Raw genomic sequence first — 144,179 nt, 5'->3', positions numbered from 1 at the left:
ATGGACACGAAGTTCAAAAGCCAGCATATGTGATGGTATGGGGCTGTGTTAGTGCCAATGGCATGGGTAACTTACACATCTGTGAAGGCACCAATAATGCTGAAATGTACATACAGGTTTTGGAGAAACATATGCTGCCATCCAAGCAATGTCTTTTTCATGGACACCCCTGCTTATTTCAGCAAGACAATGCCAAACCACATTCTGCACATGTTACAACAGCGTGGCTTTGTAGTAAAAGAGTGCGGGTCCTAGACTGGCCTGCCTGGAGTCCAGACCTGTTTCCCATTGAAAATGTGTGGTGCATTATGAAGCGTAAAATACAACAACGGAGACCCCGGACTGTTGAACAGCTGAAGCTGTACATCAAGCAAGAATGGGAAAGAATTCTACCTACAAACCTTTAACAATTAGTGTCCTCAGTTCCCAAACGTTTATTGAATGTTGTTAAAAGAAAAGGTGATGTAACACAGTGGTAAACATGTCCCTGTCCCAGCTTTTTTGGAACATGTTGCAACCATAAAATTCTTATGATTATTTGCTAAAAACAACAAAGTTTATCAGTTTGAACATTAAATATTATCAATTAAATATAGGTTGAACATGATTTGTAAATCATTGTATTCTGTTTTTATTTATGTTTAACACAACGTCCCAACTTCATTGGAGTTGGGGTTGTCGATGGAAGCAGAATGTTTAATGACTGGCATGAAAATGACCAGCAAATGGCACATTTTGACTGTGTTGTGACATAGTCTCTCCAGGTCGACTCGGGTCGCCGCCCGGGCCTCCTTCCGGTGGGACGTGCCTGGGACACCTCACCAAGAAGGCGTCCAGGAAGCATCCTAATCAGATGCCCCAGCCACCTCATCTGGTTGGTCTCTATGCAGGGGAACAGCGGTTTGACTTTGTGTCCCTCCGGGATGACCAAGCTTCTCACCCAATCTCTAAGGGAGAGCCCGGACACCCTCCGGAGGAAACTCATTTCAGCTGCTTGTATCCGAAATATTGTTCTTTCGGTCACGACCCACAGCTCGTGACAATAGGTGAGGGTCGGAACGTAGATAGACCGGTAAATGGAGAGCTTTATCTTTCGGCTCAGCTCCGTCTTTACCATGACAGATCGATATAGAGTCCGCATCACTGCAGACGCTGCACTTATCCGCTTGTCGATCTCCGGCTCCATTTTTATCTCACTCATGAACAAGACAAGGATCTCTTCCTCGACCTGGAGAGGACACTCCAACCTTCTCCGACTGAGGACCATGGTCTCAGATTTGGAGGTGCTGATTTTCATCCCAGCCGCTTAACACTTGGCTGCGAACCGCTCCAGTGAAAGCTGAAGATCGCGGCTTGATGCAGCCATCAGAACCACATCATCTGCAAAAAGCAGAGACATAATACTGACGTCGCCCCCCCGCAACGCCGAGAAATTCTGTCCATGAAGGTGATGAACAGAATTGGTGACAAAGCCTTGGCTGAGTCCAATCCTCACTGGAAATGTATTCGACTCACTGTTGGCAATGCAGACCAAACTCTGACACCGGTCATACAGGGATTGATGGTGCACTGCTTCCCCTTCCTGAGATGTTTGATGTTGGACCAGAATTTCCTCAAAGCCGTCCGGAAGTCGTTTTTCATGGCCTCACGAACTCCTCCCATTCCCGGATTTTTGCCTCAGCGACCTACAAAGCTGCGTTCTGCTTCGCCAGCGAGTACCCATGAGCTGCCTGTGGTGTCCCACAGGCCAAAAAGGCCCAACAGGACTCCTTGTTCAGCTTAATGGCATCCCTTATCATTGGTGTCCACCAACGGGTTCGGGGATTGCTGCTACGACAGGCACCAACCACTTTACAGCCACAGTTCCGGTCGGCCGCCTCACCCGAGTGTCCAAGACATGCGGCCAAAAGTCCGATGACATGACAAAGTCGATCATCGAACTGAGGCCTAAGGTGTGCTGGTGCCAAGTGCAAATGTCGACAACCTTATGTCTGAACATGGTGTTCGTTATGGACAGTCCGTGACGAGCACAGAAGTCCAATAACAGAACACTTCTCGGGTTCTGATCAGGGGGCGCCATTCTACCCAATCATGCCCTTCCAGGTCTCACTGTAATTACCTACATTAGCATTGAAGTCCTCCAGCAGAATGGGAGTACTCTCCAGCACCCTCTCCAAGGACAGAAAGGGTGGGTACTCTGGGCTGCTGTTTGGTGCATAGGCACCAACAACATTCAGGACCTGTCCTCCCACGCGCGGGCAGAGGGAGGCTACCCTTTCGTCTACTGGGGTGAGCCCCAACGTACAGGCACCGTACAGTAATAACAATGATTTATGATGGCGACAACAACAAAAGAAAATAATTAACTTTCCATCTTTTGAACAACTTGGAAGTCTACCAGCATCACTGAACTGATTGTGTTCATTTTTTTCTGATTGTGTGTTTGGATGTTCCACTGTATGGGAGGACTTCAATTCAGATTTTACACAGAGTCTTTGAGTGAGGAAGCACACCCAAGTTACATCCCCTACGTTGACGTTCCCTTCTGGAATTTGAGCTGAAGATGTTAAATGTTGCCACTGTGCTATAATTTGTCTGTTATCTCTAAAGTTACGCAAACCTAGCTCATCCTTAGCGCTCACAACACCCACTGGATGCAGGCTGGAGTAAAATGCTCCGTGTGTTATCTCTGGTAATATACTTGGACATTTGGCATTTTCAGTCTTCAATATGATTTTTTTAATATGGGATTACTGCAGTGTGTATAAGCATGGTCACTGTCAAACAGAGACTCTGTCCCACCTGTTTGCAGTCAGATGCCAGCAGGTTGAGGCTGCTGGTGGAGATGGTGAGGCTGATTGTCATGCCAGCAAACTGCAGGTTGCTCTTGCCCAGAATAGACGTGAGGCAGCGTGAGGACGGCTAGGAAGGCAAGAAAGCAGAAACAAACAAACATGGTTTAGAAACTGAAAGCTACTTGTTGGGTCCTGATTACTGCGAAGGGCTACCTGTTTAATACACAATTCTGAATAATATGTTTTCTTAAATTAGCTTTAATTGTGCTATTACTACTTAAATAAATCTATGTGAAGCCTGAACACGTTAATGATTTAACAATAATTACCAATGGTTTCCGTCTATGATTTCTCACAATAATTATCAATGATTTAACAAGGTAGAAGACATAAATATCAACATGCACCACCTTATTTCTATCAATCTCCGCAAGTGTTTACATTTACAAATAATCTCATTCCTAGGGAATCATAATGGCCCATCACTGGTGAGCTATTTATAAAACAGGCCCGCGAGCAATTCCTGTCATCCTTGAGGGCAACCTGGTATCAGCGAGCACCATGTTGATGACCCCTGGTTTAGAGGTAAAGAAAAACAAAAAACAACAACAAAAAAGAAAACAGGACTTTGATAAAAGTCTCAGCATGTAGGCGTAGGAACCTGTGGGCGCATGTGTGCTATTGCTCGTGATTGGGGTGGGGGTGTGAGAGAACAGCTGCAATTGTGAAAGCTATCCTGTCTGCTCCGCAAGGCCAAATGTGGCCCATGAGGAGCAGACTGGGCGATCCACAAAGGCCAGGCCAAGAACATCTCTCACATTCACATTCACTCACACACGCACACACACACACGCACCGAGAACACCAGTACTATTGTGCCAGCCTGTTCCTGAAAAGAATCTTGAGACAGGACTCACATGCCTGGCTAGAATAACCAGAGATTACAATAATTACAGGGACCTTTTAGGTTAGCTAAATCATATAATTATGTCTGCTATGTTCTGCTCCAGGCAAGGCATTCCTTGGTCAAACAGTGCTATGGCACAGTGCCAGTGAATATAGCCAACCACCTGTCTGTTTTCATGCAAGAAAATCTGGTGAGACTGAGTTTTTGATGAGTGGCCGACTGTCGCAACATCACATAGATCATTTTACACTAGAGACTATGTGAATCGCAGGATGCACATGTCATGGAAACAATCAGTCCCAGCCCTGGAGCAATGAGTCTCTGCAACTTATCATCACAGAAGACAGATACAGTAATCCTCCGCTACATAGCGGTTGTTGCTTCACGGGCCCGCTATATCGCAGATTTTTGATTACAGTTGTTATTCTTTTATCGTCAATCTTTTATACTGTTTCTACAATATTTTTGTGATATCCTTTGCTCTTGCTCTCTCTCTCAATATATGTGTTTAGACCTGCCACGATAGAAAAGTTTTTAGAACAAGATATTTTCCCAAAAACCTTCAAGATAAACAATAGTATTGATGTTTTATTTATGCCACTGACATAATGATATTAGAGCATAACAGAGAATTCCACATGTTACAATTTCTGTCCTCGTAATCAAACATATGAGCACAACTTTGTAATGTTCTCTCAATTACTAAATAAAAGTAGGGCATTTCACAAAAAGACATACATAAACACAACACACACACATACAGACATGCAAATGCCAAAGGCATGAAAAAGGTGACAAAAAAAAAACAAAAACAAAAAAAAACATTGTAGGGAGGGTCTGGGGGGATCCCCCGGGCCCCCGCAGAGAATTCTTTTGACTTTAATATAAATTAAGCAATCTGGAAGACTCTGAAGAGTACAATAAGGAAAAATAAATTTTCTTCATTCAGAAAAACATTTATTTACACCGCTCAAGTACATGTTGACGTACAAATTTAAGATTATAATTAAATTAAAAAGACAGGGCCCGGCCTGAGTGACCTGGGAGTCAGCGAATGAGAGAGTAGAGTTCATTGTTGTTGGCTCAGACTGGTGGCTGGTTGTTAACTGGCTCACCATAAGCTAGTCTGTGTGTTAAGTGCCTCTGGGCAAATGTCAGTTGTGTCCATGCTTCTTTTTTCTTCTTCTTCTTCTTCTTCAAAAAAAAAAAAAAGCAATTGAAAGGGCACTGGCGCAAATGCCTATCCTTGACCATCTGTAAATGGATTACAATTTATTCTAACTATGGGTGGGAGGCTATATTAAATCAGCTAACAATGTAAACTTTAACGTAGACGTGCAGTTGTATAAGCCAGTTCTCTTGCAGTAAACACGTTGCACTTTATCTTCTTTTTTTAAGCTCAAAATGATCCCAAACTTTGGACAATGTCTGTCTTGTATGCGCTCTTTCCTCCTGGCTTGCGCTTATTGCTACCAAAATCTGCAGTAACATTTGTGCATGTGGAAAATGATCCCCGCAAAATCCCACCATCGAGCGAACAATCCAGGATATAAAATAAGATTTAAAAATCTGCATTAGGTGAGACCGCAAAAAGTGATCTGTGATATGGCGAGGGATGACTGTCCAGTAAATCTAATTGTGGAGCCTCTTAATGTTGTTTCCCCGAACACCAGAGGTTGCAGTTTTCCATTGCAGTAAATTGGTAGCTGTATATGGCAGAGAGTTCTTTACTACAGTTGGTTTGCGACAATTCAGTTCAGTCCCGTGGTCGAGTTGCCCTAAGGCATTGGCACCACAAGTGTTTGTTTTTTTTACACATTGGCTTTCTTGTAATGTACTAGGGCATCAATGATCGGAAAGGGAAAAAAGTATGCTGATAGACACCACGGAACTAGACTGACCTTATAGTGACATTAGAAAGGGTCTAGCTGTTATATACAACCAATACAATAAAAAGCCAAAGCAATTATAAAAGGCCAATAGGTGACTATATCACTCTGCAAACACCTTCCTGTTTCTTCACCACATTGAGTAGCTTTACTTCTTTCTAGTTAGTTTGTTTTATTGTGCAATCGTTAACTCTGTTTATAATAGTTAAAATGTTACTCAAAACGATGTCCAATCAATCAAGGTGTCACTATGGTGATAGTTTTTAAGTTAAAAGGGTGTGCTGTTTAACTTTATTTTAGTCTCAATTTGGTTTATGACACTTTTTTTCCCCCAAGGGTGACTGGTATTACCTGCAAATACACCGCTATCCGCAGGAGAGTACAATCAACCTAAATCCAAACGCATGTGTGATGTGTCAGTGTGTGACTGAACAGCCAACTAACCACAGAGTGGAAAATAAAGGTAAATCTAACTCTTATCCAGAAAACCCTTTACCACTGCTGCCCACTTAAGCAGTATAAATAAATAATGTCCCATATGGGTGTGTGTACGAAGCCAGTGTGCATGCTGTGTACCTTTCTCCTTCGCTGGGCTCCTTTGGCTCCAGGCACGGCCTCGCACACCACTGATATGGCCTCCCTGAAAGATGTACAACATTCAAGCATGGTGTAGCATGTCATTAGTGCTGACACCTTCCTGGACTCTTGTTGTGTTGTGTGGATCAAATGATAGAACATATTATCACTGGCGGGGTGTGCTCGCCCAGTGCCACAGACACTGCGACGTAAACCAGAAGGAAACCACTGGAATGCCACAACATTCTAATTTAGGGGGGGTCAATGAGGCAGCAGACATGCAGACACAAACCATGCAAATACAAAGTCAGACTAAAGCAGCGAAAAAGGAGAGACAAGCAGGCAAACACAGAAATGTGTCTGGCCACATTTAAACCATATAACCAGACACACGAGGAATGGAGGACTCAAAATAGAAAACAATGTGTGACCTCACCTGGTGACCTGAGTTCTGGTGTTGAAGTCTAGTGCTCGCATGGATTGTAGCACCTCCACACAACCCATGTACTGCACAGGAAGTAGGAAGCAAACACCGTAACATGAGCAACAGATGAAAGAAGCAAACTTTTCCTGTTGTCTTAGCTATTGAAAAGCAAATAAATATACACACACATATATGATCGATTGTTAACAGTTGTGTTGATGTATGGAATTGATTGTAGATTAATCTTTAAGCACTTCTCAACTACTTTGCTGACTAAAGAAGACACTGTGGCATCGACAGGAAGTTGAACCACATCCACAGACCTCTGCTATGGTACAACCCTTTCAACACTGTAGAATTATTCTGCGCAAGGCAAAAAAAAGAAACAAGAGTTTGTACCATTCAGATTGTTCCTTCTCTTTAAAAATATTAGAAAAATAACAATTAATTGTTCATTTTCCACAGTGCGGCACGGTGGTCGACTGGTTAGAGCGTCAGCCTCACAGTTCTGAGGACCCGGGTTCAATCCCCAGCCCCGCCTGTGTGGAGTTTGCATGTTCTCTCCGTGCCTGCGTGGGTTTTCTCCGGGCACTCCGGTTTCCTCCCACATCCCAAAAACATTAATTAATTGGAGACTCTAAATTGCCTGGAGGTGTGACTGTGAGTGTGAATGGTTGTTTGTTTGTATGTGCCCTGCAATTGGCTGGCAACCAGTTCAGGGTGTATGTATGCCCGATGACAGCTGCGATAGGCTCCAGCACGCCCGCGACCCTAGTGAGGAGAAGCGGCTCAGAAAATGGACGGATGGATGGGTTTTCCACAGTTAATGAAGAAAATGCAACCAAATACCCATCCCCATGGTGAAACTCCATGCACTAAACAAACAGATTTAAGAAAAAATATGCCTCAAATTCATTTACTGCTATTATTACAGATCGTTAGCCACTACCTACTTAACAACTGACCACATATTACAATGGCTACTATATTATTTTAATACTTGTATAAGAATTTTTATTCTCTTTTGCAGTCATTCCCAACCATTGTAACAAGGCACATTAAACAATTCCACCTAATTGGTCTAAAAATTATTTACATACTACAAAATATGTATTTTTCCTCACGTATGCCAGTGACGCATTGTGACAGGCAGAACATATAAGCTCTTCCATTAGATGGCAGAAGGTACAATTAACCTGTGCATCGATCTGTTCCCATTCAGCCAACTGATTAATAGCTTTGTGTTGAATTAAACAGAGCCAGATTTCACACTGAGCAAATTTGTGGGTAAACTAAAACGAGATCATAATTATTTCAGTATATATATATATATATATATATATATATATATATATATATATATATATATACAGTATTTTTTGTGACACTTTTGTTTGGTGGTTTTCTATGAGATTTTTCTAATGCAAAATAGAGTATGTGCCTTGGGCAGATTGGAAACATTGCTCTATTGGATTGCAATAGATTATACAGGTGAAGCTAATGGAGTGTGTGGTGAGTAGGTATACAGGAGCAGTCAAACGTTTGGACACACTTATTCATGCTGTTGAATGAGAATGTGTGTCCAAACTTCTCACTGCTTCCATATCACACCATAAGTTGAAAGGTTCTAATCAGTCTGAAGGGGACAGGTGACAATGTCATTCACATACCCGTACAGAGTAGGCGACACCGGTGGTGCTGACCACATTGTCGGAGTGCAGCCACCCACGGGTGGGCTTGTTGACGAAGGATCCATGCCGTGTCCACTCATCTCCTCCGAGTTGAGCACCTTCAACCCGTGCCCTCCTGGACGCCCCTCCCAGCCGGTTCATGTCCTGTAGGGGGGGTCGGGGAGGGGGAGAAGGAGCGGTTAAAGGGGGGAGTGGGTGATGAGGGGGAGGGGAGGAGCTGGAGCTGCTCCTGTCGTCCCCGGGAGACTCCGCAGGTGCCCGAATCTGCAGCGGCCTGCTAGAGGCCTTGAGTCCTGGGAGAAGAGTGGCGGAGACACCAAGGCGCAAGGAGCCCATCCTTGGGAAGAAGGAGCAGAGGGTGGTGGGGCTGTTCTCGGGCAGCCGGGGAGAAGAGGAGGGCAAGATGGGAGTAAGAGAGGAGGAGGACAGGGAGGAAGGTAAACCAGGAGAGGGAGTGAGAGGGGTGGCAGGACTCGAAGGAGGGAAGGATGATTGATTGGAGTTTGTCTCATCAGTGGAGCTGAGCGATTCACTCCGAAAGTGGGTGTACTTCGTTTTAGGGACAAGCTCCATAATGGTTCTGCTGTATCAGTTTTTATGTCCGCACAAGTCCACACAGACTGTAGTGATTTGTATCAAGGTCTCTTTGTTTCAGCATTCAGAGATTCTCTCCTAAGGACGCACAGCCGGTCTCCCTCAGAGTCAGAGCGGCATCCATCTGTCCGGTTGTCAGTCCTCCACTCATTAGCAGGCAGGCCAAAGTGGACTGCTTTAAAAATGGCTTCATCAACATTGAAAGCAGTGTTAAAAATGTCTTTTAGGAAAAGTGTAGCATTCCATATGATGGTGATGTATAGATGTAGATAGTTTCGTTGGAGCGTCTCAGTGCGTGTCATGTTGACATCAAATCAGAGTTCATTGTGTGAGCAGCTCATGAAAAAACAAAAACAAAACAAAAAAATCATCCTGCTCAAGTGAACAGGGTATCATTTAAAACAATGGCTGTGAAGATTTTGTCCCAACTTAATGGCCTTTCAGTCCAGCTGTCAGCAGCACCAAATAAAATCAACACAAGTGATTGTCTCTTAACACCGTTGCATATGTGTGTGTGTGTGTGCGTGGGTGTGTGTGTGTGTGTGTGTGAAATACTGCTCCGAGGAAGGAGTGTGCGTGCGCATGTGTGTGTGTGTGAGACAGCTCCCTTGGCAGCTCTGTCCAGCTTGACACAGGCCCATGAAAACCCTATTAGCAGCCAGCGAGGGGAATCGCAAGGGGGCTGTGCGCACTAACAAGGCGACGACACATACACAACTTCAATTGGTCAATACAACACACACCTGCAACCTCAATCAGCTAAAGGAGAGAAAGAAAGCTTACAAATATATGGCTACTGTCCAACTCCTGGTAGAAGCACCCTTGTTAGTAAAGCCCACGAAAATCTTCTACTCCCTCTCTCTCTTCCTCCAAACGATTTGGTGTCCGCCCTGACTGGCCCTAGCTAACTCCCTCCCCGTGTTGCCTTCCTCCCTCTTCTTCCAGATCACTTCTGGCGCAGCCTCCTTCCTTTTCTCGGCACTCCTGTCTCTCCTTTCCTTCTCTCCTCTGCTCTCCTGGAAGTCCTCTCTCTTTCTCCACACAATGTACTCGGCCAGCCTCTGGCTCTCGAGCGCCTCCGCCCTCTCCCGCGCCACCACTTCCTCTCGCCTCTTCCAGATGATCTCCCCCTCACCTCCTCCCGCGGCTGCTTGCCCGTTCTCCAGGCTGTCCTGTTTTACAGTGCCTCTTGTTTAGAAAGTGTTAACCACAAGGTTCTCTTGCCTCCCTCGCCTAGAAAGAAGGGATGGCTAGAGGCCAGACATGATCACCTACTTAGACATGAGGAAGAGAGAGAAATAAGAAAATAAAAAGTGTTAAGATTGGGCTAGCGTCGGCCCGTTCCTGACTGAAGCCCCCTCCCGCGGCTGCTTAACCGTTCTCCAGGCTGTCCTGTTTTACAGTGCCTCTTGTTTAGAAAGTGTTAACTACGAGCTTTTCTTGCCTCCCCTTGCCTAGAAAGAAGGGATGGCTACAGGCCAGACATGCTCACCTACTTAGACACCAGAAAGAGATACAAATAAGAAAATAAAAAGTGTTAAGATTGGGCAAGCATCGGCCCGTTCCTGACTGAAGTTCCTGATATGGCTAAAACAAGTGAGGCCGTCGTGGTTTGAAATTGGTCACCTCAGAGCACCATTAGAAATGTGTTAAGTATATGACATACACACTGCAGTAGCACGGTGGTGATGTAACTAGAGGATGCAGGTCATTGGCTATTGAAGGCCAGCAGGTTTGTTGTGATAGTAATGAGACCTGATTTGTAATACACAATTCAACTCTCACTCTGCTGAACCCTTCTATACATAGCCACCCTCACCTTAAAGTCAAGCAAGACACCCAGATGATAGTCAGTTCCCTGAGAGAAGAGCAGTAATGTACGCCTTATTCATCTTAAGATAAAGCTTTTCAAGCTGTAGACTACAGTACAAATGAAGTGTACCACCTCATGTTCTGCATACTCCAACCTTAAAGGCAGACAACAGTCTGTTAACATTAACAGTTTCCCGCAAGCCAAAGTTCCACAAAGAAAACAGTCAAACAGGCAACACCTCTGCCTCAGCGTGGCTCAGGCACTAGTTGTAGTCACAATCTCTTGACCTTTGCTCCCTCTAGGGAGATCAGCACACATCTTACTTGGATAACACATACACCTTCAAGGTTTGGCACCAGTATTTATGTGAAGTAAAGACAAAAAAAAACACTTCAAACCACAGCTGAAGTCCCACACACCAGCTTACAGTGGGCACAAAACCACAACCAGTCTAGCACCACAGAGGGGCTTGTCTAGCAAAGTTTGCTAGTCATCCATCTGGTCGTGGATTAGAAGCACCGTGGAGGATTGGCTCACAGTCGACCAGTGTGAGACAGAAGTTGTTAAAGAAGTATGGCTGGAAAAGTTACCCTGCATTTGGGCCATCAAGGGCTAACCATCAAGGGCACACCAAACAGTCTGATGAGCCCCAAATACAAATGGATTGTTCTTAAGAAAAGATTACAAAAGATTCAACTTGTATTCACTTCTTTAAACTAGCACAACCAAACTGTTTAAAGAGTGGTGTTAATCCTTGTGCTGCCCAAAGGATGCTCGAGTGCACACAGGAAACAGGGTAGGTCAGGTGACTTCAAAAGAGATGACTCGCTATACATGTGCAGAAATCCTGAGTCATCTACACATGGAAAGTAGAAGAAACTACCACAAATATAACGATAAGCAATTATTTAACTCGCACAACAGTATCTGGCTATACAGTATTAAATTGCTGAAAGAGAACAGTTGATCCTTGCACAGCCAAAAGGATACTTGAGCATGTACGGGAGACCAGTTAGGTTAGGTGAGGTGACTTCATTGGAGATAACCCTCTCACTATACATGAGGGGAAATCCTTAGTCATCTGCCCGTGGACAGTAGGAGAAACTGCTACAAACATTATAATAATCATTAATTAGCCATGTCAATTAATGATTATTATAATGTTTGTAGTGAATGTGAGTGCGAATGGTTCTTTGTTTAGATGTTCAGGGTGTACCCCGCCTCTCGCCCGAAGATAGCAGGGATAGGCTCTAGCACGCCCACGACCCAAGTGAGGATATGTTAGGAAGGATGGATGGATGGATGGATGGATGGATGGATGGATAGCCGTGTCAAGGCTGGGCAGCCATGCACAGTAAAATGTTCAAGTAGAATTAGTTTGTTAATGTAATTTATCCAACAGTTCCTCCAATCGGCACCTCAGTTTGACTGAGGGTGATTTAGGTTCGCTGCAGTTGATTAAGGTGAGATCAGGACAATGGAAGTGGCGGAGACTCGGCATAGGGTGAACACACGGAATGGGGAGGGGGAGACAGGTGACCTGAAACTACCCTGATTTTCTCAGACTGTGGAGCTCAGCACAGGCAAGGACCGTCTAAAGCGTGAAAACAGGCAGTCTATATTTTGACAGAATCTTCTAAAAACGGTACACAATCACAAATTCAAATAGAATGCATCTTCTCAAATGAATAAATGCAAATACAGAATTGAGAAGCACCATTTTTAAACAAGTAATAAACAAAAACTTTACATGTTACTCCGTGTTTAGCTGCAGACCATTGCCATGGCAACAGAAGATTAAAAGAGATGCCTGTTGAGGACGTTTGCCAAGTCCTAACAACAGCAGAAAAAGTGTTGGCAGACAAAGAGCTTTGTTGAATCACACGACAACAGCTAATCGTAACGTTGAAGACGCCACGTTATTATTTCTTTCACGCAATAAGAGGACCAAAATCCCCCTAAAAGATCAATAGCTCTCAGGAAATGATCAAAGTTGGAGCGGCGTCGTGCCAGCCATCAAAGCCAATCAATGTTGACGTGCCATGTTGGCGGCATGCGACTGGCTCCAACTAGGGCATGTCTGGCATGTAAGAGTAAAACAAACCAACAGCAAACATAGAGAACAATACTGATGCTTAGAAAACTTGCATAAAAACAACCTGAATATTCAAAGTTTAAGATAGCAACATTAGGATACCATAAAGTCAATATAAAAAAGTCCTACTTAGTGAGTGGAATTAGTCCTTTTTTGTACACTTTCTTATTTGGTTTAAAAAAACAAACAGCTGACAAGTCATTTCTCTTAAACTGTGGTCAAATATTCACATGACAGAAGTGTTAGCCGCTTATCTGTCCTCTCCTTCCCTTCCGTCCATCCACTCGCTGAAAAAAACCCTCTGAACCTCTCCTTTGCTCGATTAATTCACAAAGTCACCGTCGGCTGTGCGTCTCCATCTTTCCTCCTGCCCTCCACTGCATTTGAATGTCCTCTCCTCTTCTTCTTCTCTCCCCTCCTTTCCCTCATTCACTCACTCACTTCGGGCAGATGGTGGAATGGCAGCGCTGCCAAGGCGGACAATGGCACTACTTCATTGTGCTCCTCTTCTCCCCCTCCACTTCCACTCTGTCTGTCCTTCCCCTCCCTCCTGTCTGGGTGGGTGACGCTGCCTCCTATTCTCGCCATTACCGTCTCAGCATCAGTCTCTCTCTCTGTAACACACATACAGTACCCCTCCTTTCCTCTCATCCTGTTTCCTCCCCATCCCCCCCACCTCAGTTTAGCCGTGTACATGTGTATGCACAGCAGGATGCTCCCGCTGCACATTAGCGCTCCATGGGGAGATTGAGATGTGGAATAAGTGAGGAAACAAGGGCTGGAGTGGAGGGGTTGACTTTCCAAAGCTCCTCCTTTACTAGTGTTTGGTAACCTGAGAAGCTGAGATTGAAAGAAAACACAGAGAGACAGGATGGAGACAGTTCAACCTCGCCTAAATAAGGTAGCATCACTGTGCGTTAGCGCTATTCTCTCAAGAGTGTAGCAGCAGAGATTGCCATTCAAGCGTGAGAAGGCAGTGTTGCAGAAAGCAGAAGAAGTCACCCAAAGAGATTCACAGGAGTCCTCAAATGACACTACAGGCACTGCAGTGCCACTACACAACCAATGTGGTGTCTGTCAACTGGATATACGAGGTGTCAGAAATGTTGCAGGACTGCTGCCACTAGAGATACATTTTAAACCAGAAGATTAACCAGGATATCTTCAAAGAGATCCTGCGGTGTTTGCTTCGTTCAGTGCCGTTTACTGGTTTCAATCCAATTTCTCTCACAGGATGACTAAAGTACCTACCTACCAGGCAAAGTGACGGTAACCTTCCACCCCCATTGTCAGTGCGAGCAGTCAGTGAGCCCTATGTCTTTTCCCCTTGTTGAAAAAGTAAGGATTTTTTCAGGTACTGCAGCTTGGTAGAGGAAGGATATGCAAAACGCGCTTACGAAGAGTTGCTTCTCGAGGAGTCAATACTTCCAATTCCGACAGCACATTTACGAGACTGCCACCCATCACTCTTCAACAAATTCAAGGTAAAGGTAAAGCTAAACACAAACACAAAAACCTAAACACAACAGTCTGAGACCAGTAACCACTCTTTCTTTCGGGGCCTTACATTTTTGTCAAAACTATAGCAATGATTATTTTTTTGTGTGTCTTGTAATGTTACAACTTTAAATAAAAACAGAATACAATATATATATATATATATATATATATATATATATATATATATATATATATATATATATATTCCGATTTTACAACTTTTGTCTCAGAGTATTTTTCAGTATGGCCCCAAATAGTCATTGTACAAATGACATTTCTGTTAAATATTTTCCAAAGCTTGCGTGCACATGAGCAAGACAGACACAAACAGACAACTCGCCGAGCCAGTCAAAGTACGTGCGCCACTGCTGCTGCAGTTGCCCCACGTGCGGCTTCTCGCCTCCCAGCATGCATTGCTCCCTGGTGGAGCTGCAGAGAGGTCCGCGATGGGAAGCGGCCCATGCACACACAAAGACGCAATGTTAAGCCAGCAAAAGCGCCAACACTGAGTGCGACAGAGTAACAGAGTGAGAGGCAGCCGGAGAGAGACACAGAAAGGCAATAATCCAGTGAGCGTGTTGGAACACGGTCTTTGGAATGGCGGGAAGTAACTGAAAGAAGTGCATGTGTAGGTAGGATGCTTATGTTTCAGCACACCCAACGACTCTCGCCGAGCGTGCCAGAGGTGGGCAGCTGCAGCTCGTCATGAGATCGAACAGTTGTGCAGCGGACTGGATATCATGTGTATTGTCGTCAGTGGATACACTGTACGGTGTTGACTAAATGACCACTTCATCAGAAACACCAACAGTTAGATAAAAAATAAATAACTAAATAAACCTTGACAAAGATAATGCTCTGTTTTGACTGTATCAGAGGTATTATACTTACAATTTTCATACCAATTTCAACAATGTTTCACTTGTTGCTGTGCAATGAGTCCGTATTATCATGATTTAGATTCCCCCCCCCCCCCCCCCCCGAGATTCAAGATTCACCTGCATGTACGATTAAAACTGTTGTTAAACAACCTATGAAAACAACTTTTATAAACACGATGTTTTAAAACGACGGCAGTTTCCTCCTTTCTGTCAATTTTTTTAATATCAAAATGATATTTTCATGTAGTGTACAAGATGTGTCGGAAATGTTCCGGGACTGGTCTCAAGAAAGCTATATTTCAAACCCAAACTCCCCTTCAATATCAGCCAGACGATCAACCAGCATGTCTACAAAGAGAGCCTGCTGCATTTGCTTCATTCAGTGCGCAAGTAGAAGCGAGAGTGCCCTGAGCATACGACGGTCCCTGTCAGAAAATAATGTTGCAGTACTTAACACCCTCCCTACTCACCCAAACTGGCTTTGTGTGATTTTTTTTTTCTCTTTCCCAAGCTCAAGGGGGTCATAAAAGAGATCCGATTTGAACATGTGGACGACATCAAGATGGCCGTGACGACGGAGTTGCGGAGGATCCCAGAGGAATCCTTCCAGGACTTCATGAAGGCATGGCAGAGAAGGCTGGGAAAGTGTATCAGACTCTAAGGGGATTACTTCCCAGGGAAATTTTTTTTAGCTTGTAGACCGGATTTGCAACGCAGTATATCTTTTGTGACACCAGTCCTGGCACTTTTTTGACACGTCATAATTGTATCAGACTGTGTATCAAAATGTATTTTTTATTCTAATAATAAAATATTAATTTGTTGTTTATTAATACAGTATTGTTTGATTTCATTTACAATAAATCAAATAACTAAATATTTATTTAGATACAGTAAATGATTAAAAAACGAAATATAAAATGAATAAACATGACTTTTTTAACCAATAAAATAATAATAATTTAAATTGTATTATTTCTAATTTAATTATATTGGATGGAGCTATTATTGACATTTTAAAATGTTTAATCTATGTGTTAATGTTACTGGTCGGAGGGCAAGATTAAATAACGGAGCGGGCCCTCTGTACTTTAACCACCCCTGAATTAAAATGGTCCCAGTCCTACCAGATGCGTGTCTGTCAATTGAGTTCAGATAAATGATTTCATCATCAATAACTCATCAATGCTGGGAAATTATTCTTTTTACACCAGCACAGTTAACAGGTGTTTAACTACGAGCGTGCTTCTTCTCACGGACAGACGTACCATTGCTTTTATGCAATACTGTAAGCTCTCTATTCACACAAAACTCTCATTAGCAAAAATGTATGAAGCACAAAATTTGCACCAATGTGAGATGATATGTCCAGAAAAAGTTATCAAGATAAATGGCTGAGTTTGATAAAAAGCAATAATGGTTGATCAGAAATTCATCTGGGGGAAAAAATAAATGAATATGGGAATGCCAGCATATAATTTTCGATAGTTGTACCTCAATATCAATGGGATCGCAGAGAAACGGACAAGCCATGTTTGCTTCAGGGGGGAGGAGACTGGTAGAAAGTCAGGATTTAGCATACAAAACCTGTTCGCAAGCAGGTTAGATTCACGGTGCCTGTTACCGTGGTGACCGAGTCTGAATTTATCTTACCCTCTTTGAACAGAAAAATTCAGACTATCCTTCATTTTTCATATAAAATGCTTTCAGGAATACCCTTCTGGTCTATGGACTCTCACAGGACTTTGCGACTAATAACATCCTGTACAGTCATCAATATTGGTTCCATAAGAAATATTCCACTGAGCATGCTTTGCTTTAACTGATAAATTACATCTCATCAGAATTAGAATTTGCCCTTAATGTTTTTCTTGATTCAAGAAAAGCATTTGATATTGTTGACCATAAATATCCAATTTCTAAGCTTAATAGCTATGGAATCTAGGTGGTTACCCTCAAGTGGTTAAACAGTTGTTTGTTTTTCCAAATGGTCTCTCATCCACCAAATCTAGTATTCGTTTTGGTGTGTCAAAGGGCGCAATCTTGGGCCCTTTTTTAACTTACATTAATTATTTAACGAGTCACTGAAAAAACATCTATTCTTAGCATCTTGTCCTGCGTCTTCTCAGTATTTAAATATTTTCCTGTCATGAAATCCCAATTCTGCATTCATGTGTTCTTTCTGTCTAGTTTATTTGCTCATGTTTTTCTACATGTACTTTTTACCCATTGTTTTACATTTGATATGATTGTCTGAAGGGAGTAGAATTTTAATCAAGCCCTCTTGGTTTCATTTCCTCCTTGCACAGTTTTTTAAAAATTGTGCTAAATAAATAAACAAATGAAAAATGTATTCCTTACCATGTAATACAGCAACTTTACTGTATTGTAAAATAATTAGTTTTTCCTGTAAGAGCACCATTTTATTGTCATGAAATGGTTATTTCTTTTCTTGTAAATCGCTAATTTATTGAAGTTCAAATTGTAACTTCTTTTGTCGTAATATTGCTAATTTTTTCCCCTCTTAATGTGGCTTTTTGCACAAAAAAGGTTTTTGATTTGTTTTAAGTAAAATTGCGGTAGAGAGTGAAGATTAGATTAGGCACCCATTCAGCATGAGAGCCCCATCTGCCCGTCTCACGCGCACACTGCAAACATGTGAGTTGGCTATTTTGGGTTTGCCCCCCACCACACTCCCACATCTCTATCTACTTCCATCATTCTCTTCCTGCCTCTCTACTCTTAGTCTCCCTTGCTTCAAGCGCCTCATGCTTCTCTAAACACTGGAAGTCCTGCACCAACACTGTGTCACAAATTTGCCAATTAATCAGCATTTAAAAAACTTGAAAAAGGTTGTGATCATTAAAAATACCAAGTGGGCATCTCACTGACACATCTAAAGATACACTACATCTCAATAGGGAACGTCCTCTATTAGCAAACATTCCACTATCTTATTTCCTCTCTATAACTTCTTAAACAGTTGACTTATACAATAATTCCATTGTGACATGTTGCCAATTTCTTCCAATTTTGCACATCTCTGTTGAGACATTATTACCGTACTCGTTGTAGATTTGTCACTCTGTGTTATTTGCATATATGTTGTTGATAGTGGCCACTTACGTGCTTGAGGACTCTCTGCACCATTTGCACAATTGCCAATGTGTCAGAATTATCGCACTAATGGTGACTTTAAATTGCTTGACAACTTTCCATCATTTTCACAATTGTCATTGTATCAGCATTACCACATTACTGGTACCCTTTCATTGTTCACACTCACACCTATGGGCAATTTAGAGTCTTCAATTAACCTACCATGTATATATTTGGTATGTGTGAGGAAACCTGAGTACTTGGAGAAAACCCACACAGGCACAGGGAGAACATGCAAACTCCACACAGGCGAGCCTGGATTTGAACTCGTGTCCTCGGAACTTTGAGGCAGATGTGCTAACCGGTCGACCACCATGCCGCCCTCATTTAACATTGTCACAACAATTTTAAATGACAACGTATAATAAATTAGGGGTTGGAACGACTTAAGCATGCCACAATAATGGTTAGAGCTTGAAGTCAATTAATCACCAATCACGTTTGGCATTAACAACACTGAGGTCCCACAGAAAGCAACAGGTGAGGAGGGCGGTGAGTCCACACACCAAACTAGCACCGGTGCCTCAAGCGTGTTGAAATATTTTACCAAAAATGAGACCGGTAGCAGGGTCACTTCAAAAATGTGCGTTTATTGTCATATGTAACAAAAGCACAAGTGCTATGCACGCCCATCCTAAAGGCACCTGCTAAGGCTACTAACTGCCAAACAGACTATGTCAGCCATCATTTAGCGAATACACTAAATACACTAAATGCCCTCCTAGCTGTGGTGTCTGCTAATGGTTGGGTCAGACTACACGAGTTTAGCCCCTATATTGCAACAGATTATTTCTATGAATTCTTATTGGTTGTGTTGGACCTCAAAGGCACCACTGTACATCCAATAAAAAAATAATAAAAATGACACACAGGCAGAGACTGAGCGATGCTGCAGGAAACGCATCTGTGGCCCACTGTGTTGTAGTAGTGACGGACAACCACGTGCTCCGACCTTGAAAACAAACTTACACTCTGTCGCCACAATACACCCGAACTGGCAGACAAATGCATGCAGGCACGCACACCAAATTGTATTACATCCTGTTGACGTGTCCTCAAGTGTATGGCAAGTAAGTTGCCGCTGTGTTCGACTGATAGCATCAGACTCGTACTGCCAACTTGCACAGACATGCCAAAAAGGAAGCAAAACCGATCTCAAATGTCACACCGTCCCATCAGTCAGGACCAAACCGTCACTGTTTGATTGATGCCGAATTGGACAGATCCAATTTTAATCAAGTGGATTTTTTGATTGAGCCTGTTTCTGTATTAGAGTGCCTTGAGATTGCAGTCCGTCTGTCTGTCTCTGTTATTTTGACCCAAAACGTCTTGTTTGTCTGACTCTTGACACATCCGAATCTCCCATTTTTTGGATCAGTCCTTACCCTCTCCATTTCATCAATGCCGATAGCTTGACCGTATATAATATCACCTCAGCGAGCGGTGTGGCTGACCCTGATAAGAGTCCCCGGCCCACTGCCTTCAGTAGCCTCAATCATCCCGTGTACCCTTCAGTCTTTTTCGATAATTATCTGTCGTTCACCTCTCTGTGGTGAATTTAGCTGTGTTTTGTCTCCATGGATCAACACAGCGGGAGTGGTGAACCGTAACCACAAGCTTACTGTTGGTTTGCGTACAGATCTCAGTTGACTTGCAGTGATTGGCCTAAAACTGTAATGTTCTACTTATGCTATTTGGAAACATTGCATTTCAGAATAAACATTACAAGTGCCAATGGGGAAGGGCATAATAAGACAATAATTGATCGATTAAAATGTGGTGATTGTGTGGAGCTATAGAATTGTGTTTTAAAGTAATTGAGTCAAAATAGAGTGCACCACTCGGCTGCTTGTTGATTCAGTCTCAGTCGTTTGCTGTCTATTATTCAGTTCCATACAATATTGACATGGAAACAGGAGAACAAGTTATTCTTCCAGCCATCCATTTTCCACAGCGCTTGTCCTAATTAGGTTCACAGGTGAGCCTAATAAGCCTATTCCATTGTCTTCCATCTGTACATCCCGGACTGGTCGCCAGCCAATCGCAGGGTGCATGTAGAATAAACAACCATTAACAGTCACATACACACCTATGGTCAATTTAGGCCACGGTCACAATGCAGAGAAAGGTGCCCAATTTGGATTTTTTGTTAAATCCGATCTTTTTATGTAGTCGTTCACATTACAAAAACAAATGTGACTTCTACTCGGGATGGAATGAGTCCGTGATGTCACACGGATGCACACAAACACGGTGTGTTGACGGAAGTAAATAGAGCGCTGCGCCTAAGTCTCATCATGACACATTTGTGACAACTTCAAGGATTTTGTGCAACCGGAGCCAACATTTTCTTATATTTATCAGTTTTTCATCTTTTAACAACTGACTGGTTTCTGTTCCTCTGTCCGCCGTTGCTTTTGTGGCATGTCTGTTTTGTCAAACATTTGTGACGTTTGTCACCTTTTGATGACGTATACCGTAGGTTGGGTGACCGCGACTTGAGTGTCCATACTGCACTCACATTGGATACATATTCAATTTATATCCACATATGAAAGAGGCCTGGGTCAGATTTGAAAAAAAATTGGAATTGTACTGTTCACATTGACATGAAAAAAAATCAGATACATGTTACATTGGGCAAAAAAAAAATCTAAATTGATTTGCAGTGTGAACATAGCGTTAGAGTCTTCAATTAACTCAAGAAACATGTTGGAATGTGGTAGGAAACGGTCATACCCGGAGAAAACCCATACAAGCATGGGAATAACATACCACATAAACAGGAGGGCCTGAGCCGAGATTTGAACCTAGGATCTTCCAACCGTGAGCCAGACGTGCTAACCACTATCAGTGTCCTTCCCATTTTCCAATCCCATTAAAATATAGATTTTAAAAGAATAAGATCCATCCACATAGCGAATCAAGTAAATTTAGTCAAATATCCATCCTTAGTTCTATCGTCATTGCCAACCTCTGTCAGAGGTGACTGTCTCATTCCTCTGCGCAGGAGCACTTTCAGTAAGTCAGCCTGGTCAGTGAGGAGCGCTGGTGAGTGGAACTCAGTACCTGAGGAGGTTAAACTGCTTACAACATACAAGCCCTTCACAAAAAAACTGAAAATGTGGCTAGTTAACACCTATAGCTGCCAACACTAAAAGACAAGTATGTTATGTTGTTTTTTTGTTATGATCAAAAAAAATGATGGTTTTATTGTCTCTTAATAGTATAGTTTGATTATGTATCCTGTATTATATTGTCTTGTAGATGTATTTGACTGCTTTTTTACATCATGGCCAGGGGACTACAGATGAAAACTAGCCTTCTGGCTAATTCTGGCTTTTTTAACCATGTGTACTTCATGTGTTTTATGAAACTGCATTGTCCCCTTTCAAAAATAAACTGATAAACTGAAACATTTACCAAAACAACTGATGTCACTCATTAGGGCGCAGTCGCAGACCTCCACCAAGGCCTGAACAATAGTCAGAATGGACCCTCAAAGTTAGTCAAATGTTCTACAATTTGGAAACTGACATGATTTTTTTGGGGAAAATATGTCTCAAAATTTCCACAGAAACTGGGAGGTCGAGCATCAGCATATTAGGTTAGCAATGAGATCTTAGTTAAGCAACGATAAAAGGAATAAGGTTTTGCTTTTTCTTTGGCTTTATGTAAAACCTGTCTCAAACAACAGTTCTTAAATGAAAATAAGTTACGTGAAGACTTTGAAGGTGAAGAGCTAGCAGCCGGATAACGAGTTGGTATGCAGTGGATATAAAAAGTCTACACACCCCTGTTCAAATGTTTTTTGTGATATAAAGCACAAAAAAAAGTAAAGAAAAGTATACAGGAAGTCCTCGAGTTACGACGTACTCGACCCATGACGTTTCGACTTTACGACGCCCGTGCCTCGTCCGCCATTTTGTCCCCAGCACCATAGTGTTTCTGCTTAGCTGGTGCATAGTGCTTGCCTGTGTTTGTGCGCCGGGAGTATCTTTGCCTTTTTTGCCCTCCTTTTTTCACACTCTCAGCAGTAATGGTAAGTACAGCATCTTATTTTTTTATTTTAATGTATTTTTGTTTCTTTATACGAAGTGTTAACCTTTCCTGCTACGGTCACCTGACCGTGGTCGGGCGACACAGGGGTTAACTCCCTTCTCTCGTTGCACAGCTGAGCTGGGTGGCGGCAACAATAAAAGCACGAAGCACCGATTTGCTGCTTTAATGGCTTTATTAGCTCCTCTGCACATTTGACTTCAACGGGTCCTCCACTAATCGCTACTCTTCCCCGGTCGCCGTCACTACACTTGCCACTGTACACACTCGCACCTGCGCGCACTCCTTCCTCCTTCGCAGTCCCGCCGGACGACACCTGCGCAGTCCCGTCTCACTCACACATCGACACACACTGAGCTTGCTGTCACAATCACGTGGGACAATACCTGTAACAGAAGTATTTTGACGTAAATTTCGACTTTAACGGTGAAATCCGACTTACGCGGAAATTCGGGTTACGTCGCCAGCGTAGGAACGGAACTCGTTCGTAAATAGAGGATTTCCTGTACTAGAACATCTGAACTTTTAACTTTTGGGTTAATCAGAGGCACTTTAAATGGTGTGTGCTGACTCCCATTTACCATTAGTTTGAATGTGAATGGTTAATTCCAAACACAACCACATCCCCAGTTATAAGAGGGTGTGCACACTTGTGCAACCACATTATCTCAGTTGATAATTTTTACATCCCCTCTTGAAAATATTTTATTTTTGTCTTCAACTGAGTTGTACAGATAAAAGGTTATATTAATGGTGGAAAACATTTTGAAATGATTTATGTCTCATATTTTATAATCACAAAAACCTGGCATTTTAACAAGGGTGTGAAGACTTTTTATATCCACTGTAAGCGTTGTCATTTGTTTGCATTAAAGTAGAGGCTGTCCTAAGTTTGAGACTGGCCCAACGTATGGCTTTTCAAGTTTAGGGAACAGCGTATAATGAGCTTCTTAGCGCAGTGGTGTAGGTATATGTGGTCATGCGGCACAGGAAGGCACGCTTAGTTACCATGGTGTATGAAGAAAAAAAAAAAAAAAAAAACGTCTAGGCAAAAAAATCATAAAGCCAGCATATGAAAAACATTAACTTCATATGAAGGCTTCATATTTATGGCCCTGAAGTTTTTTCCCCCCATACAAATATTTACAATAATCATGACTTCATTACTCTGTTCGTGTCGGGAAATAAAGCTTTTGCGTGTAGAAAATTGGGTTAAATCACTACCGTAGGAACGGAACTCATGGAATGGTATAATGTAACCAACTACGCCATTCTCATTCTTCATTAAAGTAACCAGTGTTTTATTGTTTGAATGTATGAATATTACAGTGGTTGACTTATATTTACATCTGCATGTCCTTTGAGAGAGTTAAGATTGTCTTTATTTCCCAAGGCGGGGTCATTATAAAACTTCCCTGGGGGCAGTGATATAATGCAAATCAATAAAAACAATTGTTCTTCCCTTATAAATGTATGAAAACACCAGGTTCATGCCAACGCCTCCCTGATGGCGTCAATCAAAACAAATCATTATTCTAACTGACAAGCCAGATTTCGACACAGAAGACTGTGGTAAGTGAGTGGTGACTTGTATGTTCCTCTTTTTAAAGCTTGAACTCAAACCAGCGAATGGGACTTTTGATTGTCATTATAAACAAGTCTTCCCATTTGTTTGCATCTTCAACTTCCGGAAATTGCCCTGTGGTAAAAACAAAGTTTGTTAAGTTGAATGTAATCTGTCTGGCAAATCGTCAAAATATGCTTTTATGTTCAATATACACTTGTGCTTATAAGTTTGCATACTCTGACAGAGTTTGTAAGATGTGTTCTTAAAAGACATCATATGATCAGGCAAAACCACTCTTTTGCACTAACGACCTTTTTTTTCACAGGTCATTTGACAGTTGTTTAGCTTTCCCCATCCCTCAGTATCAAGCAAAGTCAGTGCAATCCTGGATGAAATATACAGGGGTGTCTCAAAAGCTTAAAAACTCATTGACTTATATTGATTTATACACAAGAGTAAATTATTTACAATCTTTTGAAGAGGGCCATTTTGGTGATTTCTAAGAATGCATCGATACCACTTTTTTGAAACAGAGTAGGAGTACAAGTGCTGACGTCTGAGTACTCGCCGATACTTGATCCCTGGGTGGGTTTTCTCTGGGTACTCCGGTTTCCTCCCACATACCAAAAACATGCATGGTAGGTTAATTGAAGACTAAATTTTTCAGGTTTTCAATTCATTTATGTGGTGGCTCAGTCAGAACGCACTACATAAAAGGAGTACATACAGTAGATAAGAGATTAAGAAGAACAGAGTCTGGTGGATATAAACAAGTAGGTTGCTGACAGGAAATGGTAAATGTCCCACCGTGTTTTTGTGGGGACATCTTGTGTTAAAAAAGACATAGTAGACGTTTAACGTTCCTGTGTTCTATGTCACGGTCCCCTTCGCCATTCACTCGAGCAAGGAGTGCTTTTACCCGTTTTGCCAAATGCAGAAGTCGGTTGTGCATATACCAGATTGACCTTCTGTGAGTCATTGCTGCCACATTTAAATCATTTAGCCTATAAAGCTGACTGTATGAAGAATGAGTAGGTGAGTAACAACCAGCGACCTGGAAAACAAATCTTTGATGCCCTAAATCCGCAATAAATTAACTGTGATAGAGCGAGGGATTACTGTATTTAAAACACGCAAACGCAACGAAGTTTGCTTGTTAGAGGGCAGCCCGCTATCTTAATTCTAACATGAATGGAAAATGCCATCGATATGCTAACGTTAGCATCGATGGTTACCATTTTATAACCGTTTAAGCAACGGATATTTGAACGCATGTTTTTATTAACTGAAAACTAGAACTTAGAAGAAATAAGTAACCTGTTGAGTAACATGCACAGTAGCGATTTTATGTTTCGACATCGTGTCTCAGAACTTTTTTTTTTTTTTTAAGAGAGAATGCCATCCACTGAACCCCCCCCCCAAAAAAAAAAGAAACGAGTGCGACAGCGCAATAACAAATTGTTGACGAGAGAGGGAAGGTACATTATTTTGGATAGTTTAAGTCTGACCAATGTATGTGCAAAATATGTACAGTAGAACCTCGTTTTAACGGACTAATAGGGGCCGGGGGTCGTCAGTTATGCCGATTGTCCGTTATATTGAAGCACTTTTTTTTGTGGCCATATGCACCCGAATTACTATATTTTGTACTTTTTTTTCATGGCCTAAAACGCCCAGTACAGTACAAAATTATTGTAAATTAATATATACAACCTTGAAAATGTTTGAAACGTTTTAAATTTTATCCAAACCTACCACGCTGCTGTGGTTGATGGTGGAAATGTGGATGGACTCATAGGCCAGTCAAGGCAGGGCGCTTTCATGAGCCATGAGGAATTACTGTGCTTCCTAGTTCCAAATCCGTTGCCATAGACGAACGGCTTGATAAAAAACAAATGTTATTGTACCAAAAATAACATGTTCCAGATGGACTCCAGAGACTTGTGTTTTATATTCCTCTCAAAAATAACACAGCCGCCATACTGCTCTCTCTCTGTGCAGAGCTCTAGATGACAATAGATAGTACTCCTGCCATCATGGATTCAACGTCAATGCATGGCCTGGAAATGTGCCACATTCAACATGGCTATCACATAGGCATGGGCACGTATGTTGGCTTGATCTAGTCATATATCTGTGACCCAGAAATACATATGTCCCAGTCTCTGCCTATATTGTGCTACAGCGCCAGTAAACAGCGGCCAATTCTGGAACTAACAGACTTTGTCAAAGCCTGTTTAAGTGACAACTATTTTTGGACACATGCACTGTCCAGATGGTCCGTTACTTCTGATATCCATTAAATCAGGATCTGGTAAATTGAGGTTCCACTGTATTTGGAAACGTGAATGACAAGAGCCACACGAGTACTTTGTTGGAGAATGTTGCTGCGTTTATTGGCATACACCGCGAGCTTAATACAGCAAGCGAGAGGGACGCTGCCAGAAGCGACCACAGAAAACAAAAGCAAACTCACAATGCATTACACTATGGAGGATTATCATCCTTACAAAGCAATATGACTAATTTATTTTACCATCTCAGCTGCTGATTGTCAAGGCAGCCTCCACGATTGTTCATACAGTACTATGCATTACGGCAACACGCACCAACGCGCTGTGAGGAGGCCACCTTCAAAGTAAAAGCCTCACAAATAATATAGGGACATCAATTGTTTGGATTTAAAATAATTAGACGTAAATGAAATCATCTCTGTTATCACGCAATTAGTCCACTTTGGAAGAAAGTAGACTGTCCCAGAAAAATGCACCCAGGAAGGTTCAATTTGGATCTGAAGTAGCATTTAAAAAAGAATGTTTATTTTAAAATCTGCATATATGACTGCAATTTTCCCTGATTTAAATATATATATATATATATATATATATATATATATATATATATATAATTTATTATTTTTGTTTTTAAATAATCTCTTTGGTATCACAAGACCAGCCCACTAGACCTGGTGGAGACCTGGGGTGATCAAGTGTCCCCTAGAAATGGACAGACGGGTTTTATGACACTTTTAAGCCATATCACCCAACCCTAACATGTTGACACATGGCTATAACAATACTTACGGGCATATATTCTTCATCGTCGATAAAAAATTTTACATTCTTACAGCAACTGACCGAGTAGTAGTACAGTAGAAGAAGGAGTCTATTCTTCTTTGTTTTTCTGCATGACTGGATTATAGAGTATTCCCTCCCAGTGGTGGTGGACACACCAGAAGGCACAGCACACTGAATTGGATACAGCATTAGATCATGATGCACAAGCTGCTTAATGCTTTACATTAGGGCTGCACAATTAATTGAATTTTAATTGTGATGGCGGTTTTGGCTGGCAAGGTTAAACGAACCTGATCTTTGGCATTTTTATGCATTTAAAATGGGGGCACTGCTGCATATGAGTAAGTGCTTTATTTGCAGCAGTGGCCGCAACCCTGTCAGCCAGCCACCAGGGGCGAACGCATGGTTAAGGCTTCATTAAGCTCCAGCACTGTGCTCCGGTGCCAACCTCAAAACAAAAGCCAAAATGGCATTGATGACCAATGCAGTAATATATGAAGCTTTTATTTTGAAGTTGGACCTCAGCACATTGGCGGAGAGGTGGCATGTCACGGTAAGACACTTTTAACAATTGTTGTAGCAGCTGCCTTGACCTCAACTTTACGGCTTGCCTGATCGCAATGGAAAAACCCCGGGAGTAAATAGAGAGGGAAATCACAACTGTTCTTTGCAGTTTGTGACCCTGCACGACTGATCAATGGTCGACTAGAACAACAAAGACGTACCACCCTTGACAATTCACTATATTGATGACGGAGATTTTCAAATGAAAAGTCAGTGCTTACAGCCTAATTTTATCGCCTTCTTTGCATTAACTGTATTTGCTTCCATTAAGTTGCAATTCTTGATTGCACTTTGTAAAAGCCTATTTTTTCAGCCTTTTAGCCTTTGCTAAAGTATATTTTTTTAGGTACATTTATTTTTTTAAGATTTATTTTTAACTGAAAACTGCTATATATTTTTTTGTTAAAAAGTAGTGCAATAAAAATTAGATTTTTCCCAAACATGAGGAATAATCATGATTAATAATTATGATTGCAATATTGATCGATATAATTGTGATTCTTATTTTGGCCATAATCATGCAGCCCTACTTTACATCCTATTTAATTACATAATTACACTGTGCTTTAGTAAAGAACAATACTATAGAGAGCTGTTTTTCTTTTTTAATTAAAAAATACAAAAACACAAAATTAGTTTGGGGCGCTGGAACATATTAATAACATTGTCATTCATTTCAATGGAGGAAGATGATTTGAGATAGGTGTTGAGTTAAGAGCGTGATCACGTAAACTCGTAAGGCACCACTGTATATGTCAGGCTGGTGAGGTGGCATCCGTGTTTGAGTGTCGGTGCATTTTTATGAGTACGAGTACTGTACAGACTACAGTATCGGAACCGATACATCATTTCAGTTATCATGCAGATTTAAAAAGGCCACACACAATTATGTAATAACAAATTTGGCTTCACCTGAACACTATCAGGCCTTATTCTGAAGGGAAAAAATGCCAATGTTTCACATGCCAGGGTATGTAAACTTATCAGCACGACTGTAGAAAAGAAGGTAAATTTAAACAATATGGGAATGAAATGATTCATTTCTGTCTGATAGTTTGTCAATAGAGCCGTGTTTGAAAGAGAACAAAAGCTCGTTTTCAACTGTTATGACTTGCTTCAGTGTCATGAAGGAACGCTGAGGCCACTCAGTTGACTTTGTGATTGTTGTCTAGTCAAGCCTGACTCGTCCAGGGTGACAGGATAAAGGTGGCCGCTAGTGTGGCTTCAGTTTTAAGTTCACGTAAGTGGCAACTGTGTTGACAACTCAAAAGTTCAACATTGAGCTTTCACGGCGACCAGGTAGCCATTACTGGGCTGGCACGGACGGATCGGAACTCTAGTGAGTGGAAATGTACATTACAACAACTGCGGTACATTCCGAGGCCAGAAAGAGTGTAAAAAAAAATAAAAAATAAAGAGAGAGAGAGAAGTGGTCAACTTTTAACTCACCAGTTCTCTTCCTCCTTATGCCTCGTCCTGCCCGCAGAACTTCCACCGCCGGTGCAGCACTCACTCAAGTCTAGTATCATGAAACGGGGCAGGAGATGGAAAGTTGGAACGTCCACCAACTTTTCATTAAGTTCTTAAGTGATTTGTACTTTTTATGTCCTCCTCCTCTTTCTTCTTCTTCTTCTTCTTCTTCTTCTTCTCCCTTTCCTGCCCCCGCCTCCCCTCCTATGACACGCGCACGACTTCCGTGAACAAGAGGCTGACGTCATCCATGCGCGTGCGTGTGCGCGCGCACAGCGTGCACCTGGCCAAACAGACAGGTTGTTGCGTCATCGCAGAAATCCCATCGCGCACTACATTGAGAACATTACTCGAAAATGCAAAGAGTTGCACAATATATGGAAAGTTTGCATTTCCTTAAAGGCCACTGCTTATAGTTATTATTCATCTTAGTAGTGGCACTTTTATCACATTCATTAGCATTGCCACATTCAACTTTTGTACAGAATCACAGCGTCACACAAATCACAACAAAAGCGTGTCCAAACCCTTTGAGATCTATATATTTTACATTAAAATATGCCTTTTACAATTTTTTTTACATTTATTTCATTTTACATTTAATTAATAAAAAGTTAAGCTCATACAGTAAATGACAGTTTATTTAATATATGTTAACAACATTTTTCTTAATATAAATTAATCTATATAACCTTATTTTGAATTTATTCTGGAAATGTTTTTTTTATTATTATTTTAGAAATATTCTTAATATAAAATATATTTACAAAGTGCATATTTTAAATGGTGCAGCGCTCCATTATTTAATCCGGCACAACGAGCAAAATTCCAGCGATATTTGTTGCACTAATTTTGATGGGTTTCCCCTAAAATATGTTGTTAAAACGTATGTATTCATACTTTCTTTTATTTTTATTCATTAAATGATTGCTTAATTGATTTAATGCAAATAATACATTTTGAATATTAAAATAAAATGAATAGATATAATAATTAATATTAAACTAAACAACATACACATATATTTAACACTTTTAATTTGTTAATTATAAGAAAATGTATGCTAAATAATACATGAGAATACAAAATGAGAATGGAATTTTATTTAATAGGCGAGTACAAGTTTGCCCACCCCTGTTTTATGCGTGTCTAAGCAGGATTTTTGTGTATGACAGATGACAGAATGCAGTATACAGTGAGAGAAAAAAGGATCAATGGTTTGAGGGATTAAATTTAAAAAGTAATATATTTCATGAATGCATTGATGATTATATTTAATGACATTTCCACCATAAACAAGCATACAATTTAATTAATATATTTTAATTCTTTTGAAAAAAAATCATTTTATTTTTCACAATTATTAGTTTGTATCACTGTAAATTAAAATACATTAAAATGACCTTTTCTTTATTTTTTTGGAAATGTTTTTAAAATTATTTGTGAATATAATGTGTGTGTATGTTCTTCATAGTGGGCTGTGTAAGACTCACTTTAAGTTCCTGTATGTCTCGTATACCATATTATGGAGTTTTGACAAACATTTCATAGGGCCAAGATATAAAGACATGTTTATATCTAATATTATAACATTTTAGAGACACTTCATTATGATGCTCTGTAGCGAGCATCACTCAAAACCGAGTTGTTTAGTATGCAGCTCGTCTTCTGGATCTCATTTGATTAGTGCTGTAGTACCTAATGCGGTGGCCAGTGAGTGTATGTACTCACTGCCCCACAGTTCTGAGGACTGGGGTTCAACTGTCGGCCCCGCCTCTGGCTCCAGCACGCCCGCGACCCTCGTGAGGATAAGCAGTACAGAAAATGGATGGCTGACCATTGCAGTAGTACTTCGCTTTGAGACATACAATATTGCGCCACCCACAGGCCAGGGAAATATAATGAACAGTTGTGGTTCCAATAGTAAAACGTGTGTTGTAGCTCCTCCGACCAGAGGAGGCGCGCCGAAATTACTTTTAGGTATAATGCTGCATTTACGCAGAAGAAGTCACTTTCAGACACCGGTTTGCCTTGTGAATGGATTTGGTCTAACGACATTTTAATTAGTCAAAAGTGAAATTGTCACTCGGCTTATGTAATGTTTAGAAGTCCTTCTACAGTCCTCACACAAACGGATGACACGACCCTCGTTCTGTTTACTTCCGCATCTTCACGGTAAGACCCGCCTTCATTAATTTGATTGGCTTCTCTACAAAAAAAAATGCAATTTCGTGTTGATGATTGGACGGAAAATATTACGTCATTTGAATGACACGTGACCGCCGCTGTCTGGAGGAGGAACACAGCGGACAACAGTAAGTTTTCTTAGCTTTAGTGAGTGTATTTGGTAAATATGAACACACTTTACAGTGTATTTTTAATCACTCGTGTGAGAATGGAGAGGATAAAGCCTGCTTTGAAGAAAATAGTACGGCGTTTTGGCGGCTAGTGCGCATACTGCTAACTGAGTGCTACGTCTGGGTCATGTAACTAGGAGCAAGGAGACAGATTATACCACGAGAAGGCATCTGGTCCCAATTGAGTTCATGTTCTTCTATAAAGTCATCTGAAAGTGTCAATCAAAATGTTTTGAGTGACACTGTCTTTCATGTAAGAAAAATGGAACTGAAACGGCTCTCCATCATGCAGTGCCCATGTATAATTTAATGTAGAGCGTTGCTAGGGTGATGCATGAATGCATTCCCATCGTACCACTCATTTTGAACGTAATATGTTTTAACTACAGTATTATTCTTCCACTAAAGTACTAAATAGTGTAAAAAATTCCTAATGTAGGAACTCAAGGCGAAGATGTCACAATTTGTCTGCCACAAAATTATTGTAATATTCCCCTCCTGTGTCTCTTCCGAGGTTCTTCCTGGTCGGAGCTGTGAGGAAACACAAGGAGAGCTGAGCTGATACTCCCGATGGATTCATGTTGATGTAAGATTCAAATTCCATGCAGTACATACACTCACTGGCCACCGCATTAGGTACTACAGCACTAATCAAATGAGATCCAGAAGACGAGCTGCATACAAAACAACTCGGTTTTGAGTGATGCTCGCTACAGAGCATCATAATGAAGTGTCTCTAAAATGTTATAATATTAGATATAAACATGTCTTTATATCTTGGCCCTATTTTCGTGTCACAGAAGAGGCCATTGTGAATCATTCTTTTGAAGCTAAATAAGGTTCCATAATACAGTCGGCGGCTGTTCATTTGGTACCTGGCCTTTCAGTGGTGATTTACCCGACATAATCCACCTCTTATTACCACCACTATCATGTTACAATTATAGAAACCATTAATACTATACAAAAACACAATATAACAGCACACAACTGTGCCATTTACATCATCTGTAGCAGTTTGGGGTTGATATTTATGCAATAGCATGACAGAAACATAAAATTAAAAACAATAAAATACATCATAACCCCCAGAGATGCAGATTATAAAACATATGTTTTGCAAGTCTCGTTTTTGGGTGAGGGTTGGACTCCGCCAAGGCTGCCCTTTGTCACCAATTCTGCTCATAACTTTTATGGACAGAATTTCTAGGCGCAGCCGAGGCGTAGAGTGGGTCCGGTTTGGTAGCCTCAGTATTGCATCTCTGCTTTTTGCAGATGATGTGGTTCTGTTGGCTTCATCAAGCCGTGATCTCCAACTCTCACTGGAGCGGTTCGCAGCCGAGTGTGAAGCGGCTGGGATGAGAATCAGCACCTCCAAATCTGAGACAATGGTCCTCAGTCGGAAAAGGCTGGAGTGCCCTCTCCAGGTTGGGGATGAGATCCTGCCCCAAGTGGAAGAGTTCAAATATCTTGGGGTCTTGTTCACGAGTGAGGGAAGAATGGAACGGGAGATCGACAGGCGGATCGGTGCAGCGTCTGCAGTGATGCAGACTTTGTATCGGTCCGTTGTAGTGAAGAAGGAGTTAAGCCCAAAGGCGAAGCTCTTGATTTACCGGTCGATCTATGTTCCTACCCTCACCTATGGTCACGAGCTGTGGGTCAAAAGAACAAGATCCCGGATACAAGGGGCCGAAATGAGTTTCCTCCGCAGGGTGTCTGGGCTCTCCCTGAGAGATAGGGTGAGAAGCTCGGTCATCCGGGAGGAGCTCAGAGTAGAGCCGCTGCTCCTCCGCATTGAGAGGAGCCAGATGAGCTGGCTCAGACATCTGATTAGGATGCCTCCCGGACACCTCCCTGGTGAGGGGTTCCGGGCGCGTGAGGGGTTCCGGAGACCCCGGAGACGACCCAGGACACGCTGGAGATACTATGTTTCTCAGCTGGCCTGGGAACGCCTCAGGATACCCTCTGAAGAGCTGGAGGAAGTGGCTGGGGAGAGGGAAGTCTGTGCTTCCCTGCTGAGGCTGCTGCCCCCGCGACACGACCTCGGATAAGCGGAGGAAAATGGATGGATGGATGGATGGATGTTTTGCTAGTTAAACTTGGTTTTCTCTGACCAACCAATCAGAGGACAGAAAATGCTGACATTATTGTCCCTCGGAGGCGACTTTGAAATCAGATTTTTTTTAAAGAAACAGTACGATTGTTAGTATTGCTGAAGTTACATTGGCCAGCACTACTGATTCAGAAGGCCCTTAGATTGACATGGTAGCACATAGAGGCTGAAATGAAACACAAAAAAATCAAACATCGACATGTACTGGAAGTAGTGCAGCCAAGAGAAACACTACAAAATTCAGAAAATTGGTTGTTGGGAATAAATGAATGCAATTTCATGGAAGAAATTGGGGCTGCACAATTATGGACAAAATAATCACGATTATTTTGATCAATATTGTAATCATGATTATTAATCACGATCATTCCTCATTTTAGGGATAAAGCTTTATTTTTATTGCACTACATTTTAACAAACAATATGTAACAGTTTTCAGTTCAAATCTTTACATAAGAATAAATGATATATAATAATTAAAAAAATAAACATACCCCCCAAAAATTATACTTTAGCAAGGGCTAACTGAATAAATGTGCTATTACAAAGTGCAATCACGAATTGCAATTTAATGGAAGCAAATACAGTAATGCATAGAAGGCAATACCATTAGGCTGCAAGCACCGATTTTTCATTTGAAAATCCCCATTGTCAATATAATGAATTGTCAAGGACAGTACATCTGCGTTGTTCTGCTTTGACCATTGGTCAGTCGTGCACGGTCACAAATGGTAAATGGACTGCACTTATATAGCGCTTTATTTACACCGTCACAGTGCCCAAAGCGCTTTACAAACGCCTCACATTCACCCACTCACACACCCATTCATACGCCAATGGGCGACTGCTGCCATACAAGGTGCTGCAAGGCCCACTGGGAGCAAATTACGGTTCAGTGTCTTGCCCAAGGACACTTAGACATGTGGACAGTCGTCGCCGGGATTCGAATCAGTTACCCTTCGGTCACTGGACGACCTGCTCTACCTACTGAGCCACAGCCGCCAAACTGCAAAGAACTCGAAAGTTGGGAGTTCCCTCTCTATTGACTCCCGGGGGTTTTTCATTGCGGTCAGGCCAGCCGAAAAGATGAAGTCAAGGCAGCCGCTACAGCGATTGTACATAGTGTCTTACCGTGACACGCCACCACTCTCATGTGCTGAGAGGTCCAACTTTAAAATAAAAGCTTTATATATTACTACATTGGACATCAATGCCATTTTTGGCTTTTATTTTGAAGTTGGCACTGCTGCAAATGAAGCCCGTTTCATATGCAGCAGTGCCCACACTTTAAATGTAAAACATCGCAGACGATCAGGCTCATTTAATCGTGGCAGCCAAAATTGCGATCACGATTAAAATGTAATTAATTGTGCATTATTTTGTGTGAACAAATATTAGAGTTTAGGTTGAAAATTTAGATAAGTTCTCCAGGTAATGTTCAGGCCTGCAGAAAAGGCCTTGGTGGTCCACCTCTTTCAAAATATTAGGAACGGGTACCACAATAATATACACAATAGAACTTTTTTAAGGCAGATTTCTTTGGGGGGGGGATACAGCTCTTGTATTAAATTTCATTAAGCAATGCATGTGTACTGGATAAAATGCTTGAAAAATTTATTGGTGTCACTAACATACTCCTGCCTTGTAGCCTGAATTTTTTTAAACTGAGTCGAGCAGAAGTGCGTGTGAGGAGACTGGCTGCTCAGCTGGGTAAACCAGCTATGTCCACTGCCATGGCCAATGGGGAGGCTCCCACCGCGGCCATCCTCATCATCGGGGATGAGATACTCAAGGTGAGGCTGGTTGCTAACACAGCGGAACTGAGGTCGTACTATTTGGAATTTGACAAAAACTTCAACAGTATGTGAAATGTCAGCAAATTGACTAACCTCCATTGACGACCGTAAAGGTCCCCGACCTCAAATTTCAACTTATTATTATTATTTTTTTTTTTCAGTCATCTTTGATGGCCTTTTATCTTGTTTACAATTTAATTTGGGTTGGAAATGCCCTGAAGGTCCTTCTCAAGCTATTCTAGTTCATCTTTTTCACCTGGCAGTTGAGACGGCTGGATCTCTCATTAATATGTGACATGTAAACTTGCTTTGATCTGAATGGATCGCTCATCTTCCCTAATTTAAATATGGAAAACAGCCTTGCTCTGATTGGTCCTTGGAGATATCATGGTGTCTGACTCTAGTGGCTTGCAGCAGCCAAGCGTTTATAATGACCTCCCATTTGGATCATTCAATATGGGGTGTTACAGCTAACGCGGCTAAATATGATGCCGAGCTGGCACAAATTAGCATGCAACAAGCATTCCCCTTAGTACCCGAACAGCGGAAAGTAGCAAGGTTGGGCAATGAGGACGCGCTGTGTTTTAATTTGTTTTTATTTTATTTTTGGCTTTAGCTATAGACCTTAGACTAATGCATGCCTGTTTATCCAGTCAGGTGGTGCTTGTCACGGGTTCTCCTTGCGTCAGGTCCTGTCTTGGACAGGATGTTTCAGCGATAAAGGAATTTCAGACTGACACTGAAAATGCATTTTTGGGCCATTTTCGGCAGGCAAAAATTTTCTGTGACTTTGAAGTTTGTACTGGCCCAAGCGGGCCAGTGTCTATACATAGGTGGTGGCCTGACACAGCGTCACAGTGGCCCCAGGCCACCGTTAATGTCGGACCCTGTACTGTATTTGAATGGTTCGGAGACACTGCGGCTGCACAGCTGCTGGCTCGCTTTCAAACACAGAAATACACTTCCAGCAGTATGTGAAAGCTTTATTTACAAAAGTCATCATCCACCAAATGGGCCCAAACACAGAACAATTCTGGTTTCGAAATGCTCCGGAATTTCTCCCAAAATAAATTGAAACCATTTATATCTTGACTCCTCTGAGGTTGGCAGGTGATGCAAAGTTTAAGCTTTGCACATGATGCAGCTGCATTGTCACTCAGCCATTTTTCCTCAGAGGAGTGTGCGTGTAGCAAGCACGAAGTGGGCAGGTACTTAAATATTAATTGTCAAACCTACGTAACAATAATGGCAATTTCAAACCGTTTTGTAAGCGGTTTGGTGTTCAAAAGCAATTGCATTCAGTCGACAAACCTCATAGATCCCAAATTTAAACCTGGTCACAGATTCATTTTTACCTGTGTTTTATGCATGAAACAGTAGAAAGTTTGGATTCTGATGGAAAGGTACCTTTAAATGATTCATTTTCCTAAAGAAGGACCACCACCGTTCATGATTGCATGTGACACATCAGCATATTGATATGTTGGTTTTATCCTTTGATAATAGGATTAATGTGTGTGTGTGTGTTTTGCTTTTACAACCGTGTTTACTGTTTGTCATTTGTATTATAATTATGGCCTAGAAGTGATTCTCATATAAATATTTACTGTAATTATAATTTACTAATGCGCTAGTGTAGGTTAGTGACAACGGCAAGTTCTGACATAAGTACAAATTTTAGTTTTGTCGTTTACGTTTTACAATGGTCAACTTCTTTTTACACGTGTGTGACAATTAAGAATTTTACAAATGCCATATGTGAAGGGCATCTGAGACAGGAATTATCATCCAGATTTATTGGTTTTACATTTTAGGTTTAACAGTGATTAACTTATTTCTACACATGTATCACATGACTGGACACAGTCGATTTTATGATGCAGCAGTTTGGCGAACTGTTTCTAATATTTCAGTTATCTTATTTAGCTATTTGGAGAGTCAAAATATGATAACATGATACTCTATGGGCAGCATAGAGTCAGCAGTAATAGTGGTTATTACATCTGCCCCACAGTTCTGAGGTTCTGGTTTTGGCTCTGGCCTTCCAGTGTCGAGTTTGCATGTTCTCGCCTTCCTTGCATGGGTTTTCTCTGGGTACTCCGGCTTCCTCCTACATTCCAAAGACATGCAAGTTAGTTCATCAAAGAGTCTACATTGTCCGCAGGTATGAACGTGAGAATATATGTGCCCAATTAGCTGGCGACCAGTTCAGGAAATACCCCCCCACACCCCAAAGTCAGCTGGGATAGGATCCAGCTCACCCATGGCCTTATTGAAAATGGATGATACTCTGTTTGATCAGGATTAATAAAATGTGGCAGCAATGTGTGAATGTGGCAGCTGTGCTTTGATTGTAAATAATTCCTCATTTATTCTTTTACATGACATGATTGTAACATGTGAAAAGTCTTTGATAGTTGTCCAATGTTGTGTCTGCCCCTCAGAATATGTTTGAATTTCATCCAGCAAGACCCTGAATTCATCATTTAAGTCTTTGTATGTGACAGCCACCTTTCATTTTGTGTCTCTCAGGGCCACACTGTGGACACCAACAGCGTCTTTCTTACACGAGCGTTAAGGAAGCTTGGCGTATCAGTGCAGCGTATAACAGTCATTCCAGATGTCCAGGACGTCATTGCCAAAGAAGTGGCCCTCCTTTCTTCACAGCACACTCACCTCATCACCTCAGGGGGCATCGGGCCCACACATGACGACGTCACCTTCGAGAGCGTCGCTATGGCCTTCCAGGAAGAGGTCTATCCCCACCCTGAGCTCTCACGGCTGGTGGAGGAGTTCTTCGGGGTGGTGGACAAAAACAGCCCGGCCATGAAGTTGGCCATGGTGCCCCGGTCAGCCAAACTCAACTTCGGAACAGACTCTCAGACAGGAAAACCTCTCCGCTATCCACTGGTGGGTGAGCGCCGGATGTGTGTTTTTGCATACTTTCCTCTGCTTGCGTAGGTTCACTTTGGGTGCTCTTGTTTGCTCACATAGGGCCTGATTTACTGAAGTTGTGGAAGCTGATCTACTAACAACCTGAACATGCAAAATACTGGGAGTAGATCCATGTTGATTAATTTAGCACATTCAAGGCAATTTATAAAACCTTAGACGAATTGCGGTGCATCTTTAAATACGGTGTCTTAGGCAGATGTAAACTGGCACTGCTGTGTGTAACGATGACTAACGTAATGTTGTGACAAGGAAGAAGTGTAGGCAAAATGAGCGGTGACGGGGAGAACGGACCTTTTTCGCTCGTGTAAACATTTTTGAAATGCCGGGAGCAAATTAAAAATCACCAGAGCTACCTAAAGCGCAAAACCCTCATTTATAGGTCAGTATCTACCACTTTTTCACCTCTTGCCAATTGCGCCGCAATCTTAGTAGATGACGCGCAACACGCTCCTCAACAGTGTGCGCAATCTGTTGCCGTGAACACATATTTAGCACCCGATTTTTGTGATCTTAGTAAATCAGGCCCATAGTCTGTAAACATACAAATGTACTAGGACTGCATGATATTTTGTTAGGGCATCTTCATCGCGATATACGTGTGCACAATACCCACATCACAGCAGACACTGCAATGTTTGTGTTCTGGAATATACAGGGAATCAACTGTAATATTACCTATTTTGGACATGCTAATAGAAAAACTGTATGTGACGCATTTCCTATTTCGCTTTTCAGAATGAAACTACTGTAAACAGTGACGTTGCAGCTGCATGAGTGTTCGAGGTGTGTTCAGGGACACTGCGTAAATGGCAATGAATGTAATTGTAAAAATTGATTACTAGGAAAATTATTTGTATCAGAATGCTTTAGTTAAAACGAATGATCACACTGTGATAATATGGAATGTATTTTGTAAGAGTAGATAAATTATTAAATTATTTTCTTAACATAGTCAGCCAGAGCTGCGAGGAATCCAAAGTTATTAATGTCCTTCCACCATCGTTCCTGTCATACTGTGTTCCATGTTTTTGTTTTGACATTAAGGACAACAGTCCTGTTTTGGTTTTAAGTCCTCCATTTTAAAAAACATTATTCAAGCAACACATTTTTTCCTCATGTTTTTTAGATTGTAAGGTGAAAGCTGCAGCTGGTTACTAGTGTGGACTGAATGGGTGGCAACAATGGGTAAATGAAATGCCAGTATTTTGAGGGTAATAGCTCATCAGCAACATATTGAGAAAAAACAACAACAACTATGAACTAGTTTGTTTTTGGACTGGTGGAATTTTGAATTATGAAATTAACTAGTTCATTTTTGGAACAATGAACTGAACTTTGAACTACTTCGCATAGAAAATGAACTTTCCCAACACTGATCCTGTATTATTTCACATCGCAATAAAACAGTGGGGCAAAAAAGTATGTAGTCAGCCACCTATTGTGCAAGTTCTCACACTCAAAAAGATGAGAGACATCATAGATATATCTTGCCTATGAGAGACAAAATGAGGAAAAAAAATACAGAAAATTACATTGTCTGATTTTTAAGGAATTTATTAGCATCTTATGGTGGAAAATAAGTATTTGGTCAATAGCAAAAGTTCATCTCAATACTTTGTTATATACCCTTTTTTGGCAATGACAGCGGTCAAACGTTTTCTTTAAGTCTTCGCAAGGTTTTCACACACTGTTGCTGGTGTTTTGTCCCATTCCTCCATGCAGATCTCCTCAAGAACAGTGATGTTTTGGGCCTGTCGCTGGGCAACACAGACTCTCAACTCCCTCCAAAGATTTTTGATCTGGAGACTGGCTAGGCCACTCCAGGACATTGAAATGCTTCTTACGAAGCCACTCCTTCATTGCCCGTTGTGTTTGGGATCATTGTCATGCTGAAAGACCCAGCCACGTTCCACCTTCAATTCCCTTGCTGAGGTTTTCACTCAAAATCTCAAGATACATTCCCCCCCATTCACTCTTTGCTTTACACGGATCAGTCATCCTGGTCCCTTTGCAGAAAAACAGCCCCAAACCATGATGTTTCCACCCCCATGCTTCACAGTAGATATGGTGTTCTTTGGATGCAACTCAGCATAATTTCTCCTCCAAACACGACAAGTTGAGTTTTTACCAAAAAGTTCTATTTTGGTTTCATCTGACCATATGACATTCTCCCAATCCGCTTCTGGATCATCCAAATGCTCTCTAGCAAACTTCAGACGGGCCTGGACATGTACTGTTTTAAGCAGGGGGAGACGTTTGGGACTGCAGGATTTTAGTCCTTGGTGGCGTAGTGTGTTACTGATGGTAGCCTTTGTTACTTTGGTGCCAGCTCTCTGCAGGTCATTCACTAGGTCCCCTGTGTGGTTCTGGAATTTTTGCTCACCGTTCTTGTGATCATTCTGACCCCACGGGGTGAGATCTTGCGCCAGATCGAGGGAGATTATCAGTGGTCTTGTATGTCTTCCATTTTCTAATAATTGCTCCCACAGTTGATTTCTTCACACCAAGCTGCTGACCTATTGCAGATTCAGTCTTCCCAGCCTGGTCCAGGTCTCTTTGGTCTTGTACATAGTGGAGTTTGGAATGTGACTGTTTGAGGTTATGGACAGGTGTCTTTTATATTGATAACGAGTTCAAACAGGCGCTATTAATACAGGTAACAAGTGGAGGACAAAGGAGCCTCTTAAAGAAGTTACAGGTCTGTGAGAGCCAGAAATCTTGCTTGTTTGTAGGTGATCAAATACTTATTTTCCACCATAATTTGCTAATAAATTCTTTAAAAATCAGAGAGTGATTTTCTGGAATGTTTTATTTTTGTTCCCCTCATTTTATCTCTCATATGTGAGGTATACCTGTGATGAAAATTACAGGCCTCTCTCATCTTTTTAAGTGGGAGAACTTTCACATTTGGTGGCTGACTAAATACTTTTTTGCTCAACTGTATATCGCAGGTTGAAAAAAAAAAAAAAAAAAAAGCACAATGTCATTTTTTCCCCCAATATCATGCAGCCCTAAAATGTACTATTGCAGACATATGAAGAATACAGGAGATTGTTGTCACATGTAGGACACGGCTAGCACTTTCAGAATTTCTTGCAGCTTCTTTAATGTTGCTGTTCACAGCCTCCCTGACCTGATTTCTTCTGTTTTCAACAATTTCAGAGGGACAAATAGTTCTCTGTAATGTCACAGTGTCATAGTGTGCAATATTTTCTCCACTTGAACAAGGGCTGTCTTCACTGTGTTCTGTGGTATTGGAAATGATTTTGTATCCCTCTATTGACTAATGCTTTTAAAAATGACACGTATGTCACATGTTCATCTGAGGTGGACACTACCGAATACATCAAGCCTTAGAATTCAGTGTTTTTTTCCCGCCTTGATTGGATATCAGGGCTTCCTGACCTGGAGAGCGAGAACTTTGCAAATTACAGTTGGCGACATTACACTTTGTAACATTACTTATAAGTCTCAAATGTTCCCCTTTACAATTGCTACCACAGGCCTCTTAACCATTTCAAGTACCACCAAGGGGGGGAAAAATCAATTATGACTTTGAGTTGTGCATATGCTTGAGGACAGGATATAAAGTTGTGTCTTGGGCAACATTCTATGAATGTGTTACATGAACGAAGTTGGGGTAAGACCTGATCTTCCACAGTGAGAATACAATTATCTTAACGACTGCTTCATATGCTTGTTGACAAGAATTTCAGGCAGATACACTGTAAAACTAACTAATAATTATTTCAGGCTTGTTTTTTACTTCAGCGAACATCACAAGCTGCAAAAATTATTTTTTTCTCCTCAATAATCTTGTGTTTGATGTATATCGACAGTATTGAATCATTGTAGTTGGGTGTTATGCCTTTTTTAAGTACAGCTAAAGCCATTGTTTTGATTTGTCGTTTACAGGTGAGTGTGCGTAATGTGTACATCTTCCCGGGAATACCATCTCTAATGGAGAGGGCCTTCAGTGGCTTGGAACATCTCTTTGCAAGTTCAGGAACCACTTTTCACACTCGTGAGGTTAGAAGAGTGATCATATCTATCTTATATAATAATATTTGTTCTATAAATTCTGATGAACTAAACAAAACTCAATTATTTTTAGGTTTTTGTGGCTGCGGATGAAGCCGAAATTGCCCCCGTGCTCACCAAACTCCACACCTCCTGGGGCCGCAAGGTGGCCCTCGGCTCCTACCCTGATTGGCTGAGCAACTACCACCAAGTCAGGCTGGTCCTGGACTCGGACAGTCAGGAGGAGGTGGACAAAGCTCGGGCGCAGCTGGTCGAGGAGCTGCCTAAGGGAAGCGTGGTACCTTTCGTGAAGGACCCAGTGTCCATCGCCACCGCTGAGGTGTACACGTTAGCCAACACCGGTAAGAGAAACATAGCGGTCCCAAAACTTTTTTGCGCCACAGATCGTCTCAGTAATCAGTAATTAAACTTTATAAAACCAGTTTCTTTTTTTCTTATGTTTGATTATGATTTTAAACAATGTGCTAATTTTGTAAATGTAAAAAAAAAAGTGTTTTGGGGAGGCTGGAATTGATTAATGGCATTTTCAATTATTTCAATAGGGAAAATGTATTTGATATATGAGTAAATTGAATTACAATTTTGGTCACGGAACAAATTAAACTCGCAAGTCAAGGAACAACCATAATTTTGTTTTGGTCGGCGTCATTGCAGAAAATCTCACGTCACAAAGATATAATGTTGGAAATGGGAGCAAGGCATTCAGTGCTTTTTTTCGGAGGGGGCAGTTTTGAAGGCTTCATTGAGTAATTTGCAAGCCTGTTCCCATGTATTCGGCAGAGCAGGGGTGGTGAGACCACTAGCAAGAAAGCCGTATGTTAAGTAAGACTGCTGACATTGTCTCTTAAATGCTGCTTTTTTCCCTTGGGAACTGTAGGGTATTCTTCTTGGGTCTCATCTTTTGACTTTTTTCCTTTCAGAAGAAGCTCTGTCGAGCGGTTTGACATTTGTACAGAGGCACATGCACTTGATTTTCCAAATAAAATATCTTTCATACTCTTACGATCAATAAAATATATCTTGTTCAATCTCTCTGTGCGGTCCAGTACCAAAGGTCGAGAGCCGGCTTGCTCATTAGGCCATATAGGCAAATGTTAAGGGCGCCGTGACCTACAGGAGGTGCTCCAAAACCGGAGGAAATCCATTTTCAATAAAATTATATTAAAAATAGTTATTACGATTAACTCTTAAAATAGAAAAGCTAACGGAGTTAAATGTTAAGCAATGCTCAATTAACATTACTACAAATGAAGTAGTGGTAGTAATGATGCTTATATTATTTTTGGATTTACATCTGTCAATTTTTTTCTGCTTTTAATAGTCAATCTCAACGTCCTATACCCCTTTATAGATCAGTGTTTTGACCCTAGTTGTTTTTTGTGTTACAGGTATAACTGTCAAAAGAATTTCACCGTAATTTCTTGTGTATAATGCACATCCCCCCCCCCCCCAAAAAAAACTTCAAAACTCAATAGTGCGCATTATACATAGGTATGGTAAAAGTTAGAAAATTCCTTCACACTTCAATTTCACAAAGACACTTAATTAGTTTTTCCCCAGTTTTACCTGCATCGACGAACAAGTTGGCAGCTAGTGTACTATGATTTTCTGTCTTCAGCAAGAAAAAAAAGAAAAAGTTATACATTAATACAGTAATAATTTTGTTTGTTTTTACACATCTTGTTAACATTTTAGATCATCTGAGTGAAAATTGGCTTTGGCATTATACTACAAATTTTTGAGGGCACCCTGTACACTGCATTCCAAATTATTAAACAAATGATTTCTTTCTCAGATTTTTGGCCGAAAACATGCCAGGGTGAGAGCTTGTCTGACCTTTTAGTGTCCCACATAAAGGATTAAGAAGCTAACAAAGCAGATGAAAACCCTTGTTAAATTTGAAGGGCGAATAGCAGGAATATTGATTCGTTCTTGAATAATCTCTCACGGTGGGTATCCTTTCCTGCAGGCACACCGATGGGCGAAAAAGTTGCATCTGCGCTGAAAACAGTTGAGGCGGCGCTGGATCAGTATTCCACGGAGCAAGTCTGTGTCGGATTTAACGGCGGCAAGGACTGCACGGCGCTGCTCCATCTCTACTACGCGGCAATGAAGAGGTAAAAAGGAGGGATGAACACTGAACTGCTGTAGACGACAAATGATCTGAGACATAAAATGAAATTAGGATTCCAAAAGGAAAACATGACACTGGAAACATTCGGGGAGATAGTGACTCGGAATCTGTGTCTATTATTGCTGTTATTTATTCTTTATATTTCCCCATCCCTGCTCTCAGGCGCTACCCGGACAGTAAAGACAAGGTGAAAGCTCTTTACATCCGCATTGTCTCTCCATTTTCAGAAATGGAGCGGTTCCTCCAGGATACTATAAAAAGGTGAAGTCATCAATCTACTCTAATGTGCAAACATACAATGCATTCAAACTGAATACAGTGGTGAGGTCGACCAGAATTCATTCTGTGATGCTGCTCTATTCAAAACATTTCCCACTGAGATCAATTATTTTTGGAATCATTTGTTCCAGACTGCAAACCTTTATTACTATGGCCATCATCTCCAAATAGCATGACACTGAAACACACTGGACAAATGTACTTGCCATCCTTTTTTCTTAAAATTAGTCCACTTATTTCACGCTAACTTCTGGTGGAAATCATGCTGGTATTCTTCTCTTACTGCCATCCAAAGTTTGGAGAAATTCTCACAAAAAGCTAAAATGAGGTCTAGTGAGCTGCACTGATGGCTCGCATGGCATGACGTCATGCATTACGAACAAAATCACGTATTTATATATATTTTTACTGAACATTTTCGCTTTAAGGGTAGCATTGTTGCCGAGTGGTTACCATGTCTGCCTCACAATTTAGAGATTCAAGGTTTGAATCTCGGCTCCGGATACTCCGGCTTCCTCCCACATTTCAAAAACATACCTGTTAGATTAATTGGGAGCACTTACCTAAATTGACCATGGATGTGAATGTGAGTGTGAATGGTTGTTAGTCTAAATGTTCCCTGAGAGTAACTAGTGACCAAACAGTCGAGGGCGTACCCCGCCTCTCGCCCAAAGTCAGCTGGGATATGCTCCAGCTTTCCCGTGACCCGAATGAGGACAAGCGTTACCGTCGAGAAACAAACCCGACGCAGCTTTTCCAATCCCCTCTAAAAAGTCTCACTATCTGGCAACGCTCCTCCCTCAGATATGACTTGGATCTGTTCTCGGTGGAGGGCAATATTCGGCAGGCGCTGAACGAGGTGCAGGAGCGGAGGCCCGAACTGAAGGCCGTCCTGATGGGCACCAGGAGGAGCGACCCTTACTCTCACACACTCACCCCCATGTGTCCCACTGACCCCGACTGGCCGCCCTACATGAGAGTCAACCCTTTACTGGTCAGTAACGCACCCGACACAAATACACGTGAATAGCATTTTATTGTTCAATGAAATGCTTGTATCTCCAAATGTTTTATTTTTTTTGTTTGGTTCAGATAAAAACAAATAATGATCAATAATTTTTATGGGCCAATAACAATATAATTGTTTGGTATCATATATATGTATACTCTTCTGTTTTTGGTAATTCAACAAAGTACTGTAATTTTTTCATGTATAATACGCACCAATCTATAATATGTATCCCCAAAGTTGACCTCAAAATTCTGGAAAACCCTTCTACCCATGTACAACGCATTTTTCCAATAGATGATTTTTCTGCTACCCATATGATCAAAACATGAAGTATTACCTGTTTCTTGTTAGTTTTTCGAAGAATTATTCTGAAGTTAAGCACTTTATTTGAACACGTAATACTTTCTTTTTATTTACTTGCTCTTATTTTGAAATTTACAGGCCTACTTTTATTTAGTAAATATGAAAACACACAGTTGTGCTCATATGTTTGATTATCCAGGCATAATTTCTTAGTTGGGTACACTTCTTTAAAGAAAACATGAAGGGCCAGGCGAATGACATTTAATTTTATTTTAATGGGATTCAAATTAAACTGTCAAGCATTTCAGAAAAGCATTATCATTAAACAAAACATAACCATCAAGAAATTAATGATGGTTGTTGTTCAGTCATCAGTCGTATTTATATAAAAAAATAAATAAATTCACAAATTCTGCCAGGGTATGTAAACTTATGAGCACAACTGTATATATACAGTGGGTACGGAAAGTATTCAGACCCCCTTAATTTTTCACTCTTATATTGCAGCCATTTGCTAAAATCATTTAAGTTCATTTTTTCCCCTCATTAATGTACACACAGCACCCCATATTAACAGAAAAAAAAAATAATTGTTGACATTTTTGTAGGTTAATTAAAAAAAAAAGAAAACCTGAAATATCACACAGTCAAAAGTATTCAGACCCTTTGCTCAGTATTCTGTAGAATCACCCTTTGGAGCTAATACAGCCATGAGTCTTTGGGAATGATGCAACAAGTTTTTCACACCTGGATTTGGGGATCCTCTGCAATTCCTCCTTGCAGATCCTCTCCAGTTCTGTCAGGTTAGATGGTGAACGTTGGTGGGCAGCCATTTTCAGGTCTCTCCAGAGATGCTCAATTGGATTTAAGTCAGGGCTCTGGCTGGGCCATTCAAGAACAGTCAATGAGTTGTTCTGAAGCCACTCCTTTGTTATTTTAGCTGTATGCTTTGGGTCATTGTCTTGTTGGAAGGTGAGCCTTCGGCCCAGTCTGAGGTCCTGAGCACTTTGGAAAAAGTTTTCGTCCAGGATATCCCTGTACTTGACTGCATTCATCTTTCCTTCGATTGCAACCAGTCGTCCTGTCCCTGTAGCTGTAAAACACCCCCACAGCATGATGCTGCACCTCCATGCTTCACTGTTGGGACTGTATTGGACAGGTGATGAGCAGTGCCTGGTTTTCTCCACACATACCGCTTAGAATTAAGGCCAACAAGTTTTATCTTGGTCTCATCAGACCAGAGAATCTTATTTCTCACCATCTTGGAGTCCTTCAGGTGTTTTTTAGCAAACTCCATGGAAGCAAACTAGGAAGGATTCTGGTCATCCCAAATGTCTTCCATTTAAGGATTATGGAGGCCACTTTGCTCTTAGGAACCTTAAGTGCAGCAGAAATTTTTTTCTAACCTTGGCCAGATCTGTGCCTTGCCACAGTTCTGTCTCTGAGCTCTTCAGGCAGTTCCTTTGACCTCATGATTCTCATTGCTCTAATCAAGTCCAATCAGTATAATCAAACACAGCTGGACTCCAAGGAAGGTGTAGAACCATCTCAAGGATGATCAGAAGAAATGGACAGCACCCGAGTTAAATATATGAGTGTCACAGCAAAGGGTCTGAATACTTATGGCTGTGATATTTCAGTTTTTCTAAATAAATCTGCAAAAATTTCAACAATTCAGTTTGTCTGGACGGCCAGCTCTAGGAAGGGTTCTGGTCATCCCAAACCTCTCCCATTTCAGGATTATGGAGGCCACTGTGCTCTTAGGAACCTTAAGTGCAGCAGAAATTGTTCGTAACCTTGGCCAGATATGTGCCTTGCCACAATTCTGGCTCTGAGCTCTTCAGGCAGTTCCTTTGACCTCATGATTTTCAATTGCTCTGACATGTGCTGTAAGGTCTTATATAGACAGGTGTGTGGCTTTCCTAATCAAATCCAATCAGTATAATCAAACACATCTTGACTCCAATGAAGGTGTAGAACCATCTCAGGGATGATCAGAAGAAATGGACAGCACCCGACTTAAATATATGAGTGTCACAGCAAAGGGTCTGAATACTTACGGCTGTGATATTTCAGTTTTTCTAAATAAATCTGCAAAAATTTCAACAATTCAGCTTTTTTCTGTCAATATGGGGTGCTGCGTGCACATTAATGAGGAAAAAATGAACTTAAATTATTTAGCAAATGACTGCAATATAACAAAGACTGAAAATTTTAAGGGGGTCTGAATACTTTCCGTACCCACTGTATATGCAATCATACTTACCCGTATCATATTGGAATGAAAGTGGAGACTACACCTTTTTCATAACCTCTAGGTGGTGGTGGCATAATGTAATGAAAGTGTGAAGCTTTTTCATAACCTCTGGATGGCGACATACATTTATAAAATGTGAAAGTCTTTCATTTTCCCCTATACACCGTACTATTGACTTTTTTTTGGGGGGGGGGGGGATTTGCATTATACACGAGAAATTACGGTAAGTAATATGAGTAAGTTAGCAAGTGAATCTTTAAACGTTTTTAGGAGCTGTCTTGCTTTAAGCCAGTGATTGTGAATTGAAAAATCACTATCCATATGATACATTTAAAGAAGTCTGATTTTATATGAAAAGAGCTCCAATGATGAGCAATAAAATGCTATTTGAAATGTATCTTTAAGGACTCAAAGGAAAATTATTTTCCAAGGTTACCAACTGAATAACATTTTCAGTTTTTCTATTTAACTGTTATTTTTTTCTTCTATTTATTAAACAACAGTTTATTTATTTTTAATTGTAGTTATTCCATTAATATGTATATATGTGTGTATTATATACAGCGGCTGAAATAAGTATTTAACACGTCACCATTTTTCTCACTAAATATACTTCTAAAGGTGCTATTGACCCAAAAAATTCACCAAATGTTGGAACAACCCAAGTAATCCATGCATACAAAGAAAGTCGAACAAATAAACTCAGAAATTAAATTCTGTGTAAAAATGTGAAATGACACAGGGAAAAAGTGTTAAACACATAAAGGAAAGGCAAAAAGGCATGGAAAGCCAACACCTAAAATCTATCAATAATTAAACAGCAATCCACGCCCTTGTCAGTGCAAATGAATATCAGCTGGTTCAGTCCTAATTGATGACCTACAAAAAGTTCTCATTGCCAAGGTGTGAGTCATTACACATCTCAGAATCATCTTTATTTTGCCAAGTATAAGTGGCTCAGAAAATGGATGGATGGATGGATGTCCAAAAAACGTACAAGGAATTTGTCTCCGGTACTTGGAGCCGCTCGAGTATGACAACAGACAGTCAATTGACAGAGAACACTTTTGAGACATAAAGATATTGAGAAAAACAGTCACTGAGCAATAAGGGGTTGCTAGTTATCTGGTAATGCCGGTACAATTATTATTATTATTATTTTTTGACAATTGTGTGTGTCCTCTAGCACTTAGAGTAGTTTGAATGACTAATATAGCAATAGTCCGGTGCAATGACCATTGTGCAAAGGGTGGCGATACTTCAGGGAGTGTATGCAGTTTTAAAGTGACTAGTAGCGCAATAATGTGGGACAATGTTGATTGTGCAAATGTTGCAGATACTCCTCAGTCAGTGTGCAAGTGGTGCAGATGCTACTCTGGCATGAGTGGCCAGTATTGGTCAACAACAGATATGCAAATAGTGCAGCGTGGCGAGACTACTACAGTGAGTGCACGAGTAATGTATAATGGGCCCGACAGAAATGTGACAACAAACTCAAGACAAAAAAAATTGCCAGCATGTTGCAATGGAATTGTAGGTTAGCTGTTTAAGAAGTTTATAGCAAGAGGGAAGAAGCTGTTGAAATGTCTGCTAGTTCTAGTTTGCATTGATTGGTAGCGCCTACCAGAGGGAATGAGCTGGAAGAGCTGGTGACCAGGATGTGGAGGGTCCAAGAGGATTTTGCACACTCTTGTCATAACGATGGCATTGGTTACAGAATATATTCTGGTCTGACGAGAGCAAAATTCAACTGTTTGGATGCCATAATGCACACCACGTTTGGAGGAGAAATGGCACTGCAAATCACCCTAAAAACACTATACCAACAGTGAAGTTCTGAGGTGGGAACATGATGGTGTAGGGCTGCTTTTCAGCAAATGGTACTGGTAAACTTCACATTATTGGGAAGGATGAATGGGCAAATGTACCGAGACATTCTTGACAAAAATCTGCTGCCATCTACGAGGATGATGAAAATGAAACTTGGGTGGACATTTCAGCAGGATAATGATAAAAAAACATACTGCCAAGAAAACTCTGCATTGGTATCAAAGAAAAAAAATAAAGCTGCTAGAATGGCCCAGCCAATCACCTGACTTGGATCCAATTGAATATCTATGGAAAGAACTGAAACTCAAGGTCTATAAAAGAACCCCATGGAACCTTCAAGATTTGATGACTGCTTATGTGGTGGAATGGGCCAAAATCACACCAGAGCAATGCATGCGACTAGTTTCTCCATACAGGAGGCGTCTTGAACCTGTCATTGCAAACAAAGACTTTTGTACAAAGTATTAAATAAATACCAACTGGCGTGTTTAATACTTTTCCCTGTGTCATTTCACATTATTACACACAACTTAATTTCTGATCGTATTTGTTCTACTTCCTTTGTATGTATGGATTACTTGGGTTGTGCCCAACGTCTGGTGAAAATTTCAGGTCAATAGCACCTTTGGAGGTAAATATATTTAGTGAGAAAAATGGTGACATGTTAAATACTTATTTCAGCCGATATTTATATATATATATATATATATATATATATATATATATATATATAATGTGTTTTAATTATCTGGGGGGCAAGGGATACCACGCATTAACCTGGATATATTTTATTGTTTATAATGGGTGGGAATCCTTCATTCCTATACCAATTACATTTTGGTGAGAATCCACACAAATTAAAAAAAAATCTTAACCAATTTAAAAGGAAAATCTTAAACATAAAAAACTATTTTCAAAATACTGGATATGTGTGTAAAATATTTGCTCTGTGTATGAAAGATCAGAGGCTGTAATATTAAACCAGGTTTGCTCCTGATGTGAACTAAATCTATTTCTTCTGGCAACTGGTCAACTTTGATGTAATATGTAGGTCTCATGAGAAATTTGTCATGTCATATCAAATGTCCTTTCTTTGGCTGAAATTGGCCCTCCTTTTACAATTAACTGTGTGTTGAATTCGAAAAAAATCTTTGTGAAGGTCTTCTTGAATGATTGATTTCATGGACTGAATGATTCATCAGTTCAGCCCCATTTAATTGTGACTGATTCCAACAAAGGACTGGACTTACCACGACATTTGGTCCTTCCTGAGGACACTATATGTTCCCTACTGCATTCTCTACGATAAAGGGTAAGCGCTCACTCACCCAGTCATTCTGTGTATCCTCTGCCTCCTTTAATTCACATCTTTATGGCGTGATCTTTCTTCACTGCGGCGTAGGTACACGTCACTGGGCAGCATGGACAATACGTGTCGAAATGCGGCTCTGCAGGTGGTCGACAGCAGGGGGGTGAAGCGCTACCAGCCGGCCTACCTGCTGGAGAACGAGGAAGAGGAGCGGAACTCACGCGTCTGATGCTTTCTTACCTGTACATAAACAAGGATGTGTTTTTTTAAACTTCTGTTCAGCAGCTGAAAGAGCTGTAAAAGAAGCGTGTTTGGGTAGTGCAAACGTGTGTGTGTTACTGATCCATTAGCTTTCTGCGCTGCTGAGTAAAGCATCAATCAAGTCATCTTTATCTATGGTCACGTGACTATTTCAAAATACAATTGATTAAGCTTGAGCGTAAATCCATTTGTCTCACTATTCAATCCTAAATGTTGCCAAGAGAGATTGCCGCCAAGACAGTATAACTAGAAATAACAGTTCGCTCACAATACATCACAGCACATCATATATATTCCATGGATGATGTGCAAATTGGCTTTTTAGAGGCTCTGAGCAGTTTCAAGTATGATTAAAAACAGGCAGGTGCTTCCAACCTTAAAAATCACATAATACTAAGTACATTGAACTGAGCTCACGAGCAGGAGAGCTAAGACTTGCTCGTTGTACACAAAAACCCAATTTCTCTCAAATAATTTTGTTCATAAATCTGTTTTAGTGAGCCCTTCTCCTTTGCCAAGATAAGCCATCCACCTCACAAGTGTGGTCAGTCAATATGCTGTTTTGACAGCATGATTGCTACATTTAGAGACTTTTGTGACCCGTCCAAACAATTATTAAATCAAAAAGCGATCAGCAAAAAAATCTTGCAATTTCTCATTCCGTTATTGGAGACTTCCGGAGACACTGTGACTCCATCCAGAGGAGATATTCAACCCTCCATGTCAGGACTGCAAATGACTGGTGCATGTGCGAAGCCACCACTGGCTAATTCAGCTAAACATGGGCGAAAAAACAGTGTGCGTAGCCATTATTATGTAGATTTTCCCCACTGTTACACACAGTGCAGAAAAGCTTGATGCAGGCACATTTGCAGAAACTGGCAGGTGACGGATTTACTCGGTTGTTTAATTTCACTCTTGTTGGGTGGGCAGGCACTTCACTGTTTGTATACGAGCAATTAAAAAGTCAATTTTCATGATGCATCATGAAAACTACAGTACTGGTATTTTAAATTACCACCTTTATAAATCACAAAGACAACACAAAACTGTATAATAAAACATCACTATTCAGCCATCCATTTTCTATTGCCCTTATCCCCATTAGGGTCACGGGTGAACTGGAGCCTATCTCAGCTGACTTTGTGTCAGAGGAAAGTAAACCCTGGATTGCAAATTGCAGGGCACATAGACCAACACCCAAATAAAAACTTAAATGAACCTAACGCGTGTTTTTTGGGATGTGGGAAGAAGTAGGACTACTTGATTGAAAATTTGGTTAATGTTCTAATTTTCTTCAGGTTATATCATTGCAACTCACAAAGGAAAAAACACATTTTCTCACCTCAAGCTGGTTCAGAATTCAACAGCGAGGCTTCTCATTGATTAAGTAGACATCCATCCATTTTCTGAGCCGCTTCTCCTCACTAGGGTCGCGGGTGTGCTGGAGCCTATCCCAGCTTTCATCGGGCAGGAGGCGGGTTACACCCTGAACTGGTTGTCAGCCAATCGCAGGGCACATACAAACAACAACCGTTCGCACTCACATTCACACCGGGCAATTTAGAGTCTTCAATCAACCTACCACGCATGTTTTTGGGATGTGGGAGGAAACCGGAGTGCCCGGAGAAAACCCATGCAGGCACGGGGAGAACATGCAAACTCCACACAGACGGGGCCAGGGATTGAACCCCAGTCCTCAGAACTGTGAGCCAGACGCTCAAACCATCCCAATTTTAGTATCACTTCATTGGCTTCCAGTTTGTTGTGAATTGACTAAGAGTTTTTCTGATTACTTTAAACACTTGTCAGGATCTGGCTCAGAGCTATATAACTGAACATTTAATCCTGTATGAAGTAGCCTCAAATCGGGCCTTCTGGTTGTTCCGATGTGGCTCATTTCTTAAAATTCACTTTTGAAAACAGGCTTTAATGCAATGTCGTATTCTCCCCTGTTTTTATCTTTTTTTTTAAAATAATAATTATTATTATTTCATTTGTATTTTTAAATGTGTTTATCCATTTTTACCATCTTGATCTCATTTGGGTCTGTTGGGTTCTCACATTGCCTGTATGGGTTTCCCACTCAGTTTTATATGGTATAGAGCATGACAATTCTTATTTTGTTTTATGTATGTGCTATAGAAAGTTATTAAAGTATTATTACCCAGAGAAAAGCGCAGGGAGAACCTGCAAACTCTACACGGGAAGCCCTGAGCCGAGTAGAACCCGCGAATCTCAGAACCGTGAAGCCGACTTGCTGCCCTGTTTAGATATAATTTGCGTTTTATTTTTATTTTGTTTACTATTCATTAATTATTGTATTTATTTAAATCGCACACACAGCACATATAAAACATACAGCGACAACTTTTATCAACATTGATCAGGTTTTCTCCTGGCAAGTGACTGTTCACCTGTTGCTAGGCAGAACTCATGTGCTTTCTACCGTAACCATCCAATGACGTATTTTTAAAAAATGGCAGGCCACGCCCACTAGCGTACCAGGAAGGGTGACTCGGAAACGAGGACTGTTTTGGAACTATGAAGACAAGTAAATTTATGCACATTAATTCTGCCATGATGTCGCTGCTCCGAAGCCGATACAGTACACTGTAGAGCACACGTTAGCCCACAGAGTCTCCACCACAGCCACGCGCGCGCGCACGCACGCACATCCACACGCGGAGCTCACTTCCACGTACTTGTAATTCACTTGGCGGCCCTCACGGGCGCGTTGTCCTCACGTTTTCCATTTAGCGCCGCCGATGACAACAAATTGGCTTGCCCCTTTCCAGACATGATTGAATCCACGCGCATCGATCCGCTCGCTGTCGCGTGGCACGCCGGGCTCGATAGCGGCCCCGGGTGAGGGGGCGGATGAGGGCTACCGCGGCCCTTCACACACGGTGGGGGCCGCCACGGTCATTTCCCCGCCTCATTGCTTTATTCATAACAACAGTCATAATCACAACCAATACAATCATCGGAAATTGGACCAACTGTTCAAATTTATGCGTGGCCTCTGCCCTCTGTAATCGTTTGGTTTTAATAATTGTAGTCAGTGTAATAACTTGGTACTTTATTGACAATAACCTTGCCCCCCCCCCCCCCTCACCTCCATTGTGAAAAACAGTCCCGAAACCAAAATATACTTGTACACTTGCATGGCTTGATGAGATGAGATCCAGTACAAGAGTCATACGCCCATGGTGTGAAAAACAGTGTGATGCTGGAGTATGTGAGGCCTGGGATTGCGTGGCGACCAGTTCAGGGTTTAGTGATCCACTTTTATTTCAGCTGGGACAGGCTTCAGCTCACCAACGACCCTAATGAGTATAAGCCGTATATAGAAAATGGGTGGATGGATGAATGTATATATATATTTGTAAGTAATCTTTTTTTTTTTTTAACAATAACGTGTTATATTGTTACTACAATATTATTATATATATCACATTATATATATATATATATATATATATATTACATTACAATAACGTTTTCCAACTGTCATGAAAGCAATTGGAATTGAATTAATAACTTGCATAGAACATTTCCTGTCAGGAAAAGGTCAATTTCGAACTCTGTTTATCATCACACTTTTTTTCCTCCTCGGTACCGTTCTGTCGCGAACAAAACATGAAACACTCACTTATGCAGGGACGTCTGTACTCGTGCTCGTAAAAATGCTCTGATACTACGACACCCGATACCACTTTACCAGCCTGTCATATACAGTGGGTATGGAAAGTATTCTTTTTCATATTGCAGCCATTTGCTAAAATAATTTAAGTTAATTTTTTTTCCACATTAATGTACACACAGCACTCCATATTGACAGAAAAAACAGAAGTGTTGACATTTTTGCAGATTTATTAAAAAAAGAAAAACTGAAATATCACACACCCATAAGTTTCAGACCCTTTGCTCAGTATTTAGTAGAAGCACCCTTTTGAGCGAATACAGCCATGAGTCTTTTTGGGAATGATGCAACAAGTTTTTCACACCTGGATTTGGGGATCCTCTGCCATTCTTCCTTGAAGATCCTCTCCAGTTCTGTCAGGTTGGATGGTGAACGTTGGTGGGCAGCCATTTTCAGGTCTCTCCAGAGATGCTCAATTGGGTTTAAGTCAGGGCTCTGGCTGGGCCATTCAAGAACAGTCACGGAGTTGTTCTGAAGCCAATCCTTTGGTATTTTAGCTGTGTGCTTAGGGTCATTGTCTGGTTGGAAGGTGAGCCTTCGGCCCAGTCTGAGGTTCTGAGCACTCTGGAGAAGGTTTTCGTCCAGGATATCCCTGTACTTGGCCGCATTCATCTTTCCTTCGATTGCAACCAGTTGTCCTGTCACTGCAGTTGAAAAACACACCCACAGCATGATGCTGCCACCACCATGCTTCACTGTTGGGACTGCATTGGACAGGTGATGAGCAGTGCCTGGTTTTCTCCACCCATGCCACTTAGAATTAAGGCCAACAAATTCTATCTTGGTCTCATCAGACCAGAGAATCTTATTTCTCACCATCTTGGAGTCCTTCGGGTGTTTTTAAAAAATTTTTATTAGCAAACTCCATGCGAGCCTTCATGTATCTTGCACTGAGGAGATGCTTCCGTTGGGCCACTCTGCCATAAAGCGTCGAATGGTGGAGGGCTGCAGTGATGGTTGACTTTCTAGAACTTTCTCCCATCTCCATCTCCATCTCTGGAGCTCAGCCACAGGTATGTTTGGGTTCTTCTTTACCTCTCTCACCAAGGCTCTTCTCCCCCGATTGCTCAGTTTGGCCGAACAGCCAGCTCTAAGAAGGGTTCTGGTTGTCCCAAACGTCTTCCATTTAAGGATTATGGAGGCCACTGTGCTCTTAGGAACCTTAAGTGCAGCAGAAATCTTTTGGTAACCTTGGCCAGATCTGTGCCTTGCCACAATTCTGTCTCTGAGCTCTTCAGGCAGTTCCTTTGACCTCATGATTCTCATTTGCTCTGACATGCACTGTGCCCTGTAAGGTCTTACTTAGACAGGTGTGTGGCTTTCCTAATCAAGTCCAATCAGTATAATCAAACACAGCTGGACTCCAATGAAGGTGTAGAACCATCTCAAGGATGATCAGAAGAAATGGACAGCACCCGAGTTAAATATATGAGTGTCACAGAAAAGGGTCTGAATACTTATTGGCTGTGTGATATTTCAGTTTTTCTTTTTTAATAAATCTGCAAAGGTTTCAACAATTATGTTTTTTTTTCTGTCAATATGGGGTGCTGTGTGTACATTAATGAGGAAAAAAATAAATGATTTTAACATCTGAAGTTTGCAGTAAAACTAAGACAAAATAAAGACAATTACATTGTAAACTTAAGCTATGACATAGCTTCGTCTCACAAAGGTCCACTAGCTTAACGCTAACAATAATGCAAAATGCTATAGATGGGCTAATGAATATCATCAACGTCGCAGTATTAACCTTCAAATAATGAATATTCAAACAAGCAACATGTACAGAAAGATGATATAATAATACTCACAGGCAGGTACTGTATTCTTTCGAATCCACAAAAAACAAGACTATTACTGCAGCTTTTTCTGTGATATTCTTCGCATCTTTTCATTAAATCTATGTGTGTTATCTGCATGCCTGCACCACACTGCCCCCTGGAAAAACTGTTATATTTGAGTAAAATTTCATACATGGTCAATAAACGTTTTTTAACAATATTTGATTGATTGTATAAGAAGAGTTATATTTCAGTGAAATTTATTCCATGTTCAATAAAAGTTTGCGTTTTGTGTTTTTGAACAATATTTGATTGTGTGTGTTTAAGAAGTGTTATATTTGAGTGAAACTTATGGAATGTTCCATAAAAGTTTTTGTTTCTCTTCAAATATTGGATTAAAATAAAACACATTTTCATCCAAATTGAAAGACATGATAGCAATATCAAGTAGTGGTACTCTATTGGTGAGTACTCAAATGTACAGTTGAAACCAGATGTCTACATACACTATTGAAAAACACAAACACATTTGCTCAATGCCAGCAATTTCTTTTTTTGTTGCAATTTCTCATTTCTTTCTTCAAAGTCAGACGTTCACACACAGTAAGAGTACTTACTATGCCTGTAAACAAAGTCGACTTGGTTGTCTTTGGTCGTTTACTTTCTTTTTATTGTAATCACAAGTCATTCCTTCCATGTTGTTAACTAAATCAAGAGCATGTTGTTCCTGTCATCTCACCTCCTGGGCTGCTTGGCCTCATTAGTCCCAATGTGTTTCAGCCCCATCAGCCCCGCAATTCCCTTCTCCTTAAAGTCCACATTCTGCTTCTGACTACTGCTTTTTCTTCATCATTCACTGTAATGGAGCCACCAGCTCTACAAATTGTTGTTGTTTTTACTGGACTTGTAAGAATTTCACACATGCTCGTACTTGCGCTCTTTGGTCTATGCAACTGGTGTCAACATACAAATAATGAAGCCACATTTCAAATCGATGCACACTGCAACCTTTCAGATTCTTAGTTAGTCTCATTACTAAAAAAATCCCAATCAACCGATGTACTATTTAGTTATTTAAATACGGTGACATTTCATGACTCAGTAGAATTTAAAACAGCACAGAAAATGTAAAAAAATCATCATACAGTCATTTACTTTGCTGCAGTACTCAAAAGCTGTTTGAAATCAGAGACAGTTATGATTTGAGGGGAATGTGTTTTACACACACACAATACAAGAGTGAATATAAACCAGAGATATGTCTCTGCTCGAGGTGTTAATTTGTGGAATGAGTATGAAAATGAATTGAAAATGTGTGATTCACTTTCTTTGTTTAAAAACATGTTTAAAACTAACGTACTATATATATATATATATATATATATATATATAAATCATGTTTGGTGGTTCTGTGGTGACATCTTGTGTTTAAAGTTCCTACGGGTGCTTTGAAACGGTTCCCTTCCTCATTCTCCCGAATGAGGCTTTGACCTGATTTGCCGAATGGGGAAGTACGGCAGTTTGCGCATGAACCAGATTTTTTTTTTGCTCTGTAGAATGTTTGACATTTTCTTTGTGTTGGGGCCTTGATGGTTGTCTTGACTTGCTGAAGTATGTTTTTTTTTTTTCAGGGGGGCAAAATAAGCTGGAGCTTCACCCTGCGCCTTTACCATTCATTGTTTTTTCCTTTGTTTCTGAACATTTTTATTTTCTATGTGAATTTTTATGTGGGCGGAAGGGTGGACAACTGTTTAGCACGTCTGCCTCAAATTCTGAGGACCTGGGTTCCTCCCACATCCCAAAAACATGGATGGTAGTTTAATTGAAGACTCTAAATTGCCCGTAGGTGTGAATGTTGAGTGCGAATGGTTGTTTGTTTATAAGTGCCCTGCGATTGGCTGGCGACAACCGATGACAGCTGGGATAGGCTCCAGCACGCCCGCGACCCTAGTGAGGAGAAGCGGCTCAGGAAATGGATGGATGGATGAAAGTTCACGGTGTACACCTCTCGCCCGGAGTCAGCTGGGATAGGCTCCAGCACGCCCGTGACTCTCGTGAGGATAAGTGGGCCGGAAGATGAATGAATGAATGTTTATGTGATTGAAATGACTGGTTGAAACTTAATCAGTTCATCTGTCGGTTAAGCCAATCGGTAGTTAAGATATGTGACCTGATTCGATTTGAAACAGTATTGAAAAAGCCAACCGTTTTCCTCTGTCATCATCTCATGACCACACACGTTTGTAACATCACTTCAAGCAGCTATAATCATAAACATTGGTGCAATATTCAGTTTGAAATCCTTTACTGCCAGTCCTGTTGTTAACATGGATATTTGAATTGAATAGTGCATGACAGTGAATGATTAAAGTAGAAGTCTCTAAAGATCTAACTTACTTTTAAGGTGCTATGATAAAATACAATAGACTCTCCATCGATCCAGCTACCAACTGGAAACGAAAATAAAAAAATTTGAGTCCAAACCTAGTTTTTGTATTTTTGTGCATTGCCACCAGCGAAGGGCACTATAGCAACGGCTAATAGGAAAAGTGTGATGATGAGACAAGGACCTGGAAATGGAATTTACTGTGAAATGGGAAAGGGCTTGGCTTCTAGGAGCAATAGATCAATTATATATATTGTACACACACTGGTGTTACTAATATAAATACAGTACACTTATTAATAGGCAAATGGCATTCTTAATTCCAGCTACTGGATGTAACTCACCATGCTGCAAACACTTTCCAGCTCCTCTCCATTTACATGCCTGTCAGGCATCTTAAAAGGGTTAGTCATTTTACTTTATTTAGTTTTATTTTACAGTAGTTATTCATTTGTCGTAACACTTGTATGACAGTTATGAATGTGTAAATGTGACTTGGAGCATTGCCTGTGCAGTTAATAAAGGTTTTATGGTGGTGACTGGCTCAAAACCAGAAACAGACTTTGCATTATTTCCCATGGGGAATCTTTCAATCACGTGGGTAGTTTTTGCCAAATCTTGCTAACAAACAGCAATAAAAAATTTCGCCAGTCCTTGTGCTTGGCTGAGGTAATAACTGACTGTTAGTGAGGTATAACTTGAACAAGATGTGTTACTATTACTGTCATGTAGAACTGCATTGAGAGCTGTTTCCATTCACCCACGCAATCATCTATTTTCTAAGGCGCAACCCAATTGGCGGGAGCCTATCTGAGCTGACTTTGGCTTCTGTCAATCACAGAACTATATAGACAAACAAACACACACATAGACAATTTACAGTCCTCAATGAACCACACATGCATGTTTTTTCGATTGTGGGAGGAAGTACCCGGAGAAAACACCACGTAGGCACGGGGAGCATATCGATGCTGTCGGGTGGAAATTTCCAACCATCAATCCAACCATTTTCTGTACTGATTCTCCTCACTAGGATCGCGGACGTGCTGGAGCCTAGCTACCTTCGGGCGAGAGGCGAGGTACACGCTGAACTGGTCACCAGCCAATCGCAGGGCACATAGAAACAAACAACCATTCGCACTCAAAGCCACACCTACGGACAATTTAGAGTCCTCAATCAATTTCATTCTGTCCAAATATAGTCAATTTCATATTTTTTTTTTTTTTTACAAATCAATACTATTGTCTATCCCTACACAGTTGGTTATCTTCGGCATTATTAACCAATTGAAATTGTTGAAAGTAGCTTAAGAACAGTTTAAGAACAAATCTATGAACTCTTCCGAATGCTTCAACTGTCTGAGAAGTGTTGTGAAACTCAGTCGCTTCCCTTATGCTGCAGGAGCCATGCACCATTATGTCGCCTCAAAATTGAAAGTCTGGATGTATTTTAGACAATCATAAGTGATAATAGTGAAGTTAGCTACATTTGAGTACCGTAAGCTTGTTTTGTTAGTGCAGAAGTGGAGTGCAGAAGGAACTGGTCAGCCACGAAGGTACAGTAAGTGTATGCAGAGCCATATCCGACTATCAGACTGTTTAGTCAGCTGGTTGTTTTTATTAATTACATCCTTCATGGCTCTAAGACATGGGTGTCAAACTCATTTTAGTTCGCGGGCCACATTTACCCCAGTTAGATCTCAAGCGGGCTAGACCACAATATCTGTGTCTTAAAAATCCATAAATAACAGTTCTTCAAAATTTCCCCCATTGTTTTGGTGCAAATAATTACAAGTGCTTTCGTAAAATATTCACATTTATTCATTATTATCTTGTTGCAAATCATATGAGAAGTTTGACATTTTTAACCCAAAATTATTTCAACAGTATTATGAATCAGTGAGCCTGCACCATTTAGTTATGCATCCTTTGTAAATATATCCATAAAAATCTAAGTTGTGGCAGTGCATGGAAAAAAACAAACCGACTTTTGAAGTGAAGCTTTTGAATGAAATTTTGTGATATTCAATGTTTTAAAACATTTCTACAGGAGGTATTTATTTTCACAGAGTGAACATGGCACACAATTTTATATTAGTGTGCTCCTGAAACTTGGCATTGTTTGGCCTTCACAAGTGCATCACTGTCATTTCAGTGTTGTCAGTGCAGCCTCCAATGGACAAAATTAGCAACAAGTTACTTTTATTGAAAAATAGCACTGAATGTGTTCTCCATCCCCACGGGTCGGATCGGACCCCCCGATGGGTCGGTTCTGGCCCGCGGGCCGTATGTTTGACACCTCTGCTTCTAATAAAAGTTTGGGAAGATGATGTAGCCACAGTCAGCTTTTGTGACGTATTAAAGGATTTTTATCTCGTAGGGGTCTCGGTGTGAATGCAGACTTTGATGTGGATGGCTGGCGCCAGTGATGTTTCTTATATTGAATCAATAATTTGGACATGATTTTGGGGGTAGTGTTGTATTACTGTTAGTGCGCAATCGTATATAATAACAATGTAAGGGGTAAAACCAACTTGAACAATGTGGCGTGTATGGTAAGAGGGGGTTTTATTTTTAATTTGCTTTTTAATTTCCTGAAAAGTAGTTATTTTGGGGCGGCACGGTGGACGACTGGTTAGAGCGTCAGCCTCACAGTTCTGAGGACCCGGGTTCAATCCCCGGCCCCGCCTGTGTGGAGTTTGCATGTTCTCCCCGTGCCTGTGTGGGTTTTCTCCGGGCACTCCGGTTTCCTCCCACATCCCAAAAACATGCATTAATTAGAGACTCTCAATTGCCCGTAGGTGTGAATGTGAGTGCGAATGGTTGTTTGTTTGTATGTGCCCTGCGATTGGCTGGCAACCAGTTCAGGGTGTACCCCGCCTCCTGCCCGATGACAGCTGGGATAGGCTCCAGCACGCCCGCGACCCTAGTGAGGAGAAGCGGCTCAGAAAATGGATGGATGGATAGTTATTTTGGAGATGAGGGGATTCCCCCGACAGCTATGATATGCAAACTACACACAGTTGGCCAAGATTCAAACTAAGAACCTCAGAATTGCGAGCTAATCACTCATCCACTGTGCTGTGTTTTTAACAGTCTTCAAAATATAAAAAATACCTCCACAACCATAGCAATAAAAAGATTGAATGAATACATCTGTAGAGGCAGTATTTTAGATCCAGCTCTCTAGCATTGGATGTGTACGTACGTGTCCAGATATGCATGTATATGAACAACTCGTAAATCCTCATATCACTGTTCCCTCCAAATCTCAAAGGGAACACAATGTGAACAAGTGTGTAAGAGGGACTCAGCATGACTCAGCGAGTCTTTGGATCACAATGAAGCAGGTGTGTGTATGTATAAGAATCGGTCTGGAAACGTGGCGAGCTTTGATAATGGAGCCAACTTAGCATATCAGACGCTTAAATATGCTTTTCTCTAAAAAGGATACACATCCCTGATCCAATTGCTGGGCAGCTCCCGCAGTGTAAAACGACACTTGAAGGTGCATGACACAGTGATTCGGAGGACGGGTCCTTGACGAGGGGGATGGGGACCCTTTGAGGCGATGCAAATTGCCAGCCCGGCTACATGTAGAACTAGCAGACCAGAACACGGACAATGGGACGCTCGCAATCAAAGTGTCACTTGCTGCAAGTGCAGGAAAGAAAGGGAAAGCAGGAGGAGAAGGTGGGAGTCAGTGGATGTGTGACTGGTGCAGGTCGAGGCCAAGATGCCCTCTGCTTGTTTGAGCGCACTCATTCAGAAATGGACTTTGTATGGTGTGCTCGTGTTACTGTGAATGCTGCAAACTCAAAACAAAAGAAAGCATAGTCTGTGACTTAAAAAAAAAAAAAAAAAGAGGATCACTTCCGTAAGTTAGTTAGTAAAGCTAACAGATGATTCACCAGAATAAAGTGGGGTGAATACACACTTTACTTCAAATGTATCTATTCAAACGATCAATAAGCACTGAAACGTAATGCGTAGGCCTCCAGCGTATGTCCAGAAGTGCATCGACGTCACGGGAAAACTGTCTATTAGTGTGTGATGTAATCGAGATGACCATCACAGCACACCGCACACATAACGATTTCTCCACCGACAATCTCGAGTCATCTCCCCGACCCTATTTCTGTTGTAATACCAATACTGACCTGTGAGAGGCACTATGTTACATACAAATACAAAAAAGAAGAAGGGGTAGCAGTCGAAGAAGCTAAGCTAGCTTTTAGCTCTTCCATTACTTGCAGTTCTGAATTGATGGTTAGCAAGTTACCACCCACATTTATACAAGTCAAACCAGAAAATGACCACTCATCTATTTTCTTTAACGCTTGTCCTCATTAGGGTCGCGGATGAGCTGTAGCCGATTCCAGCTGAGTTTGGGTGAGAGGCTGGCTGGGCTCAACCTGGAATGGTTAAAAAACTAACCTGCATGTTTTTTGTTTTTTTGCTCAACTCGTGGGAGACTGACTGTAAAAGTGAAAGGAAACACCAAGATATTGATTTGACCTCAGTCATTTTGAGGGGAAAGCCCTTTAAAATGTCAAAATCTTCTGATATTGTCCTCTACAAAAAAAAAAAAAAATAAAAAATCTCAGCCACCCCATCGATTTGTAAAGGCGCATTGAAATATTTAAGATTTTTTTTTATTTTTTTTATCTCTGGTCAAGGAAGAATAAAGCCTAAAACTGTAAATAATTTCAAAATGGCACTGGTAGATCTGATAAGGAAAACAAGAAAAAAAAATGGTTTTACCCTTCACCTCGGCCAGCTTGACTATTTTATGAACATCTTTTGACATTTTTAGGATTTTTACTTGACATGAAAATGTGAAGCAGGTAAAAATTGTGACTTCAGAAGTGACAATGAACACTGATGTATTGACTTGACCAGCCATTTTATTGGCAAATATCCTTTCAACTTTGTGAATGTGAACCATTTTTATTCTGACCCTGAAGAACATTTTTTTTTTTTTTTGAAGTGGTGTGTGTATGTAATAAGAATTTACCTGAGCAAGCTTCTACATATGATCAGATACTGTCTCTGGTGTTATACTTAGTGAAGCAGCATGTGGTTCATTCCCCAAGGTTATTCCTGTTGGCCTTGTTCTCAGATCTAATAGGTTCCTCCTTTCCCCATGCTCCCAAATGTTAAGTTGTGTTTCAGCCTGCACCACAAACAAAGATGAAAAAATATCCCCCTTGGTGGAGGTAATAAATGCCAGTGTGACATCGGGTCATCATCCAGTGACTGTTGCCATGGTAACTGATGCACTGACATGCTCACAAGAGTGTTGTTTCCTGCTTTGTCTCAATGCTCCACACTCCTCAGTGTGACATTGGGGAAGTGGCTGCCTGCTGAGTGAAGACAGCGAGTAGTTGCAGACCTTGTTAGCCACCTGACATACATATTTTGCATTTCTACTCTGTATGGAACAAAATCCATCCATCCATTTGCCGTACCACTTATCATCACAACGGTCGCGGGCGTGCTGGAGCCTATCCCAGCTATCTTCGGACGAGAGGCGGGGTACACCCTGAAATGGTCACCGGCCAATCGCAGGACACATGGAAACAAACAACCATTTGCACTCACATTCACACCTATGGGCAATTTAGAGTCTTCAATCAACCTACCACGCATGTTTTTGGGATGTGGGAGGAAACCCATGCAGGCACGGGGAGAACATGTAAACTCCACACAGGCGGGGCCAGGGATTGAACCCCGGTCCTCAGAACTGTGAGGCAGATGTGCTAACCGGTCGTCCACCGTGCCGCCCTATTGAACACAAATTGTGAAAAAAACAAAACAAGAACCACTGGATCCTGCGCGTTGGATCTTAAGGTGCATACACATGAAATTCACAACTCTGTATTAAATGTAAAATATTACTGTATTAAATGTAAATACTACAAATTGGGGGAATAAAAACTAGTGGATCTCGTGGGTGCTACAGTATTTAGATTATTTATAATGAGGTTCATTGATACAGATTTTGAAATTTTGCAGTTGAATCACTACTCTGTATTAAATATAAAATACAAATTGTGGGAAAATTCTGCTATTATGGTGGGTGATCAAGAATGAGGTGCACCCCAATAATTTTTTTAATGGCACATATTTATTCCTATTTATTAATCTATCAATTGAATCAATAATCTGTATCAAATATAACAATTGGGTCAAAATGTGAAGCTGATTATCTGCTGAGTGGTAAGGTGTACATCGTGAATTACATTTTAAATTTTTTTTATTTCTACACAATTTTGCCAGTGAGTCATAAATTGGTGGAAAAGTTAAAGCTGGTGGGTATCTAGGTGCACATTCTCCCAAAGGTGTAGTGCTAAACAATTTAGCCAGTGAATCAATATTCTGTATTAAATAGAAAATTACAAATTTTGAAAAAAGAAAAGCCTCTTATTTGGTGAGTGCTCTCTAAATAAATTTGTGTGCGGAATGGATTTTTTTAATGGCACCAGTTTATATATGCACATTCATTTTTGCAGTTGAATCAATAGTCTGTTTTCCATATAAAATACTCCTGATCTGCCGGGCTGGCAAAACACTTGCTCTCTGACCCATTTCTTAAAACTGTACCACATAATGTACTTTTAAATGTGACAAACTGAATATTACAGTATATTTTTGCTACATAGTGATAATTTGACACTTTTTCATGTTATAATTATGCGCAAAAAGCAAATTTAAGTGCTTTAAGTCCGAGTGCTACTACTGTTGAGAAGTTGCTCTTTTGGAATTCGAGTGCAGTGAAACAGCTCAGAATAAAAGAAGTTAATCCTGAATTTTGAACACTCTAAAGGCATTTGGATGGTGTCTGTATAGTTGTAAACGCCCACACAGCTTTAGTCTTTTACTCTTGACTGCCTAAAGGGTCACATATTAAGCCTGCATCTCACCATGTGTAGCACTGACACAACGCACGCAATATCTGTTAAGAAATGTCAAGTAGAGGAAAAGTTAGACCACTTACTGTATATCACCATGACTCCTATTAGAAAACCATGAAACGTCAAACACCTGACAACGCAGAGCGACATCGCTGTGTTTGCTTGTCTCACCACATTCTTGAAAGTGGACGTTTATGCAATCTGACAAAAACGAAGCACTAAAACCATAAAATGTTGCAATTAAAACACTCCCCCCAAAGTGATAACATCGTGCAGAAATAACATGAATACAAAGTAAATAAAAAATGAAGTAAAGAGTCAGTATATCTCACCCTCACACTTTGTCAAAGTAAACTGAGGTGCTGGCTATTTTAAATAATAAAACTAGTGATGACAAAAATAGCAGAGAATATGCGGAAATATAAACCTTGGTTGTAGTGCTAATCACATGAAAGCATCCACTGTGCAGAGGAGATATATTAACACAGGCTGGTGGGATAAACGTTTAACAAAAGAGTTGAAATCCTGTTAAAAGATTTCAGAAAGGAGTGTGTAATCCTTTTATTCATAAAAGGTCACGTCCTACGGCACCTTACTTGTGTTCACCTTCCTTCAAACGATGTCAAGTACACGCTGTGCTCATGGCATGCTACACTCCTACCGTCAATTTACATGGCGTACACAAAAAGTGTGCCTTTCTACTTACTAAACCAAACTTTACAATTACAAAAGTTCAATCCAAAGGAAGAAATTGGCTTGATGGCAATGATATTGCAAGTAAAATGTTTTTTTTTCTCTAGTCTCTAGTTGTGATTAACAGCAGCAATGTGAGCTCGAATATCCAACGGAGGCCCAATTAAAAGAGAAGCGAGAGGACCCGCTGTGTGGAAATTTAATGCACTATAATTAGTGAGCAGGCTAGACAAGACTATCTGCAATCAAATGTGAAACTTTGGCACAAACTTCTAAACCACTTTTGGATCGTTTCGTTCATTATGAAGATTTAGATAGAAGGTGGATTTGAGTAGCTAAAGAAAGGTCCCATGTATTTGCCAGTTAATATTTGGGGGGGGGGGGGGGATTCAATGCCAGTTGTCGTGCTCCACAAGTGGGAAACCTCAATGGAATCTTAACAAAACAAAACAAAAAGTAGAGAATGCAATTTCTGAGCTACACAACTTTTATCTTTTAATCAAAACACTCACCAAATAATGGAGAAAGAAGTAAACGTGTTGGAATGCTACCTTATGTGTGATATTTTGAAGACAGTTCTGGAACCTGTACAAATGTGCCTACAATTTGTCTTTCAGTGAAATGTGTATATATATATATATTTACACACACACAGAGTATACATATATATATACATATACCTGTGTATATATATATATATATATATATATATATATATATATGTCTATACACACACACACCTCAGATGTGAATGTGACAAGCCTTAATGTGCCGATTGAGTGAAGTATTTTGATGTTTGAATGGTTTGAACCGATGGAGAACAATGGAAGGAAAAATAAAGAATTGTGCACGGTGTTGGATAATATAACAGAAGTGGGGGAAATAATTAGATGATCCCCTGGTGAATTTGTACAGTGACTCGCAAAAAAATTAACAGTCTTTCACATTTCTGATTTTATTATGGGAAGAGACAAAATATGTCATAAAAACATCCATAAAACACATTATAAAAGTTGCAAAATGTAGAATTTGAATTGAAGAATTGCCAGAATTGTGGCTCCACCAATCTACCCTAAAATAATACTCCTGATCTTTACTGCTATAACGCATACGTGTTCTAGGCATCCACTATTAGTGATTAGTGAATGACATCTGAGTGAGACAGGAGCTGGTTCTTCTGGGAATGAGCGTCTGGGCGTGAGGTGTGGCCTGCAGCAGCTCCTTGTGAGTGTTCTCATTTTGTATTTCTGAAAGCGCATTGGCGAGTGTGGCACTCCTTGCCCACATGCAAGGGCATTATAGTGCCTTAACTCATTCAACCGGACCCTGTCACAGACTTGTGGCCCGGCATTAGTTGCCCCTCCTCCACTATAACAAGAACTTGAGTGCCTTTGTTTGCATCAGCGCAGTTACGATGGCAGGTAGCTAACTAGCTATGCCTAAAAAATACATCTTCCCTTTGGATAGTCCGCTTGCGTGGCCACTTTAGAGCATCTCGTTGTCGGCCAAGAGTGCGCATATGTCACGGTGTGAAGGCAGAAGAATGAGGGGGGTGGAACCCCAACTTGACAGCCAGTGTGTGGACAGGGGCTTCGCACCAGCATGAGAGCCCCTCATAACGGCGTGGAAAAGCCCCACGATAATCCGGTGGGCTATATTCCAGCCGCCAGAGGCTTTGAATGATGTACTTTTGCAGCTGTACATAACATGTAGTTATGTATATGCATAAGATGCTAGATCAGTGGTTCGTAACTTTGTTAGAGTTACCGAATCATTCGTGCATTCACGGAATCCTTTGCAATTGGAAAAACAAAAGATGTTTTTTTCCAAATTCAAAACGGGTATTTTATTTGTGCACAAAATTAACCATGCATAAATTGCACTCAAAATCGGTGTTCAAAGAAAAAACTAAATAATGATTTTCACACAAAAAACAAAAATTTATTGTAACTGAATGTGAATTTTGCCTTTCACCTGGGCAAGTGTCAATCTCATTATTGTAACAACAAGGTCCGTTCCTTTTCTGTGTTTTTACTTCTACCATCCATGGAAAGAATTGTTCACTAAGATACGGTGGAAGCTTGCCCATATTTGAAAGTGGTCAAAGTAGCATGGATGCTTTTCCGTAGATAGGACACGCCTCTTTGAACTGGGTGCCTACGGTGATGCTTAGCTTGTAGGGGCAAATCCATTCACATTAAGTGATGGCATGATAAACCAAAATAACGACACCTGCGCATTGTGTTGCATACAGTTGCTTGCAACGCTGTACAATCATAATTCCATCAGAATATTTTTTGGGCTCTTTGATGTGAACGTTGCCCCCACCAATGTGGCCGACACATCGGTTGCCTTCCACGGCGCGCTGTCATATCTAGTAAGGCTTTTATTCAGGTCTGTGTGTTCCTGTTAGCACCTTGAAATCACTTCGCCAACCCTTCTCCTATTAGGTGACACCACAGCGACCCGTGATCAACTCAAGGCGCAGCACCGTGACAGAAAGCGGCCATCTTGAGCAAAGCTACACGAAGTGCACATACATAAGGAGTGGGTCGATCAAAGGCGGACTGTGTCCTGTTTTTACAGTGGGACGGACGCACGTACGCCGAACCCCTGATCGAACCTGGGTTAACAACCTACGCGAAACGAAGTAGCATCCATTTTTCCAGATTGTAGGAGAGGTATTTGATTAACTGTTGAACCGGGCGTGGCTTCAGTGCATTCAGTGTCTGCGAGCAGCGACACCAGCTTGATTTTTCAAGTTTTCGAATTCTCCTTTTATACACTTGCCGATTATTTTAATCATTCAAATTTGGCAGGGTTGTTAACAACACTATTCTCTGTGGTGTGTCATATTCACATGACAGTTTCTTTTTACAGGGACTTTAAGTCTGACTCGAGTCAAGCCGTGTGATTTGAGTTTCCCCCTCCGATAAATCGTATTAATACTATTATATACTATGTATTAATTGTAGATGTACAAGTGTTGCAGTTATCAGCACTTTTGGACGCACTACTGGTGAAAATGGAAACGGAACAGTGAATGTAGTAGCAGTGTTGTTGTCATCACACTTTTCAAGGCCCCTTGGATTAAATGTGGATAACGTTACACACTTGCCCCCTTTTGTTTCCAATACTCACCCATTACTAATGTCAAGTCAAATAGAAACGTGCTCTCGGACATCAAGGTCAAGAATCCGGAGCGGCTGACGTCGCGGCGGTGACAAACGTGTCATCGCAAGCCATCATCAAGCATGAAATAGCAGCATTAGCCCCGTTAGCCAGGAAATTGCCTCTCTGCCTTTCGCCATATAAATGGAAATGCATTTACAGCTGATTTGGAGGCTCACTTCTACATTTACAACACAACATCTCCCAAGCGGAGTCCCGTGATAAATACAGTGACTTGTTTATTGGCAATAAAGCCGGAGGGTCCATTAATAAAGGGAGTCTATTGGCTAGCCGAGGCTTATCAGACCAGGGCCGGCCTGTGGATAAGAGACTGTTGTGGCTCAATACCTTAGCAGCTTCCCCGCATTACAAGTGCCTTTTGCACTGCAAGGTCACCCCGGGGCCTCAAACAATCGTCATTTCGGGCCTCTTGTACGCCCGACTTAGACGCTACATGTGTAAGATCGGATTAAAGACATTAATTACACGGACATTAACAACATTTATTTTGTCACCACATTTGGCTGAAAGTAGTACAAAAACAGGCTCAAATTGCAGTTGTCTCTTCACAGAAGAAGCTACATTCTTCACTAAAATGTGAATGCTGAGGGAACATGACACACACCCACATACACACACACACAAAAGAAAAAAATAACTAAGCTGTACATGATGACGATGTTCTATATCACAGAAATGATTGAAGCAGAAAAAATATATCAAAATTTACAGTATTTTGAAACACAAACGAGCAAAAAAAATTAAGTGCCAACATTGCTGTTTCATAAAAATGAATTAAAGCCCAAGGCAATCAAATATTCCAAATATTGAAAACAAAAATATACTATACATTTTTTTCCATTTAATTTGGAGAGTTGTATGCACACGATAATTTTTTTCTTTACACTTATTATAATTTAAACAAATGGCACTGGGTGACAAAAAAATGGGTAAAAAAAAAAAATAGAAAATTGAAATAAAACTATAAATCAAAATGATCAAATAATTTGCCTTGCAAAACAACATTGCAGCAGAACACATTTGTACACCAAACCAAGAAAAAAAAAACAAACCCAAAAGAATCTAACAGTTATCTACAATATAAAACACTGATTGTGCGTGAAGAAAGTGTTTTTTCCCCCCTCCCATACTTAAATAACAGAAAACAACGAAGGTAACACGACAACATTAAAACAGGTGCATTTTGGCGGGGCTTATTAACCACCTAAAATGAGTGGAGAGTTTGTGTATAAAAAGAAAAAAAAGCAAGGAAGTTAAAGGAGCATGTGTGCGTATCATCTGCAGTGGTGTGCTTCAGTGGAGCGAGACGAGCCCAGTGTTGTGTTTACCCACAATTCCCTCTGGCGTGCGTTTGTCCTGTGATCCAAGGAGATGCAGTACGGCAGGATGCTCGATCAAACTGAACAAAGCAGCCCAAGGTCCATCTATTATTGTCATTATCAAACATCACCGTTGTAATCCAGTGTGTGGCCAACCCAGTCCAATTCCAGTACAACCAGTTAGATCCCAGTAGGGGGCGCAGCAGCCTTGCCTCATTATTCTCTAATAGCGCCTGTTCTCGAAACAATTTTACTGAACAAATCGATAAAGCTCTAGTAAACAAACACATTTAAGTGTCAAAAATAAAACTGTGGCACTTTGACAAACTGTAAAATAATGTGACTTTGCAGTTAAGCCAATTAAATGTGTAAACGGGTAACTCATTGCTCTGTTACATCTTCTGAATCTTTAATATTCTACGCAAATCCCTGACAGTGTCAATAAAAACTTCTCAGTATTACCTCTGTAAATGGAAATGATCCAATTTCACTTCATTTGCCCCAAAATTGATTTCCGACAATGAACACATTTTTGTTTATCCATCTATGCTAGCCACGTACAGTGACAGCAAGTGTACCGTGTGGTGTGGGAAATTATCCAATTTCACTTAATTGGTCCAAACATTATTTACGGCGATTAACATGCTCGTTCAGCTACAGCGGGGGTCACCAATATGGTCCTTGCGGGCACCAAGCTGCCCCCTGAGGACCACATGGGTAGCCTCGGATCAGTTCTAAGAATATCTGTCAGTCAGTCAATGTTAGAGGCTATTGTGCTATCTGAGGAACGTTGTACAAGTGATCATTTCAAACTGTAAATACTTGCACAGATTTCTAGAAATAAATGTTGCATATTGATATCTGTTTCCTACCTTGTTATAAATGGTTTATAACTATTCAGAAATCATTAACATGATCAGTGTCTTCACACAGATGAATATCATGAATTATTATTATTAATAACAATTAAAGGTAGTTTGAGCAAATGTGTTATTTCAGAAGTGTGTATCAAACTGGGAGGCTTTTGCATTGTTGACCCAAAAAAATAGCTCTCAATTCCAGAAAGGTTGGTGAGCCCTGATCGACAGTATCCATGCCCGTAACATACCGTATAGTAACATGCAGTGCCACAAAAAATATCTAATTTCACTCAACTGCTCTGAAATGTATTCATTGATGACAATTAATGTGTTTTTGTTCATAACGAATATTTTCCTTTGTTTAACCAAGTAAAGCAATTGAGAACAGTTTCTCATTTACAATGGTGACCTGGAGGCAATTTTGGGTTCAGTGTTTTGCTCAAGGACACTTCGACAACGGACAGTCGGAGCTTCGGTCAGTGGATGACCTGCTCTACCAACTAACCACAGACGCCCATCTATCTATGCCAGCGATGTACTGTATAATGGCAGGCAGAACAAATAAATGCTCTGGCACAAGATGATAATTCACCTGCGTATCCACTTCTTGGGACATTTTCGTTCGGTGATGTCAAACGTGTGCCTTGGCTCAATAAAGGTCAGGAAATGAAGTGGCCTGTGAGTGTTTAATATTAGAATGTGATTGGATGAGTGTGATTGGGACGGAGGGGAGGGGGTAAGTCCCTGAGTGTGTGTGTGGTTCACCGGGTTGTTTGTGTGTGCGCAATGACAACCGTCGTCTGCGGTCTCAATGCGTGGACGGCGAGGGTCACCGGCTGTGCTCGAGTGTCCCAATCACACTGGGAACAGGTGGGAGGAGGTCAGGTGGTCAGCAGGACGGCGAGGAGGCTGAGGAGGATGCAGAGGAGCGGAAGTGACGGCGTCCTCGACGGATAACCTCGACTGAGGGGTGAAGTCGCTGAGGGGACGCACAAACGACAGTGTCAGCTCAGTGTTAAAGTGGGGACATGGAGTGTGGGGAACATTTCAAAGGTTTTCTTAAGGGATGCAGTGCATAGAAAAGGCACACGACTTATGAGAGTTTGTGAGGCCAACCATGCATAGTACATTAAATTTGCATATTTATTTTTACAAAGGAGTATTAGTGCCACACGGAAAGGGTGGAAAAATGAAAATTTTGCAAAAAAATTATTTTAGGCCACAATTTAAAGACCAAAGTCTTACTACTAAAACTGTAACGGATCAAGAATATACATGTAATATTACAAGAATGTAAAGTTGCATTTTCGCATCAAAATGTGGTCTTGTTACAAGAAGAAAAAGTTAGAAAATTACGAGAAAAATTAAAACTTGAAAGAAAACAAAGTTGGAACATTAGGAGAAAGAGTATTAGGGCCACACTGTAAGGAAAACAGTGAAAACATTTTTAAAAGACTAAAATTTTATAATTTTCAGAATTTCTGTTAATGTTACAAGAATACACGTGTGTATCACGAGAATAAAAACCTTGGATGTTACTCAAGGGAAATTCAGAATCGGGTTAACCCATTTGAATGTTATGAAAAAAAGGATTTGTTTAAAATATGACAATTATATTTACAGATAATGAATCTTGTAAAATAATGATCATTCTAATATATTCTGATAATTGTATGCATTTTTTCCACAAGTATTCCAACATGTTCTTTTTGTCCCTCATCATGTTTCCAAGTGTGCCTTTTTTTGTCATTAATAATTTCTTTCCATTGAAAACGTTACGACTTAATCGCTCAAGTTTTTTTTTTTTTTTTTTTGGTTGTCATAATCCAATTTTATTCTTTAATGTGTATGCTTCTTCCTCGGTGACTTCACGTTCTAAAATTGTATCTTGTAAGTCATGTCAATGTTTTTTTTCCCCTTTTAATTTTACACTTTTATTCTTGTTTTTTTTCTTTTGCAATACTACAACTAGATCTAAAAAAATATTTTCTTCTATTACAGCTAGTTTCTAAAATGCATGAATTTCTTAATTTCCTGACATAATTTTCCTGTTTTTTTCTGTCATCACTTATTCTTTCATTTTTTTCTTGCAATATGCCTATTTTGTAAAAATATGTATTTTCCCATCCATCCATCCATCCACAAGGATTGTGGGCATGCTGGAGCCTATCCCAGCTAACTCTGGGCGAGAGGCAGGGTACATCCCGAACTGGTCGCCAGCCAATCGCAGGGCACATATAAACAAACAACCATTCGCACTCACTTTCACACCTACGGGCAATTTAGAGTCTCCAATCAACCTACTATGCATGTTTTTGGGATGTGGGAGGAAACCGGAGAGCCCGGTGAACATGCAAACTCCACACAGGTGGGGCCGGATTTGCACCCGGGTCCTCAGAACTGTGAGGCAGATGTGCTAACCAGTCACACACCGTGCCTCCTGTGTATTTTTTTTTAACAATAATTTCACTAAATTCTCATTAATTCATGCATTTTTCTGTTTCTCTCTCTCTCTCTCTCTATTCTCCAAAATGTCAAAATCTTCTTGTAGTCTTTGTAGCAAATGTTTTTCCCCCCTTTAAATATTACACTTTTATTCTTGTAAATATATGCCTTGCTTCTTGTAATTTTACAACTTGATTATTTTTTAAGTTTGTATTTTTTTTTAAATATTATTACTATTTGGTTTTCATTTTCTTATATTATGACTACAAAAATACACTTAAAATGTTAATGTATTCTCTTAAATTTTCATTTTTCTTTTGGCTTTGCAATTCTCCGAGTGCTGAAAACTGGTGAAAAATCTCACCTTGTGTTTGTTTGGAGCCCTTGGAAGCTGTGAGAGTGGAAACGGAGAAGAGAATGAGAAAAACTTTCGAAAGAAGTTGCTGATTCATCATGTTTGCATGCTTAACCCTCTCCCAAAAAATGTAGTGCAGTTGGGAGAGGTAAAAACAGCAAGAGGCAGACAAATGGGCAAAGGGAGACATTTATCTTTTGTTAAATCCTTAAGCCATTCTCAGCAAATTCTCTTAAAGGTTGGGAAGAATGGAGCAAGAAACAACAGGAAAAGGAGAAGTGTTATGGAAATTAGGGAGCGTTACAGTGATGGGGATTATATACAGACAGACAGGATACAGGAAATGAAAAGGGAGGAGAAAAAAACAGGCGAAAATGCAAAATGACAGAGCGAGACCAAGAAGTGGACAGAGCTTGAAAGCGCGAACGAGGGCGGAAGAAAAGAAGTTTAGGAAGGTCAGACAGAGAAAAGGGGACGGAATCTGGGAAGGAGAGCGGCAGGATGGACGACAGAGTCTGGCCGACACTTTGTCAGCAGGGGGTGTGCTGACAAAGGATGCTGTTGGTTGGAAAGAGGTGGTGGAAACAGTTAAAATACTTTCGTGTCGTCCTGAGAGGACACACGGACACGGCAGAACAACGCACACGCACGCGTGCAAAATGTCCCCACAAGCGCACATTCAATATTGGGATAGCAACGGATGTGCTGCACGAAGAGTGAAAAACCTTGTGGAGCGGCCAACAAAAACAAGCGCCCACATACAAGGGATGTAAAGGGTAGTGACACACAAACATACAAAGACACGAACACAAGCGCACAAAGTTAGAATTTTAAGGGTGGTTCCACAAAACAGCGAAAGACAAGAGCGGTGCTACACAGACAGAAATACAAGATCGCACACGAACGAAAACACACACACACACACACTATTTTTCTTGTGTGGATCAGTAAAAAAAAAAAAAAAAAGGTCAACACACAAAAGAGTAGGCTATGAGAAGGGTGGTTCCACACAAACACAGAAAGACAAGAACACACCCATTGCAGTGTGTACTGCATCAATGTTTTTACGATTCCCCCCCCCCCCCACAAAATAAATAAATAAATAAATAAATCACCACCTGTCCTTGCCCCCCGGCGTCTGAGCTGATGAGGCCAAGTCACGTGTTGTGTTTCTTCATTAAATGGACGACGTCTGTGTTCTTTATGGGTGTGACACCTGCAAGCATCGTCTGTCGCTCAAAATTACTCTGGTGATTGTCTACAACTAACGGCCATCTTGGGGCTAACGAGGCATTAAATAGCATGCTGGGACTTGGCCTGGTGCACAGTGTGTGTGCGGGGGCGTGTGTGTCTGAGATAAATCAAAGAAAGAAAGAAATAATTTTAAAAATATATACTATTGATGTGTTTTATTGAAATCCTCCATTGTTCAGGTATGCTTCGAAAATATTTTGGGTTGTTTCACTCCTTGATTAATGATTATATTCATTGTGGTGCCCCAAAAATATAAATAGAATAACCACCTACTAAGTTGGAAAAAGTCAAAGCAATAAAAGTTCAAAATTAAACTGGTTTATAAAAATAAAATAAAATAACAGCAACAGCCATTCAGTGAAGGTAATGATAGTAAGACAACAAAGAATGAATTAAAATAATGAATAAATACACAAGCATATCGCAATTAGGGGCATCACTAAATGCAAATTGTAAATATGGATTATGAATCAATAAATATAAAAGGATTTATAATTTAGAAAAGGTTACTAAAGTTAAAAGTCAAGATTAATGCAACACACATTACGAATAGGCAGTAGTACCATGTGATTAAGTCTAGCCAATCATAGGGAGGAAAAAAAATCATTAAAAATAGTTCATAAGACAAACTGTTATAAAAATTAGTACCATGAAATGTCTTGAGAAAAAGCAAAACATTAATAAGGTAAATTGATGAAAAAAGAAAAATACTCATAATATTGGTATTATCTAAGTATAATTTATTTATTTATTATTATTTTTTTTTTTACACGTCGCATAAATACAGAAATATGAAAAATACTGAAATAAATGCAAAAATAAAAGCTTGATGATAAAAACAAATTTAGAGAATTATAATAAAATGTTTTCATTATAATACACAGGTGGAGAAATTAATATAAAATGTCTACAATGATTTAGTGTGGTTAAAATTAAAGTCTTTCAATGAGTGTCACATAACATGTTTAAACATTTGGATGCAGAAATTACAGAGAAGAATTATAACAATTACATATCTATTTTACGGTTAATTATAAATTCAGCTTTCCAAAACATTTTCAAGTCAAACACTTTTTGCACGTGTGCGATACCACATGGTGTGCGCTGCAAATCAGTGAATAAAATGCCTCGCATTGACTCGTGTGTGTGTGTGTGTCACGTGTGTTGTGACCCGACTTTGTGCGCACAAAAAAAAAAAAAGCAGCACTTGCTCACAATAGCGGTGGCGTCGAGCCTCGCCACAAAATGGCGACCGTGGCGTCTCTGCTGCTTTTTCCGCACTGCAGTCTGCAACGTGCAGCACCACCGTGGCTAAACGTGCGCACGTGTGGAAAAGCCACACTGTTCCACCATTGCAGCTATGAGGATGCCGCCATTTTAAAAACACAACAGCTAATGCTAACTGACGACGCTTCGCACTCCTTTAATAAAGATAATTCTATAGAAATCGATCAATTCACGAAAGAGGTGTGAAAGAGAAGTTTGAGTGTTGGGTTTGGAGATTTAGCAAAGATGGGTTGGTACGTGTGTGTGTGTGTGTGTGTGTGCGTTTCCAGTTCACAGGGTCCAAAGGTATTCGGGCATGATTGGAGGAGGGAGGTTTGTAAGGAAGGCAGCAACATTGCCCTGCCAAAAACACTGCATAGTGAAAAAGATGAGGCTCACAGCGGGAGAATGACAGGAAAAGAAGGGAGAAGATTGGGAAAGAGAAAAGGAATCAATTAGAGTGAAAGGGAAGTTGGTCCTTAATGGCTTCTCACAGTAGGACGGCGACTAAACAAAACAGGAGGAGTTTCTAAGGGGAGAAGTCGATGCTGAAAGAAGAAGGTGAGCGAGGACGAAGGAGTGTGCCTCTTTTGGGAGGGTTGTTGTCTGATGCAACACAGGCTCAAGCAACTTCTCTGGCTTCAATCGTGCCAGTGGTGATGGGGGGGAAAGCTAGACACTCCACCACGATTATGGCAGAAACTGCATGGAAGTGGATTTCTTCAGATCTGAATAGATCCTGTCTATTTGAGCCAGACGCCATCAAAATATGCAAATGCATCAAATCCACCTGAACAATACACTCATGCTCAATCTGAACTACAGTCGCAGGAGCATGTACTGCACCAACAAAGATGACATAGTCACGGAAATTTCATTTCTATTTGCATGCATATAAACAAGTATGAAAAACGTTGCCCAAATCGTTTTTGGTGTTGTGACAAAAAAAAAGTGTGACCGGGAGGTAACCAGGGGGCTCCACAGTTTCCAAATAATCAAATTGGACTTTCCATTTGATGGACAATGACTTGTCTTTATTTCGGAATAGTACATGGAGTAACAATTTGATTTGATTTTAACGGGGATTTAAAAAGAGAGTCTGAGCCCTATAACGATAGTGTATAGAGCTAGATATATGGAGACATCTAGAAAGTGATCTAGAACAATATAGCGATAGAGTGAGAGATAGATATATATACAGAAGAGATGATTAGAGAGATAGCTAAATATATACAGAGATAGAGAAAGCGTAACAAGACACCTTATTCATCCCGTGACAAAATGAAATGTATAAGAATTGAGTTTTGCTGAATGCACAGTTTAGCACAGGCAGACAGTGTCAGCTTCCGATGAGCAGTTCAATGACGATGTTGATACGGTGGTAGGCAGTATGTGCCTTTGGTAACGTGTCCTTGGACCACATAACACAGTGTAGCAGTGTACAAAGTCTGCGCGTTAAAATGCTTTTAATGGAAGCAGTTATGGAGCTTTTTGTGGTGGTGCAAATTATTTGTTCAATAAAACAAAGAATTTGTTGGGGCTTATTAACTTAACTAATACATAGCGGCCTCGTGCCTATGACTGAATAACAAGTTCAACGAGCCTTAATTAGGATTGTTCAAATTAAAGCATCATCTGCAAAGTTAATGAAATGTTTAACGATAGCGACAGTTTGACCTTGTGTTCCTTTGTTTTTTTGCATGTAAAAATTATATCACAAGTTTGGCTATACTTTCTCATGCTACTGAATGAGAAGCTGTCTCCACACTTTTGACTGGTCCTGTACATATTCAGCACATTTGGGATTTTAACCTCCAGCCTTGAAAACCTTGAAATATACCTGTAGATTACTCTTGGTACTGGAGGATGGAGGCAATTAACATCACACACACGTTGCCATTAAGAAACTTTTGCATCGCTCCTGCCCACTGCGTTGTGTGTTTTTGGGTTAAATTAAGTCCATAAACACACGTGTGCACACTGGAGAGAACATAGAGGGGCTGTTGCTGAGCGACCTTGGAGCAATGTCACCGTGGCCGCCCTTCAAACGAGTGTGTGCGTGCGCGTGTGTGAGCTGATTGCCCACAACAGAGCATCCCTGCATGGAATTGTCTGTTAATCATGGGAAAAATGCATTTCAGGGGAGATGGAGGACAAGTGCTTCTGTTACTGTGGGTCACACACACACACACACACACGCACACACACACACACACACGCCAAAAACACAAACACCAACAAGAGTTTGAGCTGGGAGCATCACCACAGAACCAAATGAATATCTAGACAGCCTCCGACTTGCTCCTGCATCTTTTTGCACTCCTCCATCTCTCATCGCATTCCCAATACTCGGAGTATTGTCGCTGTCACACACACCAAGCATGGCAGCCCAACAGCGACGGAAGTGGTTTAGGCTTAGGAAGCGCCTACGACACGCCGGAGCACTAGGGCGGAGTCGGGAGGAACTCCGGCGTGGACGGACACGCCGAGATTAGTTTTGCTCCGCTAGCGAAAGATCATAAAAAGAGGGGTGAGGGAGGAGAGGCGAAAAGAGTGCAGGAGACAGAGAGAAGGGATGGATTAGTGCCACTTGAGGAACGACAGACGAGCGGAGGAGAGAGAAAGAAAGGGGTATGGGAAGCAGCAAATTTAGTCAGGATTAGTTTTGGTTAACGGACAGGATGAGAGAGAGATGGGGAAAAAAAATAAGAGAAATGTGAGAGTCACTTCAAGTTTGTGTGATCCAACACACACTAAATGGACATTTCATTAGGTACACTTCCACAATCCAATTAAGTATCAGCATCTCAACACTACTGATCCCACATGTAACAGTACATTCATCAAATATTAACAGGTAATAAACCTAAAAAGCTTAATATTTGAGCTCTTGTATTGGATCACACTAGTCAGTGCAGGTTTACCTAATGAGCTGGGCAGCGAGTGTATCTGGTTCATTTCTGCTCAATAGCCTCACAAGACAAACAGTTACTATCATATTACTAATGAATAGCAGGTTCCATAATATAACAAAAACCTATTTACTTTTACAATAATAAACACCCACAAGTATCAGGAAACAATTATAGGCTTCCTTCTTTATTCTACTTAGTACCGAGTAATACAGATTTTGTGAACTTTGGCCCTAGTGTCCCCAGTCCAGCCTGGCATGAGGAGCCCCCTGCAGATAGCACTTGGGATGGGAACTGGGACAGACGTCTCTGAGAGAGAGAGAGAGAGAGCGAGAGAGAGAGAGAGAGAGAGAGAGAGAGAGAGAGAGAGAGAGAGACTCACACACACACACACGAACAAGTGGCACAGGGATTCCAACAGTGAGAGCTGGGCGACATTCCCAACCCGAAGGGGCAGCTCAGTGGACTGGAAGACTAACATTACTCCAGGCGAGCACTGGATTAGATCAAGTCTGGGAATTTCACACTGAAAGATGAAGAGCAGGGGAATGATGGTGACAGCCAATGGAGGAGGGGAAGTAAAAAAACAAAAAAACAATCCAATTATGGGGGTTGCGCGCTCTATTACGTTTCGTTTGTGCCATGATTTTGAAGTGATCATTTTGGGATTTTAACAGGATACGGGCACGCAAGTCCGAATTAGTTAATTAAAGTGAGTGTTGGACTCCACCCAGGCTGCCCATTGTCACCGATTCTGTTCATAACTTTTATGGAGAGAATTTCTAGGCGCAGACGAGGCGTAGAGGGGGTCCGGTTTGGTGGCCTCACTATTGCATCTTTGCTTTTTGCAGATCATGTGGTTCTGTTGGCTTCATCAGGCCATGATCTCCAACTCTCACTGGAGCGTTTCGTAGCAGTGTGTGAAGCGGTTGGAATGAGAATCAGGACCTCCAAATCTGAGACCATGGTCCTCAGTCAGAAAAGGGAGTGCTCTCACCAGGTTGGGGATGAGATCCTGCCCCAAGTGGAGGAGTTCAAGTATCTTGGGGTCTTGTTCACGAGTGAGGGGAGAATGGAATGGGAGATTGACAGGCAGATCAGCGAAGCGTCTGCAGTGATGCGGACTTTGCATTGGTCCGTTGTAGTGAAGAAGGAGCTAAGCCGAAACCTGTCGATCTACGTTCCTACCCTCACCTATGGTCACAAGCTGCGGGTCGTGACCATAGGTGAGGATCCTGGATACAAGTGGCCAAAATGAGTTTAATCCGTAGGGTGTCCTGGGTCTCCCTTAAAGATGGGGTGAGAAGCTCTGTCATCTGGGAGGGGCTCCGAGTAGAGCTGCGGCTTCTCCACATTAAGAGGAGCCAGAGGAGGTGGCTCGGGCATCTGATTAGGATTCCTCCCGGACGCCTCCCTGGTGAGGTGTTCTGGGCACGTCCCACTGGGAGGAGACCCTGGGGACGACCCAGGAGACGCTGGAGAGACTATGTCTCCTGACTGGACTGGGAACGCCTCGGGACCTCACCGGAAGAGCTGGATGAAGTGGCTGGGAAGAGGGAAATCTGGGCTTCCCTGCTAAAGCCTCTGCCCCCGCGACCCGACCTCGGATAAGCGGAAGAAAAAGGATTGATGGATGGATGGAAATGAAACAGTAAGACTAATAATGGGGAAATGAGGGCAACAGTGACATGAAAAAGAGCCCTGATTGTAGAAATATGAAACACAGAGGTTGTGGGGAAGGAGGGAGGGGGTTCAGCTGGACCAAAAGAACGATGAAAGGTGGTAGCTGATGAAAAGAGGCGCACACTCACCGGTCTCGCAGCACACAGTGACACGCAGCTTCATACATGGCAGCGGCGGGCCTTCATCTGCAGGCAGAGCTGAGCCACAACAAGGAAGGAGAGAGGACTTCAGTGCAAGGCGTTAATGACCCCCACCCCGATCACATCACAGGAGAGAGTGGGACAATTATCGTTTTTGGATTGGGACCACCAGCCACCTTCACTTCAGTTATGTCATTTAAATTATGCATTTTTTTGTGAGAAATTATGTTTTTATACTGTAGTTAATACAAATGTATTCAAATCCATCACATGAATGGTTTTCCCCAAGAGTCCATGTTTATCTCCAGAACTGAAGCATAAAAAGAAAAAGCCGTTGGCATCCCTCGTACGACAAACAGGCATTCAAACTGTCAGTCTATGACAATAGAGTGATTGTACTCTCTTTTCTAAATGCCAACTAGACACTTCAGTAGATTGTAGAGTACATTGATTATACTGCAGATATAATAGATGGGGCAAGTGTACCTAATTTAGTGGCCAATAACCCATAACATCATTTTGCAGAACTAAAATTAAAAAAAGAGATGCTATTCTCCCTATAACAAGATTTCTGAGGTGTTATTTCAAGATGAAATTTTGACAATTTTGCTTTAAGATAACAGGCTGTTTGATTGGAAGAAGGGCTGCGTGACGAGCCAGAGATGGTGGTCTGTGAGCTGAACAGGGTGTGGGAGCAGACTGAGCCGGGCTCAGACTGAAGCAACTAATAGAATTAGTGTATGTAACTCTATTGTTGTCTAATGCCTTTATAGTCGGTCCAGTGGCGCATCCTAAACACAAGAGATGCATTTTTGGACCAACTTTATCACTCATGTTGACCGAACACAAACACTCAGAGCCCAAAGTGGTCCAACCCGGCGGAGGGTTGGTGGGTTTTAGGAGGGGCTACTTTCCATTGTTGCTTTTCTCTGAAGTGGCCCAACAAGCACAATAGCCTACAGATTGTGTGTGTGTACATAATAAACGTGATTGTGGAGCCTTGCTTTCATACACCAACAAAGCTCCATTGTCCGGCTTACTACACTAGTAATTTATGTAAAGATGCTTTCTCCTCCTCCTTTTATCCCTTGCTTTTGTTTGCTCTCCCTCCATTGTAGTCTTTTTTTTTTTTTTTTTTTACATTAACTGTCACCGAAGTGTTACATGTAATCAACCACTAATTTCATGTAAAATGCTAAAACATAACACTACCTTTTGATTACAAGTGACAAGCATATGGCTGCTAACGTAGCAGGCGACATCTTTACTCCGTACAGTAAACCCCCACCAATTTGCACCTCACCATTCACCTACTCGCAATTTTTTTCTGTCAAACTAAAAGTATTCTCTTGAGAAAGGCACCTATCAGCATGTTTATCTGCTCAACACCTTGCTCCTTCTAAGGCACCATTTTTGTGCAGGAGCAGCTGGCGTTGGCCACCAGCTGATAAACGGCCAGGCAGTAGAGGGCCAAAAGGCAGGAGAAGCTCCTTGTGAGTTTAACCTGAGGTTGAGCAGGGTGGTAAACTTCTCAAGATGATACAGAGAAAAGTCCGGATCGCTATTGGCACCAGTGGAAGTTAAACTCATCCGACAACAGTACTAGGGCTGCAGCTAATGATTATACTGTATTAATAACTGAATAAGCTTTAAAAAAAAAAATTATTCATCAATGGAATGGATTATAATTTTTATTTCTATCCCCTTATTAAAAAAAACAAGACATTATTTCAAATTGACGTGCAGAAAATGCACAAATTTGATTCAGTTACTGGTTTGGTCCATAATGTCAGAAAATTGGCAAATGTCTTATTTTGAGGAAACGCAAAGACAATTAGTCTGATTTTATGGGGAACTACAGAAATCTGAGAATATCCACTGTTGAGAGGCTGAAATTCGTAAGATTGGGACAATTTGAAGTTAAACAATGGCTCTAAACGATTAATCGATGATCAAAAATCGCTGTCAGTTTGCTAATCGATTAGTTGTTGATCGATAAATCGTTGCACCTCTAAACATTACCATTAAATATGAATAACTGATGATTTCATTTAAAATGTACCTGAAGTGCATGTTCGTGTTTGCATTCACAACTTGTAAAAACACCAATTTTCAAACAATCAGGCTACATTCACACTGCAGGGCATGATGCCCAATTCAACCTCAGGGATCTCATTTGATGAGTGTCCCATGTCTGAGAAGCACAAAAATGAGCAGGGACCAGCGTAAAGGAACGGTAACAAAAAACTAAGTATAAACCTGTCAAAACAGAAGCATCAACAGTGCTTTGATGCTGGCTAAAATGAGGTGTAGTGAGGTGCCATCATCACACCAAAATGTTGGTCCAACTTCAGCGTTTGGGGCATTAGAACTTCAAGATAACACCCCCCGCCCCCCAGTCTGACCGTATTGATCTCAAAGTTGTTCCTCAGACACTTTCTAGGCCCTCAGTCTCTCCCTGTGTGTTGTCACTGTTGCACACCATGTATTCACTTCACCCCTTTTATTCCCTGCCTTGTCTCACGTCCACCCACTTCTCTTGCTCGCACTGACAAGTCTTCTTGAAAAGGAAAGGAAGTTATTAAAAAAAAAAAAAAAAAAAAAAAAAAAAAAAAAAAAAAAGGTTTTACAGTCACTAAGATGTTCTCTGTCTGCTATTCTTTTCTGTTGAGGTGTGGTGGAGGAGCATAGGTGGGAGAAATACAATAAGAAGAACTTAAGTGAACCTCAATGAGGATGTTTGAATCCAATTCGCATTTTGTATGATTTGAATGCAGTTTTAATAGTTTGTCAAGTTAAAAAGAATTGAAAAACTTATCAATAGACTTAAAAACGTTTCGGGTTATTTACAACCCCAATTCCAATGAAGTTGGGGGGTTGTGTTAAACAAATAAAAACATAATACAATGATTTGCAAATCATGTTCAACGTATAATCCCAATTCCAATGAAGTTGGCACTTTGTGTTAAACAAATAAAAACAGAATACAATGATTTGCAAATCATGTTCAACCTATATTTAATTGAATACACTACAAAGACCAGATATTTAATGTTCAAACTGATCAACTTTATTGTTTTTAGCAAATAATCAGTAATTTAGAATTTTAGGGCTGCAACACGTTCCAAAAAAGTTGGGACAGGTGGCAAAAAATACTGAGAAAGTTGAGTAATGCTCATCAAACACCTGTTTGGAACATCCCACAGGTGAACAGGCTAATTGGGAACAGGTGGGTGCCATGATTGGGTATAAAAGGAGCTTCCCTGAATTGCTCAGTCATTCACAAGCAAAGATGGGGCGAGGTTCACCTCTTTGTGAACAAGTGCGTGAGAAAATAGTTGAACAATGTTCCTCAATTGCAAGGAATTTAGAGATTTCATCATCTACGGTCCATAATATCATCAAAAGGTTCAGAGAATCTGGAGAAATCACTGCATGTAAGTGGCAAGGCTGAAAACCAACATTGAATGCCCGTGACCTTCGGTCCCGCAGGCGGCACTGCATCAAAAACCGACATCAATGTGTAAAGGATATCACCACATGGGCTCAGGAACACTTCAGAAAACCAATGCCAATCAATACATTTCGGCGCTACATCCTTAAGTGCAACTTGAAACTCTATTATGCAACGCAAAAGCCATCTATCAACAACACCCAGAAACGCCGCCGGCTTCTCTGGAACCGAGCTCATCTAAGATGGACTGATGCAAAGTAGAAAAGTGTTCTGTGGTCCGATGAGTCCACATTTCAAATTGGTTTTGGAAATTGTGGACGTCGTGTCCTCCGGGGCAAAGAGGAAAAGAACCATTTGGAATGTTACAGACGCGAAGTTCAAAAGCCAGCATCTGTGATGGTATGGGGCTGTGTTAGTGCCAATGGCATGGGTAACTTACACATCTGTGAAGGCACCATTAATGCTGGTACATACACGTTTTGGAGAAACATATGCTGCCATCCAAGCAACGTCTTTTTTATGGACGCCCCTGCTTATTTCAGAAAGACAATGCCAAACCACATTCTGCACGTGTTACAACAGCGTGGCTACGTAGTAAAAAAGTGCGGGTACTAGACTGGCCTCCCTGCAGTCCAGACATGTCTCCCATTGAAAATATGTGCCGCATTATGAAGCGTAAAATACGACAACGGAGACCCCGGACTGTTGAACAGCTGAAGCTGTACATCAAGCAAGAATGGGAAAGAATTCCACCTACAAAGCTTCAACAATTCGTGTCCTCAGTTCCCATTTATTGAATGTTGTTAAAAGGTGATGCAAACATGATCCTGTCCCAGCTTTTTTGGAACGTGTTGCAGCCATAAAATTCCAAGTTCATGATTACTTGATAAAAACAAAGTTTATCAGTTTGAACATTAAATATCTTGTCTTTGTAGTGTATTCAATTAAATATAGGTCGAACATGATTTACAAATCGTATTCTGTTTTTATTTATGTTTAACACAACGTCCCAACTTCATTGGAATTGGGGTTGTAAGCAAAGCATATTTTCTTGAATGGATCGGCAAGACAAAGTGATTCTAAATAATGGCAAGCCCTCATGTCTTTTGGATCAGTGACCACACATAGTCCCACACATGCGTCATACTCACAGCTATAATAGTAGTGGCGCCCTGGCAGAAATTCAAATCCCAGTGAGAAGGGGGTGAATCTTTGGATCTTCTCCGAGAAGCGCACCGAGCCGAACGGAGCGAAGGGGGTGTTGCATTCCCACCGCTTGATGGCCGAAGTGGTCTCCACGCAGCCCTGGAAGGCGGCCTCCTCTGTCAGGTAGAGGGCCAGCGTCTCTGGCTGCCTGGGGCCCAGCGTCTGCTTGCTGGGGTAGTAAGGACAATAGAAGTCCAGGTAGTCGTTCAGGTTCACCTGGATGGACAGTTCGCCTGCTGTTAACCTGGAAGAAAGAATGACAAAAGCAGGATGGTCATCCAGATGGCCATATTTATTCATGGTTAAGAATTATGTGGATCTATTTAATTCAAGTTAAAGTCCAATTGAGGCAAAATGGCTAGCAGTATTGGGTGCCATTAGCTTAGAGAGAGGTAGTTACAGTAGGTAGATAGACGCACTGTAGTATTGATTCAGTTTCAACTAGTATCCTGTCTAAAAGTTTAACGTGGGGTCAGTTACCCTATAAGTAGTCGTGCTACATCCAGGTAATGAAAAATCCTTCAGCCTTATTTTGCCAACCTTGGCATGGAAACCGGAGTTCAGAACAGTCACAAACAGATTCTGCCAACTCCTTTAACAATATTTGAAACAATCGAGATCAACAACCCCCCCCCAAAACGAGATCAAGGAAATGTAGTCAACCACTTTCGTGAACATCTTGGATTTCTTCATTTAAAATCTAATAGGTTTAATGCTAAGGAAAATTGCTTAAAGTAAAAAGAATAAAATATAAAAGTAAGTCTCACAGTTTAGCATAATGCCCAAAATATGTATTTGCCAATGCAAATGTAGCTGAGCAGCAAAATTTTTTAATTTTTCTCATGCTGCTGCACCACCTATGGCACAATTGAGCCTCACAGGACCTATTTCTTTTTTGTGCCTAGCTAAAGTTAGCTGTGTTACAAATATAGTTTTCTTCATTTTTCTCAAGCTGCTGCATCTTTGCCGCAATGAGCCTCAAAAAAGGCATTTGCCTTGCTGAAGTTATAGCTTAGAAGGGTTAAACGTTATTTTTTTCTTTATTTTTTTCAAGCTGCTGCACCTCCCTTGATGTCCCATGGCGCTCACCAGAGGAGGCCTGCCTTACATGTGAAAAACCCACTTAAGTATTTATAATACAACCAATTATGTTTCATGTGCCATTTAAAATCAACAGTGTTCTTGCCCAGCAGAGTGCATATCCATTTGGATCTTCAATATGGGGATCAATGCAATTTAAGTAGTAGTAATATAGGGCTCTTGCTTTGGCACAGACCCATTATCCCTAAAAGTCCGACGGGAGACGAGTTGGAAATTGTGAGCGGTCGAGCGCTGGAAACAAACATAGCAATTCGAATCACAGCTGGGCCGCTCTTCTTGCTCTTGTGTTGCATATCACCAAGTTAAAATCAATAGGGATTTTTGGCTTTAACCACAGAGGAAAGATCCCTAAAGTCTGCAAAAGGTCAGTTAAGAACTGGCACAATGGGCTGAAGATTTGCTGAGACACTTGCACAGTGTAATAGGAGACTGAATGGAAAGAGAATGCAACTACACAGAAAGGGTATTCCAGGATTCCTACATGCCTCATGGAATGTTGCTAACGCCTTCTCAGGGATTAACTTTATTTTATTTTCTTATCATGCATGAGAGTGACATGTTGGAAGGCAATATTTTAAAAGTGTCAGGGAAGTGACACTAAAACATAAATCAATGCCAATTAAGAGGATTAAGTACAATAAACCTGTCTGTATTACTTGCTTCCACCTATACAGTGCGGCGGCTAGGCTGAAGGGTAAGAGTACGCCTTGCAACTGGAGGCTTGCTGGTTCGTAACCCAGTGTCCATGGGCAAGACACTTAACCCACATTGCCTACGAATGATGTTTGGTGGTGGTCGAAGGGTCTGTAGGTGCAGAATGGACAGACTGCCCCAGGGCGGCTGTGGCTACACAAGTCGCTTACTACCACCACGGTGTAACTGAGGAGTGAATGAATAATGCATGAAATTGTAAAGCGTCTTTGAGTGTCTAGAAAAACCCTATATAAGTGTAATGCATTATTATTATAAATAAGCAGACAGTGTACACACAGGCATGATTGGCATGCATGAGCACACCTTCCGCTGAGGTTGACTGGCTTTCGGCACAATAATTTGTGGACAAGACAGAACAGAACAGAAGAGGTGCAGAATCTAGAGTGCAGATTCCTGGCTTCCAGTCAGCTACAGTATATTAAAGAGTTACCCATGTATGTATCTAATATGGACTGAGACGGAGGCGAGGCAGAAGGAAGCAAGGGAAGTTGGCGTGGAATAATAAGGCTGAGTGTGAAAAACAGCAACAGGAAAAGACGAGAATGGGATACAGTCGTGGTGATAGCCAATGTGAGGGTTGAGGCTATGTGCTTGATACTCAGGGACAGGAATGGCTGAAATTGGTGGAGCTCTGAGGTTTAAAAAAAAACACTCCAAGTGTTGCAGGTAGGATTCTGGGCATGCACAGGTGTTTGAACTGTGGAACCTCACTCCATTCACTTAAAATGATTCATGTGATTCGATGAGATTAACAAAATTGCTTAATATTTTTGTCTATCAGTAACCAGGAAGACGTATTACAAGAAAGTAGGGATGTACAGATACCGGCACTCATCGCCGATAGGTACCAGGACTCGCCGAATGGAATGAGGTCCCCCGGTTTGGGTCAACACCTATGCTCCCTCATAATGGATTTTCCTGGTAACAAAAAAATATATATGTATCAATTTTGTTAATTGCATGAAATTAAATGAAGCTGTCATTGTGTAGTGAATGGAGTGAGGTTCCACAGACGGAGTTCATACTTGTGTATTCCCAGAACTTTGGTGCCTTTGTGAGTGGGTGTCTTTTTGTTGGCCGTTGGGTTTTGCCTCACTTCAACTACAACTATTTTTTTTTTTTCTTTAGCTCAGAGCTCCAGCATTAAATTCCTGTCCCTAAGTGTCAAGCACATAGCCTCATCCCTCACATTGGCTCTCACCACGCCAATCTCGATTTGTTGAAACAGGCACCTGTGGCGATACTAGCATCCGTGCTCATAAAAATACTACGAGACCAAAACCACTTGAGCAGCCTTCTGAGTCGAAGCCCTGTGGAGACATTTTTAGGTAAACACATTCAACAACACTTTTAGAAAAATGCAAATTATGCCCTGCAAAACGGATGATGAACTTCGCTCAGGCGGGTATGGAGGTGACCGCATCACTAGTTGCAGGGGCGGGCTGTCCCGCAATCACAGATTTTCTTAAGCTCTTTCTACTGAAAGAATAGTGCCATCTGATGCAAAGCAGTGACAGTAAATCAATTGATTTGCATGTGATTGACAAAATTGCTTGGTATAAAAACATCCACCCGTCTATTTTCTATACCGTTTGTGGATCACAGGAAAACTCACTCACCATTCACCCTCACATTCACACCTCAGGATAACTTAGAGTCTGGACTTTCCTGCTTGGAGGTACATGGTGTTCACTGCAGGCATGCAACTACCCCTAATTAGGTAGGCAAAATACAAGTGAGCATGAACCAACAGGTAAACAAACAAAACAAAACAAAATTAAAAGAAAGTTAAATGTTTTAATTAGTGAACCCCAGAGAGTCTACCAGTGCAGACTATCACACAGAAGGCGGAACAACCAAGTGGAAGACTTTAATTAGTCTTCTCTTCGCACAGAGAAAACAAGGGTGAAAAAAATAAAACGGAAGGTCCGGATGTGGCTCAGGAAGGGTCAGGTCTGTCAGTGGGAGTCTTTATAGAGGGGTGACAGAGCGGAGGAGAGAGGGAAACGGGTGCAGGGAGTTAGCGAGGGGGAACAAGAGTGTGGAATGGAAGGAGGAGGTGGACAGCTGAGGACTTGAGGAAAGGAGTGCAGACAGAGCTTCCCTGATTTACACAACATGCTCAGGTCTCATGGAAGTCTTCAGAGGCGGACTCCTCTCTATTCCAGTGGTTCTCAAACTTTTACATCAAGTAACGCCTAAAAAATACTTAGCTCTCCAAAAACCGCCATAATGCCTGACATTAAAATGCCGTAGCGGTAATAAAAATGTTTCACTCTAAAATGTATATTTAATATTTTTGTCAGCCATGTATTTTGAACACTGTGCTTAAAAATAGGATTTTTTTTAAACTTATGCTTAAACTACTGTATTGACGGTAAAAAAAAGTAATACCTAAATAAACATTTAAAAATGATCAGTTCTTAAAGAATAATGTATTAAATGCAAATGTATTAAAGTTATATACAACTGAACTGTACTTAAGGAGCTGCATGGATATTCATGGCAGCGCCACAATTAAAGCTGAAAAGGAGCCATCGCCGACAAAAACGCAGACAGCGGCAGAATGAATGGGATTAAGTTGATCAACACAGGGTGGCAGATAGCCAGCAGGCTATCTAGAAAGGAGGCAGCTGGTCCAAGGCACCGAGGATCTACAGCACCAACAGTCAAAATCAACCCAGGGGTTCCGGGTTCTACCTTTGGCCAAGGTACGGCGAGGGATTCTGCTTAAGACATTTTAAACAAAAAAGATGACACGGCAGCCAAAATGTGCCAGAGTACTCTTTTCTTTTTTTTTTTTTGGGTTTAATAGATAAACCCATGCCAGCAATTACAGTGACAACGTGCTCTACCGATGTCAACCTGTTTCTCCCCTCCCTCCTTTCCCCCATCCTCGGTGGGGCCTGGTAGGTTCGTGTACGCCCTAATTACACTCCGCTCTTGCCTGCCAGGCAGCCACCATGCAGCAGAGGGTGACACCACAGCGACATCATGGATGGAATTGTGTGTAGTTTAGTGACAGAGCAACATCTTGAACATGTCCCCGGCATTTTTTCCAAATGAAACTGTAACTCAAAATGTACATTTCGCTAAACCAGACCTTGGACAGGCAGACTGACCAAACGACAGTCCAGTTCAGAACATCCATCCATTTTCGGTACCGCTTATCCTCACGAGGGTTGCGGATGTGCTGGAGCCTATCCCAGCTGACTTTGGGCGAGAGGCAGGGTACACCCTGAACTTGTCACCAGCCAATCGCAGGGCACATATAAACAATCAACCATTAGCACTCACATTCACACCTACGGGCAATTTAGAGTCTTCAATTAACCTAGTATGCATGTTTTTGGAATGTGGGTGGAAACCAGAGTATCCGGAGAAAACCCATGCAGGCACGGGGAGAACATGCAAACTCTACACAGGCGAGGCCGTATGTGAACCCGGGTTTTCAGAACTGTGAGGCAGACATGCTAACCAGTCGGTCACCGTCCCGCCCTCAGCTCAGAACAGAGTCCCTTAATTTCTTGATTTTATGATTTAAAGAAAGAAAATAATTTTTTGCTCTGGCAGTGTGGTGATCTAGTGCAGTGTTTCACAACTTTTATTGAGCCAAGGCACATATTTCACATTCGAAACATGACAACAAAATGTCACAATAAGGATATGTACTGAAATAAGGGTGATCTTATCTCAATTTATGCAGACTTACTTATTGAGTGTGAAAAACACAGTTTAGTAAAACACAAAACTCTTGTTCTGATGTATAAATGGCAAAGGTAATTGTACCTTCTGTCATCTTCTGTCAAGAGCTCCTAATTGTTCTGCCTGTCACTAAGTCACTGGCACTGTTTGATCAAAGATGCATTATTGTAGAAAATCATTTTATTGAAAATTAAATGACAGACAATTGTGAGCTGTTGGAGACCAGGCGTCCTGCAAGAAATTATCCAATTTCACTTTGTTCCTTTCAGTTTCACAAAAATCATTATTTACTACAAATCATCATTACACAGTGGTTGGGAATCATGGTCGAGTGCACTGATTCCCAACCAGTGTGCTGTGGCACATTAGTGTGCCATGAGCGCTCTTCAGGTGTGTCGTGGGAAAGTATCACATTTTACTTAATTGCTCAACAAATTAAATTTACAATAAATAATGTATCTTTGTTCATCTATTTATGCCAGCGTGGCATAGTGACAGAACAAATGAATGGTCTTCAATTAGATGGCAGGAAGTACATACAGTAATTAATGTATCCACTTTTTGTGACATTTTTGTTTGTTGGTGTGCCGTGAGATTTTTCAATTGTAAATCACTGGGTGTAGTGGTTAGGATGTCTGCCTCACAGTTCTGAGGCTTGGGGTTCAAATCTCAGCTGTGACCTTCCTGTATGGAGTTTGCCTGTCCCCCTCCCAGTGATTGCGTAACATGCCTGTTAGGTTCATTAAAGACTAAATTGTCCGCCAGTGTGAATGTAACGGCTCTCAATACCTATCTCTCGCAAATAGCGAACCCCCACTCTCCTTGGTTCTTCGTAGGTATGCTCTCAATGTGTGTCAGTGTTACTATGCGTACACAGAGAGGTGGTATTGCAGAGCATGCGTGCACCATTCTAATGATGTGCAGAGGTTCCACCGTGGCAGAGACCTTTGATCCTTTAATATGAGAGAATAATTAAAGGAGCAACAATCCCACAACATGGCATCAGGAATACAGAGCAGATAGTCAAATGCAACATCCCTATCACGCATACTGAACACCAACCGACCACCATAAACACGCAGGCTAAAAATATTCCAGTGAAAAACTGTGAATCCCCAGGCAAAGGCTGCTTTTCGTGCATATGTGCTAAAGTTAAAGCTTGTGTGGGGACGGTGGGAGGCACAGAAGACTCGGTGGCGCCGACAGTTGCGGCGTGGTCAAACACACTAGGAGGGGGAGGGAGTGACTAACTCCAGCTTTAACTCTGCAGACTGGGCTCACTGTGGTCACTGCGCCTTGGCTGAGGTATCACTTAACTTTGGCAGCAATGTTGGTATGGTGGACGAGAGTTACAATATTATGATATTTGATAGCAACAACTGCATAGCACTAGAACTAGCACTATGAAAATCAATTGGTATGATGGTAGGAATCTAATCGTCTTTAGATTAGAACATGAGCAAAGACAGCATTTTTGGACAATCAAATTAAGGAAAGAATTAACTCAGGACTTCTCTCAGGAGATTTGGGAATATGTCAAGGTCAAGGCTTACTGCAATGCCTTCAAAGCTAATATTTCAGGAAATGTAACCCTGAAACTGAAGCCAGTCGTTCCTATTCATCTGCAGGAGGGTCACAACAAATAAAGTGAAGGGATTAATTAGGTGGCAGGGCTAAAACCAGGCTGCTATTACATTTAATTACTGCACAATGCTACTGTGATTAAACATGGTGTTGCCAGGAAATTACATGAAAAGCTAAACATCAAACCGGACTCCTTTTCCAGCAAACTGCTGCAGTGACACCTGCCAATAACAAAGCTGCAACACACTCCCCTAAGTAAGGTGGAAATGCTGATACAGCAAAAAACTTTGGATTTTGCCATAATTTGTTGGGTTTTTCCAAGCAACTCCAAAAAATGTCAGTTTTATACTAATTTTAGTGCATTACTTGGTCATCTTGGGCCTCTTCTTGGTTGTTAGACTAGAGAAATTAGTAACGATTCAATGTCAGGAAAGGCAAAAAGGGGCATTCTGCAGTTTAATAACATTTATTGCAGACTTGATTACCTAACAGTATGTTTAACAGGATGTACTTCATGAGAATAACAACTGTTGCAGAATCCGAGACGTATCCCTCATTTCCTTTATAAAATTTCTGTACAATCGACATACTGTAAATTAGAGTTGAATCAGGTCAACCCTGCCTCAACTCCCTCCCCTCTTATCAGCTGTGCACCCCACATTGAGCCTTCGCCGAGCCTAAACACCAGTGTTATGTCTAACTTGGTGCTTACGGCCCTCGACGCGCACAAACAAGGAACTCGCCCCCCACCTCGGACCATCTGGGGACCCCCCGCCATCCAACCGCCTGCAAAGCCGCAAGAAAAATCTCTTAGTAAGCACCCTCCGCCCTACACACACACACCCTCTCCGTCATAAGATTCTTAGCTTTACCCAATGACACGATCACAAAGCGCAGGAAAAAACAAACCGTTTCCTGTTTTTTATTCCTACACTACTCCTTGTGTTCGTTTCCATCAAAGTTGGCAGGAAATGCGTTTATGAAGCATTCCTGGAAACCAGGACCAGGCATCTGACTGGGAAAGTGCAACTAGAGTGCCAATCGAAGTTGAAGGTCACAATTCACAAAGCTGGAACAAACAATGGCCGAGGAAAGACAATGAGAGCAGGGGTGAGCAAAGTATTACCTACGGGCCACAAACAGTCCACTTAGTTCTTTAATCATGGCAGTTGAGCATTTTCCCAAAATGTAATAATTAAAAGGTGTTTATTTTTAATACAATTCTCATTAAATAATTGGTTAATTGATTTATTGTTAAAATACATTGAAAAAAATATAGAAACAATATTCAGAATTACTTTGTAATTAATTTGATTAATAATTTTTTACCTGGCTCATCTGTTAGTTTAACAAAACAAAAAAACTGTATCCCTAAAGCAGAAAAGTCTGTCCAGCCTTGATATAAACCATATTTACCTGTATTTATTGGTATATAGCAGAACCTAAAGGTCAGAATGTTTTGAAACACTGGTCCATTTCAGATTTGTTCATATTTCTTCATAACTTTTGGACAAGAGGCTGTAAAAGTAATATAAATCAAATCTATTCATCTAAAGATGACAGAAGCATAACTATTAAGGAAGTGGAAACAACTTTTGAGATGTATTTTGTGATAGTGACGAGTTTCCAAAAGGAATGACACAGCTCACTCATAGCTGTAATCATCTCTGTGTTAGGGTTTTGGTTAAATGTAAACTAAACAAATCAAAGGTTGAGAAATACATTCAGGACTGACGATTATATTTTCTCTTCACCAACAAAAATCCTCAATTATCGTGTTTGTCAGCCATTTTTTCCATTTACGTTTTGAGGATATTTTTTCTTTTCAGATAATATGAAAGTGTTTCCTTTCTTGTCATTCAGAAAACAATGATTCTGTTCATGTTGTTCCTTTCTTAGCAGGATTGAAGTTGCAATTCACTTTTTTGAAAAATATTTGCTAAAGAGATAGACTCACAGTGCTTTTGTAAACTAGCTCCACTCTGTTCTCAGCTACGTTGTTCATTAAAGCGGTGCACATCAGCGGGGATGCAAACTATGTAAGCAGCGAATAATCATCCTCACAAACTAATCAATTATTATAATTAATATTAAATAATATATATTATAATAATCAATAAAATCGTAATTGCTCAGCCCTAATTGGGATGCTGTCATTTTTGCAGGCAAAATATTGTGAGAATATTGGATCACAAGGGACTTTTTACTCCAAATATATAACAAAATGTCATTTTCCAAATCTATATACTTAAAGCTCCCGAACGCTCCCGCATGCCCCCACACGTTCTGGCACGTTTTGCACGACTCCAGGGTTTCAACGCCCTCTTTGAATACCAAAATAATAATACATATCATGACTGGTAATTCTTACTATTGCATGTGACCAAGGACATGTGGAAACATGTACTATAAAGGCTTCTTTATACTCACGCGGACGGCGACTGCACTGACGTCACTGCGGCTATCCCGCATGCAGTTTCCCTTTATACTCGAGTGCGTTCTTTTGAAAGTGTGCTGCAGTTCTCCTCCAAGTCGAGGATGTCGCTACAGCAGGTATTGGCTAGGATGCCACAGTGTGGAGTTTCCTCTGCATTTTGTGGCCATTTCCGGTAGCCGTTTTTACTTTCCTTTCTGTAACAAGGAACAAAAATGCCGACCGTGGAACAGAGTCTGCTAGAACAAATGGAGCTAGAATACCATTTTATAATGATACGTTTATATTTAGGCGGCATCGGTGCTATGTGGAACCGGTAGAAACGCTGATTAGGTCATCACAGCATGTGACTGAAACGGACCAATCATGAGAGATGATCTCCGCGACATTCTACGCGCAGCAACAATTTTTGCCGTGTGCGCATCAAGCGACTCAGAGGGGCCGCGCGGGCCAATCCGTTGGTCATGTGATGCAATGCGGGCGTTGTCGGCCGCGCGAGTGCGGGAGTATAAAGAGGCCTTAAGTGGAGGCTTATTGCAAAACGTGCAAAAACATGCCGGAACGCTCAAAAAACGTCCCCGCTCCAAAAAGCTCCCTGAAAACAGACACACAAAGTCTCAGCTTTAAGTATATAGATGTTGCCGAACGTGCTTGACGCTATTATAATCACAGGTCCTTCTAAAGGTGAGAACATTTCTACCCCAAATACCATTTTATAATGATTTACCAGTTCAATTCAGAAGGCTTCAGTTTCCAATATCAATTTGTTTTGCAAGGAGTATCAACAAGTCACAAGGTCAGTCTCTCAAAGTTGCTGGATTGTAGTCACGTTTGCCATGTTTTTCTCATGGTCAGTTTTATGTTGGTTACTAAAGGGTTGGCAGATTTAATGATTTGTGTATACTGGCAGAGAATAAGATGACAAAAAATATTGTCTATCCTGAAGCATTGCAATAAAACCTTGAACTGTTTGAGGTGTACAATATTATTGCATGTGAACTATTCATGAGGTTTGGAGTATTGGGCTTTCCGCAGGAACTAGAGGGTGAAGGCACCCAGAGGGCCATTAACCTGCTAGTGTCTTTGAAGTGCGAGTATGGTGCCATGCACCCACTACTGTTATTTTACTATTATTTTCTGCCTGTTGTCCATTCTGTGCGACTCAACAACACATCAGAAGTGAGGAAAATGTCATATTCGGGTTTGCCATCAATATCAAAACGAGCCCATCAGGGGCATTTTGATACAGCGACAGGTGTCCACAAACCACAACAACCATTCTTCATTTTATGCGTGTTTGTGTGTCCGCGCGCACGCGGTTAGGCCTAATTTTAGTTTTCCAGGGTCTCTCCCCCCACCCACCAGAAGATTTTACCCACTCCATGATGGGCTTGAGACAAGGCTGGCAGTCTTTCAATTGTTTCTATTTTCACAGTTTAACCATAACAATGTGAGATGTGCCGCCTGTGTGACCTCTGCCTGCAATAACTGCAGCTTTATTTCACTTCCAATACAAGAAACAATAAACAAATAAACAAACAAAGTTCCAGAGAAAGAGGAAAGCACTGGCGACGTACACAGGCAAGAGTTCGGCAAGAGTGGCGGGGGTTAAATAAGGTCAAATGTGCTGTTACTAGGACAACCACCAATCCAGAGCTGGGATCAGGGCGAAAATGAAGCCCCGCCTATACACCCCACATGTCATCCATCTTTTTCTTCCTTTTCCCACCGTCAGACAGCCAAACGTTCAAATTAATCAGTACATGCATCTTTGCCACAGACGTTTCATGCTTGTACACGTTGCCATAGCGCACAAGTTGTGAAAAACTGAACTAAGAGTTAACACAAGCCTGTTCATTAAAAATGCAAGAACAGACAGGAAACCAATGTCACAACCAATTTATTGTACAGAGAGTTAAGCCATTGGTTAGTTGATTGAAAGAAAATACAGTGGAGAGCCAGAAGTTATCACAATCTACCACAAAACTACATGGTTCTGCTTCCATAGTGAGGTTTGAGGCATCTATTTTGGTTCAAGTTAACAAATGCTTACAAACCCAATCTCTTCCAAGGTTACCTACCACAGATTTGAAAACATTTGCCCACTGAGAATAAAAGAAATACTAGATAATTCTAGGGAAGATTGATTTGATGCAACATAGCTTTTTTTTTTTTTTTTCATCACCATTGTTTTATGGGATGCAAAAAAAATAAACATTCATCGCGCCAGCTTTTTATTCTTTTTCTGGATTCTGCTTCAAGTTTTGTTCATTTGTTGTTTTTATTGAATTTGGAGCAGTTCCATTTGAGGGTCCACTTTAATGAGTGCCATTTTAGGTCATTATGAAGGATGTCTATTTCATCCAATGATGCATCAACAGTTGCCGAAAAGCCAGTCAATGACAGTTCAGTCAATGCGTGCAGGAAAGTGGAAAACAAATCCCAGCCAAAGGAGTAATACGTGTCGATCCATGAATTTATTTAATCGTGGATGATTTTAAAATCGGCGACACGGTGACCGACTGGTTAGCACATCTGCCTCAGAGTTCTGAGAACCAGGGTTCAAATACAGCCTCGCCTGTGTGGAGTTTGCATGTTCTCACCGTGGCTGCGTGGGTTTTCTCCGGGTACTTCGGTTTCCTCCCACATCCCAAAAACATGCATGGTAGGTTAATTGAAGACTCTAAATTGCCTGTAGGTGTGAATGTTTTTTTTTTGTTTAGATGTGCCTTGCGATTGGCTGGCGACCAGTTCAGGGTGTAGTCCACCCCTTGCCTGAAGATAGCGGTGATAGGCTCCACCATGCCCGCGACCCTAGTGAGGATAAGCAGTATGGAAAATGGATGGATGCATGGATTTTAAAATGCTAACGTAATGTGTTTTATGTCATTAAAAAAGTGGTCACGTCAAGAGAATGGACTGGAATAGTTGGAGGGACTAAGCCATTTCGGAAATGGTTGGATATTTCAAAAACAAAAAGGTCTATCCCCGCACCAAAGTTTGAATCCCTTGCACAACAACACTATTTAGTAAATTACAATGGTCAAGTGACTGCATTTTAGGTGTCAATTTCCAACATTTCTTTTTCGCAAAACAAAGTACTGTCACAGTTAACTGATGTCCTTAGATTTATAACATTCTTTAAGTGTTCTGTGTTAAGAGCATGTTAGCATCAACACTAAATAAAGACGCACTGCACGAGTGAAAAGTATGTGCCGAATGCAAAGATGGCAAAAGGCTGATAAATCGGATTCCCCCAAACAGGTCACATGTCTGATAACAGACACTCTTTAACATTCTTGACCACGTTTTTGTTTTTACCTCCAGGACTTGAAGGTCAAAGCAGGAAATATTAAAAGCAAAACAGCCTTCTCAACCCATTCACTTTTTGTAGTAATGTGGAAGGTCACAAACTAGCGACTGGAGACATACTGAGGCTACATTATTTTGGCAAAAATAAATAAAAAAATAAAAAAATTGTATAGTAAATACAAAACTACAAAGGGGAGTAAATACATAAAATGTATCATAAATATGTAAATGCATAAAAACATCATGAGGGAATCAATGTAGAGTAAGTGGGGCTTGATCCCTTTGAAGGAGTGCAAGACGAGCGGTGAAATAGCAGCAATATGCTGAAACATGTTTCTACGCAACATGGGCTCAAATTCCAAGAATTCCATGTAGTCTTTGCAAAAGCATCACTGCTCTCCAGCTGAGCAACACATCCATCATCACAGGAAAAAAGTGTCATTGGCATTCCAACTGTGCTGGAAAACTATTTTTGTAATGACACGGAAGCTTTGTTAGGAATAAATAAAGGCTGATATAAGAAAAATACTATTGTTTCAATTCACTTGAGCGATTCCGATTCAGAGGACGGGCTGTGGCCGGTCCAGACAAGTCAAGGAAATATGCCGTAATAAAAGCAACCACTCTGAATTATTTAGAGGCAACAAGAAGATGGAGGGAGGGACCATTGCGCACATGAGTCAATAAAATAAAGCTTAGACACTTTCCAGTTCCTTGGACTTGCGCTGAATGAACTGCCCAACAAAATTGTCCAGCGTCACAAGGTGTATCCAAACTCTTAATACAGTATTTTATACTACTAGTTATTGTCATTTGAAAGCACTTAGTTATATTACATTATTTCTGCCTCAGTTTTACTTTTGAGTAACTTTCACCAAAGCAAATGTCGTATCCCAAAGTATGACATTCAACATTAATGCATTTGTGTTCACTGCAATAGAAGTGTTTTTTAAAAAAGGGAGTAAAGCTCAAGTTCCTACTACTAGCTTGAAGTTCCATACAGGCAAATGCATTGGTAACACTTTACATTTTATTCGCATCCATCCAGCTTCCGTACCGCTTATCCTCACTGAACTAATGCAAATGTGTTATTCCATTACAGAAAGTAAAGAAAAAGGAATATTAGGCTGTTGTATTTAACTATGCAAGCACTGTTTCGGAGAAAGGCTTCACATCTGAATCGAATAAAATCTAAAGCTTTTATTCGTCATTGTATTGTGCAACTGCAGATATAACAAAATTGGAGTGCAACTCCTAGATTGTGTTTTCAAAATTAAATCTGTATTGCATAGAGTCAACCAATTTATGGGCTATGGCACACATGACCTGCTTTTCTAGTCCAGGACTACATTCCTCAAATTCCTTGTGACACCCCGATCAATAGGTGGCGCTGCTATAATGATTGACAACTCCTTTGTCCAGTGATGTATCAACAATCCTCCATTCATCCATTTCATTTAGTGTACCTGACTTTGGGCGAAAGACAGATTACACCCAGGACTGGTCGACTGTCAAAAGGCACGGATAGAGACAGATAACCATTCACACTGTCAATGAGGGATAACTGAACCCATACTGCTTGTTAGGCAAGTGAACCACTACACCCTCAGTGACCCACATCTACAGTGAGTAGATGGTAAAGTTTGACATGAGGGAGGGCAGCTTGAACAGAAACTGAAACTAAAGTCACAGAGGGAGAAGTAAGAAATGTAGACTTAAATCAGTCACAGATTTCAAAGTGGATGTCTGGTTACCACAAGGTTAAAAATCATGGTAACACGTTTTACTGTTACTTATTAAGTTTACTGTGCTACAGCAGTGTTACTTTTGTAACTCGCAACACTGTTCCGTCAGCCTACACTTCCAGCAATGTTCCTTTACCTTCTCGCTTCCCTCCATTGCCTCTTTCACTTTACCACCAACCCTGCCTCCTCCTCCATCGCCTTGTTTATCTAAGCACTTTCACGGTCACTGCTCTGGAATCCCAAGAGCCCAAACTGGCCCTGCATTCCCTCACTCAATCAAAGCCGTTGCACGCTTCTTTCTGCGTCTCCATCTTTCGCCATCACAACTCTTAGGCATCATAGTGGACCGCACATTCCGGGTCCGGAAGGTTGCCCGGCTTTCCCCCTCGAGGCGCTCATCTCTGTCCTGTTCTAGTCACGCACAGCTGCCCACCACACCCCCACTACTCTCCTAAATGCACATACAGTAGCTGTACAGTAACAATTAAACTTTGTTAGCTACATTTGAAATGATTTAAAGCAACAATAATTATTATTTTGAATAAAACTCAGCTGCATTTACTCTTTATTTTTTTAATGATTTTTTTTCTCTTATATATTAAATCCATCCATCCATTTTCCATACCACTTATCCCAACTAGGGTCGCAGGCATGCTGGAGGTTATCTCAGCCAACTCTGAGTGAGAGGCGGGGTACACCCTGAACTGGTCGCTAGCCAATCGCACACTCACATTCAAACGTAATTTTTGTCGTGTGCTTAGTTTTACTGTAAACTCCAACTGGGGTGTCAATAAACAACTTAAAGCACACTCGAGGAGGGCAGATTAACATTCTACAGAGGGCAAAGTATGAGCTGCTGTATGAGGCTAGCAGCATTAGCTTTGATTATCGTCTTGACCGTAACCCGAATGTGTGCCCGTTTATCCAGCCAGGCGGTGCTGGTCGTGGTTTTCTCCTCGCGTCATAAAATCCTGTGTTGGACGGGGACCTGTCGGTGATTAAAGAATTTTAGAATTATACTGAAAACGCAGTTTTGGGCCATTTTCCGCAGGCAAAAATTGGTGACTTAGAAATCTGTACTGGCTTGAGCGGGCCAGTGTGTATACATCGGTGGTGGCTCGACACAGCGGCGCAGTGACCCCCGGACACCATTAAAGTCGGACCCTACTCAAGGCTGCAATAAGTGAAAAAGTGGAAATGAAAAAGTTCTATCGGGATATCCCAATTTCTTTTATTCATTATTTCATAGCATTTCATTATCACGATACTTGTCGATTGGCTAGGAGAAATCACTTCATGACTCACTTCGAATATACTTCAATCATTGTGTCTTACCTCATAAAAGTCTACAGAGCATGCTCTCTTAAAAATTAAAGAGGATTTTGTACAAAATTTAGAAACTGGACATTTTTACAGGGTGTCACTGTAGTTTGAGAGTTAGCATTTGTGTAAGGAGCTTGCAAAAACAATAACATCCCATAATACTATTATGCATGACATGCCACAGCATGGCCTATATGAACATGCTGTATTGAATCAAAGCAGTTACGTTTATGGAGGTCTGATTAGGTCATATTTGTTCAATTTTATTATCGATAAGCTTTTTAATTTTTTTTCTTTTTTAAACCTTATATTGACCAAAGGGGGGAAAAAAATAAAAAAATAAAAATAAAAAAAATAAAAATACATCTACACCAAAATTTACATCTGAAAGTGAAAGTACAACATTTTTATATTAAAAATACAAAATGTAAAAACTAAAACTAAATATATACAATAAGGGTTTATCAAAAACTATCATCTCAAGACCGAATACAAACATTGGTTACCAAAACAAATTCATATGACAAACCTACAGTATTCCTAGAAAAAGCATGCTTCCTTGAAAATCAATACAATGGATTACAGCATTTTACAGATGATCAGCAACCTCATTAATTCCCATTTAGGGTTTGCGAAGTGCTAACTAAAAGCATAACTGCTTTGAAATGATGGAAAAGCATGGTCTCAGATGCTCAACACGTGGGGTCCTGGCTGGTCAGATCTTTAAAACAGGTGATCCAGGGTCACCATGGCAACAGCAGACATGCTCGTCACCTCATTCAAAGCCAGTGTACCTGCTATGATGTTGGAGCTCATACTTTGAGGTCAAAGACTGCATTTTGTCATGCTAACTTGATTCTCTGCCCCTGAGCATCTACGAAAGGCCAATGAGCCTCCACAACACTGATGAAGGCTTGAGACACAATAGGGGAACAGGAGGGGGGTTGCAAAGGGGGGGTTGTCAGAGCATGGAGGAAGGAAACGGCGTGGGTCAAGGGGAACCATGCAGACACACGCCTCACGTAGCGCTGGAGCGGGATTATGTGATTAATTTGAGATTAAAGATGACTGACTGGCTGCTTCTTTAAGTAATGAACCATGATGACCCAAAATTACAAGATTAACACACAGAAAGCTCAGTGTGTGTGTTTTTGCCATTAGAAATCCATTCTGAGAGGAGCAAAAACAAAAATTGTCCAGAGAGGAATACCATCAGGGATCTTGCAAAAAATGTCAAATGTAGTGAAGTTGGGTTTGTGTTCCTTGTCACTGGATGTATTTTTAGTACCACACACACACTCTTAATTCACACACACCGTGTGCTTTTGTACTTTTGGAAGCGTACAGCATAGAAGGAGTCCATTTCCAGTTGAATAGAGGAGCAATGAGATTCATGAGTTCTCTTGCTGTAGAGCTGGGACAAGGCTATTTCCCTTTTAAAAATACCACCACTGCTCCTAGTGTTCTCAATTACAAACAACAGAGTTTGCTTATAGAACTGCATGTTTATTATACACGTGCTTTCCACACTTGATTAGGTACAACTGTACACCAATCTAAAAAGGACCGGCAGTGTATGGTATTTCAGTATGGGATTTTTATTGTAAATTTGTTTTTGTACTGCGTGTTTGAAATAAATTTACAATCAATCCAATACAAGGGCTGTATAAGACAATCAGCATTTCTAATGACAATAAACCTCAAATTGTTTATTAATTTTCCAATCTCATCTAGCTTCAGGTTTAGACTTCACACTTAAGTAAAAGATTAGAGACTAATTACTCATAATTGGATATGTCAAAGCCTTTTCTGTTAGAGTTGACAGTAGTTTTGAGCACAACCATCATGCTACACAAAGTTAAACAGGAGCTAAACAAGAATTACACGCATGCATTTAAAATTTGCATGCAAAAAGAGTGACGATTACAGGAAAATTATGTTGGCGAAAGGAATAGTGTTCAGAACATTCAGACTATTACCATTACCAATAAAAATTTTTATAGGTTTGTTGGGTCTCTTTGTATCTTGTTAAACCAAGAGGTTCTGAACTGAAGGTTTCATTGCTCAGCAACAATCACAAAAATTTTAATGCAATGTCTTCTGCACCATGAATTTAGACTGAAAGTGAACTTAAAGAGCGACTGAGTTCCTAAAACAGGGGTTCCTTGGTTAACGATGATCCCAACAAACCAGAAGATTGTAGATCGAGGGAGTGTCGTCAAATGTCCAAAAGCAGTTCAGAGCACTGACATAATAACCTTGTTGTATATACAGTGGATAAAACAAGTCTACACCGCTGTTCAAATGCCAGGTTTTTGTGATATGCAAAAAAAGACACCAAGATAAATTATTTCAAAACTTTTTCCATCAAAAATGTCACATATAACCTGAACATGGGAGAGAATTATGAACAGTTCCAAACAGGAGTGAGTGTTGTGCCCAAAAATCAGGCTTCTGCAAGGGGGGGGGGAGAAAAAAAAATAAATAAAAAAAATAAATCAGGAAAAGCATAATAGAACATTTGAACTTTATTTGTGGTTAATGAGAGGCACTTTAAATGATGGCAATTGTGTGCTGACTTGCAGGCCAAGAGTCTGAGTGTGATCGAGTGATTCTGAACACAGCCAAATCCATCCATCCATCCATCCATTTTCTGAGCCGCTTCTCCTCACTAGGGTCGCAGGCGTGCTGGAGCCTATCCCAGCTATCATCGGGCAGGAGGCGGGGTACACCCTGAACCGGTTGCCAGCCAATCGCAGGGCACATATGAACAAACAACCATTCGCACTCACATTCACACCTACGGGCAATTTTGAGTCTCCAATGCATGCATGTTTTTGGGATGTGGGAGGAAACCGGAGTGCCCGGAGAAAACCCACGCAGGCACGGGGAGAACATGCAAACTCCACACAGGCGGGGCCGGGGATTGAACCCCGCACCTCAGAACTGTGAGGCTGACGCTCTAACCAGTCGGCCACCGTGCCGCCCACAGCCAAATCCCCAGTTATAATACTTGTGCAACCACATTATCTCAGTTGTTTATTTTTACTTCTCCTCTTGATTCTCAATTGAGTTGTAAAGGTTATAGTTCACATTATTGGTGGGAAAAGTTTTGAAATTATTTATCTTGGTCTAATTTTTTATATCACAAAAACCTGTCATTTGAGCAGAGGTGTGCAGACTTTTTATACCCACTGTACACAATAGTTTGGTGTGTCTTTTAGTAATATGCTGAACCGAGAGGTGCTAAACTGATTTTCATTGCTCAGCCACAATGACAAATTATATTTGAATGTCCTCTCCACCCTTCTATACAATGAAGTTAGAGTTATGAACTATTGAGTCCCCAACTGTTTTTTTTTCTCTTTGAAACGTTCAGAATTTGTATGCCAAAAGAGATCTCTTCAATGAAATTCACTTAAACAAAACAAAAAATATTCAAAGCATTTATTAAAGCCTCACGGGGAGCCAGGAAATAAGGTTAGAGGAAATTATTTTTAAGATTATTTTATATGCTGTACAGAACAATAATTCTTAGTGTTATTTATAGTTTTGGACACATTTCTAAAAAAGTTAAGGTGTGCTTAAAGAAAAGATGGTCACAATTTAATGATGGGTTCATTTTCTTCAATTCAGGTAAAAAAAAAATAAAAAAAAAATACATTACCCACATGCAGAAAATGCATTGTAATTAGTTTGGGATACATTTCTAAAGTTAACGTGTGCTTAATTAAGAAAAGATGGTCAAAATTTAATGAATGGTGCCATTGGCTAAAGTGCATCTCAGTGCCACACCTTTTGACTTGGGGGGGGGGGGTTACGTTCCTTACGCCTGCTGTTGACAGTGATGATAATGGCGGGTGACATCCTTTCTTGCCTCCTTCGCCCTCACCTCATCCCTGCGTCCCCTCACGGACCCTCTCGAGCCGTTTGGGGAGATGAAATCTGTTGACTCTTTTCCTACCGTTCTCTCCAAGAGCCCCCAAGTGTACATATTCGTACGTGTGTGTGTGTGAGGCACGTGTGTCTACGTGAGCGTAGAGCGCCACTGCTCGAACTAGATAAGAAAACTTGCAAATTGTTTCCTGATAAGATCAACTGACCCGGGTTTGTAGTATACAATATTGGTCATGTGATTTGTCTGGAGACGATAATGTTACAAAAAAAGGTAATTATTATTGTCTGGTAAAGTTTGCCATGTTGCAAATATGGTTTACTTGTACATTTCGTGCACGTAACCAAGACGTATGGATTTAAAAATTTAAAGAAGACAATTACATAAAAACAAATATATAATAAGTAGCAATATGTCAAAGCAAAACTGTATAGTTAATACTGGGGAGAATTGATATTTATAGGGACAACAGCACAATATTTGCACTTCTCATTGCCCTACATTTTCTTTATACAAATCCAGACATTAGATTGGGTACATCTACACAAGCTAATGAGCTATACAAGTTGGTCAATCAAAAGCCAGCATTATTTTATTTTGTAAAAGCCGTTTTTGTTTTTTTACTTTTGAAATGACCCTTGTAATGGATATCATTAGCTTGTGCACCTTAAGTATAGGCCAGTGAATGTAAAATTGCACAAATTTTCACAAACTAGGAATTTATTTGTTCACGTTGAATCACTAAGTTAACAGAAGCCATGACATGGAATTTCCAAATATTTTATATTTATTTATATTTAACATTTTATTTCCCTAAGACAGAATACCACAATTGACTTTTTAATGTGATGATCAAAGTGTAACTGTGAAATATCACAGAAATTTACAAAATATACAGTATAAAATTTATTTCCCCGCCCCCACCCCAATCACACTTTAACACAGGCAAGATGGCAAACATGTCTCAGTGTGGTACAAGCATTCTGGTTCCTGCTGCACTTCTGTGCCACGCCTGGGTCGATACTAATTTAATTTCTGTCTCGGAAAGTCCCGGGTCATCTCTCGACAGAACCTCTGAGCCTGGCCAACAAAGCGTGACGGAGTGAATTTCTTTTAAAAAAATAAAAATAAAATTAAAAAAATAAAGCACAAACATGCGCGCGCACACACACATACAGGGTAGCTCAACACGGAGCATCAGAGGTGCACTTGATTGGGTTTATGTATTCTCGCAGCAAATACTAATTGCACTCGTGTTCGTCGGAAAGGAATATGCAGCCGGTGTGACACATCTAACAATAGCGGCTCATTGTGTGCGCAGTGAATGAATGCTCACAAACGGACCTCAATCAAAATCTCCCCTTACGCCCGCCCCGTCGCACAGAACCAGCGGCACGGCCATTTTGTACCAAAGAGCCTGTGCGGTGACAACTCGGGCACCGCAGGTCTCAGATTTAGTCTAAATCTGAATTTTTCACATATTTCATGTGACCTATATTAAATATGATTGTGCTTACATTTACTGAACAGCATAAACAATCAGCATAGACAGCAGAAGGAACCAACCACGTTTGCACATAAATGACAAGTAAACATGATTTAGATGAGTAATGGACTGGGGATGGATATTTGACTAAATTTCCTTTATTGCAGTGAAAATTGAGGATCAGTCAATTGCTACGTTTAAAATATTTTTAATGCTACCTGATTTTTCAATGTTCTAAACTTCTGTTTCCACACCATTGTCGTATTGAGGAGAATAATACTGCCTGGAGGACATTTTGTAGCATAGATGTAGCTCAACTTCCTCTACTTGATGTCATGTTGCTCTTCTTTAGACAGCAAACTAGTAGAGATTCAATCAACAGCACCTCTGTCAGTCGAAGCCAAGTCTTGCACTCCATTTTCACACAATTGCTTCAGGACATGATTAATCAATCAATTCCATACTTTATTAGGTGTCACTGATGGTGTAGTGGAGTGGTTCATTCGCCTGACTTCCATGCAGGCATCGTTGGTTCAGTTCCTACTCAGTGACGATAGAAATGTGTATAATATATATATATATATTATATATATATATAATAGTGTGTATGGCCACCTATCTCAATATGTGCCCTGTGATTGACGGGCAACCTGTCCAGGGTGAAGTCTGCCTTTTACCTAGTCAATTGGGATAGGCTCCAGCTTACCAGAGACCCTGAACACGATAAGTGAAAGGATGGACATAATTATTTGCATTGTTTTTAGTAATACTTTTCCCGAGTTAACGTGTTACTGACATCGCTGTCAGCAACAAGAAAGCACAGTACGGTAATTCTTAACCACTCGCTTTGACTTTGCTTTACTCTTGCAGCACAAATTGGATTATGGGAACATCTAAAATGGTTCTTGTACATAATATACATGTGTGCCCAATTTACATTGGTGTGAGCTTCTGAATATTCGTTTTGGTAAGCTGGAAAGAGACCTTGATCTACTTTAACACAGACAACCTCACTAAGACCTTTAAAAGACCCCTAAACAAATCTTTTTCTGATTCAATGGCAGCAAATATTTGTTCAATGCAATATGGAATATCCACGCTGCTTTCTGGCCAACTGCAAGAATTTGCCTGAGTAGACAGGGGAAAAAAAAGGATCAAGAAATTGGCAGTACAAGATGTCATTGCACAATCTGCAGGTCAGTGTCAAAACTTCACCAGGACGATCCTTATCTTAATTATTTAGTCACTCCTTAACAAGCTGAAACAAAACAATGACCTATTTAGGCGAGAGGCTGCCAAAGCGCTTGGTTGAGCTCGCCTCAGCTGCACAACATTGGCAGAAATGGAATGTTTGTTTATTTCATGCACTCCAATCCGGTATCACTACACACCCAGTCGACAAGTCGGAAGACTAGCATGGCATTCAATTAATTGAGTGCAGAACCTTTGCCAAGGATCTGCACTATTCTGTACTCTGGGGTGACGAGACATCCTCTTTTCCCTGGACATTCCCTGCCTAAATTTTGGCACCAAGGATTTCATTACTTCGTGCGGCATGTATTCTTTCACTGCATGACGACTCATATTTCTGTTTCAGTCCTTGATTTCCTGAACATGCTGACTGTTCAGTTATTGGCCAGCTTTTCAATAATTGGGCGGTCTACATGTCAATCATTACAGCAGCACTTTTGATTGGTCACTAGGTCACTCGGTGTACGTTAATTGTCAGGAGAACAGCCTCTTAGTTTATTTTTCATCTGTTATGGATTTTGTTTCACAAATTAAAAGTACAATAAGAAAATATTGTTATATTTTCAAAATAAAAATGATACCAGGTAAAAACATTAGCCAAATAAAAAGTGCATTGTATATTATATTAAATAATTTAACATCAAAATAAATTTTTTTTAAAAGTCACCCAGATTTATTTGGTATTTTTGAGGAGAATGTCTGGGGGGAAAAAAGCTGAATTCTACAACAAAAGTAAAAAAACTAATTTCACCTTTATGCAGGTCTGCAACTAAACCTGGCCTTATCCACCAACTAAGAAACTTACTTCCTTGGCAGATGTAAGCCATGAAAGCCAAAACAACAACTACAATTTCTCTCTTCACTCCAAACTGTAATCACAATCACATCTCTAGTTCAGCGGGTCACATGCCGAGGTGGCATCCATTTGCAGAAATGACAATGCAACACAACCACTACAATCACATCTCATCTTTGTTTTCCCCAAAGCCAAGCCACCCACAGTGTGCCAGCACAGATAACACACTGATGTGGCAACCACAAACGCATAGAGCCCAGTTACCAAAAACAGATAAGCCACAGAAATCGCACTGGCTGAAACGCATCTTGGGGACGGAGCTTAGCGGCGAGACAATAATGCATGGACGCACGGTGGTGAGACGCAGATGACATGCAAGTCGAGAGAGAGCGAGTCTGTTTGTGCGTGTTAAAATGTGCCTGTATTCGTATGGAGGGAGGGAGCCTGTTAGAAAGACGGGGAGTAAACTGGTAATTACCTCACTGTAGGTATCTTGATTATAGTTCATCCAGGTGCTCTGTGTTAATCATTTACCAGGGCAATACAGAGATTTAAACACACACACAGACAGACACACACACACAAAGCTGTGATACAATAGTAGAAAGATTCATTTGCATGCATACACATGATTGGAGGAGGAGCAAGCAGGCAGACCTTGGGTCACGAAAAATATACAGTGGCTTTAAAAAGTCAACATACCCCTGTTGAAATGCCGTGTTTTTTTACATTTAAACAAAAAGAGACCACTATAAATTATTCTGGAACTTTTTCCACCATTAATGTGGATTATAAGGATTAAACTGAAACTAAGGCTAAACCTTTTGGTAATAATTTCAGAAGGTATGTTTGGTGCAAGCATAACAATGCTCATCACCAAAAGAACACTGTTCACCTACACTGAAGCATAACAGTGGCAGCATCATCGTTTGGGGATGTTTTTTCTTCAGCTGGCCTCAGACAAGGTGGAGGGAATTATCAACAGTTGGAAATAGCAAGTGTTAGCACAAAACCTTTAGGCTTCTACTGTGAATGAAGAAAAGCCTACTAGAACACCTGAACTTTATTTGGGGTTAATCAGAGGCACTTTAAATGGTGGCAGGAGCTATTCCCATTTAACATGAGTTTGAATGTGATTCGTTAATTCTGAACGCAGCCACATCCCTAGTTATTAGGTGTTCACACTTGTGCAACCACATTATTTCAGTTGTTTATTTTCACTTCCCCTCTCAAAAAGATCTGAAATCTAGAGTTACACAGGTTATAGATCACATTCATAGTGGAAAAAGCTTTGAAATGATTAATTGTGCTCAAAATTTTTTACATCACAAAAACCTGGCATTTGAACATGGGTATGTAGACTTTTTATATCCACTGTATGATAATACATCATAAAAACTCACTGGTATAATCTAATGATACCCAACACAAGACCATCCATTCATTCATTTTCCGTACCGCTTATCCTCACTCGGCTTGCCCAGCTGACGCTGGGCGAGAGGCGGGGTACACCCTGAACTGGTCGCCAGCCAATCGCAGGGCACCTACGGGCAATTTAGAGTCTTCAATTAACCTACTACGCATGCCTTTTTTTGGAATGTGGGAGGAAACCGGAGTACCTGGATAAAACCCACACAGGCACGGGAAGAACATGCAAACTCCACACAGGCGAGGCCGGATTTGAACACTGGTCCTCAGAACTGTGAGGCAGACGTGGTAACCAGTCACCACCATGCCAACAAAAGACTTGCATGTAAAAATAACTTAAACTAATTATTTTTTAACCAGTCTTAGCATAAACCACATAAATACAATAATGCTTATTTTTAGAAAACAAATATTAATTTAACAATCGGTTTATTTTTGTGGTTGTAATTAAGCTACACTGCGTCATACTGAGCTGTTTTTAATATTTATATCTCACGCAGCTACAGTAACTAAGAGTGCTGAAATATTAAAAACAGCTCAGTATGATGTATGTGTGTTTCATGTGTATTATTGTCGAATTCTATTGAAATTTCCATTACAATTAGGCCATTTTATGTTATTTACTGCATTATAAGGGCACTGTGTTAATGTTAATTTGTCTATTTGGTTTGAAGCGCTAAAATTCTTTAATGCAATGTAGTCTATGCAACCGACATCCCCAACAATAAACAAATGGTTAAGTAAAACCTTTTAACAGTGTCCATCAATCATCAGTGTATCACATTAGTCTGTGCAGGTGTACCTAATGTATATAAATCTATATAGAAAAGGTCAACCATCTCCCCTGATAACACGCGACAAAAGCGCAGCGCATGCGCACAGGATGTGATTTAGTTTGGTATTTAAAGCAGCTCAGCCGCACAGGAAGGGAAATGATGCATGCATTTACACATTAAATTAGACACTGAAAGGCTAATGAGGTACACTTTCAATAAAGAAATAGGAGCAGCCTTCTTCACTATGCAGTGGATTGGCCTGAAGTTTGTTGTTAAGAGAGGAGACAAGGGAGGGGAAAATTAGGTGTAAGGCTGCGCAGGATCCCTCAGAAGAGATGATTAAAACACTTTTGTCTCCAATTAGGAAGCTGCTGATCCGAAGCTTTACGACCAGGATCTGGGCAGGAGGGGATTTGAAGACAAGAGGCAGTTCAAGTGACACGAGGGTTAGTCAAGGGGAGACGAATTTGTTCATCACCTTGTTTGAACCAACAACCATCATGGACCACTTCCATAACACTGTGCTTATAATATTATACTAACCTTTAACTGCTCCAGGAAGTCAGAAAATAATCTCTCTTCTAATAAAGGGACAATCAGCGTGCGAAAAGGCGGCTATATAAAATCTACAACGCTCGTAAACCTCGTTCATTAAATCGTAAAAAAGAAAGAAGCCGTCGCTGAGTCTTACTTTTTCCGAGCTCCAATTTTTCAATCAGGAGGGGGGCTTGAACGTGCGTCACTTTAAGAGTCTCCGCTTGGCTGCCCGTGCTTCATTAAAACCATAAATCCAGACAGTGATGGAAAGGTGACGGCCAAAGTCTTACATCACGTGTTTAAAGAGACCGCAGTGGTTTTCTGTGCTCCAATACTGCCTTTGATATTAAGTCTGTAAAGCATCTTTTTTTAATTGTTCAAGCTTCAAGACTGAGCTATTATACTTTACAGAATGCATACTGCCCACTAAAATGGTCTCTGTGAAAAGCTAATTACTTTTCATGAACTCCCTCGACAATGCAACTTTACAATTGAAATAACTTATTTTATTAATAAAATCCAAGTAAATAATTAAACAAACAAGGACTGAGAAAAAGAATGGGATGGTCGTAGCTGATTACAATGTGTCCCTCTGGGCATCCGGTAATCAATTTAAAATCATGTTGTATATTAAGGATGGGCATGATAAATCAATGATCGTAAACAATTCTGTTTATGGTGTGGAATTGATTGATGATAAAATCGAACCAATAGTGCACTACCTGGCTGCAAACAGCAGCGATGCTGTTGGTTCATTTTCAAATACTGTAGTTTGATGTCTAAAGAAGCCCAACATGAAATCAGTGATTTATTACCTAGCATTTAGTGTCGTATACAAGATTCTTGAAATACAGAGCTGTGTGGAACAGACATCTAAGCTGCACAAATCATTTTGTTTTGTTAAATAGCTGAACTGCCTTTGTCAATTTTTTATCATAGAGTATATATATATATATATATATATATATATAATAATTATATTTAAGATCATCCACTGCTTATTCTTTTTAATTCACAAAAATAGAAAGAGCCATCTATGATTCCACTGCATTTCCTGATCTCTTCAGTTTTTGCCATGGTATCCTTATAAAGATACTTTATATAGTTATAGTATTGCAGTCAGAATTTTGGTATGTTATCAACACTACTTTTAATAACATTTAATGTACCAGAAAAATGTCATCAACATTATAGGAAATTCTTTATTTTAGGATTTAATAATGCATAAGATCATGTATTTACAGTATAACTGTGGCTGGACATGTTGGAATGTGAAGTGGTGTAGAATGCTACACCACTTCAGAGAGGTGTTCCTAATCGTTGGCCCATCGTGGAGCTGAATAAATAAACCAAAATAGAGACACCTTTCAGTACGATGCAGCATAGTTCTAGCTTAGATTATATATATTTTTTAAACATTTTTAGTGTACATTCAATAGCATATATAAATTATAGAGAAATGCTAAGCACCAATGTGCTTGGTCTGCGACCTAATGTCCCCTCTGTGGTTCCCTGATGCAGATGATGAGGACCCAGACTCTTCCTCAGCAGGCCTCAGAACAACCGGGGCTCGGCTGGCAGTTTATTGAAAATAGGATATGGGGAAAAATGATTGAAGCTCAACTAATCACAGCTCATACGTCCATCAGTGGCCAGGACGGAGCTGTGAAGGATGAAAATGGCGTAAAGGAGCCGGCTAAAGAGGGGTGGAGGGTTGTAAATAGAACGTTAATGAAGAGTGAAGAGAGGAAGAGGAGATGGATGGTGAACCCTGCTTTTAACTCAGGGAGCGGGGAGCGAGCAGGGTCATTGGGAATGAGCCACCAGAACGACAGGGGGTTGGTTGCTAGCTGACTGCACGATGGCGATAATGGCACCATGATTGTGTGGCCCCGTCTGCCTGCCAAAAAACTGCGACCATTCATGTCAGAATCACAGGGATACAAAGAGGTCCTTAAGCCTCACAATGACACATCTCTACCAATTACACTAAACTCAACAACAATGGAAGCACACAATTAAAACACCCTAAAGGTTATATACTTTCAACCAAACCATCATCTGAGCCTCTTTCTTTCCCTTTTTTTTTGGGGGGGGGGGGGGGGGGGGGGGGGATTTTTAATGCCACTGCAGAAAGGTGCCAGTCATAACCGTAGAACCGGAACGACATCCATTTCAAATGTATGAAAGCGGTACGCACGTGGCTGTTCTGAGGCTAAGATAACAAATTTCAAAACTTTTTCCACCATTAATGTGACCTTAAACCTGTACAACTCAATTTAATTTAGTGGTGCAACAATTTATGGATTACCCGACAACTGTTCAATTACCAAATTAACCAACAAGTACTTTGACATTCGATTAATTGTTTAGAGACATTGTTTAACTTAAATTTGTCCAAATCTTCAGCCTCTCAACAGTATATATTCACTGATTACCAGAGCAGACCTCATCATTGTGTTTAATCAAAATAAGACATATGCAAACATCTGCTTTTACTTTGGAAAACAATTACATACGTATTTTTAACTACTTTGTGACATTTGTACAAACCAAACCAGTTTGTGCATTGTCTGCACCGTCAATTTGAAATGTAATCTTTTTGAATAAAGGGATGGAAATTTAGAAAATGTTTTCATCCAATTTATCGATTAATTGAAAAAAGAATCGACAGATTAATCAATTAAATAATTGTTAGTTGCAACCCTAATTGACTTTTTAGATGTATTTGAAAGAGGAAGTAAAAATAACTGGGATAATGTGGTTAGACAAGTGTGCACACACTCATAACTGGGGTGTGGCTGTTATTAGAATTAACAATCACATTCAAACTCCTGTTAAACGGCGTCAGCACACACCTGCCACAATTTAAAGTGCCTCTGATTAAACCCAAATAAAGTTTGGCTGTTCTAGTCAGCTTTTTCTTTTCTTTTATTCCTAACAGAAGTCTGAAGATTTTGTGCTAACATTGACTGCAATTTGGAACTGTTCACAATTCCCTCCACCTTGACTCGAAGGCCCCAGTTCCAGCTGAAGACAAACTGCCCTAAATCATGATGCTGCCACCGCAATGCTTCACTGTAGGTATGTTGTTCTTTTGATAATGAGTAGTGCTATGTTTGCGCAATACATACATTTAGAAATTATGGCCCAAAACTTCAACCTTGGTTTCATTGGATCATAACAGAAATAGTTTGAAATTATTTATTTTGGCCCCCCAAAAATTTTTAGATCGCAAAAACCTGGCATTAGTATGGACTATTTAATACCCACTATATGTGCCCTGCGATTGACTGGAGACTATTCCAGGTACCCCGCCGCTGACCCAGTCACCCATCACCCTATTGAAGACACTGTATGCGCTCTAGAAAATGGGTAGATGGACTTTTTTTTTTTTTACACTTGCATGAAAGTTAATCGTGATAAAATATTACTTAAAACATTGTCAGGACAGTTAAAAGGTTTTAAGATGACAACAGTTGGACTGTTTCTCCTTCCATTACCTTGTTATTGGACAAATTCAAACAAATTGGTGGTTCCACTGCAGAAGATTAACCCATGCATCCACTTGTGCACGCACGAAACTAAACCACAACATTCAATTTTGCCTGATCTGCATATGCAATGAGCGCTCAGTGTTTTTGTTTTTTTTCAGAACAGCAGGCCTACTTCCGCCAACAGGTCCCCCACTTGCACCCTTCAATTATCTTTAAGAGGAGCACCTGGATCACAAGGTGCACTAAGTTTGGCATTGCTAATGGTTCACCAACCCCACACACAATCACAACCTCCACTTTCCATTTGTGCAGACAGCTGAGGGAATAAAAAATACATTCTACATTCTGGAGCAAAACCAACTTGCTATTCATGAAGAATCCATTATTGTGGTTAGGTTATTAAAAAAATAAAAAAGGCAGTGCACAGGTGAAAGTAGGAGGTGAGTCAGAATTGTGCTGCATTTCAGAGATTCCTTCTACTGACTCATTTATTTAGCTATTATGTAAGTGGTTGAGCAACAGTACAAGTGCAGACCAGCCGTGATTGTGCAGAGCAGATGAAACCTTAAAAGGTAATACAATATCAATAGATTTTTTATTTTATTTTTATAAAGCAGAGCTTTAGTTTACCTGGTGTTGGTGGAGTTCCAGTACACTGCGTGTCTTTTGCTCACGACGGCTGAAATGATGTTTAAAAGTAAAAAAGTGATTTTCCAAGCAGGCAGGGTGGCCGGGGTCCAAATGAGGGAGCCCATCACGCGCACGCCTCGTCGGGGCCGCGCACGCGCCACGTAAGAGGCGTGAAGGGAAAAGAGAGAGAGAGAGAGAAAACTAAAGGCAACTAAACAGGTGGGGAGACTTAACTTCAGCAGCTAATAGTGAACGTGCGTCATTCTGTGTAAGGTGACCTGGTGCCGTCACTCAGTGTCTCCAAAATGAGGACTTGTTGCTCGTTTATCCAAAATCTTCATTTTCAGCTAGCTCGCTTCCTTAAATGCCCAAAGGTAAAAGGTAAAGATTGTAGGGATGTGACAAGAGGAGGTTTGGCTCAAGAGTGGTTGCACTGGAGCCGGGGGAGGGTGGAGCCGCAAAGGTTGGGGGACGGGACCTGGCAAACTTTGGGCCAATCAGGAGACAAGGGTGCGGTCAGGCGAGAGCGCCAATTTCTAGTGACGTGCGCCGACTGGTGTACACAAGACAGCGTAAGGTTACTGCCATTCTGTATTTTGTTCAGGAACTAGTCTTCTCCATTCCTATGGTAGCAAATACTGTTCCTCATTCCGGGTGTGTCCTACATGTCAAAACCTAATCCTTAAATATGTATTCAAAATGCCACTGAAATGATTTGATGATAAAAAAAATTATTTCAACTTCTTGTGTGGGAAAGACTAGTTTCAGATATGTATCCATACCTGTAAGAGACCTTACAGTGTGTGTGTGTATATATGTGTATGTATATATATATATATATATATATATATATATATATATATAGGGAGAAAGCGCGAGAGAGAGGTTGGTTCAAATCTATTAATACATTTTTTTACATCATTTATCTAATTAAGTAGTTTCATTACTTTATTGTAAATAATACAATTGAACATGGCAAAATTAACAATTTTATGGATCCCTTTAACCTTTTTTAATTTTATTCCGAAATTGGATATTTAATTGTACCTAATTCATGTTTCAAATGAGAATTAATAATTATTTTATTATTGATATATGACATATTTTAGTCACTGATGGTGTTGGGCTACATTGACTTGGGTTCAGCCAGCGTGGGTTCAGGTCCCACTCAGTGACAGTGTGAATGTGAGAGTGAATGGTTGTCTGTCTATATGCGCCCTGCGAATGACCGGGGTGTTGTCCGCCTTTCACTCAAAGTCAGCTCTGATAGGGTCCATCTCCCCATGACCCTGAACAAGATGAGCAGTAAAGAAGATGGATCACGTTTTACATAAATGATTTAACTTTTTTTTTAACCTAATCTTCGATTGACCTGGTCTGCCTGTCCGTTTTCAAAAAAAATAATTAATTAATTCAGATATAGCATTTTCATGATGCACCAACCTTAATTGTTAAAAATATTAGTATCAATATCGGCTATACAATGGCCCGGATTTTCTTGGTATCGGATCGATACCAAATCATGCAGTATGGTACAGGCCTTTTACAGACCACAAGAGCAATTGACTCGGCCCTCCATATGCAATTCTAAAAACAAATAAAACCTCAGAGGAACTTTTATAAAAAGCCCAATAAATACATTTAGTATGGTTCTCTGAGGACAAAAGTGAAGTGGCCACTGATAGAAAAATGTCTCCCCACCCTTGCTCTCTTTAAATGTGTCTAAATTATCAAATGGTGCGTTCAGGTACCCAACACACAAGCTGGGCAAACACAATTGAGCCACACTAATCCTTTTCTGTTTGTTATCTGCAGTACCCTCATTTGTTGTGTGTGCGTGTGTGTGCGTGCGTGTGCGTGCGTGCGTGGGTGCGTGTGTGTAATAGCACCACTATCACTCATCCAAGTTACATTGATAGCATTTTATTAGCCACCTCCTCCTCATCCTTCTCCTCCTCCTGTTGGTTTGTCTTTATTCGATCATGCATGTGTGTGTTCGTGCGTGTGCGTGTGTGTGTGTGCAGAATCATTAGCTCACTTCCTGGAGATCATTAATTTCCCATGATTCCTTAGTGTTCCTATGTGGCTAATTTGTCCCCACTGGTGAGCAAGCACTCCCTCAGCAAATACAGAAAGGACCACAGTGTAGAAATAGGCTCCACAAGCGGTCTTTTTCCACTGTGACTGATCTGTTGGACCACATTGTTCTGGTGGTACTTGGGAGGATGTCCAGAGTTACTATTTGCATGCACTGCATTGCATTACCTTTAATTGCAGAATGTGCACTTGTGCACACAGATTAATGCTTGTGTGCTCGTTCTTCAAGAGGTCTGTCAAAAACAAAAGTATTAAATATTAATATATTTGGTGCGATGGCCTGTTTTTATGTTGTGTTCCAGAGGCCCTAACTAATTTGGGAAAGTGAGCATTTCAATATGAAGAATCCTACTTGTAAGAGACTGAAAAGTGGTCTAAAAATTGAAAAGCTTCAATCCATCCATTTTCTACTGCTTATCCTGTCCAGGGTCACAGAGAGCCTATCTGAGCAGACTTTGGGCCACAGTTGGAGAACACCCTGGACTGGTAAATTGAGGCGCGTTTTAAATTCTAGATCCACTGTACACTGAGCAATACGACCGAACATAACTGAAGTGGACAATCCCGAAAAAATTACAGTTAGTGACTCTTCGCCACACACCAAGTGATTGAGTGAGAATAAAGGAGAAAGTGTGGATATTTTTGGAGGCTGTTGGCAATGATTGATCACCCTATTTGTTAACTTTTAGCGACACAGACTGGACACAGGTACATAGGAAATTATATAGTTGAGTATTTTTGTAAAACACAATATACTGTATGTATCCTGTATATAGTAGTGTATTGGTACAGCTTGGTAGTGCTGTGGGGGCCACCGGCCGACTGGGTCTCGCTTACGCTCAAAACCTGGAAACGTTTGTTTTTTTTGGGTTTTTTTTTTTGTGAAAGCTCTTTTGCATTTTAAATTTGTTGTTGTATCTGCGAAATTGCAATTCCACGTTTATCGGCGATTAAAATTTATAATCCTAGGAAAACCAGTGGGTGAAATTCGGCCACTCATGAAAAATAGTGGCAAAACCCCACACACTGCGTGACAATTACGTCTGTTCCAGCTGCGTCCGTGCGGTAGGGCCTTAAATGACATGACGGGAAATGTATCTTTTTGCAGATGTTTAGGTTGATTTTTTTTAGATTGGGTTCCTTTGGTGGTCGGTGAACTAATTTTCTTGTGTATTCTACTAAAGATACCAATTAATAGTAAATTCATTCATTCATCTACCGTTCCGCTTATCCTCACTCGGGTCGCGGAAGTGCTGCAGCCCATCCCAGCCATCTTCGGGCGAGAGGCGACCAGTTCAGGGGTACACCCTGAACTGGTCGCCGGCCAATTGCAGGGCACATAGAAACAAACAACCATTTAGCCAATGGGCAATTTAGAGTATATTCAATTATCCTACCCTGCATGTCTTTGGGATGTGGGAGGAAACCGAAGTACCCGGAAAAAACCCACGCAGGCACAGGGGGAACATGCAAACTGCACACAGGTGGGGCCGGGATTTGAACCCTGGTCCCTAGAACTGTGAGGCAGATGTGCTAACCAGCCGCCCAATTAATAGTTATATAGGGTTAATTTATCATTGCGAAAATAACTAATGTAAAGGACTAGCATAAGATGGAAGCAGAACCGAGACAGACTATGGCAGTTGTGTGTCTTATAATTAAGCTATCATACAGTTTTACGACATCTAAGTACATGTACTTTACAGTGTGTTGTATGTTGGGCAGAGCAGTGCTAGTGCAAGTCGTGGCATGGGTCCTCGTCATTGTTTACTGGTATTGATGAGAATGATGGTTACTCTGACTTTCAATGGACCTGGGTTGAAAAAGAGTGGTGTTATTTACCTCATGGGAGCACTGATTGAAGTGAACAATTATGACGCACTAAATTAAGAGAGACTGATTTTTAGTTTTTTTGCTGATTTTCCTTTTCTGAACGCACGGCTCCAAATGTGTTCAATCTACTTCTCTTTCCTTACTTTAAAATATATATTTTTAAACTTGTCATCCCTCTGTACTGCTTCCAAAATAATGTCTTTTTGTCCTCCATCCTGTTCATCCGTCATGCATGTCCTGATTTTGGCTTTCATTGAGCTTCTCAATGGTCAAATATGTTTTCCATCGCATCCTGGCGAGGGATTATTCAGCCTGCATGTTTTGTCTGAATGACTAATTAGGATGGAAACTTTTATTATTGATTATTATTATAATTTTTCTGCGATTGGATGGCAACCAGTTCAGGGTGTACCCCGCCTCCTGCCCGATGATAGCTGGGATAGGCTCCAGCACACCCGCGACCCTAGTGAGGAGAAGCGGCTCAAAAAATGGATGGATGGATTATAATTTTTTTTAAACTGCTGCTGTGCCATGTTTTCATTCTTGTGTTATAAATGGGTTGTTCTTTGTGGCTTTGTGACATTTTACCTCTGTGACATGCACTTTTAGCACTCCAGGTTGTGAATCTTAACTACTATATGTCTTATTTTGCAAGACAGTCACAGTAAGAATCTTTGATTTATGTCATCCAAAGTGCTAGTGGTCGATGGGGTGCAGATTTTGTTGTCAGGACTCACGGATTTTCAAACCTTCCTGGTTTCTTTCACAATATCAAAACTGATTTTGAAAAAGAGCTGACACTGAAATGGTTTCAGTCGTAGTGTTCGGAGGCAAGAAAGGGGGGAAATGCCCCCCTTTCCTCCCAAGCAACTACTATAGTTTCAAATAATATCAGATACATTATGTTAGGTGCAGTGGTGGCCCTATCTTAAATGACGCCCTGAGCGAGACCCCGCTTTGCCCCACCGCCGTCCACTAGATCCTGACTTCCTGGCATTGATTATGTATCAATCGGAGTTTAGAGGCTGTTTTTGTTGTCCCATAGTAATAGTAGTTGTATCTGTGTTTTACTTACCTGTTGGTTTGTGTTACGTTGAGCTGTTGTTTTGTTGTACTGTCATTTATCTTTTTTTTTTTTTTTTGCGTGGGTGGCATTGCTGCCCCCAGGAATGCCGCACATTGCACATACGTGTACCAGAAAGCGCCACTGGTTACTGTAGGTGAGTTCAAAGCTCAGATTGCTGTATTTCCCTTCCTCGCCTCTCACATTCTGTATACTGATTTTGAATGATGTCCAATGCAAGATGACAGACATATTTGCTCCAATTTAGTTGGAATTCACTTTGGAGGATTTTTTTTTCAAGCAAGGACTATAATCCTTTGTCACGTATTCAAAGTTTTCAGTATTTTTTTTTCAATTGTCTGAGGAAGAGCTCTGATGATTTTGAATGATGCCCAATGAAAGGTGAGTTCAAAGATCACATTGTGGACTTTCCTGACCGCACTTCCCCATTGCTCTTCAAACTTGTATAGATTATTTTTTAAATCAGAGATTTTTGAAAATATGTAATGCAAAATAGCCAAGTTAACGGAAGTCAAATTTGAGATTTGTGCTTTTGCCCAGTCATCTCTTCACCATTTCTACATTATTTTTATAATCAGAGCAAGAACCCTATTGATTTTGAATCGAATGTGGCTTAAAAATAGCCTGTATATTTCAGCATGTCGCCTTGCTATTACATTAACACAATCGGATGAGAAACATTTCAGGATGACATTTTTCAAGTGTCTGAGCAAGAGCCCTGTTGAGTATGAATGATCTGTAACTCAAAATGGCTGACATAAAAGGTCCCTTCTCTACCACTCAGGATTTTCAACCGATTACATTCAAACCTCATCATCATCGTTCCCTGTTGATCTAGCGCTGACCAGATTTTCCTCAGTGCTAACACTTGATTCCCTTGTTGTCATCTGCCCAATTTGGCTCTTAATTACCCAAGTTTCCTGTCCATCTGTGGAAATTTTTGGACTTCCTGTCTTCTGTTTGCACTGCGAGGAATGTTCACAAGATGAAGTGCAACATTTTCTTGTTTCATTTTTTCACGTCTTTATGACCCTTCTCTCTATTTCCTCCACTCCATTGCTCCTGTACAGCCGTGTCAGTAGCCTCTTCATGCTCTTATCTCCACTTATACAGGCGGACACCAAGTCAATTGCAAGGGGCACTAATCAACTCCACACACACAGACATTCTATATCTCTGAGCCTGTCACACACATGCTCCATTTTCCCCAATAATCCTGCTATTTTTGGCCTCTTTCTTTCCTGATGGGCCATGTGCGTGCATGTTTAAATCACACGATCACTCCTCTGCGCCCCATTAAATGTATTCATCCCTTTTTACTTTTCTTTCACTCCCACTAAATTTCTCTTGCTAGTCCTTCATTTAGTGTCCTGAGTGGACTACTTTTTGTCTTTTGTTTCTTCCTCCATTTGCCTTTTTATTCCTGCCACTCATTTACCACTGTGGCACTTTGATGAGGCGGTGATCACAATGACTCCTTTTGGGGAACCCCCCCCAAAAAAATACATTGTGTGTGCTTTCTCTCTCTCTCTCTCTTTCTCTCTCTCTCTCTCTGTCTCTCTCTCTCTCTCTCTCCCATAATTACACCTCTCGACTCAAGCAGCGATGGTAAATGCTTTTCTATTCCCTTCTCTTCATCACGCTCCCTGAATTTCCATCATTCCCCTTCTTCCTCACCAGGCAAATTACATCTGGGTTGCCATGGCGATGTGTTTATTGGATGTTTTTTTTTTGACGCATTTTCATACCGTCCCCATTGACCCCCTGCACATTTCTTGCTTCTAATATTTCTCTTGCTATTTTATTTGCACAGTTGTGTATTGATGTCATCTAATGCAACTTTATTTTTGTTGTAAAAAAAAAAAAAAAAAAGACAATTGAGTATATCATTAGGCTGGTTTTATGTTGTGGAGAAGCGCTACTTATAAGTAGATGAAGCAAATGAGGTGTCTAGATAACACTATCTGTTACTATTGACTGTGTAAGTAGCCCCAGCTGAATACAAGTGAGCAATGCCATTATGACGAGCGTGTCTTTTCTTTCTCCAGTACTGATAAGTGTCCACTGTGCTTCCTGTTTTTCCTCTTTCTTTGGTGTATTTTCCTCTCTTTGGTCTCCCACAAGGCAGCATGTTTCTTGACATAAAATCAGACACAGTGTCGCGGTGAAACAACATAAAATTTGCATATTCAATCATTTCATTTTTATTTTGAATACAATACATAATAAAAAAATTGAAATTGTAGACAGCAAAAACCAAAATGAATTTTCATCCATGTGAGAACCAATAAAATAAGACAAAGGGCTCTATTTTCGTAGACAGCGTATCTGCGGCAAGGCGCAAATGCTGATGGATTCTGATTTTTGTGTGAAAGTGAAAGACTCGCTGCATGTGTTTGCCAATTTGCAGACCGGTCTGTGTCAAGCTGGGCCTTCTGGCGCAGCGAGGGTGTGTCCTTGGAGATGTGTCGAGCTGGGCCTTCTGGCGCAGCAAGGGTGTGTCCTTGGAGATGCTCCCGGCGGAGTGAAAAGTTGGTGGCAGAAAGTTGCCTGCTCAGACCATGTCTAAATCTTGGCACAAGGTACTGTAGACTGCTGGTGTAACGCGATTTTGGTGACTTTGATTGGGGCAAGGCAGCACGTTGGCCGACTGGTTAGCACGTCTGCCTCACAGTTCTGAGGACTGGGGTTCAAATTCCGGCCTCGGCTGTGTGTAGTTTGCATGTCCTCCCTGTGCCTGCATGGGTTTTCTCCGGGCACTCGGCTTTCCTCCCACATCCCAAAAACATGCGTAGTAGGTTGATTGAAGACTCTAAATTGCCTGTAGGTGTGAATGGTTGTTTGTTTCTATGTGCCCTGCGATTGGCTGGCGACCAGTTCAGGGTGTACCCCGCCTCTCGCCCGAAGATAGCTGGGATAGGCTCCAGCATGCCCGCGACCCTAGTGAGGAGAAGCGGCTCAGAAAATGGATGGATGGATGGATGATCATTAAAAATAGAATATGCATGATAAAAATGATCAATAATTTGTTGTGAACAATTCAACCAATTAAAATTCATTTTGATTTGGTATCATTTAGCCACTTATTACACCACTGTAGTTAGTAGAGCAGTGTGTGGAACCTGCCAGTGATGTACAACCAATGAAGAGAAATATTATAAAATGAAGAAACACATTTTAAAGCTTATCATTATACTGGTATGTGTGCAAATGTTTGGCAACTTGTAAGATCTCGGCGTTTAATTATTCTGCTACATTTTCATGATGACTGTGTGATTCTGATGACGACACCAAAGCCACTTTATCGTGATATTGACCTCTAATCCCACTGTGATTTAACTGACAGCTAAATTGTCTCGGTGTGACAATACAATTTGGGGCAGTGATTATGGAGACGAGTCAAAAGGTTTGACGTGTTGTCCACCTGCGCTCTGACTTTTTTACAGCCTTCTCTGCATGCAGGGTAATTATCTTGAATTCATTTTCCATCGGCAACCAAATTACACCCACACTTCTGTTATAGTCCTTTTCTAGGTGAAAAAATATTGCGGTCATCTGCGCTACCTTCTGCTATCCATCGTAGTACTATGGGTCTGTAACATATGCATCTGAAGTCATCTTGTTAACTCTCAGACGTTCTTTGTCTTCTTTTTCACTTTGCTTTTGGTCCATAGACTGGATAGAACAAGCTGAATCAAAGCCTTCTACTTTGATATGCTAAATACGCTAGTAAAGGTAATAGAAAATAGTAAACTGTTTCATCCCCAACACAGAATAAAGTCCCTTAGAGACTTGGTAAGTTGTTTCTCATTAAAATAAAAACTGAGTGTGTTTTGGTTTTTATGTTTTACTGTAAACATCTTTTAACATTGCTTGCTTAGTGAATTCAGATTTTATGATTGCACACCTCTCTTTACAATAAAATGATCACACAACTCCTAAAAGAGGATAAAATATTAATTTATGAGGCGTTCTCCTTTTTCTGAGTCAGGCGAGCCCATGGCAGCATCCTCAAATGATGAGTTCAAACCTGGCACGGTTTATTTGGTACTTTGATCTTTAAGCTATTTTCATGTCTAGTTGGCTGCTTTTAAAAGCATTAAGGCAGAAAGTTTGCTTTTTTTTCTAAGATAGCAGCCCATAAATAGTCTGGTGGGTTGTTTTGGTAAATAGAGATCCAGGCACAACCTTCAGTGACTCGATGCTGGCAGGATTCCACAGCCAGAGCCTCGTTCATCTCAAAGTGTCCATCTGGGACGGAGCGGGTGACAGGAGGGAGGGGGAGAGGATAAATTGTTGAGTTGTTCAGCGTGGGGTGTTTAGAATGACTTTGCACAGAAAGGAGGAAACAAAGCACACTGGGAACCCAGAGTGATGCAGACAAGATGCTGCCAATGAATGGAGGGGAGTGAAGGATGCACAGTGACTCCACTTATAATCCACAGATATTATGTGAGAGGTGAGGGCAAGGTTACACATGAACCACACTCAAATTTAGTGGTGAATTATTATATAAAAACATGCACTCAAAATTACTTTAAGGATATTAAAAAAAAAATTCAGTTTCCAGGAAACAAGCATGTTCTTGTCTCACGTCATAAATAGTACCTTTATAGTAGCTTCAGGAACCGTCTGAGGCCTCTTTGACCAAACAATTCCTTGATTGATTTCAACTAGTGTTAACTCATTTACTGCAAACTGGTTTCAAAGCAGTGGAACGGTGGACGACTGGTTAGAGCGTCTGCCTCACAATTATGAGGACCGGAGTTCAATCCCTGGCCTCGCTTGTGTGGAGTTTGCGTCTTCTCCCTGTGCCTGCGTGGGTTTTCTCCGGGCACTCCGGTTTCCTCCCACATCCCAAAAACATGCATGGTAGGTTAATTGATAGGTTAATAATAACTCTAAATTGCCCGTAGGTGTGAATGTGAGTGCGACTGGTTTGTATGTGCCCTGCGATTGGCTGGCAACCAGTTCAGGATGTACCCTGCCTCCTGCCCGATGATAGCTGGGATAGGCTCCAGCACGCCCGCGACCCTAGTGAGGAGAAGCGGCTCAGAAAATGGATGGCTGGATGGAGGCGTTACCGATCAATGCAAACTAGAACTAGTAGACATTGAAACAGCTTCTTCCCTCTTGCAATCAACTTCTTAAACACCTAACCTACAATTCCATTACAACAGGCTGGCAATTTTTTTACTTGAGTTTGTTGTCACACTTCTGTTGGGCCAATTATATATTACTCGTGCACTCACTGTAGTTGTCTCTCCACGCTGCACTATTTGCATATCTGTTGTTGACCAATACTGGCCACTCATGCCAGAGTAGCATCTGCTCCATTTGCACACTGATTGAGGAGTATCTGCAACATTTGCACAATCAACATTGTCCCAGATTATCGCACTACTCGACACTTTAAACCGCATACACTCCTTGAAGTCTCGGCGCCCTTTGCACAATGGTCATTGCACTGGACTATTGCAATATTAGTCATTCGAACTGCTCTAAGTGCGAGAGGACTCTGCATCTTTTTGCACAATTGTCAAAAAATAAATAAAAAATCATAATAATGTTACCATTATTACCAGCATTACCAGATAACTAGCAAACCTTTACTGCTCAGTGACTGTTTTTTTTTGGTCAATGTCTCTATGTCTCAAAAGTGTTCTCTGTCAATTGACTGTCTGTTGTCGTACTAGAGCGGCTCCAACTACCGGAGACAAATTCCTTGTGTGTTTTTTTTGGACATACTTGGCAAATAAAGATGATTCTGATTCTGATTCTGATGGGTGGTTTCAAAGCAGAGTTCCCCATATTGCAAGGCGTTGTGTCATATACTGCCCTGCAGTTCCATTATTGGAGCCTGGAGGCCGCTTTGCATCCTCTCTCTCCCTCCCTCCCCTCTCTCTTTTCAGCACCTGTCTCCAATCAGCCTCATCACCACCGGTATAAAAGCCTGCCTGTTCCCAGAAATCCTCGCCAAAGTATTGCAGCTACTTCCAGCGGTACCACGGCCCACTTATGTCAAGTAAGCTACACTGTTCCTCGCTTCCCTTGTTAACTCTTGTCTCCTCGTTCCCAGAGCACCCCTGTGTTCCTGATCCACGTCATTCCTGCCACCAAGCCAGCCGCCTATTCTGTCCACTGCCTGCCACCACTCCACGCCGCCAACACATCCAGGACCTCCTCCATAACCTTTCCTCAATAAACTGTTCATCATTTTACATCTGCCTCTGCCTGCTCTTGGGTCCAGCTACTCCCCACACGTGACAGGTTGTAAAGCATTTTGACTGATCTTTCAAGACCCACAGACTGTGGTGTTCTGTGACAATCTAAGCACAGAACATGCCAAAAGAGTAGACTCTCTTCTTTCACCAGAAAAAAAGTGGGTACATGGGTACGTTTCACCCAGAACACCTGTTTTTGACCAGATCTGTTGTACTTTTTTAAACATTTTTGTCAGTATATAAGAAGTCGTAAAAGAACAAAACACTGCATTAACCTTTTGATAAGTGGTCACATGTATCATAGCATATTTATTTGGAGTTTTATTTAGTGGTTCTTGAATTCACCACTTCTGGTGTATGTTTTCCTCTTCTCTTGTTCAGGCTTCTTTTTGTTCCTGTTCTTTTTGTTCCTGTTTTTGTTCTTGTTGTTCAAAGAAAAGAAAAATGCACAGTTAATCCTTTCATGCTTGCTGAACTGAGGTCTTGTAAGGTATGATGAGGTGTCGCTCAGTTTTTAAGATGTATTATTATATATAAATATCTTGCATTTTCAGTTTTTGGTAATTATTATTACCCTCTGAATATTTATGTGGTCACGATACTGTGACATGATGGGGCTCGTGTAATTTCCTTATCGGTAAATAATGATAAAGTAACCCATTGGCAAGAAATGTTTGTGCCCCCAACAACAACAACAAAAAACAACAAACAAAAAACAGGACATGCATACACATTTTGTTTTCGGAGTCCATAGCAGTTTATTTCACACACAGTAATAATTACAATGTGTGAAATCAATTGCAAGTGACCTATTACAATGTAATTAATACGTTTTTTTTTTTTTTTTTGTGAAATAAATAACTGCCGGAAACTGCAGGTTGAAATAGGTGTAACTGTTTTTGAGCACCTTAACTGTCACGATCTGATGTTAATGGGACCCAAAATCAACCGGAGGCTGAAAGGATTGTGGTGAAAGGTTTATATGAGGATGGATCCTTGGGGTGTGTTGGCAGGTCGACGTGGCGGGGAACGTGCGGAAGGCGGTGGCGTGAGCAGGTGGATGGCTTGGCGGCATGGCGTAGGAGGTCAGAATGGCGGGAAACACGGAGGGAGCACTGAGGAGAAGGAAGAACACGGGGTCAGAAGGGAATCTGAGACTGGCGTATCTTACGTGCAAGTTGAGAGCCGTTGTATCACAGGAGAAACGCTAATACTCTGGCGACCATTTCTGGGATCTGGCTGACTTAAATGCAGGTGGTAATGAAGGCTGATTGGTGACGGGTGCGCGGCCGAGGAGCTGCAGATTACTGTGACGCGAGAGGGCAAGGGAGAGAGAGATAAAGCGAGCGAGAGGGCGAGAGAGGCGCAAAGCGCCACCAGAGCCCCAACAGAAGTACTGCAGGGCACAGCTCATGACATTAGCTGTGTAATTATGTTCAGAGTAACAGGTTTAATATTCCCCCCCCTGACCCCCACCCCCACCGCTGCAATTGCTCTGCCCCCCCCTACACACTTTGGAATGACTGAAGTAACCAATAACAAAGCTGTTATTTTCTCATTTGCAGGGGAGCCCAAAATGGGTCCAATTTCCATCTATTTTCCATACCAATTGTCCTCATTAGTCATCCATCCATCCATCCATTTTCCTTACCACTTATCCTCACTAGGGTCGCAGGCTGCTGGAGCCTATCCCAGCTACCTTTGGGCGAGAGGCAGGGTACACCCTGAACTGGTCGCCAGCCAATTGCAGGGCACATATAAACAAACAACCATTTGCAAGCACATTCACACTTATGGGCAATTTAGCATCTTCGATTAACCCACCATGCTTGTTTTTGGGATGTGGGAGAAACCCGGAGTACCCAGAGAATACCCACGCAGGCACTGGGAGAACATGAAAACTTCACACAGGTGAGGCCGGATTTGAACCCAGGTCCTTAGAACTGTGAGGCAGATTTGCCAACCAGTCGCTCACTGTGCCGCACCTCATTAGTCAATAAGTACAAATTCATCAAATCAAAATGCTGTAATCTTTTTCTTGATCATTGCAATTTCTTGACAAAGGACTTTTCAATTCACATATTTTGTGAGAAATTCAGTTCATAATTTTTACATAAAGTAAGTTGATGTTATGGAAATAAAGATATATTTTAAGAATCAAAATTCTAATTTGGGTCCTAAATTGAAAAGCATGGGTCCAGTCAAAGCTCTCAGGATGTGCTTTACAGAAAAAATAAATGATTTATACATTTCCTTAAGCTGAGACCCACGCAGCTTTCATAATTTACAGCATGTATTGGAATGTTTTCCATTTTCTCAGGCCTGTGTGTGTGTGTGTGTGTGTGTGTGTGTGATTGTGAGCTGCAATCAGATGGACATTTGGCAGCCTCAAAGCAAGATAATTGTTCCCTCAGGAGACGTTCAAGCATGCCCGAGCACTTCAAATTATAGGCTGAGAGATTACCTCCCCCACACCCCCCACCATCAACAAGATTTTTTGTTTCTTTTTTCCCCCCACTACTCGTCAATGGGCGGCACGGTTGCGACTGGTTTGAGCGTCTGCCTCTCAGTTCTGATGACCGGGGTTCAATCCCCGGCCCCACCTGTGTGGAGTTTGCATGTTCTGCATGGGTTTTCTCCGGTCACTTCGGTTTCCACATGAATTGGAGACTCTAAAATGCCCGTAGGTGTGAATGTGAGTGCGTATGGTTGCCCTGCGATCGGCTGGCAACCAGTTCAGGGTGTACCCCGCCTCCTGCCCGATGATAGCTGGGATAGGCTCCAGCATGCCCGCGACCCTAGTGAGGAGTAGCGGCTCAGAAAATGGATGGATGGAGGGATACTCGAAAATGATTTTTTATCTGACAGTAGCCTTTAGCGTTGTGTGTTTGTGTGTGTGAATAAAACGCATCCTCGCTGTTGCTCTCTCATCACAACCTTTGACAGGTTCACAAACATTCAATTACCGGGAATATGTGCTGCTTTCTTCCAATAATCCAACTGTATTCTTTCCAAATAACTTCACATACACTTTCGCTTGATGAATTAGTCAAAGACAGCAACAACAACAAGATTTTGAAAAATTATTTGCCCCATCTTCCTTGCCTCCATTGAGACAGCAACAATATAAACTCCCACGTGTAGACACACTGGTTTATGGTTTTGTGATTTCATTTATTCATTGCCAGTGATGTTCTCATTGCTGGTGGAGGATGTGGACTTCCAAGACTTTTGTTATCTGACAGCCTCGCCTTCCCCTCATAACGGGCCGGGCTGAAAGTGATATCTCCTAATGATTGCCCTCGCCGTCTTTCAGTAAATGAGCGAAAGTGATCCGGCTCTGTAATGACCAGCGTGAATAATTGCCATCTAAATAAAGGCTCCATTTGGTGTTTAAAAAAAAAAGTCTCCTGCTGTCTCTCTTGTTATCTTTGCTTTTCCTCATTGGGCCCTCTTTGTTGCTTTCGCACACCTCTATCACCTTATTATCACGTGGATATGTGGATCTCACATCCTCTTCAAGCCTCACGTGAAATACATTTAACAGGATTTTCAACACTGTTCAATACTGTTGAAAAGGACCTTATTTTACCTCTTTTCAAACACAAAAAGTATTTCCTCACATTTATTCACCCAGCAGTGTGAGGTGTTTATTTAAATGAGGTGTTTGAGAGTACAAATGCTTGTCGAAGAGTGGAGCCAGACATGTTGATGTCTGTCAGTTGGTCAAGATAAAAAAAAAACAAAAAAAAAACTTAGGTCTGGCATTGTCCTATAAAAATTGTATTCATGAAAACGGTCATCCATAGAGAATGGTGGACGTTACTGTTGCCAATTAGGTAATGTATCTGGTGTTTGCCATGAAAGGAGGTCTACAGTTGAACTCTATTGAGTGAGTTTGTCACCAAAAGTGTAAAGGCGAGAGATATTAACAAAATAAATAGTCTTATGTCTTACAAGGGCGGCACGGTGGCCGACTGGTTAGAGCGTCAGCCTCACAGTTCTGAGGTGCGGGGTTCAATCCCCGTCCCCGCCTGTGTGGAGTTTGCATGTTCTCCCCGTGCCTGCGTGGGTTTTCTCCGGGCACTCCGGTTTCCTCCCACATCCAAAAAACATGCATTAATTGGAGACTCTAAATTGCCCCTAGGCATGACTGTGAGTGCGAATGGTTGTTTGTTTCTATGTGCCCTGCGATTGGCTGGCAACCAGTTCAGGGTGTACCCCGCCTCCTGCCCGATGACAGCTGGGATAGGCTCCAGCACGCCCGCGACCCTAGTGAGGAGAAGCGGCTCAGAAAATGGATGGATGGATGTCTTACAAGAATAGACTTTTTTTGGGAGAAATAGCATATTCTTTGACCATAAGAATGTCACAGATGGTGATCATATGATGTTTGACTGGACCCAAAAGCAGATGAAGGCGGAGAAGGTAGATGAGAATGGTTTATTTGATAATAGCTCAGAGTAAGTATCTCCAAGGCGTGGCGGTGGACCGTCGGGACAAGGAATGTGCAGGAAGCGGTGGCGTGAGCAGGTGGAAGAGCTTGGCGGCGTGGCTGGAGCGGACAGCGAGGCGGGGAGCACGGAAGGAGCACTGGGGACGAAGAAGAACAAGGAGGTAAGTACGATCGCGGGGAGTGGAGTAGCTCACATACAAGAGTGCGAGAGAAGGCCTGTGTACCACGGATGAACGTTAATTCTCTGGCGCCGACTTCCTGGATCTGGCAGGCTTAAATGCAGGCAGTGATGAGTGCTGAGTGCAGGGGAGAGAGAGAGGGAGAGGGAGGGAAAGGTGAGGCACAAAGCGCCACACAAGTTCCATAAAAGGAACTTTTTATTTTTATTAAAAAACTAAATAAGCATAAACATCCTTGGTTTAAGACAGAGTTCTGATCCTGTGGCGGCGACATAACGCAGAGTCTATCACCAACCTTCACAAGTCGGAAGTCCATCCATCCATCCATCCATTTTCTGAGCCGCTTATCCTCACAAGGGTCACGGGAGTGCTGGAGCCTATCCCAGCTATCTTCGGGCAGGAGGCGGGGTACACCCTGAACTGGTTGCCAGCCAATCGCAGGGCACATACAAACAAACAACCATTTACACTCACATTCCCACCAACGGGCAATTTAGAGTTGTCAATTAAACTACCATGCATGTTTTTGGGATGTGGGAGGAAACGGGAGTTCCCAGAGAAATCCCATGTAGGCACGGGGAGAACATGCAAACTCCACACAGGCGGGGCCGGGGATTGAACCCCGGTCCTCAGAACTGTGAAGCAGACACTCTAATCAGTCCTCCACCGTGCGGCATGAATAAAACAGTCAAATGAAAATTTAAGTATGGTGGTAAATAATGTGCCTTCTTGTTCTGCTGCGTAATTTTCATTGCACGCCGTTCGTAATGAAATGTCAAAATTCGCCTTGAAATGTGACGACCTGTACCTGTGCTGAGATCAGGAGCGTAGTTGAGAGGAGGATATATCCCACTCACTTTCAAAATCTGTCCTCTCTGACCCCCCCTACACACACACACACGCTTTTAGCCATTAAAACAGGTCAGCTCCTGCTTAACAAGGAGTAACTTCAAGCTGCTCTTGAATGATTTATTAACCGTCGGCGTGCAGAAGCTTAATCACACAGCACGTGAGACAGGCGTATGCTGCCTGCTAGTCGTGGCAAAGTAAAAAAATAAACAAAATCAATAAATAAACAATAAGGGTGGTTACAGATACATGGGGTCTGCATACATATTGAAGTTAACCGCAGTTATCGCCAGCTCATACTGTACTTAAGTGACAATGGTCCAGTCACGCACAGATCCCTTCTTCCATGTACACAGATGTCTCCATGTGAGACTATTGCCCCCTTTTTAAAGAAAGAACCCACTTTGATTGGACGGGATTGAAGTTGGCTGTGACCTATGCAGACATCCCACTTTTAAATGCGCTGGAAGTACGCCGGTCCACAAAATTAATAATGCCAGGTGTAGCCTGCTTCCTCGCAGTTATGATAAGTGCCGTGCTGAATTTGCAGTAGTCACAAAAAATAGAGCCCAATGTGTCATAAAGTAAAATCTGTAATCTGTGAGGCTTCTATTGCTCAGGTTTTCTTCACTTGTGGAAAAAGAATAATGTGAATCAGAGCCATGGCACTAATGTTGATTGATAAAACACGTCTTTACATTAAAGTTCAGACCGAAATGATTATTCATTTGAGTTTCTTTATCCCCGTCTTCATTGTTCACATAAACTTACTTTGGTTATGAAAACTATATATTTGGGAATTAAACTATATATTTGGGAATTACTGATCTTCATGTGGTGAGGTTATAGTGGGGTTCAACGGATTTTCAGATGTGATATTAGGCCCAAACATGTCAGAAAATTTGCAAAAATGACGGTCAATTATCAGTCAAAGCTGATGTCCATGAATGTCTGGTTTTGTTTAAAACACAAAGACAATTTGTCTGCATCCATGGAGGACCGAGGAGATCAGAAAATATTCCCATTTGAGAGGCTGAAATCAGCAATATTTTGAAAGTGGTTCAAAAACTTTGCACTTCCTGTCCATTTTGTGTACCATAAGCTTGGTGGCAAGAATAATATTTCACGGAATTTTAGTGATCAGTGTTGCCATTGGACTTTTAATCTTGTGGGAACTAATGCTTTACTGTCATTGTGTTTTACCGCAACCAGAGTTTGATGGTTTGGTTATTAATTAAGTCTTTAGCTTCTTTGGAGAGGAGCAGCTGAATATGAGAGAATGATCATTTGCTCATAAAAAATGTCTTACTTCTTAACAAGTCTTCCCCCACTTTATGATACGATGGATATGCCCCTGGTTGTGATGTATTCACTTTAGCATAAGTTTGACAAATGAAATGAAATAGTCACCATCACTGCTATGAACACTTTCATTTTCTGGGAGAAGTGAGAACCGTCTATGTGTTCCAAACATCCTTCTCCATGAAGTGGTAGTGGTAACGAATGGACAGAGAAACAACACTGACAGGGATATGAGGTCGACTGAGTGCTGTTCTATGTATAGTAACATGTTGTGGAGTCAATTAATCCTAACTACTTGTGAAATGATGACAAATTTTCAGGCCAGCATGTTGGCCATGCTACACTGTTTTGTGGTCATGTCGTCACATGACCAGGGTCAGGGTCATGACAGGGGCTGGATACTATCCCTAGTAAGCTATATGAACCACTATAGCATTATGTTGCTTTTTTGTTCAATTCTCTTGATGAAATATTGCCCTCTGTCATTGTCAGCCGTTTTGTGGCAGCAGGCTTTCTTCAGGTTTTTATTTTTATTTTTCATTTTTTTATTCCTGTCATTGTTCACATCCATTACTTCTGTTGGATGCGTACATGTATTTTTCCTCACGGCAGATCAGAGAGGAGCTCAGAGTGACATCCATTTGGGCTCCAACATTTAGCCAGATGAAAGAGCCACAGAGTTCCAGGGAGAGATAAGAAAAGGCATCAGAGAGACTTTTATGAATCTTCATTTTATCTGTTTGTTTTTGCTTACTTGCCTTCTTCCTTCCCGCACATTTACTCCTTCTTCACTTGAGTTATTAAAATGGCAACCTTTCCAACAAGAGGTGATAAATCAAACTAAACATCCAAAGGAAACGGTGAGAAAGAGTGGGGTGTGAGTGAAGCAAGTTAATGACAATTAGGGAATGAGAAAGTCCAGGACTGGGATTTGATGAGCGCAAGGCTTGGGGAAAAGGGAGAGTATCAGCAATGAATGAGCAATTTTCCAGAGGAGAGAACTAATGAGAGGCTCATCAGGTTGCTCTGCTGACTGACAGACAGGCAGCCATTTACAGTTAACTCGCTGTCTGTATGCAAATCAGTCGCTGGTCATTCTAAAGTAATAGATTCATGAGTTTGTAAAAACGGGTAATGACAAGCATGCTGACACTAGAATCAACTTGCTTCACGTAACCTCCGGTGTGATTTATTCTTCTTTTGTTGTCACGTTCTTCTCTGAAACCCATAGATGAAGCTGCTCATTAATGAGAATTAGTGTCACCCGAAAAAAAAAAAAAAAAAGTCAACAAAAAAAAGTTTTTAAAAGTGTATTTTGTCGAAGCGGGACGGTCGTTAACAATAAATGAGGTTTTACAGTATTTTCCTCTTTGCTCATCAGTTATATTTATAGTTGTTAATCTCTGAGGCCCTTTAAATGTCATTGAATGTTTTTTTGTAAAGCCTATTTAGCCGGCAGAGATGTAAATAAACTTGGCTTGGTCTTCATCAGTCAACCATATGACACAAAAAATGAAGCTGAGTGCAGTTGGGAGTCTCAAGCAGAGACGATGGAAGCAGGCTGGCCTCCAACCAGGCGGTAAATGTGCGTTGTTGCTGCTGAAATCCAAAATTTCTGTTGCGAAGCTGTCGCCGGATCTACTAATTTAATCGCCGAAACTCGACAAGAAAAATCAGCAGCTGACAGATGATGAGCTGGTCGATAAGACAGTAACTGCGGATCAATACAAAGCTGGAGAAAAAAAGATTTTTCCGCCAACAAGGAGTACAAAAACAAAATGAAACTGTGATGCATTCTCTCAACATTTAATCTATGTATATACATATATATATATATATATATATATATATATATTACTGTACTTATTGTTCTTGTATTGGCCTTTGCATTACTTGTTATATAGTCTTATTAATTACAGATTACAGGGATGTGTACACAGTCTAGAAGTAGGTTGAAGTTTATCTTTCATTTAAAAGATTTTGCAAAAATGTGGCATTTGTCATATAGGAACTACAGCCATTTTATGAAGAGTTCATAATGCTCATAAGTTCAGAGCCTCCATCATACTGTATTTGAAAAATGATGTGGTATGCTTTGGATCCTTTGAAAAGGGTACTTTGCCTATAATGTGGTATGCTATGAATCATTTTGAAAGTGGTACTTTTCATATAATGTGGTACGCGTTGGATCCTTTGAAAGCAGTGCTCTCCATAAAATGGCTGTAATCCCTAAATGGTAAATACCATGTTTTTGTGCAACCTCTTGAATTAAAGCTGTAAGTCTATGATTCAACCATCTTGGTTGTTTTATTTCTGATCCATTATGGTGGTGTAAAAGACAAAATCTGTAAGCGAGACATCGAAAGGCCATGAAATAAAAAAAGCTTTGTTGGTTTTATAGGAACAGCATTTTGTTAATCGTTATAAAATTGTGATGTATTATGTCGTCAAAATAATGTTAATAAATGTGACCTTTTAGTAGGAGCACAATGGAGGTGGGGCTGGTGGGTGAATAATGTAAAAAAGCTAATTATAATACCTTTCCGTCTGAATTCAGCAGATTGTCTGTTTTTTGTTCAACGTGGGACAACATCATCTCATGAACTTTTAGTTTTAAATTGCACAAATAAATTAAGCTCTGTATCACAGATCATTCAATTAATCTCCAGGATCGTGAGTCACTGTGGTTGTGTAACGTTGGCGTATACTGTATGTTCAATTGCATTAATGCACTCACATGAAGAATAAATCCGCAAATAATGTGACATGGTATATTGTAGGTAATGAAAAAAAACAGCATGTGTTATTTTCTTCTATTTAGAGTGTAGAACATTTTGGAGAAAATCCTACTAAAATCCTTGTGCATCTACATCGCTTGTCCTCATAATGGGTCGCGGATGAGCTGGAGCCTGTCGTAGCTGACTTTGGGCATCCTGGACTGGTCGCCAGCCAATTGCAAGGCACATATAGACAAACAGCTATTAACACTCACATTCATACCTCTGGAAAATGTATTGTTCAATTAACGTAGCATGCATGTTTTCAGAATGCAGGAGGAAACCAGATGTGCTAACCACTGTGTACATGATGAAGCCAACTATTACATTTGTTGTTTCAGCAGTGCTATAATGGACATAATAACTAGAATGCCACTCCGTAAAGTGCAGACCTCCGCCAAGGCCAATCTGTTAACAAAAATGGGGGACAAAAAATGTTGTCGACTGTAACGTTTGTATTTGTTGATCATCTGTTAGTTTGGAGGCTACTTCCTGGTTCTACTTGGAATTAACTGACTCAGTGGACGGTAACTTTTACTAGTTAACATGACGTAACGCACTCTAATAACACATTATGGTGCAACAACTAATGGGTAATGCTAACAAGCCACTTAAAGTATTTGTGTGTCGCTACTCACTTTGTCATTGACGCACACAGTCGAACAAAATTTCTAATCCGGTTCAGCGGTAGTGTCATGTGAAGTGTGATTTACTGCCATACTACTACTGAGAACGCTCGATCTGGTCTGATCTTGGAAAGGGCCAGAACACTTTGGGGGACCACAAATAGGTGGTCAGCGGGGCCACCTGTTGAGTACCCCTGCCATACAGACCCAAACACTGAAAACTAAATTCATTTGCACCTTTATCGAGATTCTTACCAAAATAGAATGAGTTCTTCCTTAGCCCATGCACCACCCATCTACTAAACCTTTGTTGCAATCGCTTGTTATTTTATTTGTCCTACTATTTGTTGTTATACAATCAAAAAAGGCCGCTATGAGAAAAAAACAAACAAAAAAAATCAATGAAGCCAGGGGCGGCCAAATACCTTTGCACAGTACTGCTCTACCTTTTGATGGAAATGCATTTGTTAGTCTCAGTGAGCGGTTCATTTATGAATGAACTTATTTCATATTGGTGCTTTACGTGCTGCACACGCTCAAACACACAGTGAGACACGCAGTCAGATGAGACACAGACGGCATTAGCTATTCTGCCACTAATTGCATCACGTACGACATTTCCTGGAAGATTAGTTGAGCCTGAGTGATTGTGTGTGTATGTGTTGTGTGTCTGTATTCTGTGTGCTCATTGGCACAGTGAACCTGGCTATCAATTATTCATCTTGTGTGCTGCTCAATCAGATACTTAGGAATCCATCTCAAACCCCCCCTTCTCTCACCTGCAGGGATTACAGGACGATGGGAGGAACCGCAGCGGCTCTGCTGTACATCAGCATGCGGCCGTCATGGCGGCAACCGGGAATTCTTCATAGGGATCAAGAGAGAACGGGGTGGTTCTCCCGGTCCTGCTTCCACTGGTAGAAAGGGTAGGAGCAGCGTGATGAATTCTATGACAGACTCATGCAGTAGTATTTATTAGAAGCTGAAGATGCAGACTCCAGTGCTTCCTCAACAAGTGTCACTCGTGTTTTAAAGTACAAAAATAAATCATCAAAGGAACAGCTTGATGCTATGAGAAATATTTGCTTTCTTGCCAAGAGTTGTATGAGATTGATGCCAGAGGGAAATATGGAAAACATTAGTCAAGCTCCCATCCAGACGGACAAAATCCCCCTGCCCGTGCCTCTGAAGTCCACACATTAATATGTTACATTTTATTTATTTAATGTACCTTCCCCCAAATTTTTGTTTCATATATTCAGTGTCACCTCTTTCACACATTTCTGCTCATATATTTTTATACATTTTATAAACAGTTTGGGCAAAAAAAACATAACATTTTGGTGATTCTCAAAATACTGAAGCAAATCGATAAATGTGTTATTTACCATTGTGATAGTGTAGATAAAGCGCTATATAAGTGCGGTCCATTTACCATTGTGGAATGAGAGAAAGAGACGTCTTTTAGTACATTATTTGTGACTACTGGCACCGAAAGGACTGGAGTGGAACATTATGAACCACAACTTTTGACCATTTGATCATTTTTATCCTTAAATTAAGTTAGAAATAATAAAATCACAACATCCATCTATCCATTTTCAGTACTGCTTTATCCTCACTGGGGTCATGGGTGTGCTGGAGCCTATCCCAGCTATCTTCGGGCGAGAGGCGGGGTACACCCCGAACTGGTCGCCAGCCAATCGCAGGGCACATATAAACAAACAACCATTTGCGCACACATTCACACACACACGCACACACAGGCGGGGCCGGGATTTGAACCCCGGTCCTCAGAACTGTGAGGCAGATGTGCTCACCAGTCGTGCACTGTGCCGCCTAAATCCATCCATCCATCCATCCATTTTCTGAGCCGCTTCTCCTCACTAGGGTCGCGGGTGTGCTGGAGCCTATTCCAGCTTTCATCAGGCAGGAGGCGGGGTACACCCTGAACTGGTTGCCAGCCAATCGCAGGGCACATACAAACAAACAACCATCCGCACTCACATTCACACCTACGGTCAATTTAGAGTCTCCAATTAATGCATGTTTTTGGGATGTGGGAGGAAACCGGAGTGCCCGGAGAAAACCCACGCAGGCACGGGGAGAACATGCAAACTCCACACAGGCGGGGCTGGGGATTGAACCCGGGTCCTCAGAACTGTGAGGCTGACGCTCTAACCAGTCGCCCACCGTGCCGCCCCTAAATCACATGTACTATTTAAAAAGAGGAGAAGAAGAATTATTTTTATTTGTCGTGAACGCATGCAGACGGAAATTTTTCCTCTGCATTTTACCCATCACAGTAGTGGACCCAGCAAACACACACATTATAAGTGACACACTGGAGCAGGGGGCTACTTACGAAGCGCCTGGGGAGAAGTTTAGGGTATCGGTGTCTTGCTCAAGGACATCACAGCTGTGTGTCCGGAGAATGTTGGGGGTGAATAGTACGTTGCTGCATCCTATTTATTTATTTATTTTGTTTTTTTTGCCCACATTGTTCTGCTGGTTGGTGACTTGAGCGGGAGGGGGGGGGGGGGGGACTAAGATGTTAAATGTGTTTCATAAATCATTGCCTGTACAGTTAAAATAGTGGCAACAATTGGACCCCAGAACAGATAATTCCGTTTCCGTTATTTCCTATGGGAAAAATGTTTTCTCAATTTGAGCCCAGTGGAGCTCGAACCGGTCTCATGGAATGGTTTGTGTTCAGCCTCAGAGGTTCCACTGTAGCCATTCATTTTCTGTACCGCTTTAGCCTCACAAGGGTCGCGGGCATGCTGGAGCAATTTAGCCATTGAATTTAGAGAGAAGAACATGCAAACTCCACACAGGCACGGCCGGTATTTGAACCCCGGTCCTCAGAACTGTGAGGCAAATGTGCTAACCAGTCGTACACCGTGCCGCTCCACTGTATCCATTGTCAAAAATCCTAATAGGCTATACAAATTGAACAACTTTGGTAGCAATACATTTTCACCAAAGTAGTCCATTATTGGTACAGTTTGATATTACTCACAGTAATCTGCTTTTAGCTGTTGTTTTTATACATAATGCATTGTCTTAAATATTGTATTGTTCATTATTATCCTTGCTGGTTATTACTCTGCACACAGTTACCTTTCCTTCCCTGTCTTGATTAATATCTATGTTTCATCTTAAAAATGAGTGTGGGTGGTCTTTTACCATAACTCCAGTCAAGGGGAAAACAAAAACAGGTCTACAATATTTAATAGTAGTTTTTCATTCAGCGTGAGAGAACGGGAGGAAAGGAGCCCTGCAGCAAAGTCACTCTGTCAGTCACTGGCATTGAAGTGTAAATCTTAGATATGTAAAAGTGACTTTTTCACATCTGCTCATACTCAGTGAGTATTTTTTTCTGTCTTACATGGAGCATCTCAACCTCCAGCTAATGGGCGTCCCCTTTTTTCTTGAGTATATCATTTGAAGCGCTAGCTTGTTCGCATCAGAACACATTGTACCCCGGAGGAATATGCCCCCCTCCCCATACATGTGTTCATTATTAGAGTTTTGCAGCTGGCTTGTGTTTAACACACATCAGCATCATCAAGCCATCGTTCCTAGATTGAGCCAATTCTTTTTCCTGTGCATGCGACCGAACATTTTCCTCCTCGTTATTACATTTAATGCAGGGTAAAAGTGGTGTAAAATGTCTACGGTAAATCTACTTAGTGGAGAATCCATTATATTTTGGTGCTGATGCGTTTAACAGCAAAAAAAAAATGTAATTTTATGACTTTGGCCTTGGCAGAGGTATGTGCTCTGCACAGTGCCCTTCTAAAAAGTAATGAGGCCTGGGCCTAAATCATTTAATTTATCTATAGAATCCATTTTCTATTTGTGAGCCAATCACCTTTTTGCTATCAAACTATTACTTTCCCGCTGGGGGTCACTTGTCATTTTACTGCCACATAATGAGGTTTAGCTCCACCCTTGCACTGGAATCGACTGTCAGAGAGTATTTAATTTGTTTTGTTTCCTTTGTATTTGTTCTTTTTAATTAATTTTAAGAAAAAAAATAGACATTTGAGATTTTGGGGATTTTTTTGTCCTATTAATTGTTATACTTCTATTTAGTCTCTATTATATTTAAAAAAACAACACAGTTGGAGATTATCTTGAATTTGGTTTTTATTTCCATCCATCCATTTTCTGAACCGCTTATCCTCACTAGGGTCGCGGGCGTGCTGGAGCCTATCCCAGCTATCATCGGGCAGGAGGGGGGGTACACCCTGAACTGGTTGCCAGCCAATCACAAGGCACATACAAACAGACAACCATTCGCACGCACAGTCACACCTACGGGCAATTTAGAGTCTCCAATTAATGCATGTTTTTGGGATGTGGGAGGAAACCGGAGTGCCCAGAGAAAACCCACGCAGGCACGGGGAGAACATGCAAACTCCACACAGGCGGGGCCAGGGATTGAACCCCGGACCTCAGAACTGTGAGGCAGACGCTCTAACCAGTATCCACCGTGCCTGGTTTTTATATATTCTTCAAATTCATAGATTTTGATCTTCATCTTTTGTGAGGTTTTTCATGATTTATTTTCACAAATTAGAACAACCCACAATAATTTGAGTAATTTGAAGTTTTTTTACACTTATAAAGTCATTTCATTTTATTAAAATAAATACCATAAATCGAAAAAACATGAAACATAGAGTTGATTTTTTGGTGAAATTTTTCTTATTTAATTAGTTTTTTTATAACTACAAATATATCATGCCCCACGGTGGCCAACTGGTTTGCACATCTGCCTCACGGTTCTGAGGACCTGGGTTCAAATCAGACCCCGCCTGTGTGGAGTTTGCATGTTCTCCCCGTACCTGCGTGGGTTTTTCTCCGGGCACTCCGGTTTCCTCCCACATCCCAAAAACATGCATTGTAGGTTAATTGACAACTCTAAATTGCCCGTAGGTGTGAATGTGAATGCGAATGGTTGTTTGTTTATATGTGCCCTGCGATTGGCTGGCAACCAGTTCAGGGTGTACGCCGCCTCCCACCCGAAGATAGCTGGGATAGGCTCCAGCACGCCCGCAACCCTATTGAGGATAAGCAGTATGGAAGATGGATGTATGGTTGGACAAATATATTGTTCTTTTATCTATGACAGTGATATATCGTGACAGGCAGAGCAATTAAATGTTGTTCCACTAGATGGCAGAAGGTACGATAAACCTGGATATCCACCTGTTGGCATCCATACAACAGATTAAGTGGCTTGACTTCCT

The 144,179-nt window shown here is 41.1% G+C and overlaps 3 protein-coding genes and 2 long non-coding RNA genes across 15 annotated transcripts in view; 2 read left to right on the top strand and 3 right to left on the bottom strand.

The window, feature by feature from the left end:
• The window catches only part of shc1 (SHC (Src homology 2 domain containing) transforming protein 1), a 43,229-nt gene extending 13,954 nt beyond the window's left edge, over positions 1–29,275 (bottom strand). For 3 of the 5 annotated variants that reach the window (XM_061775589.1, XM_061775590.1, XM_061775591.1), the window contains exons 1-4: positions 8,262–13,689; positions 6,604–6,674; positions 6,168–6,231; positions 2,803–2,922 (exon numbers count right to left, since the gene is read on the bottom strand). In XM_061775589.1, the coding sequence (XP_061631573.1) occupies positions 2,803–2,922; positions 6,168–6,231; positions 6,604–6,674; positions 8,262–8,855 (849 nt within the window). In that variant the 5' untranslated portion in view covers positions 8,856–13,689. Of the gene's footprint in view, positions 1–2,802; positions 2,923–6,167; positions 6,232–6,603; positions 6,675–8,261; positions 13,690–29,040 lie in introns of those variants that run through there. The other 2 variants (XM_061775592.1, XM_061775593.1) reach the window with 2 other exon arrangements.
• Positions 29,276–31,092: 1,817 nt separating this feature from the next.
• On the top strand, positions 31,093–52,929 carry flad1 (flavin adenine dinucleotide synthetase 1). 4 transcript variants are annotated; one of them, XM_061777016.1, is made up of 11 exons: positions 31,093–31,236; positions 31,933–32,004; positions 35,180–35,324; positions 37,860–38,237; positions 42,198–42,311; positions 42,397–42,664; positions 44,293–44,440; positions 44,620–44,718; positions 45,541–45,730; positions 51,377–51,450; positions 51,541–52,929. In XM_061777016.1, exons 2-11 carry the CDS (start codon positions 31,997–31,999, stop codon positions 51,674–51,676), a joined length of 1,560 nt encoding a protein of 519 aa, XP_061633000.1. In that variant the 5' UTR covers positions 31,093–31,236; positions 31,933–31,996; the 3' UTR covers positions 51,677–52,929. The 4 variants fall into 4 exon arrangements, with proteins under 4 accessions (XP_061633000.1, XP_061633002.1, XP_061632999.1 ...); XM_061777015.1 differs by lacking the exon at positions 31,093–31,236 and adding an exon at positions 31,288–31,376; XM_061777018.1 differs by lacking the exons at positions 31,093–31,236; positions 51,541–52,929 and adding an exon at positions 31,287–31,376 and having other exon boundaries at positions 51,298–51,431.
• Positions 52,930–70,851: 17,922 nt separating this feature from the next.
• si:dkey-246i14.3 (ephrin A4) lies at positions 70,852–117,624 on the bottom strand. Of its 2 annotated transcripts, XM_061776659.1 has the most exons (5): positions 117,492–117,624; positions 87,223–87,521; positions 82,606–82,674; positions 75,372–75,398; positions 70,852–73,541 (listed from the first exon to the last, which is right to left on the bottom strand). In XM_061776659.1, the coding sequence occupies exons 1-5, from the start codon at positions 117,614–117,616 to the stop codon at positions 73,444–73,446; spliced, it is 618 nt and encodes a 205-aa protein (XP_061632643.1). In that variant the 5' UTR covers positions 117,617–117,624; the 3' UTR covers positions 70,852–73,443. The 2 variants fall into 2 exon arrangements, with proteins under 2 accessions (XP_061632643.1, XP_061632644.1); XM_061776660.1 differs by lacking the exon at positions 75,372–75,398.
• Positions 116,229–128,726, top strand: LOC133479536 (uncharacterized). Of its 3 annotated transcripts, XR_009788987.1 has the most exons (5): positions 117,308–117,433; positions 117,583–117,710; positions 124,916–125,087; positions 125,852–128,507; positions 128,585–128,726. It is a non-coding gene; the product is annotated as an uncharacterized LOC133479536 (long non-coding RNA). The 3 variants fall into 3 exon arrangements; XR_009788986.1 differs by lacking the exons at positions 117,308–117,433; positions 117,583–117,710 and adding exons at positions 116,229–116,448; positions 117,020–117,098 and having other exon boundaries at positions 124,916–128,507; XR_009788985.1 differs by having other exon boundaries at positions 117,305–117,433; positions 124,916–128,507.
• Positions 128,727–133,160: 4,434 nt separating this feature from the next.
• LOC133479455 (uncharacterized) lies at positions 133,161–133,785 on the bottom strand. Its single transcript, XR_009788953.1, has 3 exons — positions 133,660–133,785; positions 133,410–133,481; positions 133,161–133,322 (listed from the first exon to the last, which is right to left on the bottom strand). It is a non-coding gene; the product is annotated as an uncharacterized LOC133479455 (long non-coding RNA).
• Between the last annotated feature and the right edge of the window lie 10,394 nt (positions 133,786–144,179).

This window comes from Phyllopteryx taeniolatus, chromosome 6 (genome assembly GCF_024500385.1).
Source record: "Phyllopteryx taeniolatus isolate TA_2022b chromosome 6, UOR_Ptae_1.2, whole genome shotgun sequence".
NCBI classification, from domain to species: Eukaryota; Metazoa; Chordata; class Actinopteri; order Syngnathiformes; family Syngnathidae; genus Phyllopteryx; species Phyllopteryx taeniolatus.
The sequence above is the reverse complement of the archived record's forward strand: the minus strand, read 5'-3'. Positions and strand labels throughout refer to the sequence as shown.

Excerpts from the sequence above, each read along its gene's own strand:
- si:dkey-246i14.3 (XM_061776659.1), bottom strand. The coding sequence starts at position 117,616 with ATGGGCTCCCTCATTTGGACCCCGGCCACCCTGCCTGCTTGGAAAATC. Across the intron at positions 82,675-87,222 it reads GCGCCACTACTATTATAGCT|CTCTGCCTGCAGATGAAGGC; the intron begins GTGAGTATGACG and ends GTTGTGGCTCAG. Across the intron at positions 75,399-82,605 it reads CACTGTGTGCTGCGAGACCG|CTTCCAAGGGCTCCAAACAA; the intron begins GTGAGTGTGCGC and ends CCACTCTCACAG.
- flad1 (XM_061777016.1), top strand. Across the intron at positions 38,238-42,197 it reads AACCTCTCCGCTATCCACTG|GTGAGTGTGCGTAATGTGTA; the intron begins GTGGGTGAGCGC and ends TGTCGTTTACAG. Across the intron at positions 44,441-44,619 it reads TACTACGCGGCAATGAAGAG|GCGCTACCCGGACAGTAAAG; the intron begins GTAAAAAGGAGG and ends CCCTGCTCTCAG.